A 121896-nucleotide genomic window follows, 5' to 3' on the forward strand; every position below is an offset into this window, starting at 1 on the left:
TACATTACAAAGTTGTATAACTTTGTAATGTGTGTCATTTAGTGAATAATTGTTTAGCGCCGCACTACCCCTTTAATTGCAAAAGCATGGATTCCTTTTAATTAAGTTATTGAACAACAAAAATAACTTTTTTAGAACGATTTTTTTATTATTAATTAATTAAATATTAACTATTACAGGAATCGGCATTATTGATGGGGATACCGATTCCTGTAATACTGATTCCCTGCTTTCCCAGATGCATTCCAGAGGTGTGTGCATCACTTTTTAAAGATGTCTTGGACTTGGTGACCTCCAATTTGTCGAATCTTGATTTCCAGGTCCCAAGGATTTTTCTCTCATAGACTATAATGGGATTTAATATTCGATCAAATAGTCGAATATTGGGAGCTATTCAAATCGAATCCAATCGAATATTTCACTATTCGCTCATCTCTATTTTTTTTTTTATATCAGCTTCTTTTATGCAGTCAGAGATTAATTCTATGTGGTTTTGGCCACATTCAAACCCAACAGCTAAGGATTAAGGCCCTATCACAGCAAGTGATTGCTGGCACTCTTTTGATCTTCCTGGCAGCTGATCCCCGCAGCCCCCCAATTCTACCCGCTCGCTGTTGGCGCATGTAATAGCGTCTTTAAGGGCCTTTCATACAGGATGATTCTCGTGCAAAAAATTGTTAAATCATTTAAATTTAAGCCATAACGATCAAACTATGAATGAAAATTTTTGTCGTTCATCTTTTGCGCTGACCTCAAAATCATTGTCGTTCTCAAGTCTTTCAGTTTAAACACTCATCATTCGCACGCAATTATGATCACATTAACAACTTTTCATAAATTATTTCATTTATCTTCTTGTCTAAATACCCATTGTTTATAAGAAAAAATCCTTACTTGTCGTTTACTAAATAAGGGATTAAGCAATTTATCTGTGCGTGTAAAAGGACGCTTAATCAATGCATTGCCTCACTTTCCCCTTCTCAGCTCTATACAGTACCCACGTGACCTCATGATGGGCTAATTCATCAAGTAAATGTGTCACTGCATTTGTACAGCACCAGATCTGTTAGTTTGGCTCATTACATGGAAAAGCTCTGGTAAGCTGTGCTATAACTGTAAATGAGCCATATGCCTGTGTGACCAGCACATGATCCGGAGACATTTTCATTCTCTGAATGTAAATAATAATTGACAGACAACAAGCAGAAATGTATATTCTCACTACAACCTTTCTCTATGTGATTCCCATCAGTACAGTAACCATGTGATGGTTCATGATATATTCTGCAGACTTGGGCAGCCTCAGGGACATCAGCTTTGTTGTTTATTGTTAATCTGTTTAGTACGTGGAGATATGTGCACACTCCCAAATTAACTATTCACAGGGAAATGGACCCTGCATTTAACTCATCCCTACTTTTTAAGAGCCATACCTTTTAATGTTTTTTGTTTTTTTTGTATTCTTTCTGCTGGATGCATTCTAGCCTTTTTATTGCGTTATTAATTCTTGTCCACCATACTTAGGGGCAGATTAAGGGTACCATAGGCTAAGGCTTTTCTTGATGCTTGGGCCACTCTAATGGGCCACTCTAACTTTAAGGGTACAAACCCACACACCGTATATGCAGCGTACTTACTACTGCGATACGCAGCAAATACGCAGCAAATACGCAGCAGATTAGATCTAAATAACTGAACACAGCATCAAATCTTCACCATCACATCTGCTGCGTATTTGCTGCGTATACGGTGTGTGGGTTTATACCCTAAAAAACATTTGGTCACTCTGACTGCAAAGCCCTCCCCCCCCCCCCCCTTACTCAACCCAGACGGGTCAACCTGCCAACACCACCACTACCACCCTAGTACCCCCCATCACCGCTGTCACACACACGGTTAGTACTGTTTGCTAGAGTAGTTTATTGTGTGCTAGTGACAGTGCTGTATAGTAACACTGCAATGTATTTGCTGTTTATTGCAGTACATGGCTGTAAAGATTGCAGTGGGCTTGCCAAGTGCTGTGGCCCATTGTGCATAAAAGTCACCAGCTCTTTACTGACTTTTAATGTTTGCACGAACAATAAATGAGCATAATATTTTATTACAAACACTATGGTCTGTGCTGCTTGATCTCTTTGCTGTTCCAATTACAGTGCATCTATTGATCACAGATGTGAGGAGGATCTCGAGTTAAAAAGCCAAAAGACATAGTGACAATGCTAAAAGTGAACAGTGACACAGTGAAGAGGCGTGGAGACATACAAAAAAAATCTGACACTGAACTTTATTTTAAATTTAAGTGAATGCCTGGTTAAAGACATGCTATGTCAGTACAGTAGCACAAAGATGTAAATCGTTTTGGAGCTCCTAGGATCATAATGAATGACGCCTAGAAACCTCAAAAACATTTCCATAGTATGCTGTCCGTATTTACAGAATGCATGAATGCCCCCTGATTGTAATTATTTGAAGAAAAAACAAAACAAAACACCAAACAGCTCAAGAGTGAAATTCAGAAGACATTACTGACACACAACACTCACAGCTCAGTCTTCTCCCTCTTCCTTTCTGTTGGACTGATCTCCACATTGTAAGGTTAAGGACCTGCAGGTCAAGTGATCAGTTCCTTCAAACCACCACCACCCACCCGTGTAAGACACCGGCAGGACATGATCTTTCTCGGTCTTCTGATGTTTACCCCCTCACCCTGCACTACAGTGAGCACTCTTAACATTGGCATATTGGACCCTTCTCCCTCTCTGGGCCCTAAAGGCGCTGTTAGCCCTGGCACTTGCCCGGGTAAGCCTGGTGCTGATGTCGGCCTTGCTTGCATAACCAGTACACCAGTAATGCCTTCTCCTCCCAAGTACCATCAATAGAATTGTACTGTATTTCATCCCCAGCACTGTCAGCCTTTTCATTGCAGTGCACCCGAACTGTCACGACACAACAATGAGGTGTAGCCACTTTTAACTGACCAGACAACTACTGAAGGAAGAACAAACCTGTGTTTGCCCATCTTTGTTCCCATGTCCTGAAATAAAGAGCATGAAAAATAGCTGTGCACCATGGAACGCATTCTCAGGAACTCAATAATAGCAGTGAGAGCACTACAATCATCACACTGAAAGGGTAAGTTAACAAAACCATACAGATTTCTAAAAATATTTTGAAGCAACATGTATGATGTGTATCCGGAACGCACACATTTTTAACACGTTGCTGCCATATATAAAAAAAAAAAAACATATTATGCTTACCCCTCTGTGCTCCCCGGCGTTGGTCGCTGTTGTTACTTCTAAGAAGAGCTTGTCTCGCGAGTGACAGCCAACTCAGCCAATGACTGGCCACGGCACTGACCTCAGCCAGTAATTGGCTGAATGGGCTCTCTCTCCCAAGACAAGCTAGTCTTAGAAGTAACGGCAGCAACAGACACTGGAGGAGCACAGAGGTAAGCATATCATGATTATCATCTTTTCTTACATGGCAGTAACATGTTAAAAATCTGCGAGCACCACATAACCCCTTAAAATGATTGACAGATGTTAGAAAGAACATACTATTATTTGATTAAATTAAAGGGGTTATCCAGCGCTACAAAAACATGGCCACTTTCCCCCTACTGTTGTCTCCAGTTTGGGTGGGGATTGAAACTCAGTTCCATTGAAGTAAATGGAGCTTAATTGCAAACCACACCTGAACTAGAGACAACAGTAGGGGGAAAAGTGGCCATGTTTTTGTAGCGCTGGATAACCCCTTTAAGGCAATTTGTTTTAAACAGCAGCACACATTTAAGTTGTCTTAACTTTTAGGAATAAATGTACCTTTTGACCACTTGACATTCTATAGGATTTGTATTTAAACCAAGCTGTGCCTCTCAACGTCATATTCATATAACAGAACTAAAAAAGGGGACAGGCATATGAATTTCTCATTAAGATGAGTAAATGTACATTGCTGCTGGGTAACTTATGACCACAGGAAAACCAGTTAACACATGTTCCGGAAAATAAGCAGTACATCCTCACACAAAGTAAGGGCTCTTTAAAGAAAATATTCTGTAGTTTTTAAAGTCTTTAAAGGATATATAATACATGTATTTTAGGGCTATGTTTTTTCAACCAAGATCTGCAGTAAAACTGACAGGGCAAAATTATAGTGGAAGATTTACACAGTTTCTGTATTTTCAACCCACTCCTGGTTTTGGTTGAAAAAAGACTTACGGAAATACTGTGTGTGAACATAGCCAAAAGCAGTGGCGTAGCTATCAGGGTCGCAGCAGTCGCCGTTGCGACCCGGCCGGCCACGAAGGGACGGGGCCTGAGGGCCCCGCCTTGCCACTGGACTGTTCCCCCATAAATTACTTTTGTGACCGCAAGCAATGTTTTGCGAACTCACTGTGCGCCTGTGGCCCGGGACTTCTGTTACAGAGAGTTACGTAAGAGACGCTCTCTGTACCCCAAGTCCCAGCCCTGGCTCACAGGGAGCCCCCTGTGCGCGTGCTGCCGGGGATAGGACGGGACACCCCCGGCAGCCGCACCTCAGCCGGGTGGCCAGACCATGAAGAGAGAGGATCGACAGGGGAGCGGGTGGCAGGTGATTTGTGTGTTTTTTGGGGGTTATTTTTAATCTGCTTTTCATGGAGAGAAGAGGGGCCATCTATAAGGGCAGAGGGTATCTATAAGGGGGTGAGAAGGGGACATCTATAAGGGGAGAGGGCATCTATAATGGGGGATAAGCAGCCATCCATAAGGGAGAGAGTGAGAGGGGGCCATTTATAAGGGAGGGGGCCATCTATAAGGGAGGGAGGGGGCCATCTATAAGGGAGGGGGAGAGGGGGCCATTTATAAAGGAGGGGGGAGAGGGGGCCATCTATAAGGGAGGGAGGGAGGGAGGGAGAGGGGGCCATCTATAAGGGAAGGGGGAGAGGGGGCCATCTATAAGGGAAAGGGGAGAGGGGGCCATCTATAAGGGAGGTGGGAGAAGGGGCATCCATAAGAGAGGAGAGAGGGGGCCATTTATAAGGGGGGGGGGCATCTATAAGGGGTGGGGGAGAGGGGGCCATCTATAAGGGGTGGGGGGAGAGGGGGCCATCTATAAGGGAGGGGAGAGGGGGCCATCTATAAGGGGGGGAGAGGGGGCCATCTATAAGGTGGGGAGAGGGGGCCATCTATAAGGGGGGGAGAAGGGGCCATCTATAAGGGGGAGAAGGGCCCATCTATAAGGGGGGAGAGGGGGCTATCTATAGGGGGGGAGAGGGGGGCCATCTATAAGGGAGGGGGACAGAGGGAGGCCATCTATAAGGGGGGGAGAAGGGGCCATCTTTAATGGGAGTGGCATCTGTAAGCGGTCATTACAGATGTGCAGTGTGTATAGTGGTGTCAGTGTGAGGAGCCTAATATCTCTGTCTAGCAGATTCTGTGGATTCGTGGTTCGGAGAACTTCTCATAATGGCCCGGGACAGAAGAAGAAAATGAAAAGGGAAGAACTCCGATCAGAGAAGACGTCCCCTGTGAGTCACCTGATATAACAGCACTGTAATGTATATGGTGTACAGAACCTGTGTAGATCTGCAAATAGTAAGAGAAAAAACGCACAGGAAAATAGTACTCTTAGTCCCAGCACTGACCGTAAAGGAACGTTAAAAAGCAGCTCCAAACTAGAAGAGCAAACACAAATTTAATAAATAAAAATATGATGAAAAAAAAATTATATTACAGATGTGTATTGAGTAAATGGCACTGTATAACGCGTTTCAGGAGCATCAAACCTCCTTTCTTCAGATACAGAGTAGTGTAGATCTGCGTCCACCTCTATATGACTGGATGAGGTGATGGTGATCTGTGTACAGTGAATGTTATTCAGTAGCAGCGGTGGTGTTAGTCAGTATGCGGTGGTATTTGTCAGTAGCAGCGGTGGTGTTAGTCAGTGTGTGGTGATATTTGTTACTTGTTATCTGGTACTGTTTTATTGGTCTCAGTATACAGGATTTGGTCAGTAACAATATGATGGTGATGGTAGTGGTGTGGCGGTAATATTTCCTTCTTATATACTGGTAATATTGGCAATATTGGTCTCAGTATACAGGATTTTGTTAGTAACAGTATGGCAGTAATATGTATGGTGATAATATTTTCTCTTCCTTTATGCTGGTGTTATTGGTAATATCTGTCTTGGGGGGGGGGTGTATATATATATATATATATATATATATATATATATACACACACCAGTAGCATCACTGGGTCGTGAAAGGGGGGGGGGGGGGGTCCCAAGTTGACCTCTCGCATCAGGGCCCAGGAGACATTAGCTACGCCCCTGGACAAAAGGTTTTATAAGATATAGAATACATGTCTGTGACTATATAGGGGGAATTTATCAAGAGCGTTGTACATGTACGCTGGTCTTAGGAAACCTGGGGTGTGTGGGGGAAGGGGCGAGACTTTAAGCGGTCCATGCTGCTCCGGCTTCTGCACGTCAGGCGCAAAAATCTGCACTAGGTGTAAGGATGGGTTCATACTGAGGAATTCTCACGGATAATGTCACTTGTCACTTCTTTCGGCGGATAGCGGAATACGCCGGCCCATAGAATGGAGTCTATGGAGCCGACTAAAAGGCGCGTGGTCGTGCGCGCAGACAGATAGCGGAATTCTGCGGACATTATCCGCGAGAATTCCTCAGTATGAACCCACCCTTAAATCATGATAAATCAGGAGTGGGAGGAGGCCACACACCCCTCCACCAGGCAACCAGGGCGTACATCTGGTAAAAGACACAGATTTGTACACAGAGTGGGCATAAGTCAGGCGCAATTTTGATAAATTCTCCCCATAGTGTATAAAGACATTTACACCATAATCTCATGTACATATATATTTATTAAAGTGATCTGTCTAGCTATCTATTTATATCAACGTCTGTAATTATGGCTAGAGGAAAGAAGGTTTCTATATCAAGGACCAGTTTGTAGCAATTGATTCCCTATCGTTCCATTGGCATCACAACATTGGGGTATTACCGCCCCTGCGAGCCCCTGGGACGAAGGAATATTTAATAAATACTTAAAGTAAACTTTTTTAATCTTTATTACTCCTCCCCCAGGAAGTATAAATAGACTCCACCTCCCCACACACCTCATCTTTCACACAACACGGTCTCAGGAATCTGGAGCCCGCAGGAATCTGCTCTTCCCTCCAACATTCGGGAACTCAGGGCAATTTATCTTGCTCTTCTTCATTTCGCTCCTGCCATTCTACACCGAGCTGTAAGAATCAGGACGGACAACATAGCCTGTATAGCCTACCTGAACAAACAGGGAGGTACCAGATCCCCTTCACTTCTCAGAGAGGTGAAGAAGATCTTCAAATGGGCAGAAACCAGAGTGTCCAGGTTATTTGCAATGCATATCAGAGGAATACACAATACTCTAGCAGATCGCTTGAGTCGAGGTCTTACAGTCCCAGGGGAATGGTCACTTTCAAGGAGAGTGTTCATTCAGTTAACACATCGTTGGGGACTTCCTCAAATAGATCTCATGGCGTCAGCAAACAATGCCAAACTGACGCAATTTTGTTCCCTGTACACGTCGGACAACCCGACGGTGGTAGATGCTATGACGATCCCGTGCGATTTTCAACTAGCCTACATCTTCCCACCGATCTCCATGATTCCCAGAGTACTGATGAAGATCAGGATGGACCAAGCTTCAGTAATCATGGTAGCCCCCTTCTGGCCGAAGAGGTCATGGTTTTCCCTGCTCATGAACATGAGCAGAGGGAACTGGTGGAAACTTCCTCGTTATCCAGACCTAATAGTCCAGGGACAACATCTCTGCAGGGACCTGGACAGCCTCAACCTGACGGCTTGGAGGCTAGAGGGTCTATTCTAGGGCCTGGATTATCTGAAAGAGTCTTGCAGACTCTCTCCCATGCACGTAGTGCTGCCACAAATAGGTCTTATCTAAGAATATGGAGGATTTTCCAGGCTTGGTGCTCTACTAAGGGTTTTAATCCATCTGAAATTTCCACCCCTCAGATATTAGAATTTCTCCAAGAGGAGTTTGATAGGGGACTCAAGCCTGGATCCATCAAGGTCCAAATAGCGGCCCTTTCAGCACATCTAAGTCTACGGTTGTTCCAGTTCATGGAAATCAAGAACTTCATCTAAGCAGTGACCAGATTAAGACCTAACATTGTTAGGCAGGCGGACCCTTGGGATTTGTCCTTAGTGCTAAGACGCCTATGCCTTCCACCATTTGAGCCCCTGGAAGAAACAAACTATAAATTTCTATCCTTTAAGGTTGCGTTTTTGCTGGCAATTACATCTGCCAAAAGAGTGGGAGAGCTGCAAGCTCTCGGTTCAACTCCTCCAAGACAAAGTCATTTTACGGTTTCTTCCAGGTTTTCTTCCAAAAGTAGCCACTTTTTCTAATATCAATCAACCTGTACTGCCTGTTTTTTCTCCGGCCGGATCGGCTCAGGAGGAACTGGATCTTTCTCTTCTTGACGTATCAAGATCGATAAGAATATACTTGGACAGAGTGACTTCTTTCCGTAAGGAAGAGAATTTTTTTGTACTTTGTTCAGGTCAGAATAAAGGGAAGAAGGCGTCCAAACCTACAATATCTCGTTGGATCTGCGATTCAATAGCACTTTGTTATACGATGGCCGACCTGACTCCTCCAGAATTTACTAAAGCTCATTCGACCAGGGCAGTAGCCTCTAGCTGGACTGAGCGTGCCGCTGTGCCCTTAGAGGAGATATGTCAGGCGGCAACCTGGTCTTCCCTTTCGACTTTTGTGAAACATTACCGGTTGGACGCGTCTTGTGCTGCAAGAACAACTTTTGAAAGATCGGTACTGTCTGCAGCTATAATTGAGAACCCACCCATTGAGGAGCATTCTTGCTAATTCCCCAATGTTGTGATGCCAATGGGACGATGGGGAAGCGAAAATTATTGTTAATTTGTTTTCCCTGAGACCCATTGGCATCACAAGACACCCTCCCTGTGTTATGTTGAGGTGTGTGAGGAGGTGGAGTCTATTTATACTTCCTGGGGGAGGAGTAATAAAGTTAAAAAAAGTTTACTTTAAGTATTAACTAAATTTTCCTTCTTTCCCAGGGGCTTGCAGGGGTGATAATACCCCAATGTTGTGATGCCAATGGGTCTCAGGGAAAACAAATCAACATAATAATTTTCACTTCTTTTGTATAACTTTTAAATGAGGTCTAGATACATTTCCTGTAAAGCTGGGTTCATTCACAGTATTTTCATCAGTATATGCAGTAAATGTTGGGGGATTTAAAAGTTGTATGCCATTTCTGGTGTACAAAAGTCAAATGTTTGTGCACGACCCATGCTTTTTCAGCCACGCTAGTGGACTGATACCAACAATCTATAGTACAATTGGAGAAATAGTTAAATGTTAAATTCAATACACAGGCCATACACATGAGCTGCCAACTTCACTAGTATGAAGTACTACTGTGGGTTTCACCCCTTAAGGACAGAGCCTGAAATGGCCTTAAGGACAGAGACAAATTTTATGAATATGACCAGTGTCACTTTATTCATTAATAACTTCGGGATGCTTTTACCTATCCGGACGATTCTGAGATTGTTTTCTCGTGACATATTGTACTTTACATTTCTGGTAAAATGGAGTCGATACTCATAACGAATCTTTATGAAAAACACCAAAATAACGTGAAAAATTGTGAAAAAAATGTATTTTTCAAAATTTGAAACCTTTCTGCTTATATAGAAAATGGTTATGCCACATAAATTATATATTAAATAGCATTAGCAAAATGTCTACTTTATGTTGGCGGCATTTATTAAACTATACTTAAACTATATAGACAATAGGAAGCTTAAAACATTAGCAGCAATTTTCCAAATTTTCTGTAAAATTTCAAAATCAGATATTTTTAGGGACCTGTTCAGGTTCAAAGTGTATTTGAGGGGCCTGTATGTTAGAAAGCCCCACAAAGCACCCCATTTCAGAAACTGCACCCCCCAAACTCTGCAAAAGCACATCCGGAAAGTTTTTTAACCCTTTAGGGGAGTCACAGAAATAAAAGCGAAGTGTGTAAGAAATTTGAAAATTTTTATTTTCTGTGCAGAGATTTTATTGTAATCCAATATCTTTCATAATGATAAACTTAATAGCAGAGAAATGCACCCCAATATTGATTGCCCCGTTTCTGCAGTTTATAGAAATACCCCATATGTGGCCCTATTGCGCTATTTGACGCAACCACAAGCCTCAGATATAAGGAAGCGCCTAGTGAATTTCAACTCCTCAGTTATATTTGGTCATTTTTGACCGTACCACTTCAGGTTGGCAGAGGCTCTGGGGTGCCAAAACCTAAAAAACACCGCTAAAGGGACACCATTTAGAAAACTGCACCCCTCAAGGAATCTAACAAGGGGTGCGGTGAGCATTTGGACCCCACAGGTGTTTCGCAGATTTTCAGAACAATGTGGTGTAAAAAAGGAAAAATTCTATTTTTTACACTAAAATGTTGTTCTAGCATTCATTTTTCATTTTTACAAGGGGATAAAAGAAAAAAAAAAACCAAACATGTAGCGCAGTTTCTCCCGAGTACAGAAATACCCCACATGTGGACATAAAGTGCCAAGCGGGCGCAGGACGAGCCTCCAAAGGGAAGGAGCGCCAATTGGCCTTTGCAAGCTGGATTTCACTGGAATGGATTTCAAGGGCCATGTCGCATTTACAGAGCCCTCGTGCTGCCAAAACACTGGAAACCCCCCCACAAGTGACCCCATTCTGGAAACTACACCCCTTAAAGGAATCTAACAAGGGGTTCAGTAAAAATTTAATTTTTTCACTTTCACGGCACAAATGTGGCCGTCATCAAGGGGTCCATATCCTCACTGCACCCCTTGTTAGATTCCTTGAGGGGTGTAGTTTCCAGAATGGGGTCACTTTTGGGGGGGTTTCCAGTGTTTTGGCAGCACGAGGGCTCTGTAAATGCGACATGGCGTTCATCATCCGTTCTGGCCACATCCAGCCTGCAAAATCCAAATGGCGCTCTTTCCCTTCGGAGGCTTGCCCTGCGCCCACATGGCGCTTTATGTCCACATGTGGGGTATTTTCGGACTCAGGGGGAATTGCTCTACACATTTTGTGTGTTTTTTTTCTCTTTTAACCCCTTGTGAAAATGAAAAATTTAAGGCTAAACCAACATTATAGTGTAAAAAATGTAATATTTCATTTTCACGCCATATTGTTCCACATTTGTGCCCGTCACCAGTGGGGTCCATATGCTCACTACACCCCTTGTTACATTCTTTGAGGGGTGTAGTTTCCATAATGTGGTCAATTGTGGGGGGGTTCAACTGTCTTGGCAACATGGCCCCTCGAAATCCATTCCAGCCAAATCCAGCCTCAAAAAGCCAAATGGCGCTCCTTCCCTTTGGAGGCTTACCCTGCACCCGCATAGCGCTTTATGTCCACATGTTGGGTATTTCCATACTCAGGGGAAATTGCTCTACACATTTAGTGTTTTTTTTTATCTTTTAACCCCTTGTGAAAATGAAAAAATCAAGACAAGATCAATGATTTAATGTAAAAAGTAAACATTTTTTACACTAAATGTTGGTCTAGCCTTGATTTTTTCCTTTCCCACAAGGGGTTAAAAAAGAAAGTGAACACAAAACGTGTAGGGTAATTTCCCCTGAGTACAAAAATACCCCACATGTGGACATAATGTGCCATATTGGCACAGGGCAAGCCACCAAATGGACAGAGCGCCATTTAGAGGCTGGAATGGAGGATGGAGGCCATGTCGCAATTACAAAGCTCCTGTGCTGCCAGGACAGTAGAAACCCCCCACAAGTGACCCCATTCTGGAAACTACACCCCATAAGGAATCCAACAAGGGGTACAGTGAGCATATGGACCCCACTGGTGATGGGCACATAAGTGGAACATGTGCCATGAAAATAAAAAATACAATTTTTTCTTTTTCACGGCCCAAATGTGGCCGTCACCAGGGGGCCATATCCCCACTGCCCCCCTCGTTAGATTCCTTATGGGGTGTAGTTTCCAGAATGCGGTCACTTGTGGGGTGTTTCTACTGTCCTGGCCGCACAGAGGCTTTGTAATTGCATCATGTCATCCTCTAATGGGAATGGCGGCCATACCTATTTAGCTGGGGAAAAGGGACAATTCTAATTTATTTGGGGTATTAGGCCAATTATTAGTTTATAAGGTTGAAAATGACAGGTGTCCATCAAATTCAACCTGTGTTGATCCAGAGGAAGGCAAAAAACTCTCATGAGGCAGACGACAGTAGCCTCCTCACAGGGGAAAAATTCCTTCCAGACTCCATAATAGCGACCAGAATAATCCCTGGATCAATCAATCCCGTGACCCCTGAAATAGGAATAAGGGACAGAATTTAGATAATGTAGAACCCCAATGACGTGTGGTACACCTTGAAGCGATCCAGTATGCAGAGGCCGGGGCAATCAGGACAGGCGTCACACTGGAAAATGGTGTCCTTCCTGATCCCCCTGTTACGCCACACTCTGCACTTCTTCTGGGGTCTCTCTTTCTCCAGTGTTGAGGACGTCACCTGGAAAATGTCGTCCTGGTGCGATACGGGGTCCTTCATATCCAGAAGCGCTGGGTCCGCTCCATGGCTGCTAAATATTAGGGCTTTATTACTACTTCTGATATTTACGGATCGTGCCGCAAGCTACAGTAGCTCAGGCAGCTTGGGACTGGAAGAGGGGGTGCTGGTATAAAAGTTATCACCGTACGGGTGGTAACCTTTATCCAGCAGTGGGAAGATCAGTTCTCGAACGATCTCCCCCTACTAACTCGGAGGATGGGGGGGGGGCATCTGGGGGCAGGATTTGGGTGTCCCTTCCTTCATACACTCTAAGGGTACGTGCACACTGCGGAATAGCGAAGGATAACCCTTTGTGCATTCCGTAGCTGACACCCGCCGGCGGACTGATGGAGGCGCGCGTCTTCGCTCGTGTCACACTCCATTATATGCACGGGCAGATTCTGCCCTCTGTCCGATGTGTTAATTCTTTGGACGGCCGACGGAATCCGCCCGTGCATAGAATGGAGTCTATGACACGGGTGGAAACGCTCGCCTCCATCAGTCCGCCGGTGGGCGCCAGCTGCGGAATGCACAAAGGGTTATCCTTCGCCATTCCGCAGTGTGCACGTACCCTGGATCTGTAAGTGCACCCTGAGGTACGCTCACAGAGTTTGGAGAATTTCACGCCATACAGTCATCTCTTATTGGGACGGTACTGGCGGAAAAGACGTGTCTGGGGGGCAGCGTACGCTACGCTAGCCCCAGACACGTCACTGGATGATGAGGATGAATGGGAGAAAGAAGGATCCCCCCCATTCATCCTCACTGGCTGTTTCAGTGTCGGAGGCAATAATAACGTATGCGTCCGACACCGAAAACACCTTGGGGGCCACTTTTATATAGGGATTGGTATATAGGGTATGTAAATGTGTAGTGGTGTAGTGTAAAACTTTATTTCATGTAGTGTAGTGTAGTGTTTTTTACGTGTTTTTTTGACAGTAAGAAAAAATATCCCTACGCCAAGAAAAGAGCTGCTGATAAATGCTGCACTTATGTGCGGCACTTATCAGCAGCCAGTGGCGGTAGGATATAGGGGGGAAAAACGCCCCTATGCCAAAAAGGAGGAGTTGCTGATCAGCGGCGCACTTACGTGCAATGCTGGTCAGTACTCAGCGGCGTTAGGGCGCAAAAAAAGAAAAAAAGAAAAATTGGAAAAAAAAAAAAAAAAAAATCTTGTTAACCCAAAGCAACTGATCAGTGAATGATATTCACTGATCAGCCGCTAGGGGGCAGTAGAGCGACGCTGCCGGAGATTGCCGAAACCTGCCGAACCCGAGGACCCGATCGTTTCCGAAGATTTCCGACGCTGGACGACCGAACCCGGCGAAGTGAAGCGAAGAAGACGTGAGGACAGCGCGGACCGCAGATCTTCGCTCCGGACGGCCAGATCAGGTGAGTATGGTACACCTGCACCACACACACCTGTTCTGCACCCCTCAGCTACCTAGCTGAGGGGTGCAGAACGCGACAAAACTGTTTTTTTACAGTTTGATCGCCATGATGGGCCAGCCGGTACTGGCCGGCCTATCACGGCGATCGTGGGGGTGGCATCGGCGCCATCTTTGGTGGGGACACTAATGGCGAATGGTGCTGTCTCGGACAGCACCAATCGCCATTGCTTTCCGGGTCACCGATGACCCGGAAAGCTGTTTTTCAGCTGCTATATGCTGATCTGTATAGATCATCGGCACGGGAGGGGTTAATCACCCCCGTGCCGACGAGCAGAGATGGCCTGCTATACATTATAGCAGGCCATCTTCCCCGACCGCTGTGTGTGAACACACAGCGATCGGGGAAACATCGGGCGTAAGTATACGCCCGTTTGCGTTAAAGCCCACCCTGCGGGGGCGTACACTTACGCCCGATGTCGTTAAGGGGTTAAATCACTAATCCAGAAAAACAAATGTTGAGAGAAAGAACAGAATAAGGATAGCTAGCAATTAGTCCATGAATGCTCCACCTCTGATGTCCTCTTTGAACTGGTGGTGTGCTTTAAAAAAAAAAAAAAAAGGACACTAAAAATAAGGGAAAAATATCCAAAAGCACAGTACTATTCTGTATGCGTAAAAGTGCCTCTACCTGACCTCTCTATTCAGGACTCTGAGCTAATGTCTGATAGACATGGCAACATTTATCGCCAGCAATTAAATAAGGATAAAATGTCAGGGCTGAATTTAGGTGTTGAGATTTTATAACACTTTATGAAAAGTGACCTTCTGATTGGAGGGTAGCTTTGATGAAAACAGGCAAAAGGGACATAGGAAAAAGTTTCCTTTCAAAATCCTTTACCTTCAAACAAACTAAGTTTTAGATTTTCTGACTTAACTTTTTGTTAAGTTTTCTTTGCAGGGTGATGAGAAATGTGCCAAAAATTCCCCAGAGGTAGTCCGTCAGCTTCTCTACAGTGACATGGGAAACCTGATTATTTACAGTATGCACTGATATGTGTGGAGAGGATATTTTTCAGATTTTTATGCATAAAGTGGAACTAATACTGCATTAGATTTTTACAAAGTTTCCACCAATGTATTGTGGAAAATCATCATATATCTCATATCTGTGAGTAAAGAAAGAATAGACTTGGATTAGAGAGTAAAAAGAATGGAGGGGCGCTTCCTTGTAAAATATAGTGAGGTTCTAGAGGATGTTTTATCGGGGTGCTAATAGAGCGCACTCACCTGAACGAGTTGTGCAAATTATAGGCACAACTCTATAGCAGTATTGATGTCCGTCGTAGCTGTTCCTAGGGGTCACACAACAGGAGGTGGGAAGAGCGCATGCAGCAGTGTGATCTGGAATGATCACCTGACCGAGAGAAGCCCCATGAAAGTGGATCAGCGCAGATGTACTATAGTTCCAGGATATACTCGTGGTCAAGGATCATGAAAGAATGGAAATGGAATTGTTCTATTTATTGGCAACGCATTTTGGCCTGATACACATAATACAGGCCGTTCTCAAGCATGGGGAAAGGCCTGTATAATATATATCAGGCTGAAACATGTTGCCAATAAAAAGAACAATCCCATTTTTTGATGATCCTTGACCACGAGTATATCCTGGAACTATATTACATCTGCGCTAATCCACTGTCATGGGGCTTCTCTCGGTCCGGTGATCATTCCAGATCACACTGCTGCATGTCCTTTGGATTAGCAGGTAATTTGATGGTAAGTGAGTCAATGGGATGACAATCATGGGGCAGGTGAATATTCACCCCAGTTCATCAAATTGCTTAATGTACATGTTATTAAAACTGAAAATGTAATGCTGCTGAGGAAAGGGGTAAAAAAAAAAAAAAAAACTGAACGAAACAAACTACCTTACATCTCAGCATCCCTGCTACTATGGGAACATAACAGGTTACAGTAACAACTGTTATTTTCCATTTTTAGGGTGCGTTCACACCTACAGGATCTGCATCAGAGCTGCAGCAGATTTGATGCCGTGTTCAGTTATTTAAATGAAATCTGCTGCAGAAAATCAGCTGCAGATCCTGTAGGTGTGAACGCACCATTAAGAAGAATAAAGTTTAAGTTTTGGAAAGGCTGAATCAAAAGTTCTGACATTAATCCAATAGAACGTTGGTAGAAAGACCTAAAGTAAAGTTCAGAGGAGGAAACCCACCAACATTGACGGGTTGAAACTGTTTTGTAAGGATGAACAGGATTAAATGTATTAAAACCAATGTGCAGGCGTAATCATCGATTACCAGAAACGTTTTGATTCTGCTATTGCAGAATATTGGGGGGCTCTTGCCAGATACTGAAATGAAGGTTCACATACTTTTGCAACTTAGATATGTGATAGTGGATCATTCTCCATAAATAAATTGATTTAATTTACTTTACTGTAATGTCACTTTAGGTCAAATTTATGTAGTTATAGAAAACACTTAAAAAGGGGTTGCCTAGTGGTTATTTTTATATATTGCTGCCCTGTTGGTAAGCATAATCAACATGTTATGCTTACCTCTTCATGATCCACTGGTGTCCCCTGCTGACTACTTCCGTGATGAACTTGTTTAAGGAGTGACAGCCCGCTGACCAATCACTGGCTGAGACAGGACAGTGCCATGGCAATATAATTTTTTTTTTAAATGATGGACAACCCCTTTAAGGATTCACAAACTTTAAACACTCTTTGTATACTGTTATATCCAGATCATTAATAAAGACAAGGCAGAACAAATAACCTGCAACACTAGATTTTAGAAAGCAGCAATGTCAAACCAGTCTCCATGGTCTCTAAGTTTATTTAAAAGATGGTTACTTAGTACATGACAAATCACATCATTTTTTTTATATTTCATTAGAAACTGTGAGATTTAAACACACATTTGTTCCCACTGTTTAACATTTCATTATGGTAATCTAATCTTTTTTTTTTTATACTTAAAACAGTTTATTAACACAGTTATGGTCGATTGTTACTTAACATTACTAGATTTCAGTTTTGTATTGTAGATCTCTATTTACTTGTCACGTTATTGCACCTCTTAATAAGCTTATATTCAGAAATTTGTGACTTTCCAAATATTTCAGATAATGAAAATATATAGTTTAAAAAGTCTTCCTTACTATTATAATTAAAAAAAAAACAAGTCCTGAGAAGGTTATAAAAGTTACAAGTAATCATTCACACCTAGACCATCATTGGCATGTTACATTTGATACATTGTTTAAGTTATTGCCACAGTCACAGAACTGGCTAATGTACTTAGATATTACTAGAATGATAGTCTAAGGGATATAAAACAATTCAGGAGACTTTTGCTGACATGTAAAGATCTTGAATTTGTTAAATTGCAATCTATAATGAAGCAGCTGCTAGCGTCATTGCTTCAGACTTAACTGCTAGGCATTGTCACCAACTACAACCCATGAAAACTACAGTATATTTTGACAAAACATATTCATTTCTGTCTGTCTTTTTGTTTTTTGAGAAAAGCAAAAATTGCTCAGAATGTACCTACTAGATACTTCATTTACTTTAGCCAGTGACTGTTTTTAATCTTTGCTTTTTAGACAGAAAAGATTTAAGCGAGTGACAAACTTAAAGAACATTGGCTTGGCAATAACTAGATATAAAGTATCACGGTCAAAAGAAACTGGTAAAAGGATACATGCTGCGATCAAGTGATTCAGCCAGATAAAGAGCATGGCAGTGTGCTTCCCCCTGGCAGTCAATCAGATCCATTATAGTCTATGAAGGAACCCAGTTAGATCTCGCAGCAGGCCAGGGAATGAGGCATGCTGCTGTGCTATTCATACAGCTATATCCTGTGACAGCAAAGTCTTAGGGCTGAGACCAGTAGCAATCTTTAACTTTTGACACATCAAAAGGTAATTTCTTTGACAGTGAGGGTTTAACCTATGCAGCTGTGACAGAGAAAGTGTTGCTGTCATTTAAGAAAAACATTTCATATGTCAAAGAGACATGTCAAAAAGATCTGATTGGTTGGGCTCTGGATGCTGAGACCCCACTGGTCACTAAAGAGGACAGAAAGAAGAGCACAGACTAAGCACTTATCTCCCTGACTCTCCTCACTGTAGAAGACTGCCTCCATGGATGTGTCAGTCCTCTCACTGCAAGAGACAAAAGGGAGACAACTACTTATGTCAGCACTTCTTTCTGTTCATTCTAGCATTGGTTTGGGGTCTTAGCATCTTAACAAATCTTTGTCCTAGAGACATGTAAAAAAAAATTGAAATGTCTCTAGGACATCAACACTTAAAACTGAAGGGAAACAAAGAATAATAAAAAGTTTAGTTTTTATTTTGTGCTCTTGTAGTCTTTTGGTCAAATGTCCACTCAAAATATGAATACACATTCACATAGGTGTAATAGCAATGAACGCCTACATCCCACTCCATCACCCCACATAGTCACTGAGCTGGGATATTAAGATATGGGCTAGCTGCCAGGAACAAGGGAACATGCTTTTTTCCAAGATTAGGGGTCTTTTTACACTAAAATTCATTAAAAGGCTCATTTAGATGTTCCAGTTACATTTGCACAATGATTGGATTGCGTGTGTGGCCATTTACTTTGATTACAGTCAGCAGCACATCTGCTGTTTACAATCGGAGATATGCAACCAAAAGATGACGACTACTAGGCCTGCACGAAAGATGCAATCAGCTCATTATTGAATGTTTACTTGTCCTGTGTAAAAAAAAAAAAAAAAACACACACACACAAACAACCCCCCTCCCTTAAATTATTGTTATTATGCAGGTTATCCATAACTACAGACCCTGCAGATCCAATATATTGTTTAGGAAAGTGCTGTAAACCTTGTTTCCTCCATGTAAGAGCCTGACACAGGGGCAGCTAAAGCTGATGTAAAGTAGAATGTAATTACTTACATTACTAAACTCCTTGTTCAGCTAAAACTATATAACAATCAAATACCATCACACTGCACATCATTTCAGTCTCATTCAACTCTCCATACCCTGGTGCGATGGGATATTGGAATTACTGGAGGTTTGTGCAAACATTTTTAAACTTTGAATGGAGTGACATTATAGGTCTAGGTTTTTTTATTTTTCTTTTGGGGGGGGGGGGGAAGATGTATGTACACCTTTCTATAAATGTTACAAAAAAATTCTTATAAAGCTGTTGTACTGTTATATAGTTATGCAAGTGCTTTTTACAGATTATAATAAAAATAAGCCAACAACAAAATGGCGGAATTTTTTTTTCCGTGGCCCAGGAAAGTTTTTTTTTTTTTCTTTTTTTACACATTGGTTGTATTGTTAGGTATACAATTACCTATTTCATTTTTAAATGATCTTTGATTGCCCTAAAATATAATTTATCTTTATTTCTCTATATATAACTATGATCACTAAGTCATAAGCTTCAAATATTACACAGCTAATAAAATAGGCTCCGAGTGTGCAGATTTTAAACACATGTAAAAACTTTTTTTTGAATAAAAAAAAAAACAAAAAAACAAAAAAAACAGCAGCAGCACAAGTATGTAGGAATATATAACTATATATATCTTATTTTACATATTTATCCATTTTTCTATTTTAGGCAACATAGCATTCAATCGATGAATGATTGTGTTAATCATTTAAGGCATCAGTGCGTCAAGGGCATAAACGGAAAAAAAAATGATTCACAAAAATAAATATATACTTCGCAAAGCATCATAGTGGCACTTCTTTAGAGCATTGCACATTTCATCTGCCGGCCACTTTTATTACCTAATACATTACATATTAATCCACTTTCAGTGCTAGTGCAGTACAATGCATTGGAAAGAGTCCACAGGGTTAAACTACACAAAGTAAAAGTTCAGAGAACAAATTTAACTTCATTTTTCAGGAGATCGGTAATTGTACTAAATCGGTCTGGCAATATTCTCATTTTGACAGTTCCATCAGCACCACACGAAAAAATGTGATTGGCCGGCCCAGTTTCGATCTGCATCACACCCGTTCCGATATTTCTAAAGATAGACTGTCGTGCATGCTCATTGAGGAAAGTGTGCATTAGCGTTAGTGCTGTCAGGCTCCAGACCTGCAAGAAAAGAAACATATACTTTGTATTTGTTGTTTATGATGCATGTATTATGCCTAGCTGGGGTTCTACAGCAGTAACACTCTACTCCTTTCTATATTATAGTAGGCTACTGCTGAAACATGATTTTTTTCCTGCAGACTTGGTCTCTTATTCTTCAATAAGGTAAACATTCTTGGTGCAGATTTAAAATTTGTGTTGAAAAAATCTACAGCAATAAACAATGAATAAAAATTGACGAGGACCATTAAACTTGAAAGCATATTACATGCAGATACCAATTTGGAATCCGCACTGGGACACACATTAACAAACTATGCGCACAAGGCCAAACTATGCTTTAAAACCATGTATCTTCAGCATATATCCACCACACAGATATAATTTACATAATACAAAGCATTTTTTTTATCCATAACAGGTCTTTAGTTTGTGTGGCCCTTTTCATCTGTAGTCGTGTCAAGTCTTTATAAACGAGCACTGGTGTATGGGATTGGCACTGTCTACTACAGAGAGTCAGGCAACACAATAGGACCCTTAGTCAACACTAAATAAGAATGGAAATCACTAGAGACAGGTTTGAGCCAGAAAAGATATGCTAGGAGATTTGCTGGGCAAGTTTAGATCTGAAGCCTAAGCAATCATAAATGCAGTAATGAATGATAATTGCCTTTAGTAAAAATATAACCCAAGATGAGTACAAAATAAGGAAATTTTATGTAGACAATATCTACAAGTACAGGATGTATGTACAGTAATGAGCATCATACTGTACCTTGATGTTACCCTCTGCAGAACCTGTGATAAAGTATTCTTCTGTTGTGTCAATAGCAATGGCCTTGACTGCAGAATCATGACTCTGGAAAGCATGCCGCTGCTGTCTCTGACGCAAGTCAAATAAACAAATGAGACCTTTCCTTCCTCCTGATATTAAAAGCTGATTTTTTGGTGCATAAGCCATAACAGTTGCTCCACTATCATGGCAGGTGAAAGCTGAAATAAAAGTAAAACTACAAGTTATTATTGTTACTAAGCCAGATTAAAAATACAGCAAATGTATAATCAGAAAATTATCTGTTGTTTAAGGGTCCATTTACACAGAAAGATTATTTGCCAAAGATTTGACACCAAAGCCAGGAATCGATTTGAAAAGAGGAGAAATCTCAGGCTTTTATTTATGACCTGATCTCTGTTTATAGTCTGTTCCTGGCTTTGGCTTCAAATCTTTGGCAGATAATCTGTCAGATAATCCTTCTGTGTAAATGGACCCTAAAGGCCCTATTCCACCACCAGATCTGACGACAGATTATCTGCCAAAGATTTGAAGCCAAACCCAGGAGTGGATTTGAAAAGGGGAGAAATCCAGTCTTTCCTTTATGACCTGTTCTCTGATTATAGTCTGTTCCTGGGTTTGGCTTCAAATCTTTGGCAGATAATCTTTCGTCAGATCTGTTGGTGGAATAGGGCCTTAAATCAAGTTTCTTACGTTCCCAAAAAAACACAAACGTGTCATTCTGATGAGCACAATGCACCATGATAATGCAATCAGTAACAGAGACGGCAAAAAGCCTGACAGGATGTTACATTACAATAACACAAAAGGGGCAGGTGATACTCTAGATTAACTCGTAGGCACTTACAACTGTAAACACAAAACTAATTGGTGGCCAATGGTTGTTTTTTTTTTTATAACATTCTTGATGTGTTGGTAGGGCTGGGCGATATTGGCCTAAATCAATATCACGGTTTATCGCACATGTAGCCGCGGTAACGATAATTGAACGATAATTATGACACACCCCTTTTTGCAAACCACACCCACTTGCCGTGCCAAACTGGCGATATTTTGATTCAAAAAAAGTTAAAAAGAACTCACTGAGCAGCAACCCATGGTTAGTCTATTATCATTATTATTATTTGTCATTATTAGGGGGTCTCAGCAGAGACCTGGACATGTGTATATACAGGTATACACCCTCTACAGGGTATACACAGGTCACAGAGGGATAGGTGTGTATGACTATATGGGGGGGATGGATTGGGGTGTATTACTATACAGTAGGTTGGGATCAGGTTACAGGACTATACAGGCAGCACATAGGGATAGGGGGCGGATAGGGGTGTATGACTATACAGGGAGGGCAGATAGGGGTGTATGACTATACAAGGGGGGGGACGGATAGGGGTGTATGACTATATACCGGGGGCGGATAGGGGTGTATGACTATACAGGGATGGCAGACAGGGGTGTATGACTATACTGGGGGATAGGGGTGTATGACTATACAGGGATGGCGGACGGGGGTGTATGACTATACAGGGATGACGGACGGGGGTGTATGACTATACAGGGATGGCGGACGGGGGTGTATGACTATACAGGGATGGCGGACGGGGGTGTATGACTATACAGGGATGGCGGACGGGGGTGTATGACTATACAGGGATGGCGGACGGGGGTGTATGACTATACAGGGATGGCGGACGGGGGTGTATGACTATACAGGGATGGCGGACGGGGGTGTATGACTATACAGGGATGGCAGACGGGGGTGTATGACTACAGGGAGGGTGGATAGGGGTGTATGACTATACAGGGAGGGCGCACAGGGGTGTATGACTATACGGGGGGGGGGGCAAGGGTGTATGACTATACGGGGGGGGCAAGGGTGTATGACTATACGGGGGGGAGATAGGGGTGTATGACTATACAGGGGGGCAGATAGGGGTGTATGACTATACGGGGGGGCAGATAGGGGTGTATGACTATACATAGGGGGGCGGACAGGGGTGTATGATTATACGGGGGGCGGACAGGGGTGTATGACTATCTGGGGGTGGCGGACAGGGGTGTATGACTATACATAGGGGGGCGGATAGGGGCATATGACTAAACAGGGGGGCGGACAGGGGTGTATGACTATACATAGGGGGGCGGATAGGGGCGTATGACTAAACAGGGGGGCGGACAGGGGTGTATGACTATACATAGGACGGCGGATAGGGGCGTATGACTAAACGGGGGCGGACAGGGGTGTATGACTATACGGAGGGGTGAAAAGGGGCGTGTAACTTTACAGGGGGCACATAAGGATGGCAGGCGGGTAGGAGAATATTATACAGGGAGGTGCATGCTGGTACCTGTAGTCCCCTCAGTAACAATACAGGGCTGTAACATAGGAGGAATGGATGTGCTGCAGCAGGCAGGATACCACACACAGCTATAAGTTATCCTGCCTGCTGCAGCCCATTATTCCTCCTATGTTACAGCCCTGTATTGTTACTGAGGGGACTACAGGTACAGCTGCTCCTCCAGCTATGACATGCCGGCGTCACTGCACACACAGCACAATAACATGTGCAGGGACGCCGGTATCAGAGCGGGAGGTGGATTAGCAGCAGGGCCCAGGTGACAATGCCGCCCGACCCGCCCCCCGCCCGTCTGAGCGCCCTCACCCCCACCCGTCCGGTCCCAGGCCCCGTCCCGCCGCACCTGTCCATCCATGCGCCCACCCGTCAAGTCCGGCATCCCTGCACACACAGCACATTGACATGTGCAGCGCTCGCCGGCCGGAGGGGGGGGGGGGGGTTAGTGGTTGGCTGGGACGGGACTGGTGCCGGGGAGGGCAATGTCAATGTGCTGTGTGTGCAGGGACGCCGGACGGGACTGGACTTGACGGGAGGGCGCATGGATGGACAGGTGCGGCGGGGCGGGACCTGGGACTGGACGGGTGAGGGTGCTCGGACGGGCGGGGGTCGGGTCGGGCGGCATTGTCACCTGGGCCCTGCTGCTGCTCCTCCACCTCCCGCTCTGATGCCGGTGTCCCTGTGTGCAGAGACGCCGGCATGTCAGTGGTGGAGGAGCAGCAGAAAAAAATACAAAAATACCGCAGATACCGTCCTGGCTAAGTTGAGGTCGGTTAACCGACGCCAGTGACGGTATCTATATTTTTGCGGTATACCGCCCAGCCCTATGTGTTGGCGTACAATGAATTTGTGTTATGGAGTGAAATAGACCCTTTTTTTTTTTTTTGCAAATGTGCAATATGCATGAATAATGCAATAAGGCCATGTAACATTTTTTGACACACAAAAAAGGTTTTAATTTGTTTATGAAAAACCCTGTTCACACACAGTATAATAATGCAAAAGAAATTCAAATAAAACACTTAAATTACTTAAAAATCCAGGCTTTAATAGGCCCGGTCAAAAATGACAGGAACATTATATGTGTATAGTAGAACCGAACAGAACAGCAGGGTTAAAGCGTACCCTGTCATTATATAAAACAACAAAAAAAAAACTTGACAAGTCACCAAGACATGTGAAAAGTTTTGATTGGTTGACGTCTGAGTTTTCAGACCACTGATCAGGAGAAAAAGCCAGGAGAAGTCTGTTGTCCGTCATCTGGCATGAACAGGATATGTAACTTAGCAATTTAAACTAAATTATTTTTTTTTTAGTTATCATGCTTTAAAACAAAGCTATACTTACCAGAAATACAGGTCTAGTCTCCTGAAGGCAGCTTTTAAGTCTTGTGCTGTTTGAAAAAAGAGAGTAAACAGGGCGCCCCAATCATCTGGGCACCCACAGACAAGGCAATGATTTGACTTTGTTTCAAACCAGACCAAAAAGCTGCCTTCAGGAGACTGGACCTGGATACAAGTACGTATAGCTTTGTTTTAAAGTATGATAACTAGAAAAATTAATGTAAATTTCAAACATGGCTTTATTTGCATCCCCTGTTGATTTAGATTTTTTTTTAAGTTATACTGACAGGTACACTTTAAGATTGCCCTTTTAGGATTTAATACGCCAGATGGCTGGTACAACCCCAAGTTTCTTTTTTTTTTTGAGGAATCCCCATCACTTAGCAGTAATATTTTTTGTCTTTGCTTTAAATTTGACCCCTCATTTTGACTATGTATATTTTTACCTTTCTTATAAAGAGTATTATATAACATAATTTGTCTGTGCCTGTCCTCATTCTGTTAATAAAATGGCAGTAGATTCCAAAGAGTTCTACCTAATATATATAAAACCATCAGGCATACAGTATATATGTAAACAGAGTGAAAAATTAACACTTACCATGAACTAAACTATTTGCTGGGGTGACCAATGTATCCCACAAACAGATATTTCTGGAAAGAGAAGACAAAAATATGTAGATGACGAAAAACAAGATAGATAAAAATTCCTTCCCTTCCGAAATTAGGAGGCATTGTTGGGCTGGGTTTATGTGTAACTACAGCAGATTTTCTGTGTGAAATCCAGCAATGAATATTTACAACTAAATACAGCTGAAAGCCAGGTAATAGCAACCTCATTTTCTAACTGTGGCAACAATAGATTTTAGACCATGCTGCAAATTTTCTGCATGGCTTGTTCTGGAAGTGAATAATCCAACACAATCCAGAAATGAAAGCAAATGCATGCTTAAGGGCCAGGGGTGTGTGGAAAGAATAACTTTCATATGAATGAGTTTTTAACAGACAGCTAAAGGTGGCCATACACTATCAATGACTGTCGGCCTTTTGTCGAGAGAGAGTTAGGAGCCTGCTTTGCACCTTAGACAGCCAGCAAACCACTGGGACTTCCGACTTTAATCTATGATGTATGGCCCCTTAAAGGGGTAGTTCAACAAAATAAAAAAAAGCTTTCAAATCAACTGGTGCCAAAAAGTGCCAAAGATTTGTAATTTACTTCTATTAAAAAAAATCTCAAGTCTTCCAGTCTTCAGCTGTTGTATATCCTGCAGACATGAAGTGGTGTTTTCTTTCGAGTCGGGAGAAGAGGAGAGGTTTTCTCTGGTGATTTGCTACTGCTCTGGACAGTCCCTGACATGGCCATAACAGTTTTAATCAAGGCTGTATCTTTCATTACAATTGAAGGAAACGTCCACTGCACAGTTTACTTCTCATTCCCAAAATGTGGAGGTCCATCCCTCTGTTCATCTTAGAATGCAAAGTGTCCCTGTAGGAGCACCTTAAAGGGGTAGTTCTGCCAAAAAATTCTTTCAAATCAACTGGCAATCAGAATGTGCCAGGGATTTGTAATTTACTTCTAATAAAAAATCTCCAGGAAGTGTTGTATTCTTTCCAGTGTGAGAGTACAAACAAACAGGGCGGATCAGCAGCTGATTTCTCGCTGCGTATTTTCTGCAAAATCCGCAGCTGATCCATTGCCTGTAGTTTCTAAGACATAGTCGCAGTGGGATTGGTGTAAGTAAGTGACAGCCCTGTTAACCCCCGTCGGCGGGAGCATACTGTACCTGCTCCACGCTCAGGCTTGCTTTGGGGGTACCCAGCTGGACATCCCGCTCAGCCAATCAGTGTGCAGCCCCGCCACAGACACCGGGAGACCAGGAAGCAAGCCAGAACGTGGTGCAGGTACAATATGCTCTAGCCGGTGTTTTTTTTTTTTCTGAACTACCCCTTCACAATTTTTACTGAATACCCTGCGTGTTGCCCTATAAAAAGATAAACCATGACATATGTAAATATCCTTTATTTACCTGCTATCACTTGATTGCCCGGCTGTTGCTATCAGAGAAGATGAACTTATGAAAACAAAGTCATTGGCGGTTTTATTATGGCACTGCCATGTCTATACAATGGAAAAGAAAGAAAAATGATATTAACAAAAGCTTTGTGACCATATGTTGATACAGATAAACAAAAAACACTAAAAACTACACACAGTCTGTGGTCAAAGGTTTACATCCATCTAATGACAACATCTGAATGAAGTCTGTAGGTTTTCTGACACAGAGAGGCTACTCAGTGAATGATAAGGCAGATGTGGACAGTTATTATGTATATATGTCTTGTACTATAGGTCTTCAGTATAGGGCACTAGGGCACTATGTCAACAATAAAAAACAAACAAATAAACACATAAACAACAGACAATTACCAAGTATGGCTTAGGAGGACTTCCACTAGCAGCACTATATTTCCAGTTGGTCTGATACAGACTGATAAAGCCATCAGCATCAACTATTCCAAACTGTAAGAAACAAAATAAAAATAAATACATAAATGTGTGTATACAGAGTGCAAATCATCGTCATGCATCGTTAAGGGGGATCAGAGCCCACGGTCCCCGATTGCTATGTGCAGCCAGGGACTACAGGTCTTAGCTGCCGCGGCCGGCTAATTAACTATTCAGATGCAGCTGTCAAAGCTGACAGCTGCATTTGAATAGCATCTGTGCCCCCTGTCCCTGGTGTCTAGTGGGGGACCTAACCCCCCCCCCCCCCCCCCCCCCCCCCCCCGCGTGATGCAATCGGGGAGGGGAGATCCATTGTAATGAGCTGGTCGGGGCTCAGCGTCGGAATGACGCTGATCCCGGCTCGGCAATCTATGTAGATGGTCTGCAGCAGACCATTATAATAGACCACTGATCTGATGTATTATATACACAGCATTGATCTCAATGGGAGATCAGTGATGTGTATATAGGAGTCCCCCAGGGGGCTTATAATTACTGTATGTGAAAACAAAATAGTGTTTTTATTAATAAATAATCCCCTCCCCTAATAAAAGTCCAAATCACCCCCTTTTCCCATTTTATAAATAAAAATAAAGAAATAAAACAAACAAACATGTTTGGTATCGCTGCGTACGTAATCGCCTGAAATATTTATTTAATTCATGATACCTGACGATAAACAGCGTAAGCGCCAAAAAAATCCCAAAGTGCAAAATTGCGCATTTTTGGTTGCATCAAATCCAGAAAAATTGTAATAAAAAGCGATCAAAAAGTCGCATATGTGCAATCAAGGTACCGATAGAAAGTACAGATTATGGCGCAAAAAATGACACCTCACACAGCTCCATAGACCAAAGGATAAAAGTGCTATAAGCATGGGAATAGAGCGATTTTTAAGGAACGTTTATTGGTTCTGCAGCACATTTTTTGCAAAAATTCAGCCTGTCATTGCAAAGTACAATTAATGACGCAAAAAATAAGGGCTCATGTGGGTCCGTAGGTGTAAAAATGCAACTGCTATGGTCTTATATACACAAGGAGGAAAAAACGAAAATTAGCCCGGTCCTTAAGGGGTTAAAGGGAATCTGACAGCTACAATTCACATTCCAAGTTGCTGACACTGTTACATAGCCGTTAGGTTGAGACGACAAATTGCACCTTTCATATATCTGTCTGTGCTTCCATGACGTGGAAAAATGCTTTTATTATATAGTTATAATAGTCAGAGGCTTTCCAGGGCTCCTGTAGTGCAGCAAGCTGTATTCTCTCCTCACTCCCATACCTTACCCTGTTTGGGACTTTTATGGTCCTATTACACGGCCCGATCAAAAAGTGTAAATGACCGCTGATCTGCTAGATCAGTGCTCATTTACTGAGCAATTACACAGGCCAACTATCGTGCAGCAAGGACATTGTTAGCGATGTCCATGCAGTCTTTGCCTTTAGTGTAAACAATACACTAAAACATACACAAAAAGTATTTACTTACCATACCACGTTCCCCAGTGTCCTCTGGCCTTCCCTGGTCTCTGCCGCCTGTTTCCTTCTGTTCTGGTCTCTTCATTGTCAAGCCGCTCAGCCAATTACTGTCCGAGACAGGACCGCGGCCAGTGATTGGCTGAGCAGTTTGTCAGTGCAGAGACTGGAACAGAAGGCAGAGCTGCAACTCCAGAGACCAGGGAAGGCCTGAGGACACCGGGGAACGTTGTAAGGTAGGTTAATATTTTATTTTATACTACAATCATCAGCAGCCGGCTACTCATCATTATTACATGTAGCGATGCGCGCCCAACGATTTTAGGTCCTCACCGAAAGAAATGAGCAGCCATTGATTGCTTCATCGGCTGATTGTTCTCTCTATTACATAGAGCGATAATGGGCCGAATTGCCCTGATTAGACCGATGATTGTTCCGTGTAATAGGACCCTTACTAAACAGAGACAGGTACCGAAAAATTTACACTCAGACCCTTACCGATGAAAACCTTTGACATCTCTGTAAGACATAATCTGAACTAAATAATAGTTGATGGTAGATAAAATTACATTTTTATGTTTAATAGAAGAAATACCTTGTTTCCTTGGTGGTTAAACTTTAACCGTGTTATTCTGGAATTCCCACTTGTCCTGAAGCATGTTATCTGCTGAGCGTGACCCCATTCAAACATTCTTACACTGCCATCCTGAGCACCAGTGAGATCTACATCAACATACAAAGGATTAGAAACGGTTACATAAAAAAGACGGTGTGGCAAAGTTGAAAGGAATCTAAAGACTAAGCACAATTTAGACGTTTATTCAATAGGTCCCATATCCCCAATAAATCTAAGGCGTCACAGATTTCGCTGCAGTAACATTGCATATCCAGTGCAAAATCACAACTGCGGATTCAAATTTATATGATATTATTTACATTATATTTAATTATAAATGTATTATTTTTTCTGAAAGTATTGTAAAACCACTAAGCCATTCTCCATTATAACTGTTACTAATACAAGTCTAACTTTTCTGTGGTCTACTATATTATTGTTCTCCCTGTTGACATTAAAAAAATATCTAATTAATCTGCTCATGTCTATATGACATATTCAATAATGACAAGCTTATGTGTACAGGTATTAACTCACAATAAGGCAGGGTTGGATGTGATGCCATTCTTCGGACATCTTTGATTTGCTTTTTTATCATCTAAAGGAAACAAAACCAAGTAAAATTTTATCTAGTACAAAATTAAAAATAAAAATCTTCTGACTGTAAATACACTGAATATCTAATTTTTACTCCAGTTTTCGAGCTTGCACTCTGGCTCTTAAAAACAGTATTCCCATCTTAACTACTACAAGTAAACTTGCAAAGCTCGTTGAGTAAAATTTTTTGTTGCACATACATTCAATTAGTTAAAGTTGCCTTCATACGCCCGCTCTTTTCCTCCCCTTATTCACAGCTTAACATCTAGGTTCCTGGGCTGATATATAGCTAAAGCTATCTGCAAGACCAATGCTTTTAGAGCAGAGAGGTGGTTGGTAATCTAAACAAAGAGCATGAGGTTTGATGAATTTTGTGGCGTTATCAAAAAATTCAGCGACTTTGTAAAGTCAAATATAATAAATCTGCTTAAGAGGCAACAACACTTAACCCAAGGTGTTCTTTAATCCAAAAACTAAAAATATAATGTGCATGCCAAAAAGAGGCACAAAAATGAATAAAATAAATGTACAAAGAAGGACAAATGGAAAAAAGTATGATGCTGCATGGAAACTCGGAAAATCCTGCATTGTCACACTTTCTCCCATTTGTTTTCTACTTTGTGCTACCATACATTTGGTAGGATAGCCAGATGTAGAGAATAATAGGATTACATTACATAGGGTTTGGTTTTTGTCTGTTATTATGGAGACATGTAATCTACATATATGCTTTTGCCAATTTATATGCAGACTATACTTTCCCATGGTGGCATACAACAAACAAATCCTATTTAAGAATGAATATGACTGCATGATTACATTACACAGGGTTTGCTTGCAGTTTCATACCTTCTTTTAAGTTTAGTAAGTTAGCTAGAAGTACAGGACAGAAAAGATTATGTCTGCAGGCTTATAGAATTTGAGTGTGTTTGTAGTCTGTTATCATGGAGACACTTGTCTGTATAGGAGCTGTACAAATAAAACACAATAAGCACAGGTATAGCCAGACAGCTATAACCATAATAGCTGGGTGGAAATCATCATCACAAAGTGGTTTCTCACATAAAATATTACTTAATAAATATACATTTAAACATGGATGCTAACCACACCAATCATGTGCACCTCCAACGACACAGGCAATCACACAGCCAATGTGAACATGACCATAGTTGTGATCTAACCACCTTCAGTCGTATGTGGTGAAGTGATGTCCGTTCGAAATTCATATATGGCAAAGGCAGGCAAACACCATCAGTGTAGTAGGAGCATTGGTCTCTGTTGGTCCCTAAAGCAGGTGCACCAATCTACCCCTACTCACTCAGGCAGTCGGCGGGGTATAGATGCTGGGAAGGACGGTCCCTGCCCTGTGCTACCAGTCTCCAGGCCCTACATGTTTCAACCACTCGGACTCACCAGGGGTGGTAGGAATATACGGGAGTGTTAGAAAGATAGTATTTTGTCCAAATGGCCTATAGACGGCCAGCAGTGGCTAAAGGCCCTATTACATTGGCACCGATCTGGAGGAGGACCTGTCTTCAGCGCTCGCTTGCTCCTCGTTCCCTGCTCGCTGCAGCCATTATTACACATGCAGACACAGACCGAGTAACAGCAGGGGGGAGGGCACCCAGACGATTGTCCCTAACGGCCAATTGTCCATATACAGATAACTGCTTGCTGTAATGAGGCCTTAAGACGACTTGTGGGTACGATCGAAAGGTAGCTATGGCTATTACTTTTACATGGTCTGCAGAGGAAATTTTATTTCATTATATTTATTTTATTTCTCTTTTTTTATGCACTCAAGTCATTTTTGTTTGCAAAGGCCAATTGGCATGTTAGGTGTTTCTGCACCTACAATATTTCAGAAAATTAAATACTACTTACCACAGATGCACCTCTTCCTGTCTGAATTCCCCCTAGCCAAGGCATATTTATAGGTGTTCCTGGATTACTATGGGTGTAAGGAGTTGAGCCTTGAACCACCGAAAGATCGTCCCGGGTGTGTACAACTAAAAAGTCATCAGGTCTGGAAAACAAAACAAGAGACAAAGCCATAAAATCAAGAGCTGGTAAAAAAATAAATAAATGCATAAGTAGAACAGTTCTTTAACAGATAGGAATATAATTTTAGCTACAAACAACAGTAAAGTGACATGATCTGTACTCATACATTTGGAAACAATATAAAATCATAAAGAAGAGGAAAAAAAACAATATATACCCCTTATTCTCCATTTCAAAGTCATCATCAATCCATGAAAAAATCTGGGTGGCCAAGATAGCAGACACATCAAGCTCCTGGATGTCATGACTTGAAGCAATTGCAATACAGTTCCTGTTGGCCTGAAGAACATAATTATAGATTATCACCATAGAAATCTACACAAAATATGAAAGAAATTGTCCAAATATATATAAGCATAAACCAAGGGAGATGGAGATTTATTTTTTTGCATTTTGTGCATATACAAAGTAGCTCTATTCCAGAAAAAAAAAAACTTGCTCTCTGGTGCCACCTTTTGGTGATATTGTTGCAAGCCAAAGCATGGCTCCTTTAGGGTACGTTCACACGTACCGGATCCGCAGCGGATTTCATCTAAATAACTTAACACAGCATCAAATCTGCATCAAATCTTAGGGTAAATTCACATCCGCCAGGAGTCTCACGCACGAAATCCGCAGCTAATCCACAATACACGTATTTTTCTTATTATTATTAATACATGTATTGCGGATTAGCTGCGGATTTCGTGCGTGAGACTCCCGGCGGATCCGCCAGTGTGAATTTACCCTTATAAAGCTTTAGAACTTTTAGAAATTTACTGTACCGCTGTTTTGGTGTTTTTGCCCCTCATCAGAAGAGAGTGTGCTGCTGGCTAAAACTTTATTTTTGCCTCAACATTAAAAAACAAGCTATTTAGCCATTTGTTCCTATGTAGGCTCAGAGGAAAAGTGTAAAATGTAAACAATTTATGCCCATTTGTGCTGATTAGGCTCCCAGAATGGCTGCGCAGACCTCACAGACAGGTCTCCTATCATGCCGAGGGTTCTGGCTGGCTCCCTTTCTGCTGCGAACACACCCTCCTCCCCCTATACAGATGACAGCTTGGCTCCTTCCATCCTGCAATGCTCCTTCCCCACCAGAAAGTCAGCAGTCATTACCGGAGCCCAGCTCCCTGTCCTTGCTGCAGCTCTGCACAAAGCGGAACACATACCGGGGTGATGCCATGCACATCAGTTAAATAAATAGTCCTGTGTTTACTCTACAATAGAAGTGGGTGGGAAAGCAAGCTAAAGGGGTGGGTACACTAATGGACAAATTAGGGAGAAGCACTAACTCAGGAATGACAGCAGCTAGAAAGATGGGAGGTGACTCAAAATACTCAGGGGGAACTTGGTGAATAGGTTTGGAAGCATCATTATAACAAGTATGTTTTACCTGATTAAATCAATATTTATCTGGGGGAAAATAAACATAACATTTTGTAGCTTCTGGTGTCGTGATTCTAAATGCCCTTTTACATGGGCTGACCGGGCAAACGAGGGTTCCAGAGAATGCTCACTGCTTACAATCTGCCCACATAAAAAGACCAGCTGATGAACAAAGTGCTTGTGCAAATGTCCCATTTATGTTAATGGAATTTGCAGCAACCTCAGGCCAAGTTTCAGTAACAACTTCTATTGAATTAATGTAAAAATACAAGAAAATACATACTTTATTTACTGCAAAAGCAGTTATTATATCGGACTCTTTATGGATTATGCGTGCCCTTCCTCCCGAGGACGCCAAATCAGCTTCAGTCTGTAACAAGGAAAAACATAAATTTGGGGTATTATCTTGACATAATCTTAATTAAAACATTGTTCTGACTACTGAGTAGAGATAGCTGAAGCATAAAATGAACATTCATGATGCAATAAACAAGAAAATTATTCATGCCATAATTTTTATAACCTAAATGTTTTTCCAACAGTAGCTACTGTAGGTTGTCCTACAATAGGCATGAAAAGAGGGCCAGAGGTTTATTAATGGCAAGCCCTCAGGCATACAGGGGGACAAAGAGCAGCCAGGAAGCAAAGGACACAGGAGGCAAAGGAGGAGAGAGGCATCAGAAAAGTATATTGGAAAGTTGGTTAATGCAAATCTATGGGGCACCTCTTTTCACACAGACATAAAGTAGGGAGAGAATCGCACTACTGCGCGGATGTCTTCGCGCTTATTTCACACTCAGACCCAAAATGATAAAAACGTTTGACATGTCAAAAATTCTATTTTCGTGGCAGGTATGCTTTAAATCAACTAGAGTATATTTAAGTTTCTCATACAGTTATACATTTTGTTTTAGTTTCACAATGTTTTGGCTAGCATGCAGACTTTGTGAGACCAATGAAGCTCCAGAGATGAAGCTGGAAATACAGAATAGGTAAGGGTCAGCAGAATCTACCAACTTCAGCTAAGCTGGCCACCTAACTAATAGATATGGTGGCCTTCAAAATTTTCCCTGAAGGCAGCTGTCAGAGGAAAAAGGTTGGGCAGGTTAAATTTCAATTGCCCAATCCTTTTAACCTAAGGGAGATAAGTCACTGGCAGGGGAGTTTGGCAGCGTTTTTTCTCCCTCTTCCTATTCAGAATAAACGCGTTTGCCCATGCATGCATGTAAATGAAGGGGACATCCGAAGTAACAGCTTTTGGCTGAACAAGAATTTGGCCAGCTTTAAGTGTTATGTCATTTAAAAAAAAACGAAATAAAAGCCTGTGGACCTGTCAAACATGATAAATTTGGGTGCTAAGAACCCCACCAACTGCTTTAAGCTGTACACAGGAGTCTGATTCTAATGGAAGTCTACTGAGCACGTCTTAGGCAGCAATTAGATATACCTGGAGAAAAGAAGTAAGGCGAGTGCTTCTTCTCATTCTATTGTCAAAGGTTGTTCTTTTAAATAACACTTTAAGCTGCAGCTGCAGTGTCTTTAGCTTCCATTGTGTTAGCATTTTATTTTAGTAAATGCCCCATATTAAACTAAAATGCATTACTAAAAGCAAAAAGAATTTTCAGTTGTGGTATTACTGCATAGTTATTCACACTTCTGTCTGAGCATATGATATGTTCTAACAACAATGTTATAACCTCTAAACATCAAGGTTAAATACGGATGGTAACATGCTTTTCAAAGCGAGATATACATGCACATATGTGTTCTTAAAGAATTCATACCTCATTAAGCGATCTTTTCTTAGTAAAAATGTTTCGGATGAAAGTATCTTGGATGGACTCCTGTTTTACTAGATACTGCCAAAGTCTCTTCACTGGTAAGGTGCTTGAATGCTTCGACCTACATTGCAAAATTAACAAAAAGCAATGTAAATAGTAACTAGTGAAAAGGTAGCTATGGGAAGGATCGTGTACAATAGAGAGATGCTCCAGGAATTCATTAACAGACTATTTTTAGGATGCAAAATGCTCACCTTTCCAAGAAATAATAAAATACTATTACGATTCTGGTCTCCTGAGCTCTTCACTAATTGATAACCCTCTTGACAGTACAAGGCAAATTTAAACATAGCCCACCATATAGCTGGGTAATATATTCAATATCGCCAGTATTCTCTCCTCTCGGAGAGAACAGTGGAATACAGTGCAGAAAAGGAAGAAAATATCTTTAGAAACATACTAAACTACCGTAATTTAAAGGAGAAGTCCGGCGAAAATTATTTTTTTATATGTTATTACTTATGGAAAGTTATACAATTTTCTAATGTACATTAATTATGGGAAATGCTCATACACTGCTATTTCCCTTAATTTAGTGTATCAGGAAGTGTTAGAATTATCTCTGAAGCAGTGACGTCACGACCAACAGTGTAATTCCTATGGAGTGTCCAGCAGGGGGCGCTCTATATATAGAAGTCAATGAGTACCATTGACTTCTATATATAGTGCGCCCCTGCTGGACACTCCATAGGAATTACAGTGTATGTAATGTAATGTAATGTAATGTAATGCACTGTACTGTTGTGACTTTATGAATACATTTATGGAATACTTTGGGGAGCAAGTGTCCTTGCTCCCCAAAGTATCCCATAAATGTATTCAATGAATACATTTGCAGGGCACCGAGCAGGGAGGGAGAGAGGTGCCATCTACCTCCCCTTTCCCTGCTCGGTGCTTGGAACATATACAAAGTACTACTCCCCCATTATCTGCAGATAATGGGGGAGTAGTACCTGTGCTATTCCTATCACCGCCCGCGCCGCCGCTCACACAGGGGCTGCTATTCATCGCGCCGCTAATTCCCCGCCGCCCGCGCCGCTTCTAACTACCCGCCCGCTCGCTCGCCCGCCCGCCCCGTTCCTGGCCGCCGCTCTCTGTTCATGCCAGCCGCGTCAGCCCACCCCCACCCCGGCCGGGAGCACGGCGCTTCCTGGTGTCCCCGGCCGGGGTGGGGGGCGGGCTGACGCGGCCGGCATGAGCAGAGAGCGGCGGCCAGGAACGGGGCGGGCGAGCGAGCGGGCGGGTAGTTAGGAGCGGCGCGGGTGGCGGGGAATCAGCGGCGCGATCGTAAGTTTGATGCCGGGAGGAGGGGGAGCGGCGGGGGGCATGAATAGCAGCCCCTGTGTGAGCGGCGGCGGCGCGGGCGGTGATAGGGATAGCACAGGTACTACTCCCCCATTATCTGCAGATAATGGGGGAGTAGTACTTTGTATATGTTCCCAGCACCGAGCAGGGAAAGGGGAGGTAGATGGCACCTCTCTCCCTCCCTGCTCGGTGCCCTGCAAATGTATTCATTGAATACATTTATGGGATACTTTGGGGAGCAAGGACACTTGCTCCCCAAAGTATTCCATAAATGTATTCATAAAGTCACAACAGTACAGTGCATTACATTACATTACATACACTGTAATTCCTATGGAGTGTCCAGCAGGGGCGCACTATATATAGAAGTCAATGGTACTCATTGACTTCTATATATAGAGCGCCCCCTGCTGGACACTCCATAGGAATTACACCGTTGGTCGTGACGTCACTGCTTCAGAGATAATTCTAACACTTCCTGATACACTAAATTAAGGGAAATAGCAGTATATGAGCATTTCCCATAATTAATGTACATTAGAAAATTGTATAACTTTCCATAAGTAATAACATATAAAAAAAATAATTTTCGCCGGACTTCTCCTTTAATTGATAAATGACCAGTGAAATCAATGGGGAAAAGACAACAGAAAAAAAAACAAATAGCCTGGTACTAAAAAGAGGTTCACATTAGTGTCAAGCCTGTATATGAAGGAGCTATGACAGCTATGCTGTGAATTAATTTCAGACACCAACACATTATAAAAAAAACAAAAACAAAAAAAACAGCAAGCCCCAACAAACTTGTAATGATGCCGATATAAACAGCCTGAAGTTTAAAAATGAAAACAAATTAATACTAACTTGAAGGGTGTATTTGTTGGCTCCAGCAAAGCCTTATGTCTCAGGAGAGCAGGACCAGCAGATAAAGCTTCCTCAGAGGTTGGTATAGTAATAAAATCTTGTGGGGGTCCCTCATACAACTCAAGTCGTCTTAAAAGTACCTGCTCCCATCTCTGTAAAGTCTTCAGTATGGCATGGCAGAGTGGAGAAGCCACTGGAAGTTCTGGTTAGATAAATACAAATTACTTAAAAACTACTGAACCAACAATCTACTAACAAAGGAAAGCATTATTGTATAAAATATTGGATGTATCTAAAAATATAAATAAATAAATATGGAGCTTAAGGGAATCAATGCTTGTAAACATGCAAGTTTTGATTGGGTTTACCATATCTAGGGTCCTTTGTATATATTTTTAAAAACTGGATAACCCCTTTAACTCAGCCTAAACTATGTAATGACCGTTATCTCAGCGTAATGACAGCAGCTGACAAACATGCCCCCTCTACATAAATCAATTAAGTAAAATGGCAGTAACAACTCAAAATAGTATAGGTTAACCTTAATTTTTTAGGGGGGGGGGGGGGGGGGGGGGTTTCAATTAAATTTGAGGTCCTTGCTGTTAATGGCCCTATCTGATCAGATCTGTGATGTAAGCGTCCTTTTACACGGTCCTACAGGGGGCCATGCAAGGACGGAGTGGGTGCCGATCAGCAAGATCGGTGCTCATTTGCAGTGCCTTTAGAAGGATAGGGGTCAAGTAACAGATAGCTATGGGAGTCTGACCTTCGTACCACCAGCTTCTTTGTAATGAGTACAGATGTAGGTACGGCACATGACCTGCATCTCTATTCATTCCTATGGAGTCGCTGGAAAGCGGTTACTCAGCTCTTTCCGGCGGCTCAATAATAATAATAAATTTATTTGTATAGCGCCAACAGATTCCGCAGCGAATGAAAAGAGCCATGGGTCACATTCCATACCTGCGGCTGTATTCATAACAAAGAAGCTGGGAGCCTGATACTGAAATTGGCGACAGATACAGAAGTCGGACCCCTGCAATCTCTTACTTGTCCCCTATCCTGTGGATAGGGAACAAGTTATTTTTGTCTGGTCAATGTTTTCTTCGCCATCTAACAGGTTACAGGGAACCTGTCATTGTGAATGCGGGCACAGAGCCCGCCCGACCCGCCGGTGCAGCCCCCGGATACTTACCCTTTCCGGCGAGTCCCGCTCCTGGAGCCGGTCCCAGGACAAAGATGTCAGCGCCCAAAGCCTTGTGTGCGCGCTGCAGAGATGAGTCTGATGCCCATAGAGAATGACTGCACGGCTACGGGCGCTGATATCTTCATCCCGGGACCGGTTCCAGGAGCGGGACTCATCGGAAAGGGTAAGTATCCAGAGGCTGCACCGGGGGGTCGGGCAGGCTCTGTGCCCGCATCCCCGGTGACAGGTTCCCTTTAATATTTACTGCATGTGCTTTGTAGATGGCAGATCAACAAATTCTATAACTTTTATGACAGATACCCACATTATGGTGTTAAGACTTGTATCCAAAATATTTACCTGAAAGTTCATGTCCTGCTAATGGGTAAAAGCTCTTCAGATTCTGAAGCACAAACTGGACCATTGCAAGACGCATTAGAGCCCAACTGTAAAAGAAACACAACATAAGCAGATGCAACGTGGCTAGACAGGGTTATCCACTACTAAAACTATTCTTAGCCTTGTTGCCGTCTTGTGATACAAGTTATACAATAAATATAACAAAACTAAAAACAAAAATATTATTTTCACAGACACCTTTGCAGATACATATACCTAGAGAATACAAAGGCAATAACAAGTATGAACAGGGTAATGCTCATAAATTTACATGGGTAATCTCACATTAAAAATCCCTTAACCATAGGATAGTGGGGTCCAACATCTGGTCCAATCATAGGTGTTGTTCAGCAGCCCCATGGAAAATAAATAGTGCACAGTGAGGTCTGTTCCATTCCGGGGACATTATACCCCCTTCCTAAAGATCAGTGGGGGTCCCAGCAATCTCCCACAATCAGCTAGGTAAATGAGAAGTTCGGCCAAAAGTATTTTTTTAATATGTTATTACTTATGGAAAGTTAGACAAATTCCTAATGTACATTAATTATGAGAAATGCACATATATAGGGCTATTTTCCTGAATTTAGTACATCATGGAGTCTTCAAATTCTCTCAAAAACAGTGACGTCACAAATCAGTTGTAATTCCTACCATTGACTCATATATAGTGGAAAGTTGTTATAAAAGAACCCACAAACTTTGCCCCTGGTGTGCTATGCTTCACCTGTATGAGTTAGGATTTGAGTGTTCTTGAATCTGGACATCTGATAATGACATGTCATCTTCTTCTTCATCATCATCACTTCCTTGGCTATCCTCTGAATCATATTCCAGTCTATTTTGTGACATTGGCAAATAAGGCTGAAGATGAAAATAAAAAAAAGCTTGTAATTTAGATTACAATAAATCAATGGGGACATTGCACTTCTCTGATCTTTGTGTTTGAGCTACAGGTATCTTTTTATCTTCTTTGTTTTATTTTATGCCCATGCATGCTATAAAAGTAAACTAGATGTAAGGGTCTAGAGCAGGGGTGTCAAACTCATATACACAGTGGGCCAAAATTAAAAAACTGGACAAAGTCGTCAACCAATCTTGATATTTATTGAAGCTGGCATGTAGCATCCTTGACGCTGTCAAAGAAGTGTTCATGTCACTGCCACATGTACCTCCACGATGCACAGAACGGGCTGTTGACAGAACTTTCCTTCATGTCATATCTATAGCGCACTTTTATAAGACCTCCTAATCACCTATATACAAGCTCCTCATCTACAGTTCCCAAAATTTCAATAATGTGCCTATGCAGTACTTACTCTCTTTATGGTACTCCCTAATACTGCTCTATAAATTAGTTGCCTTCACATGTAGTTACCCAATTATTTTTCTCACGCAGTAGGTAATCCTATAAGTGTCCCATATTGTCAGCCCCCCTCAATAGTGCCTCATATAGTACTCATCCCCAGTAAATAGTGCCCCATATAGTAATCCCACCCCCTCAAAAAGTGCCCCATATAGAAGTCAGCCCCCCTCAATAGTGCCCAATATATTAATTAGTCCCTCCCCCATATAGTTAATTACACCAGCAGCTCCTCCACCCACATGATTCACACAGCACAGGCAGCATTAGGCCTGCAGCGTAGATGTGAGTAATAGAAGGAGGCAGCACATCCCGTCCTGACACAGGCAGCGTGGTGACATTATGACAAATGCTGCCTGCGCTGGGTGCGACCTGCAAAAGATCATAATATGGGCAATCCAGGCAGTCATCCAGACAGCCCATATTATATTTAAGTGCGTTGTCAGTGGGCTAGCTGTAGGAAATAAACTGATTTTCTATGCAAGCAAAAAATAATGGCACTGTGGGACATATTAGGCCCGCAGACCAGAGTTTGACATGCCTGGTCTACAGTATTCTGTGTAATAGTCACTGCCATTCCACCAATACCACCATGTTAAGGAAGGGACATCATAGTGTATATGTTACTATACATTTAAACAGTGATAAGGCTGGGAGAAGAATGCTTTTATAGTCTGACATTCAGCATAAAATAGTTGTTTGGTTAAAAGTTATAAATAAAAATATTCCTGGGACTGTGGAGAACATTTACATATCTGTCCGCTACTGGCTTGGATCTATGCAGTCTATGCCCAGTGGTCATTTTCTAAACCATACACATTTAATCTGGCTGAGGTATCAGCCAAATAAAAAGTGTGCAGAAACAATCGTCACTGATACTGCATGCACGTGTTTTTGGCCTCCCTCACCCAGTACCATGTTTATTACACTTTGCTGAACCTTCTTTCTTTATTGAAAGTTTAGCTTAGAGTGGTAAGTTGTCGCAGTCTTCTATATTCTACTTTGGCTACAATAATTACTTATTTTTCACCGCAAAACCAATTTAATTGTAAATTTCTCCAGACATATATACTGCACATATGTTTGTACAAACTCTTATTGTGCTCAACAATTTGCATATTTTGGCACTCTGCATTGTGACCGTCAAGGGAGTGGTAAGGAGGGCAAAACTTCATGTGTGCTGCATTTGTTACAATTTACACCTGACCATAGGTGTAAATTATAGATGAAATCTATACCAGCTTTGAGCGTGTGCTGGCAGGGATTTACAATATCCCTATGTGTAAGAAGTCTGTTTTAGTAATTTAATCTTATATACAAAAAACACTTTGATTTATAAACCAAGTACCTTTGCTATGAAATAATCCCAGACGCTAAGTTCAGGAGGGATAAACTTTTCACGGAAAATAGATGAACCCTGGTCTAACACTGGCGAAGCAAAAACAGATGGACTATCTGCAAGCTGGGATTTTGTAGAAAGTCTAAATCGTTTTGAAGCCTTGTCGTTTTCTTCAACTGGAGAAGATACAACAACTACAAAATAAAAAGAAAGCAAGGACTGATTAGTTACCTCATACAGTTTTATCCACTAAATGGCCCACTGAAAAGTTGAAACAAGAGCGTGTTGAAAAAGAGGATTTTTTACTCACCGTAAAATCTCTTTCTCGTAGTCTTCATTGGGGGACACAGATACCATGGGTATAGGCTGCTGCCACTAGGAGGCGCTGACACTAAGAGAGACAAAGGAAGTGACTCCTCCTGAGCAGGATATACCCGCCCACAGGCACTGAGCTAAACCAGTTTGTACAAGAGCAGTAGGAGAAGTCAAGAACAGGTAAAGTAGGAATAACCCCAAAAACGGAGAAAACTACCATACCGAGGAAAAACCCCAAAAGAAAATGGGTGGGTGCTGTGTCCCCCAATGAAGACTACGAGAAAGAGATTTTACGGTGAGTAAAAAATCCTCTTTTCTCGTGCGTCTTATTGGGGGACACAGATACCATGGGACGTCCAAAAGCAGTCCATGGGGTGGGAAAGATAACCGCTAGACAAGAGCGCTTGGTGAGAAGGCACAGAATAGCACCAACACAACCATCAACTAGGAATAGAGCAAGGGATGATGCTGAATGCATCAGAGAAAACCCCTACAGGTCCGCAGCAAAGGAAAAAATGTCTAGTCCCTGGAGCAACGTGCTGCACGGCAGACAGAGTGGGTTGTGTCCGTCCTGGAAGCCAGCAACATGATGTAACATCGAGTCCAACAGAACTAGTAGGCTAGATGTGGGGAAAAAAAGCAGACGCCCAGCCAAGTGGGTGACCACAGGCGGCAGGGACTTACTCTGAGGTAGAATAGAATAAAAGGCAAATACAACCATGACGGGAGAGACTGGAAAATGTTTCATGGCACATAGAGGTCTAAGGCGTCAAATAAAGGAGAGAGAGGACTGAGCGTCTCTCATAGAAGGTGCCACATGAGATGCAGGAGAAGCTGCGTCCTTGACTATGGAGCTGGGAAGAATGGCCAGGCTGGAAGCTCCATGGGCCTAGGAGTAGTCTTCACTGAGAAGACAAAACTTGAGCACAAGAGAAGCCATGGCCTATGACATGAGTTATCCCATCTGAGAAACACATGTTAATAAGAAGAATCAAGCTGTCCAAGCATAATGCAGTCCAGGGAAGGAAGGAAAAACAAGATCAGAATCTTGAGTAAGTTGTCCTGGAAGGAGTACAGTAGTACCTGGTACCCCGCAGTGCCCGGCAGAAAAGAGGAGCAGAGGAAAGCCGGTAAGCCGGGGAAAAAACAACTCCATGGGCTGTTAGAGCCTTAGAAAGGAGGTTGATCATATAAAACACTCCGCTCCAAGGAAGCCTAGAGGTACTCGAGAGCCTGGAGTCCCAGAAGAAAACTGTCAAGGGAGGTCAAGGTAAGGCTGATGGGCATGGGAGTTGTCACAGGACAATGGGCACAACAGGTAATACATAGACTAGAGTCCATATGTAAACTAGATCCAGAAACCAACGCCTCAAAGGGTGAGCAGAGACGTTGCTTGGTAAGAGCAGAACAGCAAATGTAAGTCCTGCCAGAATGGGCCAGTGAACAACCCTGTTTCCAAGGAGAGGAAACCCTTAAGGGATTAAGTTCTCAAGGAATCCACATGGGAGACAACATAAGGGAGGGGGATGGCCAGTCAACAACAAGACCAAGGACAAGGAATTCAAGCAGGAGTGCTCATAGAGGCCAGTGAGGGTCAGAAACCCACACCTGCCTGTCGGAAGAAGCTATTACGGAATAGCAGTCCTCAGGAGGATACTTATACTAAATATTCCATCCTCCTGGAGGAGGGAAGGGCTGCTTGAAGATTTTCTGACTGAGTGGTAAAAAACCAAACCCAGGATGGGGGGGTCATGCACAACAGTGCATTAAGCCAGGGAGAAGGAGTAATGGTGTAAGCGGGAGCACTGCAAAACCCTGAACTGAGAGCAATGCTTCATAGTCCATATGGCCAAGCAAGGACACCTGGAGAAGCTAGACCACGAAGAGACCATACACCTATGCTTAGGACGGTAGAGAAACAGTGCAGGCAGTAAACAGGAAATCCTCACCCTGTGACACTGCAGCTGCCTAAGAGAGAAGACTAAATACTTGCCATGTTGGCCATAGGCAGATGCAGAAGGAGAAGTCCTAAAGTAGCACTGTGATAGACATGTAGGCAATTGATGTCCTACATACACCAGGGGTAGAAGAAACCCTTTACTGTTTTACCTGAGGAGCAGAGAGGCCTCACTTCATCCAGATCAAAGAGGGGACGGCCTAAGCAATTCAAGCCATACTACTGGGGAACAGCCAGCGAGACAAATGCCAGAACATGGTAGTTATGCCCAGACAAAGGACAGAAGAACTACCCTGACAGTACCAGGATGAAATAGTGACCGGATCTGTATGCTGCCGGCCACTCAGAGGACCAGAGTATGAGAGTCCAACAGTCCAGGGGCAGGTAAAGCGAGGGGTTCTGTACCTCGTGTAGTGGGACACGTAGCAGGATGCTTGGGCTTTAGAAAGGATACAGCCCAAGAGGAATACAACAAGGTTACGCTGCCTGAGAGCAGGTAATGAGACTTGTTAGTGGAAACATATAGAAGACAACATGGTGTAGTAACAAGTTACCCCATGATGATCCCCTGAAGTGACAGGCACAGATCATGGAAGTCCTACGAGGATGAAAGGTAATATACAGGGTAACACGAGCAGAGTAGCTGCAAGCAGTAAGTAACAGAAGACCAGCATTCAAGAGATACAAATACCTGGACTGGAAACAGGTAACGTGCCTGGTCAGACCTGTAAACAGAAGCCTACAGTGTGTGCCCTGGGAGCAGGGAAGAGATCAGGACTGTGTCCCTATGTAAATGAGGACTGGATACGAGAACTGCCCAGCATCACCAGGATAGTGAGCAAACCTGAAGGTTGTGTATTACATCGTGTAACAGAATACCACAATCTGTGCACACCGAACTACAGGTAATGTAGTTGGAGCCATATCATGCAGCAGAGGGGAGAGGTCTGAATAACCTTGTACCACCACCTGGGAGGGGGTAACATGTCCAGTTCTATGTCTGTGACATCATGTAGTAAAGGAATCTATGTCATGAAGATGAGAGGCAGGTCTGAAGCACCGCCCGCTAATGGGTGATGTGAGAGACAGGACTGGAAGCTCTGAGTAACACCGGAACAACGACTGGCAATGGGTGATGAGTCTGGTCCCATAACCTGTCTAACAAACCATGTAGCAGACGGTTCTGTTGTGAGAGCACAGGAACACAGCATAGTAATAGGTAATGTGTCTGGTTCCATGTCCTGCTTGCGACATCATTTAGCAAAGGATTCTGCCTCAAGAACACAGTAGTCCCCTTAGGAACGGTAATGTGTCTGGTCTCATGTCCTGCTTGTGAAACCATGTAGCAGAGGGTTCTGCTCAGAGATAGTTTGTCAACGAGTAACGTGTCTGGTTCCATGTACATACCGTGACACTGTGTAGCAGAGGGTTCTGCTCAGGGCACAGATACACTGTCTGGAAACAGGTAACATGTCTGGTTCCGTGTACTTACCATGATACTGTGTAGCAGAGGGTTCTGCTCAGAGCACAGATACACTGTCTGGAAACAGGTAACGTGTCTGGTTCTGTGTACTTACCATGACACTGTGTAGCAGAGGGTTCTGCTCAGAGCACAGATACACTGTCTGGAAACAGGTAACGTGTCTGGTTCTGTGTACTTACCATGACACTGTGTAGCAGAGGGTTCTGCTCAGAGCACAGATACACTGTCTGGAAACAGGTAACGTGTCTGGTTCTGTGTACTTACCATGACACTGTGTAGCAGAGGGTTCTGCTCAGAGCACAGATACACTGTCTGGAAACAGGTAACGTGTCTGGTTCCGTGTACTTACCGTGACACTGTGTAGCAGAGGGTTCTGCTCAGAACACAGATACACTGTTTGGAAACAGGTAACATGTCTGGTTCCGTGTCCTGCTCGTGACACCGTGTAGCAGAGGGTTCTGCTCAGAGCACAGATACACCACCTGGATAGCGGGTAACGTGTCTGATTCCATGTACTTCTCGTGACACCATGTAGCAGAGGGTTCTCAGAGCACAGATACGCCACCTGATAGCGGGTAATGTGTCTGGTTCCATGAACATCTCGTGACACCATGTAGCAGAGAGTTCTCAGAGTACAGATACACCGCCTGGATAGCGGGTAACGTGTCTGGTTCCATGTACTTCTCGTGACACCATGTAGCAGAGGGTTCTGCTCAGAGCACAGATACACCGCCTGGATAGCGGGTAACGTGTCTGGTTCCATGAACTTCTCGTGACACCATGTAGCAGAGGATCTCACTGAGGGCACAGAAACACTGTATGGTGATGGGGAATATGTCTGTGCGTATGTGGTTGGAGGGGAACCAGAGTGTCTGTATATAAGTATTAATGTAATCTTATATATATAAAATCTGACACAGAGGTGTCAACCAGCACCAAAAATGCTGGATCTGCAGACCAAGGGTTGCTGGAACATTATATGGAACATTGGCCATAATAAAACATGATGCAAGCCATTCTCATATATGTAATGGTGTAATAACCACTTCCACCAGTAGGTGGCAGGAGAGATGCATCAAGTGTCCCAAGCTGCTGGAATAGAAGGGTAGTGTGTGTGGTAGCTCCATCAGGAGACCGCACACACACACACACATGGCAGGGGGAGGGGGAAGCAGCATCCCTCAGTGCAGGCTCTGGAGAGAGCCAAAAGGGGGGATGCCACGGTCCGCGCTGCACCCGAAAAGGGGCGGGGCCTACCGGGAGGGGGCGGAGCATCTTACTGTGAAGGCTCCACGGAGAGCCACAGGTAAGATTAAGGTGGGATGCTGAGGCCCACCCGACTCCCGAAGGGGGCGGGGCCTGCCGGGAGGGGGCGGAGCATTCCAGTGCAGGCTCCACAGTTAAGAAGAAAGGCGCAATTCTCCGGGCCGCGCGGCACCCGGAAGGGGCGGGGCTTACCTGAGAAGGCGGGGCATCCCCAGAGCAGGCTCCAGTGAGAGCCAAACATAATGAGAAGTAATGAAGAGGGCCGCGCAGCGCCCGAAAAGGGGCGGGGCATATCAGGAGGGGGCGGAGGTAGCCCTGTGTGTACTCTGGAGAGCCACAATATAGGGAAAAAAAGGGCAGGATGCCGCGGCACCCGGTAAGGGGCGGGGCTTAGGGAAAAGGGGCGGAGCATCCTTTAGTATGGTCTCTAGAGCCACATGAAAAGGAAAAGTGCGGGAAGCTGCGGCCTGCGCAGCACCCAGTCAGGGGAGGAACATCCCTCACAGTGGCACCCAGAGAGAGAGACACTAATAAAAATAAAATGGTGGAGAGGGCTGGCCTGCTACCGACTGAGGGGAGAGGAGTATCTGCCTGGGGAGGGCTGCAAGTGACTGGAGAGGGAGAGCTGCCTATGTGGAGTAAAATGGCGGCCTGGGAGGGAGGGCAGGGGGAATATACTCACCTATATAGGAGCACATACTCACCATTGTCGTCTTCAGCCGGTGGGTGCCTCACCTTAACGAGCCAAGCTTTGGGGGGCGAGGCGGGAAGGGGCTGTGCGGATACAGAGTCCGCAGAAAGGCGACCAGATAGTCAGACTGATCTGGGGCCCTGGTGTCACGTTGCCGGCCGGTGGCGACCGAGGGGTCACAGCCCATTTACATTTATGGTCTGTTCCCTGGTCGCATAGTGGGGGGATCAGGGTGAGTTTTAGATAACCCACCGTGCCCAAGAATCCATAGGACCTATAAGGAAAAAGAAAAACCAACTAACTAAACATAAAGGAAGAAACTGGTCTGGAGAACCCAGACCTGTGTCTGCCTCCTACTGACACTAAGCTAAACTGGTTTAGCTCAGTGCCTGTGGGCGGGTATATCCTGCTCAGGAGGAGTCACTTCCTTTGTCTCTCTTAGTGTCAGCGCCTCCTAGTGGCAGCAGCCTATACCCATGGTATCTGTGTCCCCCAATAAGACGCACGAGAAAGACAGTGTTTCCTGGTTAAGGGTTGCCTTTAGCCAGTCAGCTGCTCTGGACAGAACTGGCAACTGCCACATGTACAGAGACGTCGTTCAGAGCTGCTGGCTGAAAAATCATCATATGATACATGATGTCAGCACAAGAAGTGAGGGCACTGCTTAATACCAGTACTGCTCTATTAGAGCAGCGTACTGATGTTCACATCTAAAAAGATATTCCTTGGCCACAATTTCCCTAATGCCGCAACAGTGCTCCAATCCACAATGTATGGTGCTTATAGGTGCCAAGATGTGACATATCAGGCCCACTCATCCATTTAGTGGCTACAGCGCTTTCCTACACAGACACAGATTTATTTTTTATTTCCCCATCCCGAGTATATAACAAAAAATGTGGCCCTGCCCAGACAACCCGTATAATGTAGATCATGGGAGTGAACTGCAACAAAACAATAGCATATAATGCATGTAGGTGAGTGCATTATTTGCCGCTTTTATTTCAGGTGTACAACGTGGCTATTCATGAATCTTTGTTGTAGTTCTTTATGATTTATAGTTAATTCCCTGCAGCATAAAGGCTACAGGGTGAGTTACTTCTAAAGACTACATATACATAGTCCTTTGCTACTGCGCATATATAATTATTAATATATAAAACGATATATAAAAAAATTGGGTTTTAGCAGGCTTCCTTTAAAAAAACATGTTAATGGGAATTAACTTACCTTAGACAAACCTGGGATTAATTAAGCTGAAATACAACACAAAATATTCTACATATAACAAATTGAAGAGCCAAAACATGCAAAAACTGCATGCACATGCCCAATGTAAACTGGCCAGGAATAAAAATATGGTCATAAAAGCCAAAAACATGTAAACATGAAAAAGCACTGTCCAATTTAGCCATGACTCTGAAATTTAATGACTTACTTTAAGAATCAGACCTTTAGTGCACCACACGTCAAGTTATTTTGTTAGATTATGGGGGACAGGTTGTCTATCATTATAATATAGTATATATTGTTAATTGAAGCAAACTTAAAATGTAGAACATCAAAAATGTTATTAAATGGAAATAATGAAATGGAGCGCGACAGCAACACATAACACCACATAACAAAACAGCAAAGAGCATGCAAATATCAAGAATTGCTAAAAAAAAAATCCTCTATTTGGAATTGTCTGCAATGAACTTTAGTTCACTCTTTAAATGAATGTTGTGAAATACTCAGATACATACTAGCATCTGAGTCATTGCTAATTTGTTTTCCACCGTCCTTTTTGATAGTCATACAGTGTACATCTATCCATCCCCCTACCCACTTCCCCAATGCCCTTTGCCTTATCTATCACTCTAGAAATCTTGCATTGAATACACTCTGACCTTCCCTGGAAGGGCTATAGGCAAATCTATTTACTAAAGGCCCTATTACACAAAGCGATTATCATCCGTATTTGGCCGATTATCAGCCAATACTGAAATAATCACTTTGTGCAATCAGCCGACATGCACGATGCGAGGAACAAGGACCAAGTGAGCGCCGACCTGACAGGTCGGTGCTCGCTTGCATCGCTGATTGGCCCCATTAATAGCGCCTTAAGCCTTTCAGGATCCAAACTTTAGGTTCCAGAATGTCAACGTTTTTTTTTTCTGTTTGCATGTTTCTTTTGTAATTTTAGGATTTCAGGAGTATTTTATATTTGGGAAAAAAAATGAAAAAATATGTTTAGTATAAACAATTTTATTAACCAGCGATGATCGGTGTCCAGCGCAGCGGCTTCATGCTGGTCCTGTGGCGTGTTCACATGACCACTCTTCTAACTCCTCTTCTATCTCCATGTGGATTGAAGACCAGAAGTTGCGGTTTCCAATGCATTCTCTATGGGACTTCCGGCCTTCAATTGACATGGAGACAGAAGAGCGGTGATGTTAATGCGCATGGGATTTAAACAGCACTGCAGGATCGGAATGAAGCCGCGCCATTGGCTAGTATATACTCCAGCACCCAGTGGGGGGACAAATAAAAAATAAAAAAAAATTCCGGAGTGCTTCTTTAAATTTAAAGTAGTTTGGGCTTAGGAGTTCAGACATCAATGACTGAAGCTTTACTTGTGTGCGCCCTCATGAAGTTTAGATTTAGCCTGTAACAATATACAGTAAACTCCCTCCACATAACCAGGAATGTCCGACTTGCACTATGTGTCTTAGTAAGCTCAGCAATCAACCAATGAGCCCTACTTTTTGCTTCGTCCTAGACCTGCTTACTGATGGATTTACTATTGTTGTTGCTGTCTGTTACACAACGTAAGTACAGTATTAATCACGGCCGCTGTTGCCGAATTCCAACACGGACGTGATTAATACTTTACTTTCATTGTGCTGCAGCTAAGGGAATCCCGGCCTGAGTGTATACACTCCGGCCGTGATCGCTAGCGGCGCCGTGACATATTCACTGAATAGCGGCCGCAGAGAACCTGTCAGTTCACACAATGGAGCGTGCGGTTCCGCATCCCAATTCTTCAGAAGTGAAGATCATCCGGCCGGTACTGCAGTACCGGCCAGGAAGATCTTCTCTGACACCGCGCCTTTCTGTGACCCGGCCGTGTCACAGAACGGCCGGTGTCTTACGCCATGTGAACGCGGCCTGAATAGGCATCTTAACAGAAACAAGCAATTACTCACAAAAAAAGTTCACAAAAAAAAAAATTGTTCAATTACTTGCGTTCAATAAGTCAAATGAACAGGGGACTAGCCCAATCTCAACAAACTGCAAAACACTTCACTTAAAAGGATTACAAAACTATAAAACACACAAACCACACCATATATCTGAAAGAAAAATGCTAGCCACAAAGCAAGTTAGTAAACCAATATGTAGAGTTAAAATAAAAATCAAGGGTCATGTGGATTTCTAATAGTTTTCTATCAGAACTTTTTCTTACACACAATATCAATAACTTTGGTAGGCTTACAAAGGATGTCTACCAGCTTAGATAGCAGAAGGAACACCAAACGCTATATTTTTTTTAATAGATCTGCAGTATATTACACGTTAATAATATATTAACAATTAGAAATCCAGTGAGAAATAAAAATGTGTGTAAAGACCCAGTGCTGACTTATTGTCTTAGAATGGCAGGAATAAAAATGCTTGCTGCCCTCAACTACAATTTAGTTTCTTGCCTGAAGGGCTGGTAGGGCTATGGGCACTGATGGCAGTAAGGGCTTTGGAAAAGCCAACACATTCCATGGAGAACACAACTACCTGATGAGGGCTAGGGATAGAAAAGTATTTTCCTGTCAAAACAAAAAGAGAGAAAACATTCAGTGCATAAGAGGATCTATAAAAGGGATTTCACACAGCACTAGAGAACACTTACTGAAGATCTGGTGCATTCAAAATCAACAAAATGTAGACAGTATGGCTTCTCATTACTGATAACACAAGCAGGATACCGGGCTCTTACTATAACTGTGCTCACAAGACACAGCACTGTGGCTATAACAATGGATGTGTGTCGCTGAATTTCTTATAAGACACAGCAGCGCATGTATATAAGTTTATCGCTCACATGGGATATGCTGTTTAGAATTACCTAAAAATTCTTAAAGAGGTGCTTCGGAGACTAAAACATTTTTTTAATACATTGCTTTATTAAAGAAAAACCACAAGTTTTTTATATACATATTTACTTCCAGTGACTGGCAGCAGTAAGGAGTGACACAGTCCCCTCTGCTGCTACTGACATTTGTGTACGGAACTGCAGCCCCCGCTCTGCTCTAGTACCACTACACATCATTATACAAAGCAGGGTCCCCACCCCCACCACCACCTATGTTGTACCATATATTCTTATATACAGTACCTGGTCAGGAGGCTGCCGAGACAATCACTGTGTCCGGCAGCCTCTGCACAGTGAGCAATCACCATTGCTCTGCTTCTAGTACAGTGAGCATTGAAAGCTCTCATAACTCACTATGCAGAGGCTGCCAGACACAGCTATTGTGTCGGACAGCCTCCCCAACAGGTACTGTATATAAAGATATACAGTACACAGAGGGGAACGTTACGCTGCTCTGTACAGCACTTTGCAGCAGGACTAGATCAGAGCAGGAGATGAGGAGCTGAAGGGCTTAGACAGGCCACGTCCCCCCTTCCTGCTGCCAGTCAATGGAGGTGAATGTGTACGTTAAAAAAAATTATTAATTCTTTTTTAAAATTAAGTTATATTGCATAAAAACTAATGTTTAGTTTTGGAGTACTCCTTTAATAAAAGCCTGATCCAGATTACTCTGGACCTCAGACTGGGCCGAAGGTTACCCTTCAAGTGAGGCAATGACTCTAAGCACACAGCCAAGACAATACAGGGGTGGCTTAGGGACTATTCTATGAATATCCTTGAGTGGCCCAACCAAAGCCCTGACTTGAATCCAAATGAACATCTCTGGAGAGACCCGATAATGACTGTCCACCGCTGGTACCCATTCAAGCTGACAGAGCTTGAGGGGGATCTTCAGAAAATAATGGCAGAAAAAACCCAAATCCAGGTGCAAACCTTGTGGCATCATACCCAAGAAGACTGGAGGCTCTAATCCCTGCCAAAGGTGTTTTAACTAAGTACTGTATAAAAGGTCTGATTATTTGTGTCAACGCAATATTTAAAGTGTCACTGTCGTGAATTTTTTTTTTGCAGAAATCAATAGTCCAGGCGATTTTAAGAAACTTTGTAATTGGGTTTATTATCCGAAAAATGCATTTTTATCATGAAAAAGCAGTTTGAAGCTCTCCCCCCCCTGTCTTCATTGTTCTCCTATGGAGAGAGCTAAAGAAAAGACCAAAACAGGACAACAAAGAGTTAATCTACAAATCCCTCAAGGGATATCTCCTGTGACAGTCACCAGTGACCTGTCTGAGCTCGGATTACAGCTGTCACCCAGCTCTGTGCCTGTAATCCTCTGTTATCTGCTTTCTGCTGCCGGCTAACTCCCTCCTTCCTCCTCCCCCCTCCCCTCTCCCTAGAGCAGACAGGGACGACTCCTGCAACAAGTCACAATTTTCAGATTTTTTGGAGTGGATGAAAAAGAGGAAGGAGGGGGGGACCTGGGAAAAGGCTTTTTACATGCAGATAATGGCAGATTTGGCTAATAAACCCAATTACAAAGTTTCTTAAAATCGCCTGGACTATTGATTTCTGCAAAAAAAAAAAAAAAAATACGACAGTGACTCTTTAAGATTTTTCTTCTCAATAAAATGGATTTTTAACATTCTGTTTTCACTTTGTCATTATGGGGTATTGCATGCAGAGTGCTGGAGGAAATTAGATTTATTTATTTCACAAAGCCATGGCAGAACAAAATGTGAAAAAGTGAAAATGTCTGAAAACTTTCTGGATGCACTGTACAGTATAACTGTGCTAAGTTAATTATTATTTTTTTTAATTCTAGAACTAGAGATCAAAGGAGACTCAAAGTGCTTATACACCTTTAATAACAAGCTTCAGTCACTCACCCCTGGCAATGGCTTATCTCTCAGAATAACAAAAGGAACTGTTACAAGTCCTAAATATCTCACCCCCACCCCCATATCTGTTAGGGAGATGTCAAGAAGTCCCAATACAAATAATATAACTTGTCCTGCCAAAGTAGTCCGGTGTTCACCACCCTACAAAGCCTGGGATATCTATGTATCAATCTATCTATCACACAATTGGACAACCTCTTTAAACACTTGCTTGCACACCAACTATCCTGCCTTATTAAGGGCTACAGATTTATAACAATAGCCTACACGCCTATATAGAGAAGGAGCAAGTGGGCACCTATCCAGCAAGGAAGGTAGTATGGTCGGAAAGTCCACTGATAGAATGTCATCATTAGCCTTCCATCCTAAGTTACGACATGCTGCAAATCCACAGCATCGTGAAATCCAGTAAAACCTATATAACATGCTTGTAGTCATGGAACTATAACCAAGAACCAATCGGCTAGAAAGGCATTGGATGGTATGTTTTGCTGGATACTCTGATCTGGATTTGCCACATCTTATAACTTTTAAAGATAGGAGAATAAAAACTGAATTTCAATAGTGAATGTACTGACCTGTCTATGGGATGAAGAGCCATGCAGGCCAATAGGTGAGCTGGCCTGTATCACATATTTATACTAAATAGGGGCCTATGCTAGGTATATAATGAAAAGGAGTAAGACAAGAGGACTTAAATCTATATCTATCTCTCTCTATATCAGCCTCAATTTATAAACAATGTTTTTTTTAGGACTTACAGTACATTACATTAGGACATACATTGAAACAAAAGACAACACAATACATTACTAACATACAAGCAGGTTGCAGTGCTATACATTACTGGCGTACACAAATGTGCAACACATAAAACATAATGGAGCTTAGTACCATAACATAATAATATCTTGTCAGGACTTCTATGTCACCCCCAATAACATGTAAACAATGACCAACCTGTGGCTGGTTTTACAGGCATTTGTCCCCTGCATGGAATCCGAGCTCCTCCGCCAAAGACTGCAGACCACATTTTGTCACTCAGAGGATGAGCAACAATGCAGAACAACTCTTGGCTCGAATGAGTGGCTAATCCATGGATGAAGAGACTCAGGTAGACGGCAGTAAGAATTTCACAAAGCAGGATTGTAAGGCCTGGTTGGGCTTCTTCTCCAGCAGTATTAAGCATGCGGATTAAACTACTGATCCCTACATTAGAAAAGACATAGCATTACTATAAGGCGGCTCAACATGTTTAGGTGGTGTCTCACACCTGCATTACTAGCCAGTAGCTGACAGCAAAGTATCAGGTTCTGAACTCTAGACCCACAATCTAAACCTATCAATGGGGATATTGCACTTGAATGATACAACATAGTAGACTACAATACTCTGAAAAGAGGTTTACAGTAGGAGAAAAAGTAGTATAGTAAAGTAGTATAATTAAAGGTCCTATGGGTCATGTATGTCTCAAACAGAGTAAACACCAAGAAATTTCCCCAATGTACAACTCTGACTAATGTTTCTAAATATGATGTGAACAGAACCTAAGATCAAACACACTTAAACTTCTCAAGCTAATACTTCACCAACACTTATATTGCATTTACTAGTGAAGCAGATGTCTCCCAGGATATGAGTCTAGGTTTTGACCAATAACATATGTACGGACAAAGGGCAAGTCATTTGTATTTCTTGTCTAGCAGGTATAGCTGAGCGCATATACAGTAGCTTTGTAAGCTCAGCAGTCGGCTTATCTGCCGGCTGCCATTTAACTCTGCTTTGCTCCAGGTGCCTAGGAAAGCTGATTCTAATTATGAGAAGCTTCTTCCAGTTTCCCAGGACTGGATGCAGCTTTTCCCAGCACCCGAGCAGAGCCGCACTCATCTTTACTAGCAGGTAGATTATATTTAAAAATACTCACAGCATCCTGCCATAGAGAATACTTAAAATGTATGCCTTGGTTGTCTAGCAAGTGGGTAAGCAGAGTAAGCTACTTCTATCAATTGCTTAGTGAGTGGATTACTGTAGGTGTAAATGACATGCATCCCTTGTACAGGAATTAAGTGGGGTGTAATAGAGAAACATTACCTGGCCAATGGGTGGGCGAAGTGTTTGGTATGACTGCTTCATCCACACTTGTGCGCAGAGGTTGTCTCTGGATAAGAAGAACGCTCTGGTACACCATGCCTGTAAATGGGTTGGTCTGAAGGGAAGAGCTGGGGGGAAATGTTCTACAGTCATATCAAATTATATTATAAACAATTACAGCAACTAAAAAAAAAATCCTTCTCTCCTTCAGATGGGTTTTGTCCTATTAAGTCATATACATATAATAGAAGGGGAATTGCAACTTATATGACTCATCCCTCAACTACAGGCGATCCGCAACTTGCTGCTTCACTCTAAGGCGAGACTTGAGCCCCTGTTCTTTAAGGGGTACTTCAGGCAAGGGCCTTTTTTTGATATATGCCCCGGGATGGGTTGTTTAAAAATAATAAAGCACTTAACTCACTGGCTCGGTGGCTGGGCGAGTCTGTAACGTCACAACAAGTCGTCCCAGAAGCGGCCAAACAGTGGTTAAATACCAGCAGCGCCACAGGAGCCGTGGAGTCAAGTGTGCTTTATTATTTTTAAATAACCCATCCCCAGGTATATATATACATGTCTAAAAGCCCCTTGCCCCGGTAGATAGGACACTGTATAGTGTTGTAAGTTAGAATACTCCTGTAACCAGATAGGAAAGCAACTACAAAGTGGCTCGACCATTTATAACATGATCGGGTTGAACCATCACTAAATACAAGATTTTTATATAACATTATGGGATCTATACCTGCTGGCTGGTGCTCCGCAAAGGCACTGATAGATACAAGCAGACAGAGATGCAGCCAGAGTGTGCATTACATAGATCTGAAAAATAGAGAAATGTGAAACATAAGCACATTATTACCAACCACATTTATAAATACACACACTTATGTGACATACACCATACCTTATTACTACGGACATCAGGGTGAGGTGGTGAATCAAGATTTATTATGGCATGTAGAATATCATGAGTTAAGTTACTGAGGTGTAATAAGGGATTGGCCACAACAGTTTTGGCACTTGCTGTGCAAGCAAATAAAAGTGGGATAGAGGTCTGTTCTGTCTGAGGGTTGGAAAGGAGAGATGTATCCTATAAAGAAAAAAAATAAATTACTTCTCAAACAGAAACATGTAAAGAAACATCATACACCAAACACACAACATATACAGCAGATGAATTTTCTGAATTCAGAAGACCAATAACGTTCAATAAATATCCATGGCCTATCTGGGGCCTTTAGGACACACTGGGGCCTTTAGGACACACCATTTTGGGTAAGATTTTTGTCATTTGCTGTATATTTAATATTGCCTAGTCCTTATAATTGCAATTATACAAAACATATAATATTGCCGCTCTATGGTACTTTTGGTGCTCTTTGCCGCCGGATTGCCAGATGAACTAAGCTCCCCAAAGGAAAGTGCACTCACAACTGTCCTTGAACTGAGCATGCCTGGCCAACCTTGGTAGGTCATAATGCAGCAGTCCAGCATTCATAATTCTTAAGTTATATAAACAGTGTATTTGTAGTGCGTAGTGTTACACAGCTTATGTAAGTCCACCAAGTGGTTATGGGGTTATCCAGCATTAGAAAAAACAAAGCTACTTTCTTGCAAAAACGTCACCACCCCTGCCCGCAGGTTGTGTGTTATTACAATTCAGCTTCATTCACTTCAACAGAACTGTGCTGCAAAACCCAAACAGACGTTTAAATAAGTGGGACTTATACAAAATGCATAAAACAACCTATTGTTTCTAATTTCTCGATCACCTCTGGCGACTGCAAAGAAATGGAGGGGAACCTGCATCTATCAGACATTTATGACTGTACTCTGTCAATATGCTATACCTGTCAAGATGAGAATGCCTCTTCTATAAACGTGGTCAAGATGTATTAAAACTTTTGACAACAAGGTATTGTGTCACTCGGTTTTTGCTGCCTAAATGAAGACAGCATAAACTAGTGACAAGACTGCTAAACAGAACAGTGTATTACTAACATCATTCTGTTTACTTGAGAATGGGTTTGTCCCACACCACTCATTCTACCCGCTGGCTGCTGATTGACAGCTGTCTGACTATACACAGAGTGTGTGTGTGTGTGTGTATGTGTAATATTGTGTATATATCCATCCATACACACAGCAACATGGACACTTCTTGGTCTGGTCCATCTAGTCTGCCCTTTTTGTATTCCCTTTCTTATTATCTTAGGATAAATATATGTTTATCCCAGGCAGGTTTATATTCAGTTATTGCAGATTTACCAACCACATCTGCTGGTAGCATACTACCCTTTCAGTAAAGTAATATTTTCTTGTGTTGGTTCTGACCTTCCCCCCAAATAATCTCAGACTGTGTTCCTGTCCCTCTTGTCCCTGTGTTCATTTTTTTATTAGAGGAAGCTGGTGCTCATGAATACCTAGGACTACTGAGCACATAATACATAATACATGCACATAATAGAGAGAACTAGTATATAGAGTCGTGATTATTCAGTAGGGTATCTCCAAATCAGCTGCACAGAACAATATAGGTGATACATTATTCTGTTCTGTCACTATTTTATACTACCCTTTGATAGGGCAGAAAAACCTACTGACAGAGTGAGCGTCTTTAGAAGTGGGCCAACACCTCACAGCAGATCTTCACATGGCTAAGGCCGCTTTAAACGGAACAATTATCATTGTTAGCTAGCACCGATCTGATAGGTTCCATAAGTGAGTGATGAACTATTACACAGCTTGCTAACTGTGCAGCAAGGTCTTCACAGGCATTGTTAGTGATATCCGTGCAGCCCTTCTGGTATAGAGAATAATAAAAGTATACACTTAATTGTCTGCCCCCTCCGGTGTCCTGGTGTCTTTTTCCAGCTAACTGCAGCTGCTGCTGAAGCTTCTGATCCAGTCTCTGCAGTGACAGGACTCTCAGATAATCACTGATTGAGGCAGGACAGCACGGCCGCCAGTCATTGGCTGAGCGGCCTGTCACTTCAGAGGTGTATCAGTGTGCCAGAGTCGGTTGCAGTTGGGGAAAAGGCAGTAGGACACCGGAGGAGCCTGGAGAGGTAAGTATATAGTTACATAGTTAATACGGTTGAAAAAAGACACATGTCCATCAAGTTCAACCAAGGAGGGGATGGATACAGGGAAGGGGGAGGGGTGATAGGTTCTATACATATGCATCTATATTATTTTGCTCTAAGAACTTGTCTAGCCCTGTTTTGAAGCCCTCTACTGTTTTTGCTGTGACCAGAACCTGTGGTAGACTGTTCCACAGATTCACAGTTCTCATGGTAAAGAAGGCTTGTCGCCTCCAGAGATTGAACCTTTTTTTCTCCAGGCGGAGGCAGTGCCCTCTTGTCCTTTGAGGGGGTTTTACCTGGAACATCTTTTCCCCATATCTCTTGTAGGGGCCATTTATATATTTAAATAAGTTAATCATATCTCCCCTTAAACGTCTCTTCTCCAGACTAAACAAATGTAATTCTTTTAATCTCTCCTCATAACTAAGATGCTCCATTCCCCTTATTAGTTTAGTTGCCCGTCTTTGTACCCTCTCCAGCTCTAGGACATCCTTTTTATGAATCGGGTTCCAAAACTGGACAGCATACTCCAGATGGGGCCGCACCAAAGCTTTATAAAGCGGTAATATTATATCCCTGTCCCGTGAGTCCATGCCTGTTTTAATGCATGACAATATCCTGCTGGCCTTAGAAGCCACTGACTGACATTGTGTGCTGTTCTGTAGTCTATTATCTACAAGTATACCCAGATCCTTCTCCATCAGCGACTCTCCCAGAGTAACTCCCCCCAGGACATATGATGCATGTGGGTTATTAGTACCCAGGTGCATAACTTTACATTTATCCACATTGAACCTCATTTGCCATATACTTTATTATTTTATATAGACTGACATTAGCCACTGGCTATGTACCTATTACATGTAGCAATGTGCGTCCGATGGCCATTGATTTTATAACGTGCTAAGAGACAACAATCAGACAATGACTGGCTCCTCGGCTGATCATTCTTTATATTACACAGAGCGAAATCGGCCAGATTCAGCAGATAATTGCTCTGTGTAATAGGGCCCTTAAGCACGCATGGGGAAGGCCATATTAACAATCTCTTTATTGTTTGGGTGACCCTGTGCTGTAGTCGGTGGTCAGCTACACATTCCCTTTTGAACGTTCATCTTGTTTGGCTAATAAATGCCCAGTGTAATAGGGCAGTAAAACCTTAATGGGGGCAACAGTGTATGAGTTCGACCACCACTCATTTAAAAAGGGGGGACATAAGGCCCCTTGTTCGTGTGATTGGTGGTTGTCCTAACCGTTAACTTCCCAATCTGACAGTTATAACCTATGCTGTGCATAGGTAATTAGGTAATTGACTATGAGACAAACATGCTTTTCCATCTCCCACTGACTTAATATTAACACCTTTGTAATTAAAAAACACTCCGTACCTGCTGAGACTCTTGAAGAAGTAATATCAATTCCATTCGGACAGAGGCTAGCCCACCACCATGAGATCCATGCAGGACGCAAAAACTCAGAAACATTCTCAGAAGGGACTGAAATTTTAGCAACCACTGACGTCTTTGGGAAAGTTCATTCCTCTGCTTTGTTGTCACTTGATCAGATGAATTATCCAAACTGTCCTCATAAGAATAGTCAATAGCTCCTGCTAAGTTTAGCTCATTCATGTTGGTACTGTAGTCACATATCTTCTGAAGGGCTACCACTGCTCTCTCTAGCCAACTATATAGCTGATACCGCAGTTTTCCACCATCAACTTCATAACCAGTGGATAATGTCCGCAGCTCACCAGTAAGAATCTTTAGACATGCTCTAAATTTTAGCTGTGCAGCTATGACATCTTCACACTCACTTAGGATATCATTTCCATCAACGCTAGATTCTGAGTAACTAGTAGTAGTGACCTCTGGCTTTTCACTTACTGTACTTTGTGAAGGCTTCACATCTTTCATTGACAACCCAGACCCTTCAGATTCCTCATCTGTATCACTGTCCCACTTTAATTCCAAAGGTTCATCTTCAAGTGCCATTGATGGCTGGCTCCAGTCAAATAGATTGGCAGACTGTTTCTGCTTCTCTAAAGACACATCAGATACTCCATTGACCAAGGAACTTGACCAATCAAAGTCACAAGCAGAGTCTTTCTTCTCTCCTAATGCAGGAGACAGTGGTGTGGAGACCTTGCTTGTTTCTGCTAAACTTGACGTTCTAAAAAATAGTTTTGACTTCTTAACTACTTTGGGCATTTTGGATAATACTTCGAGAGCTAACATTGGGCAGCCAGCTCTTAGATGGGCATGTGCCGTAGTAAAAAATAACCTTCTTTCCCCCAAGTTGATTTTGTCAGCCACACCATTTTCTACAGACAGACGCATTTTAGTGGATGATGACTCTGAAGATCCAAAGTGTCGCCTTAACAACATGGGATGAGTTCTTAAGAAATTGTAGAAATTAAAGACTGATGGATCACAACTTGATGATAGGCTCCAGGAGTCCTCTGTAAAACAATAACCAATATTAGTTAGGAACAAAGGCTTATGGGTAAGAAAATATTGGGGAAGTAATGTATTACCTAGGATCATTTTTGAGTAACATTTTCCACACAGTTATTAGGGGGAAAAAAAGGAAATTGCACAACAAACAGTTTCCAAACAATGTAACACAAAGAAAACAAGAAAAGTGTAATGCTTTGTTCTGTGTCAACAAAACATAGGCTGTCAGTGACAAAACAGCAGGATGGGAAAACACTGCAGGCACAAGATGACATAAGATGATGGCTGCATGGGTCTGCATTGTATGGACCATAAATCCATTCTGCCATAGCTAAACAGAACATATCCAAAAAGGGCTTTATAAAACTAGTCTGTAATATTACCCTTTTTTCACACACTCATGTAACATTTTACAGTCAAATAATAGGACTCTGGCCAAATGAATACACCGTGACCTGCACAAGCTTTACAAAGGAGAATCTGCTGCCAGTCATTCTTTACAATTCTCCTTTTGTCTAATCCTACTTGAGCTAGTTTGCTTCTAGATTTACAGATTACCCTGTTAACCTATTACTATCAATGAAGTATGTATACAGATATGCCATCTTTTCTTTGCTAGGACACAAATCTGAGAGCCTTCAGGACAAGTATGATCCTCAAAATGAAAAAGATAGATAAAAAAAACACAGATAAATTAACCTCTTACAAGAATATAGTCTGATCAGTTGCTGTGTCATAATGAAGGTTTAATTGCCAGACTTTTTAGTGTCTGTCAAAAGAAGACACTTTTTGCACATGGAAATTACAATGAAACCACCTTTATCCTAAGCACTGTAAGAAAAAAAAGAAAAAGAAAAAAAAAGAAAAAGCTGAGCTCCCAACGTTCTGGGCAACAACATTGTTTTCCTGTTAGAGAAGTTGTCCCAACTTGCAAAGCGCAAGACTGCTGGGAACTGCTGTGATTACTTCCAAAGAGAAGAAATAGAATGGGACAGTGGGATGCACATTGCCACTCTAACAGGAGACTTGGGTCCCTGTTCTCAAGATCACAAAGGCTCCTAGCAATAGGAACACCAGCAATCAGATAGTAATTTCCTATCTTCAGGATAATCTATGGTACAAGTAGTGAGAAATTATAGAGCAAGTCTAAATGATAACAAAAAAATTATAAACCACATGCTTAAAGGGAACCAATCAGCCTAATTGGGCTGATATGGTTCTCAGGAATGCTGTATAAAACTCCTGCAGCAGCACCGCCGCACCGGCCGCAGCAGGAGCTTTATACCACAAAAAAAAAAAAAGTGTTTTATTCTCCGGGCGCGTGACAGATACGGGCAGGGAAGTAGTCATCTTGGCGGCTCCTGTCTAGTCACCGTGCTCTGCCCGCCAGCGCGCTCCACAGGATAATTGACAGGCAAAGGCTAGTAATGGACCTCTCTGCCTGTCAATCATGCCCTCCGAGCGCACTGACAGAGTGGGGAGCCGCCCAAATGACTACCTCCCCGCCCGTGCACAAAAACACAGAAAAATGCAATAGCTCACCCCAACAGCAAGATACAGACCCACCATAGACATGAAAATAGTTAAAAGCAGCCCCCCCAACTGCTAAAAAAAACTCCCACAAAAATAGTGAGTCTCTTGGTTACTATTTGCAAACAGTGTAAACTGCCTCACCACGATAAGGTGGACTCATATCGAGGCAGACCCTACACTGTAATGGCCTCTCCATGGCGTGTAATACGCCTAAGCTCTGGGCATGCAAGATCCATCTAATACCTGCAAAAATAATTGCACCACCTGGGTGGGAAAGGTGGAGTGCACGACCAGGTAGAGGCAGCCACTCCCCCCAACTGGAACACAGAAAAAAAAAAAAAAGACAAAATTGGTCAGCTCTCCTAGAAAACCCTTCACACCTCACCGCCCACGTCTGTCACGAGCCAGGAGAATAAAACCCTTTTTTTTCTCCAGTATAAAGTTCCTGCTGCGGCCGCGGCCAGTACATGCCGCAGCTGCTGCAGGCGCTTTATACAGCACTCCTGGGAACCATATCAGCCCAATTGGGCTGATTGGTTCCCTTTAAACACTGCATCTTCCAATGAAATTCCTGCTCAGCCAATTACTGGCCTTCCTTATTCACTTATTCACTAATGGTTTGTTTACACAGTGAGTTCGCAGCAGATTTCACACTGTGTTATGCAGCAAATTTGCTGCGATACTAGGTAACATTTCAGTCTATGGCCCTGAAATTTGTAACACTTTTTTGTTATGCCACTGCGAAAATGTAGTAAAAGCCATATTTAATTAATGAACCGCCAGTAAAAGTAATAAACAGTAAATGCTTACCCACCAACGCACCCTTGTTATGCTCCTGCTTAAGTCTTCGTGTCCCTGGTTCCTGCTCACTGATGACAAACTCAGCCAATCACTGAGCTGTCCAGCCACAGCCAGTGATGGGATAAGCAGGCTGTCAGTGAGCAGGAACCCGAAAAGTGCGACGAGGGAGGACAGGCAAGCATTGGACTTTTTTTTTTTTTTTTTGGTTTATTATTTTACTGGCAGCTAATTTGTCAAACATGACTTTTACTACATTCTTGCAGCAGAATGAAATGCAGGGCCATAAAACGCAATGTTACAGAGTAATGCAGCGGATTTGCTGTAAAACTGACAGCGTTTAATTGGCTGTGAACACACCCTAAAAAACATTTTGCCACTAAAATACCCTTTAACACCTTTCACTGAAGTTAAAGTGCTCACCTTCTTCATCTCTGAACAGCTGCTTCAGCAGGGTTTCTAATGACCTTTTGTAATCCTCCAAAATCCAGTAGGCCATGCTGCGCACAAAGGGGTCAGGATGCATAGAAGACAGAGTGGGATCTCGGCCAGGTGACTCGATACCCAGCACTTTCTTAAGCAAGATTGATTTATAAGTTGAAGATTTTTCAAATTCAGATTCGTAAAGCCTCGATATGACAAGAGCAAGCTGGATGTCATGTAATTTTTCAAGACAGACCTGAAAAAGGAAAAAAAAATAAATGATATGCTTTATAGTGCAGCTTTGCAGACCAGGCAATATAAGAAACATTTATAATGAGCAAGAATAAACCTATTCATTTTATTTTAATCAAATTATGTGGTTTTATAAAATGACTCAGGAAATTCAAGTGCATAATTATGTTCTTTATAGTACATAAAACGAAATGTATTCCAACCTCCACTGCATCCTTCAGAGACCCAGCTAGAAGAAAGAAAGCTGCAGAGTGCTCAAAGCGTTGTTTGCCGAGTAGAGAGAAAGCATTCTTCAGAGCTGCTTTCCGCCATCTCTCTTCACTGAAGTTGTTCCCAAAAAATTTTGTCAACTTTGAATCTTTCTGAGACCTAACATATTAAAATAGAAGGGGGGTTGAGATAACAGAAGATATTACATGCAAAAAATACACCAAAAATGTTCCTAGTACAAAAGCTGAAACTCATATTTATTACATTAAGAGGACTAGATTACTTTTTTACTTGAGCAGCGTTCTACAGATTATGTATATATTTTACAAATCTTATCATCCAAAATGTTCCCCATCCCTATATGCTGCCAGAAAACTCATCTATCCATAAATAACTGGAGCATATAACAATAGGCATCACTGTGCCTCCTCTATAGCAGTACACTGCACGCATGCTCCCCATAGGTAGCCATTTCCGGCTGCAGGCAGAGGTGGGGGGAGGGCAAGGGGACACAGAGCTGCATGAGTAGAGAGAAGAGGGCCGCAGGGAATGCACATTGTATTAAGGCCCTATTCCACGGAACGGTTATTGTCTATTCGGCCGATAATCATCCCGTGGAATAGAGGGCAACGATCAACAGACATCGTTCATGTCGGCTGATCGTTGCGTCGCTTGTTTTTCCAACATGTTGAAAAACATGCAACTGGGATAGCAGCGGCGGCAGTGAGAGGGGAACGAGGAGCAAATGAGCGCTGACAGCGCTCGTTTGCTCCTCTGCATCGCCCCATGGAATAGGGGCTTTAGTAAGTCATCAAGTAAAATAAATGTAGTGCTTTGTAAATGAAAAAACAAACGAACAAAACAACATGGTAAAAGATGGCCAAAGCCCTTTAAATGTCCTTACTAGAGATGAGCGAGCATGCTCGAGTCCATCCAAACCAGATCGTTCGGCATTTGATTAGCGGGGGCTGCTGAAGTTGGATACAGCTCCAAGGTTGTCTGGAAAAGCAGCAGCCCCCACTAATCAAATGCTGAACGATCTGGTTCGGATGGAATAGAGCATGCTCAAGGTTTGCTCATTGTTAAATACGATGTGTTTTACAATGAACAATATCTTGTTATAATATAATGTAAGTCATATATACTGCTGACCTCACCATAATAGCACAACACTATTCACTGTATAAAGTAACTGTAATACTGACATAATATCATATTCTATACTAAGGGGACGTGTATACGTTGGAAACAGATACATAAGCACTATTCACGATTCCATGACGTATGTAGGGTGGTGATGCCAGTACACAGCACGATAACTATACATCCATAGCTGGAAGCAGGTTATGCTGATGCATAGAGAAAGAGTTCTATATTTGTTATGGTCATATATGTGCAGACACACACACACTCAATTATAATAAACACGCCCACACATGACATTGACAGTGAGTCATGAACCCTATATAAGATGGTAGTCACCAAGATGGAGGGGGGTTGGATCAGGGCTGTGAGCCCTATGTCACAAAAAGGATCCAGAGCCTTCAAGGAGAAGGTTGTGTCGCATGAGGAACACATGACGGAAGCATGAAGGAAGGAATGTCATCCAGGATGCTTGAGTGAAGCAACAGCTGCCTGAAGCTCGTGACGATTTGTGAGACAAACCCTTCACTTCAAAAGATTCTCATATGAACTATGGACACTAGACACTAAGGGCTGTAAGACATTTCTCTGATATTCATTTCTATTCAATTCTGTAACTTTCACTACTTTTAAAGAAGAAGCAATAAATCACCATTTTATAAAGAAACCTCTCTGATGTCATCCTACTGCGGCGAGCCATAAACCACAGGTGCTAACGCCATTTTCTACACTCATCTCTAGTCCTAACTGAATGTTTCAAATAGATTAAAAAAAAAAAAAAAAAAAACTCACCTATATAATCCCCAAATCACAGCTTTCTTTTTCATGGCAAGGTAGAATATGGCAGCATCTAAGGGGTCGTTTTTTCTCTGGAAAGCTGCCTTTGCAATCTGTAATAAATACGCGGAATTATAACAAACATCGTAAAAGGTACAGAAGTATAGAACAAAGTATGTTTGTAAACATCATACTAATCCTATACTGATAATTTTACATGTAGTCTCTAGTGACGAGTGAACTTGCTGAACGCTCGGGTTAACCGAACACTCAGCATTTTACTGCCACTTTTTGGAGAAGTTAAATGCAGGCCTGGAAAAGATGTAACCATGATTTCCTAGCAGCCCTAGAGCTGCATCCAACTTCTCCAGCCACGGGGAGTGAAATGCAGAGCGTTTGGGTGAACCTGAACAGTCGAAAAATTTACTCATTACTAGTTGCCTCCTTTCTTTTATATTAGAAGTACAACACAAAACCAAGATCACTGTCCTCTAGCAGTGTTAAAAATATCAGAAGAGAAAACTGCCTTATTCCAACCTAACACATCTCGGACAGAATTTGTCAAGGAACAGTTCTCTGCTTTTACAGAATGCATTTTTACCTCAAGCATTACCTTCTACTTCCTAATTTAGCCAATTTTTTAAAGAGTCAGTTTTCCAGTGAAGTTTACGATCAGAATCAGTCTAATAAATAGAATAAATTATGCTTTATTCAGGATGGTGGAAAGTGCCAGAGACACTGAAGTTAAGTGTGACCTTTATCTTAGTTCACGTACCTTTAAGCAAACCATAGTGGGGTTTCAGAATTATGATTTGGGAAAAGGTAATTGCTGAAAATCTGACATTTATAGTGAAGTAACAGGCAGAATGCTGATTTCAACTAAATAACTTATATTCATGGATAAGGAAATACTCTATTAAGAGAACTAGAGCATCCAAGGAATTCTTGCATAATCACTAGTTATCTGATGGTTGACATGGATGTCCTTGTGGAGAACGGGTTGTCCCTCACATTGAGCATATGGATTGATATGTAGTACATGGACTGGTGATATATATTTTTACCACTAACCAATTTTAGGTCTTAGATGCCAGGGAGAAGATGAAAAAACCAGCACTAAACCACAGATTTGCTCATCAGCGACTATTTGTTTACTTGTGCAGAATCAAAAAGTGTTAACGAGGAGAGGGATGGAAGCAGAACTTTGTTTCCTAACGTGTTTGTTAGAGATGAGCGAACCTGGAGCATGCTCGAGTCGATCCAAACCCGAACTTTCGGCATTTGATTAGCGGTGGCTGCTGAAGTTGGATAAAGCCCTAAGGCTATGTGGAAAACATGGATATAGTCATTGGCTGTATCCATGTTTTCCAGACAACCTTAGAGCTTTATCCAACTTCGGCAGCGCCTGCTAATCAAATGCCGATCGTTCGGGTTCGGATCGACTCGAACCCGGTTCGCTCATCTCTAGTGTTTGTACCACAAAACTGTAAAAAGAATTTTAAAAAAAATATCCTAAGGCTATGTTCACACTATGTAAGTACCGAAGCAATCACGACCGTTGTTGCTGATTTGCAACAACGGCCATGATTACTACGGTACTTACATAGTGCTGTATCTGAGGGAATCCCGGCCACTCTGTTATACACATAGTATATACTCTGGCCAGGATCCCTAGATTCTTTGAATAGCGGCCAAAGAAAACCTGTCAGTGCACATAATGGAGTGTGCGGCTCCGGCCGCACGCTACATTGTGAGCAGTGGGAAATTCGGAATCAGGCTCACACTGATGCGCCCGCATCCAGATTCAGCAGAAGTGAAGATCAGGATGATCTTTTCTGACATCGGACATTCCGTGACCCGGCCGGTGTCTTACTACGTGTGAACATAGCCTAATAGTACAATATCCAGTCCCTTTTAATTATAAAAATCTAAGCATTTTCAGCATACCTTTTCAATGCACATCCTTAAATTGTTTGTGTTTCTCACCCACCAGCCTATCCCCATTGCCCTGAGCTCTGCCCAGGTGGGATCACTTTTTTGCATTGCTGGGAGTGAAGTAAGGAGCTGTTCTTCTGCCACAGAATGAAAAGCCCATGCGAAATGACTTGTAGACAAGCCTGGGGAGGATGAAAAAAAAGGCAATAAATTTAAACTAGAACCCATGAAGCCTATAAAGCATTGTATAAGGAAAGCCTGATCAGTTAATGGCTTTCTTTTATATATAAAAGGGCAACCTTCTGTTTATTATTATAGTTATATCAATCAATGACCATTTACTGAGGAATATATTAACTGTTCAGTGTTGGGTAGGTTTGATTATTAGAAGTATATAACATACATAAGTACAGTGACCAGCTCACTTTGATTCTACTTCACATTTGCTGACTAGCTGCTTTACACAGCACCATTACCTTGATGAGAAAGCTGAGCTCTGTATGCTGGAGGAAGGGAAGTAGTGAGAAAGGTATGAAGCCGAACGGCCAGAAAAAATTTCAGACCACATTCATCAAGGGTCTCTCCACCTGTCAGAAAGAATTCATAGGATTTATTTAGAATTCAAGGATACATGTGCAGATGATACATCAGCAGGTCACCTCAAATCAGAGACCATGCATTTGGAAAAACTAAACAAGAAATTAAATAAATGGATAATCCATATAGTTTAAAAGTATGTTACCTTGACTACGGTCTCTGCTTTCTCCAATATCAGTACTTGTTGTGGCAATAGTATCTGCTAGGGCCATTAGAGACATTTGCTCAATGCGTGTCAAACCAGGTAGGCTAGAATGGAGCAAATGTTTAGATAAAACTTTTGAATGTTCTGGCCCAAAATAGGTAGGACTGTACTGAGACAGGTCGATGACTTGTGGCTTAGTGTTTTCTTCTTCGGAGTCCAACATTGTAAGCTCATCAGTGCTCAGAGGAGGAACCTGAAAGAGTTCATCATAGTTTTCTCCATTTGCATTGGTATCATTTTGCTTGTTGGAATTGTTGTGATTGCTGGATTTCTCTACTGTAGAAGTGAAAGCATTATCGTCATCCGCAGCAAGAAGAGCATACAATGGTAAGGGAGGTACAGAGTCAATTTCAGTGTAATCTGCAGTCTCTGGCTTGCTGAATGTTTTGGGATCTCGGGAAGTGCTGCCACTGGCACTAATGGAGAGTGAGCGGAGCCTGCGCTCCTGGTTGGATTCATTGTCGTTAATGGAGACGACTTCCCCTGCAATGCATTTTACTAGGTGTGAAAGGATAGCTTTTGCTCTGCGCATTTTTCCTAGATCCATCAACTCTAACAATTGCAATGGATGATACTGAGGTAAAATGGGAAATAAAGCATGAGCAGCTTCAAAAAGTCCAAAGTCTTCCATCTTTATGGGGAGATCATATGCAGTTTTCTTTCCCATAAGTTTTTGTGCTAAGCTAGTCATTGACCTTGTCATTGCTTTCTTTGTTGGATGGAGACCAGATGCAACAGACTGGCTTTGCCTTACCAGATTTGTGATTGATGGGGTGCTTCCATTAAAAGAATCTGTGCTGGAGGAATCCTGCTTGGAAAAAGGTTGCCACTGGGAGTAGACATGCATTTCACAATCCATCCCGACAACAAGTATACCATCCCGAACCCAAGACAAGGACACGGGTAAAGGAAGGGACCCTTCCACAGAAGAAACTAAATCTACACATCTCAACAATACAAACCTTGGCTGAGATAAGTTTTTGGCAGTATCCCAAAGATGCAATGCAAAGTCTTCCTTACAAGTGTGTTCTGGAATTTTTCTTGCAACCTGCCCATACATAAGTAGTTTGCAACCAATGCCTATGGTTAATATATGTGAGCCATCCTCCCTGGACATCCAGTCCAAATGAACCAAGTGTTTTGAGCTCAGCTGAAGCTGCTTGTTTGAAGATAAAAACACATCTTGCTTATTGTAAGCTACAAGATTATGGTCAATGCTAATTCCAGTCTCAATCATTGAACTTAGGTCATCCAAATGTATAGTCTGTTCCAGAATCCAACAAGAGCCACCAGTGGATTCACATTCAAAGATGCTAACATGCATCATAAATTCTTGAGAAGCATTGCTATTTTTATATGGCGTCTGCTTGAATGCTACAGCCAGGCAGTTTGTATGTGCACAGCTTACTTCTATTGGCCTGCCCGGTACACTCACAGCGCTGGTTTGTAAACCATCCTCATTCAACAAAGGCCATTCTTCCCAGGTGTACACCATGTCATTCTCCAGATCAGACGGAGAAAGCGAAAGGTCTGAATCCACTGAACACTTCCAGAATCTCACTTTGCCATCAGAGCAAGAAGTTGCCAACAGGTAAGGAGCATTACAAACTGGATATATTGAAGAAGAACTAAGGTGCCCTAAAAGAATAAAATAAAGAAAACACTGATAAACAAATGGAAATATTCTACAAGTCTATACGTTTCACATAGTGGTGTTTGTTTGGCGCAATCCCATTGGTTAAAATCCACATTGATTTGGTCATGGAATCTGCAAGGATTTCTGCATCCAGATCATTGCAAAAAACTGGTTAGGACCATCATCTCTCGGCCACAGTGGAAGGTGGTTACAAAGAGCATCGGCCTGTCCGGAAGACCCGTCCCATCTTGCATTACACAAACAACCCATTGATACACACTGTTTAATGCTTGATTTCCCCCGCGGTGGCACTGCAGGGAAACTGAACACTTACTACTAAGTCTCCCCACAGATTACACCTGATCCCTGAAGGTCCCAGCATGTGGACGACTCTAAAACTCTGCTTATTGTCAAGGGACCCTTTTATCAAGTAGGTATTTGTTTACTGAATAATGTCAGTTTAGATGCCTGCTGCTGTGCAACTTCTATAGATCACTTTATTTTCTGCACAACCCAAATTCAGATTATTACAAGGGAATGGAATAAATGTAATACACGTCCTCTTACAGGACTTTAAGGGGGACATTTATCAAGACTGGCATATGAGTATGCCAATCTTAAATAAAGTCCCAACCCCTTTTCCTTGGACTGATTTACACCTTTATACCTGGCGCAGGAATTGCAGTACAAATCTACATATGCTGGGGAGAAGGTGTAGATTTGTATCATGATTTACACCTGTGAGTAGGCATAAATCATAATAAATCTGCCAAAGGAGGACATCATTCCTCCACCGCACCTTGCCTCCTTCCCCCCCTCCCCCTGATGTCACTCAGGTGAGCGGGGAATAGGGCTGACATATGCCATGGAGAAGGCGCAGGTTCTTACACTAGGGCGCATCCTTGATAAGTCTCCCACTAAAGGTTTCCATGCACCACAGTGGACTGTTTCACTTGATATCACCAGGTTATTACCTGCAGATGGTTTAACACTAATTACTTCCACGCCATCAGGCAAACTTAGTTCTTTGCTATACACAAGCTCTGACGTGAGGGATAACATGCTGGTACTCTGTAAATTTGCTTTACAGGCCTGGTATCTTTGAGTTAGTGGAGACTGAACCTTTTCGCCTGAAGCAGAATTGAAAGAGTCCTCTTTCGGTGGATTATTTTCTGATACATCTAAACTAGATTTTTCCTCTGTAGAATAGAAGGAGAAATAATAAATTATTTAAAGAGTATTTATATTAGCAATGTTATAATAATGCATGTACTTAGCACTATACAAAAGTATTTTGATATTGCAGCAACAATGTAAGAGCCAGAAAACAAATACACAGTAGATTTGACACTTTTAAAGGGTTTTTTCCATTTAAAGTGTCACTAACTTTATAACTTTCAAAATCTAAAATCAACAGGGATGTGATATAAAGTAAAGTTTACAATTTACATTTGTTATTTATGTATTTTTTTTAATTATCATGCAAAACACAGGACTTACTGTATTTAGACTTTTAAAAACAGAGAATAAACAAAGGAAGTGCAGGTCATCAGCTCACAGAGAAGGCATCAGTCATGTGACTGATGGGCACATTAAGCTGCAACACTCTGTACTTGCTGGGATTTCCTGCGTTTAGTCTCTTTTTTAAACCAGCAGAAGACTAAAAAAATCTGCTTTCAGAAGGCTCGACCTGGATACAAGTAAAAACAGCTTTGTTTTACAGCATGATAGCTAAAAATAGAATAAAATAATAAATGTAAATTGCAAACTTGCTTTAAATTTATTATTGCTTTAGATTTTGAAAATGCAAGATACTAGTGGGTCTGACCACTGTGTCCTGACTCCTTTCTTTTCAATGGAGCTGCGGGTCACACACAGTTCCCAAATGTAGCCAAGAATTGTACTCTGCCATCGCTGGCAGTTCCATTGACAATAAATGGAGCTATGGTTCATGCAACCTACTGTTACACTGAAAACAAAAGGAGTTAAGCCTGTTGAGGAGACTGCACAGATAAACTAGATTTGCATTTCCAGGAAAATACATAGTGCTTGAAAAGAGCGCCCCTTTACCAGTGACTTCCCTTTAAGAGAAACTTGGATCCCGTCCCTATAAGAGCGACATGGCTCCCGTCCCTATAAGAGCGACATGGCTCCCGTCCCTATAAGAGCGACATGGCTCCCGTCCCTATAAGAGCGACATGGCTCCCGTCCCTATAAGAGCAACATGGCTCCCGTCCCTATAAGAGCGACATGGCTCCCGTCCCTATAAGAGCGACATGGCTCCCGTCCCTATAAGAGCGACATGGCTCCCGTCCCTATAAGAGCGACATGGCTCCCGTCCCTATAAGAGCGACTTGGATCCCATACCTTTAAGAGCAACTTGGGTCCCTTTAAGAGTGACTTGGGTCCCGTCCCTTTAAGAGCTACATGGATCCCTTTAAGAGCGACTTGGGTCCCTTAAAGTGACCCAGGTCGCTCATAAAGGAAATCATTTCGCTCATAAAGGGACCCAAGTCGCTCTTAAAGGGACATATTTTGCTCTTAAAAGGGACCCAGGTTGCTCTTAAAGAGACATATTTCGCTCTTAAAGGTACCCAGGTCGCTCTTAAAGGGACATAGGTCGCTCTTAAAGGGACATAGGTCGCTCTTAAAGGGACATAGGTCGCTCTTAAAGGGACATAGGTCGCTCTTAAAGGGACATAGGTCGCTCTTAAAGGGACATAGGTCGCTCTTAAAGGGACATAGGTCGCTCTTAAAGGGACATAGGTCGCTCTTAAAGGGACATAGGTCGCTCTTAAAGGGACATAGGTCGCTCTTAAAGGGACATAGGTCGCTCTTAAAGGGACATAGGTCGCTCTTAAAGGGACATAGGTCGCTCTTAAAGGGACATAGGTCGCTCTTAAAGGGACATAGGTCGCTCTTAAAGGGACCCAGGTCGCTCTTAAAGGGACCCAGGTCGCTCTTAAAGGGACCCAGGTCGCTCTTAAAGGGACCCAGGTCGCTCTTAAAGGGACCCAGGTCGCTCTTAAAGGGACCCAGGTCGCTCTTAAAGGGACCCAGGTCGCTCTTAAAGGGACATAGGTCGCTCTTAAAGGGACATAGGTCGCTCTTAAAGGGACATAGGTCGCTCTTAAAGGGACATAGGTCGCTCTTAAAGGGACCCAGGTCGCTCTTAAAGGGACCCAGGTCGCTCTTAAAGGGACCCAGGTCGCTCTTAAAGGGACCCAGGTCGCTCTTAAAGGGACCCAGGTCGCTCTTAAAGGGACCCAGGTCGCTCTTAAAGGGACCCAGGTCGCTCTTAAAGGGACCCAGGTCGCTCTTAAAGGGACCCAGGTCGCTCTTAAAGGGACCCAGGTCGCTCTTAAAGGGACCCAGGTCGCTCTTAAAGGGACCCAGGTCGCTCTTAAAGGGACCCAGGTCGCTCTTAAAGGGACCCAGGTCGCTCTTAAAGGGACCCAGGTCGCTCTTAAAGGGACCCAGGTCGCTCTTAAAGGGACCCAGGTCGCTCTTAAAGGGACCCAGGTTGCTCTTAAAGGGACCCATTTTGCCCTTAAAGGGACATATTTCGCTCTTAAAGGGACCCATTTCGCTCTTAAAGGGACATATTTCGCTCTTAAAGGGACATATTTCGCTCTTAAAGGGACATATTTCGCTCTTAAAAGGGACCCATTTTGCTCTTAAAGGGACATATTTTGCTCTTAAAGGGACCCAGGTTGCTCTTAAAAGGGACCCATTTTTCTCTTAAAGGGACATATTTCGCTCTTAAAGGGACCCAGGTCGCTCTTAAAGGGACCGATTTTTGCTCTTAAAGGGACATATTTCTCTCTTAAAGGGACCCAGGTTGCTCTTAAAGGGACATATTTCACTCTTAAAGGGACCCAGGTCGCTCGTTAAGATCGAAATGGGTCTCTTTAAGAGTGAAATATTTCCTTTAAAGGGACCCAGATCACTCTTAAAGGGACCCATTTCGCTCTTAAAGGGACCCAGGTCGCTCTTAAAGGGACATATTTCGCTCTTAAAGGGACCCATTTCCCTCCTCAAGGGACCCAGGTCGCTCTTAAAGGGACCAATTTATCTCTTAAAGGGACATATTTTGCTCTTAAAGGGACATATTTCGCTCTTAAATGGACCCAGGTCGGTCTTAACCCTTTAAGGACATGGCCCATTTTCGTTTTTACGTTTTCGGTTTTTCCTCCTTGTGTTTAAAAGGTCATAGCACTTGCATTTTTCCACCTAGAAACCCACATGACCCCTTATTTTTTGCGTCACTAATTGTACTTTGCAATTACAGGCTGAATTTTTGCATAAAGTACACTGCGAAACCAGAAAAAAATTCGAAGTGTGGTGAAATTGAAAAAAAAAAACGCATTTCTTTTATTTGGGGGAAATGTGTTTTTACGCCATTCACCCTGGGGTAAAACTGACTTGTTATGCATGTTCCTCAAGTCGTTACGATTAAAACGATATATAACATGTATAACTTATATTGTATCTGATGGCCTGTAAAAAATTCAAACCGTTGTTAACCAATATACGTTCCTTAAAATCGCTCCATTCCCAGGCTTATAGCGCTTTTATCCTTTAGTCTATGGGGCTGTGCGAGGTGTCATTTTTTGCGCCATGATGTGATCTTTCTATCGGTACCTTGATTGCCCATATACGTCTTTTTGATCGCTTTTTATTACATTTTTTCTGGATTTGATGCGACCAAAAATGCGCAATTTTGCACTTTGGGATTTTTTTGCGCTGACGCCGTTTACCGTACGAGATCAGGAATGTGATTAATTAATAGTTCGGGCGATTACGCACGCGGCGATAGCAAACATGTTTATTTATTTATTTATTTGTTTACTTTTATTTAAAACCTGGGAAAAGGGGGGTGATTCAGACTTTTATTAGGGGAGGGGGCTTTTTACTATTAACAACACTTTTTTTTTTTTTTTTTACACATATACTAGAAGCCCCCATGGGGGACTTCTAGTATATACACTTGGATCTCTCATTGAGATCTCTGCAGCATAGATATGCTGCAGAGATCCATGAGATCGGCACTCGTTTGCTTTCGGCTGCTGCAGCCGGAAGTAAACGAGTGCCGAGCCGAGGACGGCGCCATCTTGGACGCGTCCCCGGCCGGCATCAGTAACGGAGATCGCTCCTCCGGGACAAGGTCCCGGAGGAGCGATCTCCCCCACTAGACACCAGGGAAACGTTGCCTCCGGTAATCGGAGGCAGCTGTCAACTTTGACAGCTGCCTCCGATTAGCTAATTAGCGGGCACGGCGATCAGACCGTGCCCGCTAATAGCGGCGGTCCCGGGCTACACGCGGCACCCGGGATCGCGGCACTTCAAAGCGGGGCCGCCGCGCGGCCCCGCTTTGAAGTGCAAGTGAGGACATAGGACGTACCGGTACGTCCTATGTCCTTAAGAGGTTAAAGGGACATATTTCTCTCTTAAAGGAACCCAGTTCGAGCGAAACGGGTCTCTTTAAGAGCGAAATACTTCCTTTAAAGGGACCCATTTCGCTCTTAAAGGGACCCAGGTCGCTCTTAAAGGGACATATTTCGCTCTTAAAGGGACCCATTTACCCCCTCAAGGGACCCAGGTCGCTCTTAAAGGGACCCGGGTCGCTTTTACAGGTACTTAGTTCGCTCTTAAAGGGACCCATTTAGAGCGGCTTGGGTCCCTTTAAGAGCGACTTGGGTACCGTTCCTTTAAGAGCGGCTTGGGTACTGTCCCTTTAAGAGCAGCTTGGATCCCGTACCTGCTACATGGCTGCCTCAGCTCTGCTATTTTACTGACTGACCTCTGCTACTAATAATGGTAAAGATCATTGCTCGGTTACCATGACAATCTTACTCATGTCAGGGAGACAAAACGGTTAAGGACCTTTCATATATTACATCTTCTATTGGCCAATAGTGGACATGTGACTGTGGATGGTGTGATACAATGCATGACGAGACCTTAGAGTTCCTATTGGCTGCTATATTTCAGCTATTTGCATATGTGCTGTGATAGGCTGTCAGCAGTTAGAGTGTGGCCATTATTTGCAATGGGCCATTATTTTCTATGGGAAATTTGGGGTCTTTAAACGTAAATTTCTTAAAAACGACAAATCCGATCTAAACGAAAAATAGATAGCACACCACACACCGCCGAGGGCTTCGAAACGCAGTTTGAACGGAGTCTGTGCGCAAAGCGGTTCGGGCTGTATTACGCGCAGAAAAATGGCTGGAAGAAGAAACGGAAGAAGAAGAAGAAGAAGAAGAAGAAGAAGAAGAAGAAGAAGAAGAAGAATACGGATTACAATATAGTGCTTTTAAAGCACTATAATTAACCCATTCCATATCAACAGGGGATATTAAGTCGGAATAAACCATTCGAAGCAGACTTGTCAGCGGCAAGACAGATGTAAATAAAGCACTGTCTACATAGAGCTAAGCATCATAATTTGGGACATACCTCTTTTCCAACAGTCCTCTCTACTGGCAAGATAAGCCTTTGTTAACACACAAATAAAGCTCAAGTGCCCAAGGAGTGTTTACCAGCACAGCATGGACCCAGTCCATCCTCTTATCTAGTGGCTGTCAGTCAGGCACTGGGAATGCCCCCTGGCCACTTGACCCTCAGTTGCATGTTAAAAGATTCATAAGTCGCCGATGGAGAAAACTATGGAAGTAGAAAGAAGGTATGTCTTGAATCAAGAAGACTAGCCCTATCTAGCCATTGGCTTATTGTTTTCCTGCTGACAGGTGTACTTTAAAGGGGAACAAATCAGCAGGTTAGGACATCTATCGGATAGTGGCTTTAATATGACAGTCCTGTGTGCTAAATTTTAGCAATATACAAATGTGGCTGTTCAGTGCCACGGGGGTGGTAATTCACTCCTTAAAGGGGTTGTCCGGCGATAAAAAATTATTCACAGAATAACACACATTACAAAGTTATACAACTTTGTAATGTATGTTATGTCTGTGAATGGCCCCCTTCCCCGTGTTTCCCCCCACCCACGCTAGACCCGGAAGTGTGGTGCATTATACTCCACGCGGCCACGTCATCAGCAGCTCAGCCGCGATTGGCTGAGCACAGTTATGCTCAGCCAATCGCGGCTGAGCTTCGGATGACGCTGCAGAGGGCGGGCGGCACTCGGGAAGATCCGCCGGGCTCCCGAAGAAGACGTCACTGCTGAGGATCGGAGACCGTGGTCGGCACGTGACAGGTAATGTATAGCGCACCACACTTCCGGGTACACGGGTGGGGGTGGTGGGACACGGGGAAGGGGGCCATTCACAGACATAACATACATTACAAAGTTGTATAACTTTGTAATGTGTGTTATTCTGTGAATAATTTTTTATCGCCGGACAACCCCTTTAATGCAGTGTTAGGGCTGCCCACCAGCACCTCTTACCACACACTCTACAGGGATGGCTGCTGCATTCACTGGTTTAGTTCTTTAACTAGAAAAGTGCTATACTATTCAAAAATGTACATACCCAAAGAGACAGGGATAGATTTCAGGTGTAATCTCCACATGTGCAACACAGAGTACTTGTTTTTAGTGCATTCAATCACCACCAAGTAGAATTTTTCAGAAAATCCACTTTGGGAGTTTTCTGTGGAAGAAAAGAAATTGTGACTTATCAACAAGTCATTACAACTGATTTGGAAATCATTCCGCAAACAGAGACACCTTATTGTTAATATTCACCAGGCTTACCACAGTGTAAAAACACAGGATTAAAATAGCTGTCCTGAAAGACAGTCACATGCTAATGCTTCCCTCGAGCATGTGAAGTCACATTTCCTCCACTGCCGTTTATCAGTTTTCACACATTATCTTTCATAATAAAAGCTTTGCTTGGATTCTTTGTGTGCTAAATGTATCCAACATGTCCATAGCAAGATTTTTTTTTCTTGTGATCTGTGTTCAATACTGTTAAATTACATCACATAGTTGTGTTTCCCAGGGTGCTCTAGTGTCTTTTTACACACACAGATATCTGACAGATAATTGAAAACAAAGCCAGGAATGGATTTGAAAAGAGGAGAAATCTCAATCTTTCCTTTATGACCTGTTCCCTGTTTATAGTCTGTTCTTGGCTTTTGTTTGCAAAAATCTGCCAGATATCTGTGTGTATAAAAGGACCCTTAGAAACAAAACTGCAATTTCAACGGGAGCTGCAGTTCACATTAGAAACTGGTGACTCTTTTAGATAGTTGTTGTGTCAATGAGACATGTGGTCTCTTTCATATAGCAGTCCATTGTTATAGAACACAGAAAAATGCTTTTATTTTCTTGTTCAAACTGCCAATCAGGGGTTCTCAAGCCCCTGATGTGCCAAGGAATGCAACCCCCCGGGATCCCTATCCCTGCTTGCTTCACCGACAGCTTCCAATACAATGCCCACTTTTTCCTGCTCTGTGCAGGTGTTAGACTTGGAAGTAGGTTCCAGCTGTCAAACAAGCAGGGGATGTTGAGGGGGAGCGAGGAGACATGCCAGCCTCCAGCAATTCACGATAGAGATCAGATGTGAATATGCCCTGGAATGCTGCCACTATCCCCCCCTTAAATCACGTCTATGCAAGTTACAAAACTTGTGTTGTCACATATAAGCCATATTTTTAGTTCCTATGCTCTCCAGCTAATGCTGGGTGCACAGCTGTGTTGAAGGTGACACCGGGTGGCCAGTTTTATCAGAAATACTGGGCCCCATGCAGGAAACCCATTAAAGTCAATGTAAGTCCATGTACAGCATGAAAGGGATCTGTCAATGTTTTCTGTTCTGCTCCAATGATGGCACAGATCAGAGCATACACAGGTAAAAACCTAGCTTTAACTTTAACAAAAACAAGACAAAAAGTAAATGCATAATACCAGAATCGGACAGAATACCAGTAATTCCAGATGAGCCTGTTTTCTTTAGATTTCCCAGTATGAAGTCTTCTTGAAAGACATGTAATAGTTGGGTTTTTCTTCTATGCTAAACATAAGATGTATGAGAACCGTAAGCAGAAAATAAACTGTGTGGCATCTAAAGTCTTACAAGTATCAAAACTTACTAAGCTGGTAATGGCATCTAGTTCGATAATGCATCCTGGTCTAGCCGTAGATTGCTGACTAATGATGTTGAAAACCTCCCCGACATATTTCTGAAAAGGAACATTATATCTCACATTAATAACAATGACTTTTCATGATATATTTGGAGGCAAACACATCAAACTTGCATGTCCTTTATTTCAGGATCAGGCTATTTACCAAGAAGGGTTAAGTACTTACTGAGATATCTGGGTTGGACAGCTCACACAGTAGCTTTTTAGCATCAATGACTGCTTGATATAATCTTAAATTCTGGCCATCACTAGCAACAAAACATGCACTCGGGGAATTGCAGTAGGTTCCTGAAAGGAAGACAATTCATGGCATTTTACAGACAAGCAACCTCCCTTTTATTCTCTAAAAGGAACCTGTCATTACATTTATCCTGACTAAACCATGAGCCATCAGGACAGTACCCAGTGCCTTCTACGTGCCCCAGAGCTCTCCATACACCAGGGTGTCCATACACCCTAACAGGGAGACATATGTCTGTCAAGTTTGTGGGGCAGGGAGAAGCTGCCAGGGACTTCCGTGATGACCTATTGAAACATCAGAAGCAACAAGAGAAAATATTTTCCAGCAGATGTGGTTAGTAAATCTATAGTAAGGCCTCTTTCTCACATCAAAATAAAACTTCGCAAATACAGATCTGTAATTCTGGACAGTAAGGTCCCCGATGATTTCTATGGCCCCATGCACCAGGGCTGTGGAGTCGGTAAGCCGCAGCTCCGACTCCTGAATTTTATCAGGACTGACTCCTGCTCCTTTATAAATGGCCAGTCGGATACCAGGGGAGTTATTTATCACACTGGTTCAGCAGCTTCTCCCTAAATGTCCTACATGATCCTGGGGCGACTTCTGAGTGAATAAAGGAATACTGTATATAAAGCAGCTTCTCCTGTGTGTGCAGAGGATTCAGCCAGTCTCCAGCCCCACGTCCTGAACAACTCCGAACTAGACTAGATGGAGCAGGTGGTTTTTCCTGCTGACAGTCTTCTATGTTTCTAACTAATATTCACCATACATAAAATAAACACTGCTAACACTGCCAAATCCCTGTGATACAGAGGGGTCAGCCATACTGATAGAGTCACACATAGTGATGTTGAGGGTCACTGTGGGTGCAAGCAATTGCGCACACACACACACACAGCATGCTGCAGCCATAGCGCACACCTACACACATACATACATATACACACACACACACAGCCTGCTGCAGCCATAGCGCACACAGACACAGCTGCTGCCATAGAACACTGAAGAAAACCACACAATCTTCTACCAGAGAGAAAACACCACACTGAGGACTGAGGTTACTGCTACACTACTTATGTCTTCTCCTCCTCCTCTATACTACACAGGATATCTTCATATTACACTACTGCTGAAATACAATCATCCAGTATCCAGAAAGAGAAAAGCACAGATCTCCCCCCACACAATGGATTCTTCCAGCTCAGAAAAACTGCCAAACAGTCGCTGACAACTTTTCCCTGACCACCCTTATGTAATAGAGCCAGTGATCTATTAAAAGGTTGCTCATAAAATATATTGATGAGCAAAACTTATAAAATTCATATCAAAACTCAATTCTAAATTGTTTAAAGATTTTTTTAAAGCTGGACTCGGAATTTTTTTTTCCCCGACTCAAACTCCGACTCCAGCCAAAACTACCTCCGACTCTGACTCCACGATTTCGACTCCACAGCCCTGTCATGCACACTTCAGCATTTGTAAGTGAACCATGTTGAAAATAGAATATAACAAAAAATATAATATAAGATGTTGAGCCATGAACTTGCCCATAGAAATCAATGAGTCAGCCTGGCATCCAGAAGCATCCACAATTTGTGGATCTGTTGCCTGCCTTTTCTTTTTTCTTAAAGTCACTCTGTACCCACAATCTGACCCCCCAAACCACTTTTATCTTCGGATAGCTGCTTTTAATCCAAGATCCGTCCTGCGGTCCTTTTAGCAGGTGATGCAGTTATTGTCCTAAAAAAATACTTTTAAACTTAAAGCCCCGTGCCAAACGGGAGTATCTTGTGCTCTAACTTTGCACAACCTCTCTGTCCCTCCTCCCCACCCTCTTCATCATTAGGAACGCTCCAGGCAGATTGCCTCCTATTCCCCACCTGTGGCAGCCCGGCACATGGGCTGGATCATTAAGGACCTGTGCAATGTTCAGCATGGAGAAAATGTTTCAGTGGCATTCCTAATGCTGAAGAGGGTGGGGAGGAGGGACGGAGGGGTGGTGCAAAGTTAGGGCACAGATACTCTCGTTTGGCACGGGCTTCAAATTTAAAAGTATTTTTTTAGGACAATAACTGCATCACCTGCCAAACGGACCACAGGACAGATCTTGGATTTAAAGCAGCTATCCGAAGGTACAAGTGGTTTGGGGGGGGGGGGGGGGTCAGATTGTGGGTACAGAGTCGCTTTAAGCACCTTACCTCCTTACTGGAAGACCATGCCGATGCACTGTGGATGACTTTTTGCCCAACCTGGACAAAACTGCAGACAACATACCCAAACAGAATAAAACAATACTGACGTGGGAAAGAGGCCTAAGTGAATGTAAACAAGCCCAGGATAAACATATATTTATCCTTCAAAACAAATTAAGGAAATAATATAAGGGCAGACTGGAGAGACCATGTGGTCTCTTTCTACCAACAATATTTTAGGTTTCTATGGATAAAAAAGGACTCACCTAAGCAATGACTAGGTATAAGTGTTGGCAACCAAGCAACATTTGAGAAAGCAGAAACATGAAGAGAATTGATACGAGCCAGCTCCGAAACTCCACCAGAAAAAGACAGAGGTCCAATAGGGTCCACCCTCCAAAGAATAAGTTCACTATACACTGCATTAGGATCTTGCCAGGCCTTGTCCACTTCCACTTCATTTTGATTATCATTAAAATCTCCCTGGGAAAAGTCGTGCGACTTTCTGAGGCCATCATCTTCTACTGGATTCAGAGAGTTGTGGTGAGAGGTTGTCAGCAGGAGTGGCAGCACAGAATGACAAGCTAGGTCATTAAGATGAAAGCGATGGCCACAGTATCTAGACTTGTGAGAAATGCTTAGCACGGTTGAAAAGGCAGACTCCTCAGCAAAGCTGACCTGCCACTGGTTTAGTGACCCATCAGCGTGCTTGGAGATCATCAAGACATTAGGAGTGAAAATGCTGAGTTTCAGACTGCTGGATGATTTCTGGCCAGCAGATATTAGCATTGAAGATGAGCGTGCCACACATGGAGGTTTTTGTTTACCCTGCTGAATAGCCAAGTCCACATTTTTCGTGCTGGCATACATGACAATACTCCGGCAAAGAGAGTTTGCATCTCCAGTTGGGAATGCTACTGGAATTCGACATGAAAAAGACACCTAACCAAAGAAAAAAAGGACCTGTTAAAAACAAGAAAAAACATTCTTTAGAATGTTCTTTAGAAACAAGAACATGGTAAGAACCTACCTGTACTTGACGAAACATGCCAGGCTGGTATTCATCCAGCCAATCAACATGCCACACAAGCAAAGAGCCATCCACAGGATGAATACTAAACAACATGTCCGGATTTTTGTTCCATTCCGACAACAGAACCTCAATCTCATGATCAATAACAGATGATGGGAAGGAAATCGAGGAAGAATTTGTCATAGCCTTTTCACCATTCACTTCTTTCTTCTCTATGGCTACTTTTATTTCGGTTTCCCCAAAAGTATCATTTTCTAAAACAAGAAAAAAAAATCCGAAATACAATTCGAAATAGAGTATTTGCAACCTTTTTAACATATTCCTGTAGGAAACTATAAAAGCAGCAATCTCATATTAAAGTGCTTGTCTGAGATGAGACGGCCGTCTACCTTTAAGGGGTAGAACAAGAAAACCTCTAGAGGATACTTCAAGCTGAAAACGCCTTGGGTGTAACTTAACAATGTAGGGCACTTTCTTGGCATAAACTGTGCCAACAAACTAAGGAATTGCATTTTAGGCATGCATGCGAGAGCTGTGACTGGTAACAGCTGGATCCCCACCCTAATGTCTTTTTAAAAGTAGTTTCCCTGCTTCCAGATTAAAAGTATTATTTCTGTCATTTAGAAAGCTGAATTTCCAATTAAAAAGTAGAAAACCTTATTAAAGACATCTATTAGACACTGACAACTATTAGACCTTTAAAGGGAACCTGTCACCCCCCGTGCCGGGGTGACAGGCTCCCGACCCCCCGTTAGAGCCCCCTATACTCACCTGATCCCGCCGGGTCCCGCTTCTGGATCAGGTCGGGTGACGGAGATCTCAGTCGCTGCAGCCTGGCACACGCGCTGAGAGATGAGTCCAACGCTCATAGAGAATGACGGAGCGCTGGACTCTCCTGTCATTCTCTATGAGCGTTGGACTCATCTCTCAGAGCGCGCGCCGGGCTGCAGCGGCTGAGATCTCAGTCACCCGACCGGATCCAGAAGCGGGACCCGGCGGGATCAGGTGAGTATAGGGGGCTCTAACGGGGGGTCGGGAGCCTGTCACCCCGGCACGGGGGGTGACAGGTTCCCTTTAATATAGTTTTCTGGTTTACCGCTACAGACCAACATTGCTTAATGGTTTACATTCTGATGCACTCACGTCTAAACACTAGACTAGCAGGGATTAATGAAAGCAGATTAATATTTTATCTAATGGTGGGTTTACACAGACAGATTATCTGACAGATTTTTTAATGTAAAGGCAGGAACAGCCTATAAATAGAGATCAGGTCATAGAGGAAAGATTTATCCTCTTTTCAAATCCATTCCTGGCTTTGACTTCAAAAATAGGTCAGATATCTGTCTGTGTAAATACACCATAAAGGTTGGATCAAATACTACATATTTTTGTCATGACTTTGGATCAGTGGGGTTCTCAAAGGTGAAGCCACCCTCAATCCATTAAAAAAAAAAAACAAAAAAAAAAAACGTTTACAGTTTGCACTTACCCAGGGAATTGCAGCATGGCCGAATTCTAATGAATAGGGTAAAGCTGCCGGTCCCTGCACAGTGTGGTGCATTACTGGGCATGGGAAAATTAGAAGGGGAGCAGTACTAAACCAATACTGTATCCCCTTCATTCTTGAAATTGGAGAGGCTCTTTGTAATCTTATCCCTATAGCTAATAAAAGTGATGGTATTTTGTAGCAATGCCATCACTAGATGTGATAATGAAAAAATTAAAACAATGTAGCTTTCATTCACCATTCCACTCTTGATATGGCTATAGATGGCCAGGAACTCATACCAACGTGCACACTAGCACGGCACAAACTGCCTTTCATTAAACAAGCAATTCTTAAAATGTATTTTCTTGTATAACAATTAAATTTCTATTATTTATCAGAATACCAAAGTAAACATTAACCACAAAACATACAGCTAAAAGTAGCAAGCCTGTCCTTATAGTCTCAGATCATATGTCATGGTGTATGTCCTCATGTATGGATAATTATATGTAGATCTCTGTAATGTCTGATTTATGTCTATGTATGTACCCCCAGAATTGTAAAGTGCTGCGGAATCAGTTGGAATAATAATAATAATAATAATAATAATAACAATAACAATATAATATTATTATTATTTAGATTCTTTGTCTGTACTAGTCAGAAATACGAACCTTCATCTGAATTCCCATCAACTTGGTTTGTTTCCTCCGTACTGACTTCTGAAGACTGCTGCTCAAAGCTTTTCTTCAATTGCTGAAGGAAGACTTCCATGGACAAGGAAAAATGCAACTCCTTGTTATTCAGCCAATGTACAACAAAAGGACCATTTTTTTCTTCAGTCTCTCCAAGACTCATTGATGATATGGAAGGAAGAAGAGGAATGTCTGTGAAGATAAAGATTTTATCATCTGTACAATTTTTTTTGAGCAGGTGTCAATTATTACACACTGTGCATGATCCTGCTTTAATTGTGCAAATGTTACTATTAGTCATACATGCATTAATAATTCTTGCACAATTTTTTCTAATACAGCTAGGCTAAAAAGCTATGATAGAAGTAAAAGGGGGGAATACTGCAGAACAATGTTTTGGGCAAAAACAAACAAAAAAACACATATGACAAATCAGCTAAAAACGCTGAAACCATCCCCTTTCCTGACCCAAAATTGAAAAATGGCGAACGTGGTGTAAACTGAAGATATCTAGCTAATTTGCCTAGGTAACTTTTTATGTAAAACATAAAACAAACAAACTGTATTTGGTAACAACTTCAACAATACTACAGACATAATATTTCCTGGATCTCACCTGTGGCTGGATTGATGCTGGCAGCAATGTGAAAGTGACAAAGTGCATTGCCATGGAAGGGTGTGTTCCGATGGACTTCATGAGCATCCTGCTGGTGAGGAGGGTATCCAGTATGTGCGACCAGTGCTAAAGACCTTCTCCTTCCTCTACCAAAATGCCTTAAATTCAGCTGTGCACCAAAAGGTAAAAAACAGTTATTTAAACATCCAAATACATAAAAAACATGAAGCTTTGTACCATATAAGAATATATCCTAAAATATGTAGGTTAGACAACATTTCTGGTTGTACTTCACTTCATATAAATCTATAGCTGTCAGAGTAGTGACTGATTTAGTGTCACAGAGATAATAGCATGTGTGAACTGTGCCCCAGGTAATAAAGCTTATTGCTCTATATACTAGCCATTAGTGTTGAGTTTTACATTAGCGCTAATATTCTGTTAAACTGCACTTTGTATCATGGCCATCGCAAATTATGGCAAAGGACAAGGCATAAAACAGAGGCCTATGTCCTTGGCTGGTTACTTAGCAACCACTTTCTGACAATATTGCCCATATAGATACAAAACTACTGTCAAATCTAATAAAAAAAAAGATGTGAATAAATATGTGAGAGCCTAGGAGTCAAAAAATGCTTCAAGAGCCCTGGGGAGGCAACAAAGCTATATGTGAAACATGTGTGCAGCAGTGGCTATATGTAAAAAATATATACTGCTCTTGCGTTCTGCAACATTGTGGCATACTTAGGGTACAATGGTTTTGTGTAGTCTATGGATGGATCATGTTGTTTGTAGCTGTATTATTAATACATTATACTACTTTGGTGGATGCAGAGTAGAACCTTGCCAATATGCTGTTGCGACAAGGAGACCGCATATGGGTGAACCGGCCCTTTGAAACCATAATGAACACTTTGCTAGATTTGTAATGAAGGAAAAAAAAAACATGCAACATCCTTGAATCTGCATTTCTCACCTCCAATGCACTTTGCACACGCTCTTTACTTGATGCATTTCTTTTGAAGTTGTTATTTAAGCCATCTGGTTCAATTTTTTGGCTGAATCCATCGCCACATAAAAGGCTGTCGTTGGGCAGCAGTGTCTCTGCCCAGAGTCGGCAGACGTTGTCCTTGCAGCATGTAAGAAGAACATTACACACAGAGCCTCTGTGAGAGTGGGGAAAAAAGGTTGACTTTTAAAATTTGGGAGTTTAATCGTAGAAACATAGAAGATTGTCGGCAGAAAAAGACCATCTGGTCCATCTAGACGGACCTATTAGTATTTTCATCCTTATTATCTTAGAATAGATATTTGTGCATCCCAGAAAGGTTTACATTCAGTTATTGTAGATTTACCAACCATATCTGCTGGAAGTTTGTTCCAAATTATTCTTCCATAAAGCAAGCTAAAAAAATGCTTTAATTGGTTCTTAAGTTTTAAGTGGTGGTAAACAGAGGGCTAAAAGGTCACAATGTGATGCATCTGGCAGCGATGCATAAATAGTATCAGTGTATGTGCCCAGTTTAGCAGAAAATGTAAGAAATTCAGCTTCACTACTAGAAACAACAGTGTTACCTTTGTTCCTTTCACCTGCACATTACAGAACCTGACGGATTTCCCAATGCACCATACATAATGCAAAATGACATGTTAAATGTTTCTTTTAAAGTGACAGTGCCCCTTTAAGGCAGTCTGCCATTCTTTCTCCTAAACCAGTGCTGGACACCCAAGGAGCATTTCAATACCAAAAACAATCTTTCTATTGAACGTCCAATTGTCCAAGAGACATGGCCCAGTTGCTTAAGTCCTGCCATTTCCTAGCTTCAATGATTCCCAACTTTCTCCCTTTTATCAATCATGACCAACTAAACTGGTACTGGCTACCTACATATCACACATCTAACCAATGTCAGATGTGTAATAAAGAAAGGGGAGGAGTTTGAAAGTGATGATGCCAGGGAGGCGCTGGCACTTCAGCAACTGATCCATGCCTCCAGGACCCCTGGATGTCAAACTAAAATGCAGCAGATTTCAAAAGTAATACTGAAATTCTTCAAGTTTTTTGTTCTGTAAGAGATCAGGTTAAAGTGCTCATTATCATCACAGACAGGTTTACAATAAAAGAGGACACTAGTATATATGCAGCCCACTGTATTTACTATAATTTACATCAGTAGCTGTAGTAAATTTTTTTGGAAAGACTTCTAAGGCATAAATCCAGCACAGCAGTCACAGGTAGGGCTCCAACAGTGCTTCAATATCTGGAAATGGTAGTGAATTGCCAGACATAATACTCCCAACATGTTATTGCACCTTGCTGTGGATACAGTATAGAAAAAAAATATATAGTATAGTTTTTCTAAAGAAGACATATAATGCTAGATATTCAAAGTCACAGTATGCCTATTGGGCTCTATGTATGCTTCACATTGGCAAGCTTTTAGGCCACACAGAAGGCAAGTAAGATTGCAAAATGGACAAAGCTCTACGTTTGCATCCCACTTTGCCAGCTTGTTGATATGAAGCAAATACAGAGCTCAATGGAAGGGCTCAAGAGTGCTGTGTAAGGAGCCTAATGTTGGCAAAAAGAAGGGGAAACCCACAATGGATTTACTACAATTGCTGTTTAGTAACTGTAAATTATCAATTATAGCTAAATACACTAGATACAACAACTGGATATTAATTTATTTTAAAAGATGAAGGTGAAATATTACTGACTGTATCACTGCAGGTCCTGTGTAACTAAAGACTAGCCAGAGCTGTGTGCCCTATAAAATGCACTGACCGTGGCATAAATTTACTTGTCTTTCTCCAAGAAAACCCAGTGACTGCTCGAGGATGAGCAAGATAGATAAAAGAAAAATCCACTTCTCCTTGACCTTCTTTCTCTGGACTGGTAACTGGAGATGAGACAGCTGAGTGCCAGCTTTCAGTATTGTACCAGACCTTTACTAAGCAGTCATCCTGTGGAAAAACAGATACAGGATGAAAACAATGCCTACAGACAATAGAACATTGTCCAGTGTTCTGAAAAACACTAATCTTGTAAGCAATGAGTTTTCTAAAACCCCCAATAGTGACAGAAAGATAAAGAAATTAGAAAAACAAAATCAATTTCTAAGAATATGGCAGCAAAGTTAATAAACCTTCCCTGAAGCATATCTATAACACATCCGGGTAGCAAAAACAAATTTTCAGCTTTAAAAGGGCACCAATCATGCCAATTGTGCAGATATGGTTCCAAGCTGCCCAGTATAGATCTACTGTGCAGGCTGCCAGCCGCAACTGCAGGAGTAGCTTTATAAAAGATGAAAACTAGTTTTATTATACCGTGCAAAGCAGGGAGAGGGGCGGCAACTAGTCATCTGAGTGGGGAGTCAAACATACACAGAGACATGTCAAAATGTTTGAATTGTTCTGGGTCTGAGTGTTCAGACCTGTACCGGCTGTGTCACACGATCAGTCGGCCTCATAACATAAGTCTATGCAGCGTGACTCATTATGCTGACAGAGCGGGGAGAAGACAGGTCTGAACGCTCAGACCTGGACAGATCAAAACCTCTACCATGTTAAAAGTTTTCTATGATGACAGTGACACTTTAAGATGGCACTGGGTATGTGGCATATGCTGCACTGAAATGTGCAGTGTCTGACCAAACTACATTTTGACTAGGAGTTAATATTTGGTAAAATAAACTATGTGACCATGAACACACATTTCTGTATATTTTATAAAAAATGTAAATATAAAAAATGTGAATCTCTCACCTTTCCAACTGTTGCAAAAAACTCTCCATCTGGGGAAAACTTCATTAGATGGACTGAAAATGCTGTTCTGTAAAATACAGTATTTATTAAAGAGAAGGTATAGCTTTAATTTCCTGCCAAGTGTATACAGTTGTGAAAACATATATCAGTCATTCACACATGTTTTATAAAAGATGAAAAAAAGTCCTCAGCCCTTACTGTGCCTAAGCAAACGGACGGAGGATTTTTTTTTTTTTTTTGGTGAATGCTATACAGGAAGAGAAAAAGAACTAAAAGCCCTGATGGCCCCATTTTTTTGCATTCGTAATAGGCCCATTATACATTTAAAAAATTGCTTACTTTTACAATCTCTATCACCTTATAAAATTTGAGGTGATGAGAATGCCCCTTTGAGGTTGAGAAATTAATGACCACTTGCCTAAGCCTTGGAGAATGTGTAAGACGCTAAATTCCTGTGTAAAACTGTTTTAGTAGATCTAATTAGATCTAGTCAGGCTTCTGTTCATCAGAAATACCATAAAGAGATGAACAGACAGTGTCATATGCACGATTCTCTTTTCTCACACATACTTTATTATAAATGAGCCAACTTCAAAAGGATCAAAAGGATTTGAACATAAAGTATTCCCAGGTCTGCCAAGTTCTAAGGGGGTTGTCACTTTACCAAAATTCTTTTTATTTTAATAAATTTAACCGTGTTTCTCCAGATACATCTACTAATAGCAGTCTGTAAGCTAATAAGTAAAATCAATTCAAGTTCATTGGAGATCACAGCATGAAACAGACCTGAAAACCGGTAAGTAGTATAATAGCAATACTGTACATATAGACATCTTACTTGCACTGCCAGATGCATGTCCACTTGGCAAAATCTGTATCTGGTTTCACCTGAGAATCCTCATTGGATAACTTGCCTGGAGTTACATTGGACCAGAGCTGAAGGCTGCCTGAGCCAGTTAGCAAACGTGTACCTAAAAGAAATCAATCTCTTCAGCAAGTCAATACATTGAGGCCACTTTCACGTGGCCACATTTTGGCCTATATGCAATCAAATTTTTGGCTACCAGGAGTCGGTTCAAAGCTGCCAATCTTTATATAAAAGTTTTTGTTTTTATTACGCTTGTGCAAAATACTAACCATAGTACCAAGAAATTTAATGTAGATGCAAAAAAGCATACATGGACTAAAAGGTGAGCTATCACATATACAGTCAAAACTGCTGCTTACCTGTTGGATCCCAAGTTAAATTATGTGCAATGGAGTCCAAAACTATGTGGCCACTTTTCTGCCATTGAGGCTGAACTCCCTAAAAAAATTAAATTTTATTGTATTTTCAAATTCAATAGTAATCCAGCATTTTACAGAGTACCTGTCACTATGGTTCTCTCTCCAGATCAGCATGTCACAGCCAACGCTGTAAATCATTTTGCTGTGGATACATGTCATGTCCAGTGAGTTCCACGCATAAACTGTATTAGGGTAGCTTCACACGTACCGTATCGCTGCTGATTTTACGCAAGAAAATCGCAGATCCGCCCCTGTGATTTTAGATGCAGAAAAATCGCATGAATTGACCTGCGTATTATGTGTGTAAATTATGCAGTGTTTTTTTATATATATACATAATACGCAGGTCAATTCATGCGATTTTTCTGCATCTAAAATCGCAGGGGCGGATCTGCGATTTTTTTGCATCTTTCTTGAGTAAAATCAGCAGCGATACGGTACGTGTGAAGCTACCCTTAGGGTCCTATTCCACGGGTCGAGGAGGGCCTGATCACTGATGCCTATTCCACGGCCCGATGATCGTTGAGCGAGGGCTGCAAGGACATTGTTACCGATGTCCTAGCAGCCCTTGCAGCATCATACATTACCTGTCAGGTCTTCTCGGCGCGGTCTTCATCCCCGGGTCCCGCGCGCTCTATCTTCAGAATGGCCGGTCAGCTGACCGGCCAAACTCAGCCAATCACAGGCCGCGGCGGTCCCAGCCTGTGATTGGCTGAGCGCTCCGTCAGCTGACCGGCCATTCTGAAGATAGAGCGCGCAGGACCCGGGGAGGAAGACAGCGCAGAGAAGAAGCCTGGACAGGTAATGTATGATGCTGCAGCCTGTCAAATCGTCGGTCGCCCGCCGCGCACCGCTATTCAGCCGTAGCGATGCACGGTGGGGGAACGATGATTTTAGGTCTGGCCCTAAATGAACGATCAGCCGATGACACGATCATCGGCTGATCGTTCTCTCTATTTCACCAAACGATAATCGTTACTGTGGAATAGGGCCCTTAATCAGATTAGGGCTCATTCATGGAACTCACCAGGTGTGAGACGTATCCAGATAAACACAATCTTCTGGAGTCGTCTGCATCAGCAAGGCGACCCAGGGAGAGAACCATACTAACAGGTAACCTTAATTAATTAAAAATATGAACTTCACCACCTTCAACGATCACAGTAAAACAAAACAAAGCTATACCTTTATGAAGAGCAATTGCTTGAACAAGTAGTGGTGTCTATACATAACTGCAGCTCAGCTCCATTAAAGGACAAGTGCCATGAAAAACTTTTTCCCAGTAATTGAAGCACATTACAAAGTTATATAACTCTGTAATATGCTTCAATCACCTATCTGCCTCCCTTCCCTGTCTTTCCCCCCCTCCACCCCCCACCAGGAAGTGTCCTGACTCACACAGACCTGATTACCGTCATCAGCAGAAGGGCTGCTCTAGGTCCTGTTGCACCAGCCTCCCCCTCCCCAGTCCAAGTGATGGCTTGCAGTTGTTCAGTCAATGGGAGCTGAGCAAGCCTGTCACCTGACAAGGCAAGGGGAGGGGGGAGGCTAGTGTAACAGGAGAAGGAGCTAAGAGAAGAGCTTGGTGACGGTGACGACAGTAATCAGGTCTGTGTGAGTCAGGACACTTCCTGGTGGGGGGTGGAGGAGGGAAAAGACAGGGAAGGGGGGGGGGGGGCAGATAGGTGATTGAAGCATATTACACAGTTATATAACTTTGTAATGTGCTTCAATTACTGGGAAAAAATTTTCATGGCACTTGTCCTTTAAAGTGAATAATAATAATAAAGTGAAAAAATAATTGCATAGCGAAAGCCAGCTTTTTCTTGTCAGGGAAGAGAGTCAGGGCATCCTCATACACATTAGGTCTCATTCGTATGACAATCTGGGGATAAGACAATTATACATTGGCATTCAAAAAGGGAAGCCAACATAAACCAAGGCTTCCCAGCAGCAACCCTGAGTGTAATAAGCTAGTTACTATGTTTAGACTATGTCAGGAACTACAGGTTTATTAGGCAGGAATAAAAGCGCGCAGCAGACAATTCTATAGAATCCCACAAAGTATATATGTGGGAAGTGAGTCACTAGTTGACCATGTTCAGGACATGAAAGTGAACAGAGCTGCTGTCAGTATATGTTGCCATCCCGTCTTGACAGGATACAAATGTATATGTGCACATATAGGCAAATCGTGAAGTGAACAAGGCCTCAGATGGTTGGTTAGACCTGTCAAAAATCACCAGGTTCGGCTTTTGTTCTTTGAAAGTACATAGCCATCTAAACAGAAGTCTACTGCATTCGGAGATTACAAGTTGTTATTCACGGCATATACTTACTTGTAATAGAGAATTTTTTTGTTTCAGCAGATTTATTGGTTCAAAAATGCAGATCAACTTGTTGTATGATGCCGCAATCTACAAAAAAAAAAAAAAATCAGTTATCAATTGAATACTTAAAGGTGTCCTCCTTGTAGTCTATGATGCTCATTATACATTATATTGGTATGCATGTGATAGGAAAGGTATGACAATGCATAAGACAAAAATATCCATAGGCCCCCATTCACCTGAAAGCACTAGCATAACTTTTCATTTCCCTACACTATTTTGGAGGGAATAGGGGACTGTGCTGTACCATACAGTGGGCTATAATAATGTATCCTGCACAGGAGACGTATTTTTAACACTGTGGTTAATGGGCGACATACTGTATGTCACTGTGTCATACCCAGGAGCATACACACCACCCATAGGCCTAAAAGAAAGCTAAGATATGTATAAAACTATACTGTAAACTGACAACCTCTACATCTTAGTCATTCAGCTACTGTCACAATAATACAATTTTTTTTAGATCTATATCTTTAAGATATAGAAGAATCAGCTAATATATAAAACTTATTTTGCAAATTATTGGCTTGAGACCAGCATGCAAAAAAACACCAAGTACGAGGTAAAAATGGTTATAATAGCTTATGTATAATCAATGGCTGTTGCTGTTTTGAAATTCTATGATTTGTATATTAGAAAGACACAAACGTGGAGAAAAAAATCTGATTACAATGAAATACAATAAATGTGCGATTTTACAGGAGCTAGCAATACCAAGTGTGGGACACAAAAAGGATCAGAAGGTGGCAGTCCACTAAATGGAGTAACCTTTAACTGGACAGAATCTCCCTGACATCTACCACCCTGAATGTTCACCGCCTTGGACTCTATCTTTGTATTTCTCTCACACAACATTTCTTAATGATTCCACCTACATATATGTCCGTCCCTCACTCGAAGGCCAACCAAACTACTAATACACATAACAATTTCTAGGCTCCACCCATCTGGACTGATATTAAAGCTCTCGTCACCTCAATCATGAACAATGCAGCTGATCCTTTAGCTGATTCTATCTGCTGAACTTTCCAGTTGCATGTAAATAAGGCTAGGTTCACACTGGGTTTTATGTTTACATTTACCGTACATGTTTTACGCTAATCGAAAAAGCGGGGAAAAAGGAATGCAAACATTAACTTCATGTAAACATTAACTTCTATGTTGGAGCACAGACAAATGGATTGTTTCCGATTGTTCACCTTTCACTGGTTTCATTCTCTTCCATTTTTCTTGGTTTGTAATATAGCCTAGAAGTCTGCATTGTGCAGCAAAAAATAACAGATATGTTGCTTTGTGTTCAATTTGCAATGTATTTCAAAGGGCGACTTGATTCTACTGCATGGTATCCTGCAGTCAGTTTTTTGCTATCTGTCTACGCATTCATTTTATAATGCCGTCTGTAAATAATGATCATGATGATTCTGATGTCAGTGAATGCCATGAAAGTCTCAGAGACCCGTAGACACCATGAAATGTCTGTACTCCATGAGATTGGCTTTACAAGAAATACAAATGTGATTGCTTTTGTCAATCCGGGGGCTTAGAAGCTTGTTCCCCAGCAATCACAACTTCTGACATGTCAAAAGTTGTCTAAAGATTAATTACGCTTTAACCCTTAGGGGACACAGCCAGTTTTCATTTTTGCGTTTTCGTTTTTCCCTCCTCGTGTATATAAGGCCATAGCGCCTGCATTTTTCCACCTAGAGACCCAAGTGAGCCCTTATTTTTTGCGCAACTAATTGTACTTTGCTATGGCAGATGTAATTTTTGCCTAAAATGTGCCGGGAAACCAGAAAAAAATTCAAAGTGTGGTGAAATTCAAAAAAAAAACGCATTTCTTTTATTTGGGGGAAATGTGTTTTTACGCCATTCACCCTGGGGTAAAACGGACTTGTTATGCATGTTCCTCAAGTTGTTACGATTAAAACGATATGTAACATGTATAACTTATATTGTATCTGATGGCCTGTAAAAAATTCAAACCGTTGTTAACAAATATACGTCACTTAAAATGGCTCCATTCCCAGGCTTATAGCGCTTTTATCCTTTGGTCTATGGGTCTGTGTGAGGTGTCATTTTTTGCGCCATGATGTGATCTTTCGATCGGTACCTTGATTGCGCATATATGACTTTTTGATCGCTTTTTATTACAATTATTCTGGATTTGATGCGACAGAAATTGCGCAATTTTGCACTTTGGGATTTTTTTGCGCTGACGCCGTTTACCGTGCGAGATCAGGAATGTGATTAATTAATAGTTTGGGCGATTACGTACGCGGCGATAGCAAACATGTTTGTTTATTAATTAATTAATTTATTTTTATTTATAAAATGGGGAAAGGGGGGTGATTCAGACTTTTATTAGGGGAGGGGGTTTTGTGTTATTAAAAATACATTTTTCTTTTACTTTACACATATACTAGAAGCCCCCCTGGGGGACTTCTAGTATATGTACTCTGATCTCTCATAGAGATCCATGCAGTATAGTTATACTGCATGAATCCATGAGATCGGTGTTCTATTACTTTTGGCTGCTGCAGCCAAAATCAATAGAATGCCGAGCCGGGATCAGCGCCATTACGGAGCAGACCCCGGCCCGGGATGGATGCAGGGATCGCCCCCCCGCAATCGCGCCGCAGGGGGGCGATCCCCCCACTAGACCACCAGGTATGAATAAAAGCAAGTATTTAGAAGCAGCTGTCAACTTTGACAGCTGCTTCTAAGTACTTAATTAGCGGGCACGGTCCGATCGCGAGCCCGGGCTACACGCGGCACCCGGGATCGCGGCAGTTCAGAGGGTGGTCGCCGCGCGACCCCCCTCTGAACTCCCATAGCGGCACGAGGACGTTCAATAACGTCCTGGTGCAGCTATGGGTTAAACATAAGCACAAAGCGCAGTGTGGATCCAACCTAAGGTGTACTGCTGATTCTCCATTTCTCTTTTACCATCACCTCTTCCCACTCAGATCTGCAGCATGTCTTTCTGGAATGCCCTCCCCAAGTATAGGCCGCCTCTACTGCTATGTAACTTAGGGTAATATTACACGGAGCGATTTTTAACGATTAACGACTAACTATAAACGATCGCAAACAAGATTGTTTATCGTTAACCTGAAATTGTTCACCATATTACACAGAACGATGGTCGTTAGATACGATCGTAATTGCGATTGTTATTGCGTCCATTTATTCCTTCTGATCTGAGGAAAACAATGAACAATGTGCAATTAAACTGAACGATTAGTGAAAAAAATGCGGAACTTGAGCGAACGAACGTGGAATTACAGCGAACGATTAGCGAACGATTAACAATAATTTTAGGCTCAGATCTAAATCAACGATCAACCACATACGAACGATTTTTCGATCGCTGCCTGCAATTACACAGAGCTATTATCGTTTAAATTTGAATGATATAACGATTTTACGCACGATAATCGTCCCTTGTAATAGGGCCCTTACTGTCCTGTAAAACAGAACTGGACAAATAAGTGAGCATTACTTTCTCTCATTTGGATGTGCGGATTGTATTGTATTGTCTTTACAGTAAATGTAACTTATACCCTTTCCATACCATGCATTCAGACTGAGCTCTAAACCTATGAGAATAATGGACTCTAACTCACAGAAAATTCTTCTGTATATACACAGAAGGATCCTAATTGTAGAAGGCTTTTGTACTACAAGAGATACTGTAGATGAAATCATTGCTTTAATTTTCTTCAATGATTAAAGGTTTTCTTTGTGACTATGCTTTTCAAGTAGGCTTTTAGACATAGAACTCTTCGAACATCACAGCACAATTTCTGCTTTCATACAAGTGATTTTTAAAAAAACACAGATATTAGATAAATGTCGGCTGAACCAGCTCATTTTGGCCGGATGTGCTGACATCTAAAGCACAAGCAGCTCACAAATGACCTGATAACACAACAGGATAGCAAAAAAAAAAAAAGAAGAATCAGGCAGGTCAGATTTCAACAACTGATCCTTTATTTACAGGGAGATAACCTGCTGCTAGGGCAGTCTGCCTATTACTGGAGTTGCACTGAGAATGCATAAGGAATATAGGCATCTTAGGCATCTCTACACACCATTTTACAGGCTGCCTATAGACTGTCTACTTAGAAAGTCCATCATTGCTTTGGTTATTTGTACTTCAGCTGTATCACCTTTTATTATTCTTTTTCATCACTAGTTTGCAGACTTGCCTGCTGAAATGTTCCAAGCAACCCCTGCTGGTTCAAATGTCTGTACAGATCAATGTTCATCATTTATTACTTATCTTCCTGTTGACTTGCACTACTCGGAAACAAGAACAATGTGGTGATAATCTGCCAGTGTATCAAAACCAGTAGGGAATGCTAGGAACATCTGAGCCCACAAACCCGCAGAACAGAAAACAGACCTTCATGAAATATGATAAAACTCAAAAGGATAGTACAAACCACTAATACATCTTTTCATGTAAATTAATTGTATATACAACCTGTAAAATGATGTCCAATAAATGACATGCAAGCTCACTGATGGTGCTCACCTAGTAGACGTCAATCCAAATCCATACCGAGTACACCTGCTATCTAGACCCCACAGACCTGCCATGAGAGATGCCATGGAGGTAGGCAAGGCCTCTTTTAATACATTGATGGCTACCATCCGCAGAGCAGAGGACTGTAACACCAGGTCCTCATGTGATCCAGTGTCAGTGGTGTGTGCTGCAGTGAAGAGTGGTACATACACACACACACACACACACACACACTCCAAACAAGTTTTTATTTGTGGTCTTAATGGACTTAGGGGTCTGAAAGAGTTAGGAAGTCTTGTCTGAGATCTGACTAAGTTCAGGGGTCTGATTCTAAATTCGTTTTTTACACTAAAAACGGGTAATAAATGGGAAGTGTCCTATTTTACAATATTTTTGAAGCATTAACAAGCCAACATCTTTACTGCTGGTGTTCTTCCCTGACAGATGATGTTGGGGGATCGAAGGACCAGGCATGTTGGATTTTAACTGCCCAATCTTTTTATTCTCAGAAGACATGAGCATTTGAAGCAGCTAGGCATGCATGTGTATTTGGGGGGGATGCTCAGATAATAGAACTAAAAGATCATAGTCCCGCCTTACTCAGTGAACAGTCATTCTCTTCTTTGACATTTTGAGTGACATGCCACATAGACAGAAAATGCCTGCTCAGTACCGCATCTCTATAATGTCTATGCTGTCTGCAGAGAATGTCACCAGAAGAAGGGGATTGTGGCAGAGAAAAAGTGCTCATGAAAACAGGAGTGGTGGAGGAGCAAGCTAAGTAAGGGCCCTTTTACACAGAGCGATAATCGCTCAGTGTAATAGAGACAACGATCATCGGCTGAACTTTGGTTTAGGTTTGGACCCTTAGTCGTGTAATAGCCGACAGCAAACGACTGAAGATTGCCCAAACATCTGATACATTACCTCTCCCCGCTCCCAGTCTTCTGTCCTGTGATCTACAGATTCCTGGTCCCAACAGAGTCTCAGAAAGGGTTTGCTGCACCATTTCCTAATGGCTGCAAGTGCCGTTATTCTAGACACTGGAAGCCGTGACCCCTCCTTCAATTTCCAAGTGGGTTGCCGAAATGGACTTCCTTTATCGGATGGAATCACTGACTGCAGAGGAACACAAATGGGCACACAAAGTTGAGAAAATCTGGATCTTACAAAAGCGGGCCCCTTCTTTCCAGCTGGGTGACCTGATTTACAGTTACTGTAGCCAGCCTATAAAAGACCTAATTGTTCTAAGGACATGTAGCGCCTTCCTTTGCGAGGTGATTAGTCTCCTTTTTTTAGGCCAATTTTGCATTTCCTTCATTTTTCCTTTGTTTTCTTCTTTCCTCCTACCTATTTCTTGGTGGCCCTTTTCTACGAGGCTCAACAACTAGTTAAGCCCTATTTTGTGGATATATGCATCAACAATACCCCTGATCCTGCTGATGCTGATAAGGGAGTTACCAGGAAAATATGGACATTTCTGTTGGTCACGTATAATCATCACGCATTCACTTGATGGTGGCGTGGACTGGCTGGCTATAGGCCACTCTTGACGTTCTTATGTTTACATGCCTACTGTTTCCTTGTATTATGTGTGATGAATTTGCTATTTTTGTACACGCATTGTTTTTTTTTTTTTATTTCCCGGGGTTGTTTCCGGTGTGTAACCTATACACAAAGTTTAGAAAAATTTACAAAAAAAAAAAAGTTTTCCAAAAAAGTTGTGTTTAAAGGACAACTCCGGCGAAAAATTTTTGGGGCTTATTTAACACACATTACAAAGTTATATAACTTTGTAATGTGGTTAAATACCCGGTCTGGCCCCCTTCCCCCACTTTCCGACCCCCGACCCCCCACCCCGGAAGTTAAAGAATGTATACATTACCTATTACGGTCGTCACAGTCCTCTTCTCCCGGGCGGCATCTGGTGACGGGTGACGTCAGAGCTGGGGGGCGGTCCGGGTCTTCTTCCTCTTCGGCGTCTTCATTGAGAGTGAATGGGAGAGAAAAGGCTGGTGGTGCACATGCGCACCAGCAGCCTTTTCATTGGCTGGAGCGCATCACATGGCTTCCAGCTTGCTCAGCCCTGATTGGCTGAGCTTGCTGGAAGCCATGTGATGCGCTCCAGCCAATGAAAAGGCTGCCGGTGCGCAAGCGCACTGGCAGCCTTTTCTCTCTCATGGACCCGGAAGCAAGAGACATCGCTGAACGGCGGACGCAGGTGACGGTGAGGCGGACGGCGGGCGAATGGAGTGACGATCGTCACCGGAGGGATGGTGAGTATGGTGTCTATGTGTGTCTGTGTTTTTTGTTTTTTTTTTTTGGGGGGGGGGGGTCCCGCCGGAGTTTTCTTTTAAAGATAGCCTAAAATCCACACAAACTGACATTATTCCACATATAAAGTGAGAAGAAACAATGACACAAGAACAATGATATGAATAACAGACAGCATGACCTAGAAGTGCCAGATACATTTTTACCAACTCCATTTAAAATGCCCATTTTGTTTGGCTGCCACTTACCAGTTTATCAAAAGGTGAGGCTTTTAGCAAGTAAGCTGGATAGCAAACCAAGGGGATTGAAGCACACCACCACATGCTTCTATCTAATGATCGTGGACGTCTGAATGCCAAGCCCCCAACTAATCAAAACTTATAAAATGCCAGGACAAAAAAATGTGACAATAAGGCTCTAAAGCAGTGCTTTTCAAACTTTTTCCACTGGAGCCTCACCCAACAGACCAAGGCAATGCCTGGGCCTCACTATCTGTGGTGAAAGTCCATGTAAAAGCTGAAAATAATGCTTGAGCTAGCTTTCACCCATCTCCCAAGCTCTATAATGCTAATAAAGCAAGTACAAAATGTATTAGTAATGTTGCTAAAATGAAGATTTTTGCAAACAGCAAAAGGACTGTGCAGATCATAGTTACTTTTATGAAAACTGCCTCCCCAGCTGGGCCTCACTAACAACTAAGGGGCGCCTCACAGTTTGAGAAGCACTGCTCTAAAGCGTACTTGTCAAGGTTCAGTCCTCTAAATTTCCCTGCACAGATGCAGCTGCACAATGGCCATATGTATTAACTTCAAACAGCTTTTCACCAGTAATCAGTACACGAGAAAACGTAAAGACATCTCATTTTAATACCATGCTTTCCCTCTCAGGAAAACCATATCTCAGTAGAGGTATCACACAATCTAGATGCAAAAACAAGTGGCTACATACTATATAATTATTGGATTTCCATCCAGTCTTATGGTAAACAGTTGTTACTAATCCTAAACAGTCTGTGTTGCGGTTATTACTTTCCAGTACATATGGCACATTATGAAGCATAAGTAGTAGTACTTACTCTGCCCTGCTGCATTGAGCAGTCCACACATCCCACCAGCACATTTCCATGCTGGACTCCAGGAATTACTTGTAGTCTTTCAAAATCACTTCCCAAGATTACCACATCACACCCAGATGCATAAGCCTGCGGATTGAAGAACAGCAAAAGATTTATGTTTTATTATTATTATGACACTGACATTGCTGAAGTACAACAGACAATATAACACACTAGATATTTATCCGTAAGAGAGAATATGGGAGGATGTAACTTGTACATTCAGATATTGCTAAACACTGTATAATTATCCTGAGAGACTTGTAAGGGCAGCCTGGCATGGGATACAGAGGAGTGAATATTAAAAGGGAAACTATCAGCAGGTTTATCCAACCTGCTGACATCCCCCTGCAGCTGTGTACCTGATGTATGCGTGGCTGTGCTTTGTCTCTCTGTAGGTCTAGCTGCACTACTATTGTGCAGACTATCATCCCTACAGAGCATTGCATATAACTTCTACTTACTGAATATATATTTTCCCTTTAAAAGAATTACCCTTAACTCTACAAAGTAAATATGCAAATCTGCTTGTTATGAGCACTAGAGGCGTTTCTCAGCCCCATGGAGCACAAGTCCCCCCCATCATCACCTCCTTCAGAGCTCAGTGGGGCTGAGAAACCTCCCAAGTGTAGCACATTTCAAACAGAAAAAAAAACGGTGGGACCGACACAAACAAGAAGCACAGCCACGCAAAGATCAGCTCCAGAGCTGCAGAGGGATATCAGCTGATTAGTTTGCTTGAACCTACTGATAGTTAAAAACAAACTATCAGCAGCTTAGAAGTAACTAACCTGCTGATATGTCCCTATAGGGCACATGGCCCTGAGGATGAAGGCATGATTCTTCTAACCGGCTGATACATCACTATATGGCGGCACCGTATCTGCCGCCATCCTCTTCTTCAAAGCTTCCACTGATATGCCATGAGGACAGTAAATATCCACTCAGATGCTTTCTCTGCAGAGTAGGCATTTCCTGTCTGCAGCAGAAGACGAGCCAACTAACAGCTGGTCTAAACTATATACCTGGTACCACATATAGCAAACAGCCTAATGGCCCTATTCCACGGGTCGTTTTAGAGGAGCAAACGAGTGCTATTAGCGCTCGTTTGCTCCTCGTTCGCCGCTCGCTGCCGCCGCTATTCAACGCGGCTGCAGCGAGCGGGTGAGTGCGGGAGGGACGGCGGGGAGCTGCGGGGGGGCTGCTCGGAGGATCGCTGATCGTCCGGGCAGCCCATAGGATATAGCAGCGTCTGCTGCCGATGCTCCTATTCAACGGAGCGACGGCAGCAGATCGCTGCTATATCAGTCGCTTGTTTTTCAACATGTTGAAAAACAAGCGACTGCAACGATCAGCCGACATGAACGATTTCGGCTGATCGTTGCACTCTATTCCACGGAACGATTATCGTCCGTAGTGGTCGATATCGTCCGAAAACGAACGATAATCGTTCCGTGGAATAGGGCCATAAACCACTGGGATACATTTAACATATTTAGAGATTGTGCCAGAATTAGGGCCCTATTCCACCAGACGATTATCGTTCAGATTATCGTTAAATCGTTCAACTCTAAACGATAATCGTTCGGTTGAAATGCAGTTAACGATTAACGACCGAACGAGAAATCGCTGATCGCTTTATAAGACCTGGACCTATTTTTATCGTTGCTCGTTCACAAAACCTTCGTAAATCGTTCGCATTGAATAAGATGTTGTTCGGTCGTTCGCAATAGATACGAACGCAATAGCGAATAAATAGCGAAGAAGAAACGATCGCAATTACGATCATAAGTAACGATTATCGTTCCATGGAAATGAGTGAACGTTTTCAGGTCTTTCGCATTAGCGGTCGTTTGAGATCGTTAATCGTTAACGATTATGCAAACGATAATCGTCCGGTGGAATAGGGCCCTTAGACAGTACTGGGAAACTTTTCTTTTTTTTTTCTTTTAACCATTGAGCTACACAGGCCACACAGTCCAATCTGCTAGATGTAAAAAGGTTGTCTATCTACTAAGCTTTTGTAATTCAATTTAGTTCGGGCAAACAGGGGTCATAGAATTTACAGTATTTATCAGCCAGCTGTCTTTGAACTCCATGTTGTTCCATGCTGCTCTGCTCTGGGTGCCTGGAAAAGCTGCATCCAGTCCCTGGAAACTGGGAGAAGTTTGCCAAGACTGGATCAAGCTTTTCCAGGCACCTGGAGTGGTCCATAGACCAAACAGAAGATAAATCCTGACCTGTGAAATGAAGACTGTGCATTTGGGAAATGCTCCTTATCTCTACATATCTTCAATAACCAGAAAGAAACAGACTGGAGTAAATCTCCCTGTAACCGCTATAAATACAGTGCACAGCAATAAGGAAGTCTCTTGAGGATTCAGACGCTCACTGTATTACTAGGTATAAATCACTATTGCTCCCACTGATAGATAAGGAGAGGATAACAGTATTTTATGTGCCTCACTCCTTCTACCAGTTACTATACATGTACAGGGGAGATGTATGCAAACAGAGTACAGCAGAATCATGAAGAACAAGTAAAATAGTCAGTGCAGAGTATACAGCTACAGAAAGGTTGGCATCGCCTACGTGTGCAAATAAACAAAACATCTCCTACCATTCTGTGTCATGAAATGTTGACTAAACAGAAGCTGTGTATACGTGCAGCCACAGTAAAGGAGCCAGAACCAGTCCAGAGCGCTCCTGCGGGGATAAAACTGGGGACTGGCCTGTGGAGATGGGAACATTTTCTTACTATGAAAAGAGCCCTGTTATCCCCCAGGTTATCATTGTTACATATGCCGATCAGGTGTAACATTAAAACCACTGATGTTCATTCTCTTGTGACAATGCCACCTGTCACAGGCTGCCACATGTTAAACAGCAGCAAGTCACCTGTCAGTACTTGACTTTGCTGCTCTGGAAGCAGAGAAAATGGTTAACTATAGGGATCAGGGCAACAAGCGGTGATCACATAGGTCATGTAATGTGCTCCCAGAATGCAGTGAATAGTACCTACCAAAAGTGATTCAAGGACTTAAGGACAGGGTTGTGAGTGCTCTAGGTTTCAAGGGGTAGTTCAGCAAAAACAAACCAAAAAAAAACACCTTTAAATCAAATAGTGCCAGAGCTTTGTAATTTACTTCTATAAAAAAAATTATACAAGTCTTCCAGGACTCATCAGCTGCTGTATGTTCTGCGGGAAGTGGTATTTTTCCCAGTCTGAAGAGCAGGAGAGGTTTTCTATGGAGATTTGCTATTGGATAGAGATGTCAGCAGAGAGCACTGTGTCATACTGGAAAGGATACACCACTACCTACAGGACATACAGCAGCTGATAAGTATTGGAAGAATGGAGATCTTTAATAGAAGTAAATACAAACCCCTGGCACCAGTTGATTTGAAAGACTTTTTTTGTTGTTGAACTACCCTTTTAACAATGGCAAGAGGGTAGTCCATCTGGTCTAATCCCAGAGAAGGGCAAATGTGGCAACATCTGCAGAAAAAGCTAATGCTGGCTCTGATAGAAATGCCCAAATAGGTTGGGGTACCTATGCCAAGCCCTGTTCACCAGCAAAAGCACATACAATGTGAGTATCAGAACTACAGACGAGGTGGCCAGGACGGATTTTCTTTTGCATTACATTAATAGCTGTGTGCATGCATTACTTATCTGGAGAAAGTGATGGCACAAGGATTCCATATGGGAAGTAGGCAAGCTGGTGTAGGCAAAGGGCAATGTATTCTGCTACGAATGTTTAGGTCCCAACATTCATGTGGACGTTACTTTGACATTTATGAATTACCTAAACTCTGCAGCTTACAAAGTCCACCTCTTCATGGCAGTGGTCTCTTTCAGCAGGACAATGCCTTACTGCATGGGTGAACAGTCATGACGCTCCTATTGACAGGCCTGTCCTGGGAACTGGCGAGGAACATGACAGGGTGTTTAGGGTCCATTTACACAGAAAGATCATCTGACAGATTATCTGCCAAAGATTTGAAGCCAACGCCAGAAACAGACTATAAACAGAGATCAGGTCATAAAGGAAAGCCTGAGATTTCTCCTCTTTTCAAATCCATTCCTGGCTTTGGCTTTAAATCTTTGGCAGATAACGTGTCAGATAATCTTTCTGCGTAAGTGGACCCTAAAGGCCCTATTCCATGGAACTATAACTGGCCGTATTCGGCCGATAATCGTCCCGTGGAATAGAGGGCAACGATCAGCCGACATTGTTCATGTCAACTGATCGTTGTGTTGCTTGTTTTTCAAACATGTTGAAAGACAATGACTGATATAGCAGCGATTTGATGCCGCTGTCCCGTGGAATCGGAGCAGCAGCAGACTGCCACTATCCTCTATGGGCTGCCCGGACGATCTAGGGATCACCCGGGCAGTCCTCCTCACGCCTCCCCACCGCCCCACCAGTCACCCGCTCGCTGCAGACACGTGTAATAGTGGCGGCAGCGAGCAGGGAACGAGGAGCAGATGAGCGCTGACAGTGCACGTTTGCTCCTCTGCATCGCCCTGTGGAATAGGGGCCTAAGGCTGTGTCCCCAGTCCCCACGACGTACTGATAAGCACTAACAATTTGATGTTAATTTAATGTTAATGTCATTAATTCCAGCCGTTGTTTCACAGCAATGGTCGTTGTTAGCGCTTGTCTGTACATCGTGGGAACATAGCCTAAAGGGGGACTATCAGCAGGTTAGACAAATCTAACTATCTGATATGTCCCTATTTCACAGGAGATGCAAAGGATGAAGGTATGTCTCTTACCTTCATCCTCGGCACCATTCCTGAGCAGTTTTAATGTAATACCGTGTCCGTTCACCCCCAGTCGGCCTGCCCCTTCTAATGATTATCAGTGGAGAAACTGTGAGCTGTGCTGTAAAAATATGTCCGGAATTGGATGCTAATATTTTTGTGCCAGAAACCATTCAAAGGGTTTGGGGGAGTGCATTCTTTGAGGGGTGAGGGCAGATGCTGTAAATGTCTTGGATGACTGCTGTACAACACACATGTACGGTAGTTGGTTTCTCTCCCTAGCTGTAATTCTGCTGGGCCACAGAAGAAAATTACATAGCTCAGTATAAAGCACACACACTTCTATTATAATGATAATGTTATGAAAACCACCTGTGCTCCTGGTTCCAATTATTGCCGCAACAATCCCTCCATTGTGCCACCACAATCTCACAAATAAAAAAAAGAGGGGCTTTATAAAAGGAAAGGTTTCAGGAGAAATTGACCAAAATTTATGACTGCTTAAATGACTTTATAGCAATGCCTTTTAAAAAAATAAAATAAAATTTTATATATTATATATATGTGAGCATTAACAAAAAGGGCGCTTATGGCAGCTCATGCGTCCATCCAGTTCAGCTTACTACCGTGCAGTGTTGATTCAACGATAGCCAAACAGGGTACTACCAAAGCCTATATTAACTTGTGTACTGACCACAATTTTGGGGGGGGCAGCTTGTGCTGTACGTTAGGGGTTAACAAACAAGCCTGAAAGAAGGAGGTGGTAGAAAGTCCTTCATATTTGTGCAACAAGGCAGCGAGATGTACAGATGGTCACAGCTATTTTCTGACAATAGGCTTCTGTCAGTACACACTGTATACTGTACACAAAACTGAAGTCTCAAGCAGGACCTGGACTTCCTGTTCTAGTGAGTCAGGGTAGACGCTGCAGGATCCCTCAGCATGGAAGAATCTGCTCTTGTTCAGTCCTTCATTCTGTTATTTTCAGCTCTCATCTATTTTAAGCTTGTTATGGGTTTAAACAAATTGATTCCTTTAGGTTTTTTTTCCTGTTATAATGTGGTGAAATGTTAAAGGGGATCTGTTCTGTTAGGGCAGTTTTACCCATACTGCACTGCAGCGGATTTCACGCTATGAGTTCCGCAACGATTTCCTATGAATCTCCATTCTCTACATTCGGGAGCTGGAAAATGTAGCCCCTGCCCACTTAACCCACGGCTGCCGGGCTAATACATTGCCTGCCCGTGCTCCAGCTTGCTTGCTTCTCCTGCTCCCGGCTACCTGGTATCCCTCTCAGCCAATCAGCGCGCTGTCCAACCGCAGCCACTGATCAACTGAGCGGGAAGGCAGTGACCTGGGAGCCAGAGAGGCCGGCAAGAGCACGGGCCAGGTAATCAATTTGCTTATTAGCCCGGCAGATGCTGAGTTAAGTAGGCCGTGGCTAACAGTACAGAGTATCGCAGTGGATTTCGTTAGGGCACGCGCAGCATTAAATCAGCTGTGATATGGTACGTGTAAAACTGACCTAAGGGGAATTCCAGCTAAAGAATTAAAAGGTGTACATAAGAGCAATAACAGTTTTAAACTCAACTAAAAGTAAGTAAAAAATACTCCCCTAGCCAATTCCCACCGCTCTCAGTATGATGGCTCCTGGTCCAGGCTGCTTCCTTCTACCTGCAGCATATCCCCGCTAAGATAATGAATGGGGCTGGAGATCGCTTTGGCTGCGGTGCTGACTAAGCTAGGGAGAGGGGTCTCAACTAGAGATGAGCGAACTGGGTTCGGGTTCGAGTCCATCAGAACCCGAACAATCAGCATTTGATTAGCTGGGGCTGCTGAAGTTGGATAAAGCTCTAAGGTTGTCTGGAAAACATGGATACAGCCAATGACTATATCCATGATTTCCACATAGCCTTAGGGCTTTATCCAACTTCAGCAGCCACCGCTAATCAAATGCCGAAAGTTCGGGTTCGGATCGACTCGAGCATGCTCCAGGTTCGCTCATCTCTAGTCTCAACATTTGTGAAGCCTCACCATGGTGGTGCTGACCTTCAATAAAATACGTTTTTTACAGAAAGAAGCCACATGCATCTTTTATAAAAGATATATAAAAGGTATATTTCTAATGTGCAGCATCTAACCTTCTTGATCATGCCAAGGACAGCAAGTATAGAAAGGGGAGTGACAGCATCACTTTAATGGAGGGAAGGGGAAGAATTACCTTCCTACTGGTCAATAAGGGGAAAATTACCTACCTACTGGGAGAACCTACCTAATTGGCAGGGGAATTACCTAATGGAGGGGCTGCCTACACACCCACATTACCCTGCAATGAAAAGAACACTCACTACGCACATGTGGCCACCACAGCCAGAGCTCAATTACTTCCCCATGGGCCCGCAAACACAGCAATTTCCACTGCAAATCGACTCTGTTCTCTTCCCTGAATCGCTTGGGGTCTCAGCAGTCAGACTCCCAACTTACAGCTGTCTACAGAATAACAAAATAAGATGGCAAGTCCCAATTTGAAAAGGTATTTCCACAGGATAGGGAATAACAAGCTGATCGGTTGGGGTCTGTCCACTGGAATCCCTACCAACCACAAGACACAGTCTGAGTGCTCCATTGATTCTATATAAATCCTCCAAACAATGCTTAGGACGATGCCTTTAAAGGGCAGGTGTCACCTAAATTTTCTTTTACTAATTAGAGTCAGATATTAAAACATATTCTTTTATTCTAATCTGTTTTTATTTTCAGACCTTTTTGGTAGACATGTCACATGTCGCTGCAATGCTGTACCGATCACTTTACAGCAGCCTCCTCTTATCACTACAGACACAACAGGAAGTCTCAGCTTCGTTTTAGCCCCAGAGGTGAGAATGAAACTGCAAGATTTTAGGATTATTTTAGAAGATAGAAAAATAGAAAATGTAAAAAAAAAGTAATGAAAATTTTTTAAATAATTCATTTTATGATTAAACAATCCCTTTAAAACAGCTGATCGGCGGGGGTGTGGGACCCCGGCCTGACCCAGAATGATGGCCTATTCGGAAAGATGGATTACCCTTGTTAAAGCTAATTTGTATAAATATTCAGCTCGAAGCCTGCACAGTCCAACATTCTTCTTTGATACTAATTTATTATTATTTTTTTTACCGTTTTTAACTTCTTCCAGGAGCACCATTATTCCTTTTCTGGCAGAAAGTGAAGAATAATGTGCTGTAATAAGAATATTAGATTCCACTTTCAATAAGCAGCATTAAATCAATCTGAACAACATTTGTTCTAGCCCCACACCTCAGGATACTTCCAAGTAATTGCATTATAACAATTGTGGAAAGCAAATGTCAAACAAAATCCAGGAATCTATTCAGCGTCTGGGAGGTAAAGCCATTGCCTCTAGACAAATAGAAATTACCAAAAGGTGCAGTAAAGTGATATCTGGCAGCGGATGTTTCCTTCCAGGGTTTATAATGACTTTAGGCCCTTGGTTATGGAGTAATCTTACCATTGTAAATACATTACAAAATCTAACAGGAAGATTCAGATAAGATACCCATTATTCACAACCATTTTATTTTTTGGAGCGCTCGATTAAAACAGATTAGCATTTTATTTTATCATACAGCCCATTCCCTGACTGATTGTAGGTAACTTTCCATCACAACATCTTTCCACCCTGGCACAGAAGTCACATTGCAACTTCATGTCCCTATGTCAGCACTAGAGATGAGCAAATGTTACCCAAACCCAAACACTCAGCATCTAATTAGCAGTGGCTGAAGAAGTTGGATGCAGCCCCAGGGAGTCCTGGAAAACATGAACACAGCCATAGGCTGAAGGGTGTAGGGGGCCATATATAATGGCAAGCTTAAGTGCTAGATGGTTTTCATAGTGAAAGCACCCAACTTTTCAAAGTTCCTAATTTACATGCATTTAAAAATGCTAGTGGTCCCAAGATGGCGGCCAAAGTCGACAGTGATAACCTAAGCATACTGCATTACACGGCCGGGTCCCCGGCCAAGGGGGGACATGTGGAAGGGGGCCAGTTACCTAAATAACACACATTACAATGTTGTATAACTTTGTAACGTGTGTTACTTAGGGAAAAAGTGTCTTAGACCGCACTACCCCTTTAAGATGGGTACATTCTCCCTAAAAATCCAGGACGTTTGTTCACTATATCAATACATATATAGACAAGCAACTGGGACCAGCACTAAACATATTACCCAGGTTTCCCAAGGTCTTGATTTATATACACTTTATAATGGAGCCAAATTTAACAAAAGATTTTTTTTTTTTAAATCCCCATAAAAATATCATCCCTACAGTATATGTCATAAAAATTACAATATGAGTGATCCCACACATTGGACAGGGTAAGGCTGTCATCTATTCTGAACCACCGACAGAAGATGTCCCTTTTATTCAGAGAGAAAAGGTGCAGCAAGAGCAATCACACTGCGGCTTATCCCATTCCTCCTGAACTTGCCGAACGTTCCTGTGAGTGGGGAGGAAGGGTGACGAGCGGGAGATATAACTGACAGCTTCAGTGCACCATGCCACTCACCGCAGCTCATAGCTGGCACAGAGTGGTCCTCCACACCGGCTGCATTGATCCCTATGAACAACCATGATACTGCATAGAAGTTCTCTAGGAAGGTTATGAAATATGAATTAAAAATAAAATAAAAAAAAAGATAAAAAAAATATAAATAATCGTATCACAAAAGTTAAAATCATGCCCCCTCCTAATTTAAGCAAAAAAAAAAAAAAAATTTTTTTTTTTTTTTTTAAATGTAGTTAGTTAGTTAATACGGTTGAAAAAAGACACGTCCATCAAGTTCAACCAAGGGAATAAAAGTTATATTGATTTAATATTGTAATCATACTGACTTGAGGAACAGGTTAAAGACAATCCCCAACAACCCCCTGCCCCACCAACAGAATAAAAAATGCATTTTTTTGAAGTTTCACTGCGCAAATAATTTTGTATGCAGTTGGGCTGCAAATTTAATGGAAAAATTAAGTCTTATTAGAGTCGGGGGAAAAAAATGCAGTCACGTAGCCGTATAAACACTAGGAGAAAAAAGAAACAAAAAATGCAAAGACAAAAATTCACCTGCTACTTTAAGGGGTTAAGGCTGGGAACAGATAATTTTTTACCACAGATTCTTCTCAGGCAGACATGCTAATCCACTGCATCAACGCATGTTATACACAGATTTTGCTACAAATGTCACCCTATAGCTTGCAAAGCATGAAATGTTGCTATAAAAATCTGTTATTTCTGCAGTATAATCTGATTTCTATGCAAAATTTGGCTGGTACTGGAATTTAGTTCTAGTGATACGACCAGGGACTAGAAATTATCCAGCGGTGTTTAGTTATTTAGCCTGCTGATAGGGGGCATTCACACCTTCCATGCATGGTCCATAGATACAGATGTAGTTCAAACTGTTAAAATGTTTGTGCTACTGGACTGACACCACATGTCAGATTTAAAAAGTTACATACTCGGACTCCATTCTGAAGCGCACCGTCCGTATTCGGGCTGTGCACGGAAACACGAGGATGCCCCCTTACACTAATAAGAGCCTGTCACACAGGATTATGCACCTGCATACAGGAGTAATTTATGTAAAAGATGTTTAACAGTAAAAAAAAAAAAAAAAAGTAATAAAGTCCATAAAACCTATGCTATTTAGTATAAAAAAATGTTATTTTTGTGTGTGTGCAGGTTTTATGTATGTGCAAGAAAATGTGTGCTTATATATATTTAATGTAAATTACAAAAATAATTTCCAAAACAAACAAAAAAGTAGTCATTAAAATGTTTGAAATCTTTATTCAGTTACTCCAATATTATACTTAATAGACCCACAAAACCTGAATAACAAGAAGGTGTGTTTACTCTGCCTAAGGCAACAGGTGCCCTTGTCCAGAGTCACCTGCCCTTCCAGTCATCGATGATGAGCAGGGAACATGTTAAACCCCTATACATATGTAGCTAAAGGCAGACCACCAACATATAACAGCAGTGAAAATGGGCTTCCCTCAGATCCAACAAGACAATTACAGTCCCAATGACAACAGAGGTAATTATTAGAGATGAGCGAACCTCGAGCATGCAAGAGTCGATCCGAACCTGAACTTTCGGCATTTGATTAGCGGTGGCTGCTGAACTTGGATAAAGCCCTAAGGCTAGGTTCACACTGCGTTTTCAGCATCCGTTTAAGCATCCGTTTTTTGCAAAAAACGCATGAAAAACGGATTGCAAAAAACGGATTCATTTGTGTGCATCCGTTTTTCCATTGACTTCCATTATAAAAAAAAACGGATCCGGTTTTTTTGGCGGACCAAAACGGACCAAAAAACGTTGCTGACCCTATTTTTGTGGACGTTAAAAAAAACGGATCCGTTAAACGGATGCTGAAAACGCAGTGTGAACCTAGCCTAAGGCTATGTGGAAATCGTGGATATAGTCATTGGCTGCATCCATGTTTTCCAGACAACCTTAGAGCTTTATCCAAGTTCAGCAGCCCCAGCTAATCAAATGCCGAAAGTTCAGGTTCGGATCAACTAGAACCCGAACCCGGTTCGCTCATCTCTAGTAATCATCTTTAGTTAGGGTCCATTTACAGAGAAAGATTATCTGACAGATTATCTGCCAAAGATTTGAAGCCAAAGCCAGAAAGAGACTATAAACGGAGATCTGGTCATACCGGAAAGCCTGAGATTTCTCCTCTTTTCAAATCCATTCCTGGCTTTGGCTTCAAATCTTTGGCAGATAATCTTTCTGTGTAAATGTACCCTTAGACATGGCAATTTCAAACAAGTTCTCTGTATTTCATAGCCTGTCATTCCAATTATACAGTATTTGTAACTAACTTTATTTATTCCTTACCTCAGAAAAAAGTCCTAAAGTCTTGGTCACTAGGGGGTTTCCTCCTATCTGCTGCTCACAGCCTGTTAGGAAACCCTAGCACAAAAAAAGACCAAGACTAAAAACAGGAAGTGGGGGAGGGACTTAGCTAGTCTTATGTGAAGGACAGCCTGGACTGTGTGCATGTCTGCCTGCTCTAGAGGATCCACACTGTTCCTTAAAGGTAAACTAAAGCTTCTATCTTCTATTCTTCTAAAAAAAAAAAATCTAGACAGACTCTGTCCCTTGTGAAAATACTTGTGTTGTTGTATACAGCATAGTCTCCTGGATGTAATCATCTTTCCATCCCCCTTCTAGTCATCATCATTATCAGTTCACTGCTTAAATCAGGGGTGTTTTTGTAATGTAACCCCTTCTTTGCTGTGATCGTTTCAAATCACATAGCACTTTGCAAGGACATGGCATCTTCTCCTGCTGGTGTATTATACAGTCCACACACACTCTAAGGGCTTATTCCCATGTTCCATAAACAAGGACAGCAGGGGCAGGGAAGCCCTGTAGCAGAATCTTTACCTGTACGGCATGGGGTATCCCTGCTGCTGGCACGCTGATGCCGGGAGATACTCCACTACAGGGCTTCCCCGCCAGTGCTGTCGTTGCTTACGGAACGTGAGAAAAAGCCCTTTAAAAAAAAAGCAGTACTGTGTTGGTGATTCTCTAAAGATGTGCCTGTGTGTAGTCGGGCCTTATAGACTACCTGTCAGGGTAACATTGACAAATGTAATACAGTCTACGATTCCAGCAAGTACAGGATGAGATGAGTGAGGCCACCGATTGGATGCAGCGTGCCAATATGATTTGTTGTCGGTGCCTGGCCAGGGGACAGCCAAAGCATCTGTGTTGGATCAGATACATTTTAGTTTTTTTTAAAACATCTCCAAAAATTAGACAATCCCTGGAAGGTTGCGTTTCCCCATTTGAGTATTTGTTGCGTTTTTGTGGAGTTTTTGTTTACCCAATCCTGAGATAAACCGCCTGTTTGTGCCGCAGTGTGATCAGTATTTGGCTAAGTTCACACTTTATATTTAAAAAGCGTCAATTAGTGCTATTTTTTCATAAATTGCGCAATTTGCGGAAAAATAGTGCTGATTAAACATTAAAACTATGAGGGAGATTTATCAAAAGGTGCAAAATATATTCTTGTGTAAACTGCCCATAGCTGCCAATCACAGATCAGCTTTCAGCTCTGGTAAAAATAGAGAGGCACTGTGATTGGTTGCTGTGAGCAGTTTACACCAGTGGATATTTTACACCCTTACATAAATCTGGGCCTATGTGTAAACAAATCCTCACCAGGCGCATCAGATCCACTTATCAAGCTCAACTTAAAGGAAACCGATCAGCACTGTATAAAGCTCCTGCAGCAGCCTCAGCACGTACTGACCGCGGCTGCTGCAGAAGCTTTATACCGGGGAAAAACGAGTTTAATAACCCCGGCACGTGACAGACAGAGGCGGGGAGGTAGTCATCTGGGCAGCTCTCCGCCCACTAGTCACCATTCTCTGCCTGTCAGCGCGCGGTGGGATGATTGACAGGCAGTAACAGACCTCTTTGCCTTTTAATCATCCCCTCTGAGTGCGCTGACAGGCAGAGAGCGGTGACTAGTGACAGACGGGGAGCCGCCCAGATGACTACCTCCCCGCCTCTGCCTGTCACGTGCCGGGTTATTAAACTCAATTTTCTCCTGTATAAAGCTGTTGCAGCAGCCGGGCCAATACGTGCTAGGCTGATTGGTTCCCTTTAAAAGCCACATGAGTTTTTTTTATAAACCACACATTTTTTCGCCTTTTCCCTGCAGTCCTTAAATGCAAATGAGGAAACACAGCCTCAAGATATGCTGAAGGTATACATTCCAAACACAAACGTGGTAATGCAGTCTTAGGCTGGGTTCACACTATGTATATTTCAGTCAGTATTGTGGTCCTCATATTGCAACCATAACCAGGAGTGGATTAAAAACACAGAAAGGATCTGTTCACACAATGTTGAAATTGAATGGATGGCCGCCATATAACAGTAAATAACTGCCATTATTTCAATACAACAGCCGTTGTTTTAAAATAACAGCAAATATTTGCCATTAAATGGCGGCCATCCACTCAATTTCAACATTATGTGAACAGAGCCTTTCTGTGTTTTTAATCCACTCCTGGTTTTGGTTGCAATATGAGGACCACAATACTGACTGAAATATACGTAGTGTGAACCCAGCCTTAGGCCGCATTCACACGTTCCGTATTCTGCACAGAATGCGGACGTGGAATGCTTGTAACGGAACGATTGTACATTTTAGATAGGTTTTAGTTAAAATAATGCACGAGTATAGTCTGACACTGAAAACCAACACTGATTTAAACTTCTTACAGCTAAAAGCTGGCTACAATACTAGGTGTGGAGTCCATTCATGCGTGTAAAAACTAGTAGAGCGGAGAAAACACTTTATCCTACAGATGTATTTAGCTCACATATAGTCATCTAGAATGGACACAAGCGTAGTAAAACTTTCAGCTCTAAAAACCAGACTGTCTGTACAAGATTGTTCATATTAACCAACAGCAAGCAGGGAAATAATAAGGGAGTGTAACAAAATGTATAACAGAGACCTGCCCAACACTGCAATCTAAAAGAATGATAATAATAATAATAATAGCAATTGGCACTGCTAGAAGGGCAGCAGCAGTGAAAGCATTTCTTTTACTTTTTGAACCAACGTAAGTTCATTAGAAAGACTATGCCCAGTTGTGATTTTTTATTTTATCCCTGCTTTGTATTTATTGTGGTGCAACCCCCCCCCCCCAAAAAAAAAAACCCTTAGTTTCTATGTCTTTATTAAGCCCTTTATAACCTAATATGCACACTTACACCCTCTGAGCCTGGGCTTTAACACAATGGGGCGTAAATGTGAGGGGGGGCTGCTATCAGCAACTGGGTCCTCACCAACGCCACAATTGCAAGCCTGCCCACCATTAACCCTAACCGCGGCGTTTAAGTGTAAGTGACAGGATCTGTTCCTGTCACTTACAGATTGGGATGCCCGAAGAGAGGCTAAAATTTGTGAAATTGCATTTTTTCCCCCAATTTCACTTCATAATTAATATTTTGGGGGTTTCACCATTTATTTTATGGTAGACTAAAAGGCACCATTACAAAGTAGACTTGTTCCTAAAAAACAACAACAAGCCCTTACATGGCCCTTTAGATGGAAAATTTAGAGAGTTATGGCTCTTAGAAAGTGAGGAGGAAAAAAACAAAATGCGAAAATGAAAACCCCATTAACCCCTTGCCGCTGCACCCTGTTTTGGCCTTAATGCCCAGGGCCTATTTTTCAATTCTGACCTGTCTCTCTTTATGTAGTGATAACTCTGCGATGCTTTTAACTATCACGGGTATTCTGAGATGTGTGAGATGTGTATGTGTGTGACAGCTGACAGCTCATTCATATAATCAGGTCCCTGCCTCAGTGCAGGGGCCTAATCATCTTATACTATAGCAGCCCAGACGCATAAAGCAGCGTCTGGGTTGCTATGGTAACACTCGCGTGGCTCCTGGGGGATCGGAGAGAGCGGCTCTGCTCCGGGCAGGGGCAGGAGGAGAAGGCTGTGTGACACAGCCTCCTTCCTCTGCCTGATCGTTGGGACAGCAGGGGGAGGCAGGGAGAGAATGACGTTCCGGGCACGTCATTTTCCAGGAACTACCTGCATTACATGACGTTCCCGGAGCGTCATATTGCAGCAAGGGGTTAAGGGACCCTGCCACCTCCAACCCATCCTCCTCAAAACCCTAAAGTCATCTTTAAGGAGGATAAAGGATGCCGATTCCAAATCTGTCATTTGTAGCTTTCTACAAAGGTGGAAAGATAAAAATTGTAGACATAGAATCAGCGTTGTATACTCTATGATAGTAGAATCTACTGATAACAAGTTTAGTGGGTGTTTTGGAGGTGACAGAGTCCCTTTTTAAGGCTGTAACTGCTGTCTACTGTCCACTATCTGAGCTGGTGTGTAATCCTTCCACCTCCCATACCTATGGCTACACACACAATAGTGTACTATCACACATACTCCAGGTGCTGGCTCCATTTTGCGGTATAAACACATCGCTGTGGATGCAGTGAGCTCCCGAACAACCAGAGCACTACCGTACCGAACTAACAAAGCGTCCTGTATGTATTAGTAACAAGAAAGAAAGAAACTAAACTAAAAACGTATTCCCACTTAAAGGGGTTTAGCACTCTGCCAAGAATTCCCCGATCACTTCCTGGTTTGGAGCTTGGGGGCCATGGGGGGGGGGGGATAGGGAGCAGTGCTGGGACGCTCGGCTTTGTGTCTCTCTTACTGGGTTACACGTGTCTCTAGGGACAATGTAAGCCCCAGAGAGGTGTGTAAGTATAAAAGTATATACTTCCAGCTCCCAGGGATCCCAGCCACTGAGCCACAGTCATTTCTGCTACTATATGTGCAGGGATTGCTGAGCGTGTGGGTGAGTTTTGGTGAACCTCCCCCACTCCCCTACTGCATTATGAATTCCCCATACACAAATCTACACAAGAAAATCTGCAGCATTTCCACTACATGTGAATGGAACCAAAGGCGGTCTGCAGCATCTAACTTATGTGTGGACACAAAACTGTATACAACACCCAGCAGCTGCTGCAGAACCTCTTTTTCATAAACTGAAAGTTATAAATGAGTCTGCCAGTGGTTGGCCCAGGATGGCTGTGACACAGAGAGCAGCATTACCGCTCTATCTACTCATCAGTGTCCTACAGATACTGTATCATCCATTAGTGGAAGGTTTCTGTCGATGTGTTATAGGTATACATACTGTGATATGACAACAAGCACATAGAAGGAACACACAGGGACATGTGACAAGGCAGGAACAGCGCACAGCCCTGTGACATGTCATTAATGGCAGATCAACAGCTCTACACAACTACAGGGCTTAAAGGGGTTATCCAGCACTAGAACAACATGGCCACTCATGGCCACTCTTGCCTACAGTTCAGGTGTTGTTTGCAATTAAGCTCCATTCACTTTAAAGTCAAAAGTTTTGTTCAGACCTGTAACTATCCGGAGATAGAGCCGGGAGAAGACTGCACGAAGTGCGGTTCTCTCCTGGCTCCGTGTCACGTGATCAGTCAGGCTTATAATGGAGCTCTATGGAGCCCAACTGATTATGCTGACACAGAGCTAGGAGAGGAAGCGCTGCAGTACGGTCCTCTCCCCGCTCGCTCTCCTGATCGGTATGGATCTGTACATCAGTACACTGCGACCCAGTCCAATCAAAACTTTTAACACGTCTCTATGGATGTCTCCCACGCGTCTCTATGGATGTCTCCCACGCGTCTCTATGGATGTCTCCCACGCGTCTCTATGGATGTCTCCCACGCGTCTCTATGGATGTCTCCCACGCGTCTCTATGGATGTCTCCCACGCGTCTCTATGGATGTCTCCCACGCGTCTCTATGGATGTCTCCCACGCGTCTCTATGGATGTCTCTGACATGTCCGAAGTTCAGCTCCACCCCTTTAGACTTCAATGTCCCAGAGAATCCCCAACCGCTGTGCAATCTAGATGACAGGACAACAATCCCATTGATTTCTATGTGGGAGAGGTAAAGGAATTCATCAGTACACCAGGGACCAAGGAGTCATGTATGCTTCACTAGCTCACCAGGGCACAGACTTTCACGTCTATCTCTCCAGCTCACCAGGGCACAGACTTTAATGTCTATCCCTCCAGCTCTCCCGGGCAGGGGCTGTCCCGTCCCTCCCTCCAGCTCTCCCGGGCAGGGGCTGTCCCGTCCCTCCCTCCAGCTCTCCCGGGCAGGGGCTGTCCCGTCCCTCCCTCCAGCTCTCCCGGGCAGGGGCTGTCCCGTCCCTCCCTCCAGCTCTCCCGGGCAGGGGCTGTCCCGTCTCTCCCTCCAGCTCTCCCGGGCAGGGGCTGTCCCGTCTCTCCCTCCAGCTCTCCCGGGCAGGGGCTGTCCCGTCTCTCCCTCCAGCTCTCCCGGGCAGGGGCTGTCCCGTCTCTCCCTCCAGCTCTCCCGGGCAGGGGCTGTCCCGTCTCTCCCTCCAGCTCTCCCGGGCAGGGGCTGTCCCGTCTCTCCCTCCAGCTCTCCCGGGCAGGGGCTGTCCCGTCTCTCCCTCCAGCTCTCCCGGGCAGGGGCTGTCCCGTCTCTCCCTCCAGCTCTCCCGGGCAGGGGCTGTCCCGTCTCTCCCTCCAGCACTCCCGGGCAGGGGCTGTCCCGTCTCTCCCTCCAGCTCTCCCGGGCAGGGGCTGTCCCGTCTCTCCCTCCAGCTCTCCCGGGCAGGGGCTGTCCCGTCTCTCCCTCCAGCACTCCAGGGCAGGGGCTGTCCCGTCTCTCCCTCCAGCTCTCCCGGGCAGGGGCTGTCCCGTCCCTCCCTCCAGCTCTACCGGGCAGGGGCTGTCCCGTCCCTCCCTCCAGCTCTCCCGGGCAGGGGCTGCCCCGTCTCTCCCTGCAGCTCTCCCGGGCAGGGGCTGCCCCGTCTCTCCCTGCAGCTCTCCCGGGCAGGGGCTGCCCCGTCTCTCCCTGCAGCTCTCCCGGGCAGGGGCTGCCCCGTCTCTCCCTCCAGCTCTCCCGGGCAGGGGCTGTCCCGTCTCTCCCTCCAGCTCTCCCGGGCAGGGGCTGTCCCGTCTCTCCCTCCAGCTCTCCCGGGCAGGGGCTGTCCCGTCTCTCCCTCCAGCTCTCCCGGGCAGGGGCTGTCCCGTCTCTCCCTCCAGCTCTCCCGGGCAGGGGCTGTCCCGTCTCTCCCTCCAGCTCTCCCGGGCAGGGGCTGTCCCGTCTCTCCCTCCAGCTCTCCCGGGCAGGGGCTGTCCCGTCTCTCCCTCCAGCTCTCCCGGGCAGGGGCTGTCCCGTCCCTCCCTCCAGCTCTACCGGGCAGGGGCTGTCCCGTCCCTCCCTCCAGCTCTCCCGGGCAGGGGCTGCCCCGTCTCTCCCTCCAGCTCTCCCGGGCAGGGGCTGCCCCGTCTCTCCCTCCAGCTCTCCCGGGCAGGGGCTGTCCCGTCTCTCCCTGCAGCTCTCCCGGGCAGGGGCTGCCCCGTCTCTCCCTCCAGCTCTCCCGGGCAGGGGCTGTCCCGTCTCTCCCTCCAGCTCTCCCGGGCAGGGGCTGTCCCGTCTCTCCCTCCAGCTCTCCCGGGCAGGGGCTGTCCCGTCTCTCCCTCCAGCTCTCCCGGGCAGGGGCTGTCCCGTCTCTCCCTCCAGCTCTCCCGGGCAGGGGCTATCCCGTCTCTCCCTCCAGCTCTCCCGGGCAGGGGCTGTCCCGTCTGTCCCTCCAGCTCTCCCGGGCAGGGGCTGTCCCGTCTCTCCCTCCAGCTCTCCCGGGCAGGGGCTGCCCAGTCTCTCCCTGCAGCTCTCCCGGGCAGGGGCTGCCCCGTCTCTCCCTCCAGCTCTCCCGGGCAGGGGCTGCCCCGTCTCTCCCTCCAGCTCTCCCGGGCAGGGGCTGTCCCGTCCCTCCCTCCAGCTCTCCCGGGCAGGGGCTGTCCCGTCCCTCCCTCCAGCTCTCCCGGGCAGGGGCTGTCCCGTCCCTCCCTCCAGCTCTCCCGGGCAGGGGCTGTCCCGTCCCTCCCTCCAGCTCTCCCGGGCAGGGGCTGTCCCGTCTCTCCCTCCAGCTCTCCCGGGCAGGGGCTGCCCCGTCTCTCCCTCCAGCTCTCCCGGGCAGGGGCTGTCCCGTCTCTCCCTCCAGCTCTCCCGGGCAGGGGCTGCCCCGTCTCTCCCTCCAGCTCTCCCGGGCAGGGGCTGTCCCGTCTCTCCCGTCTCTCCCTCGAGCTCTCCCGGGCAGGGGCTGTCCCGTCTCTCCCTCCAGCTCTCCCGGGCAGGGGCTGCCCCGTCTCTCCCTCCAGCTCTCCCGGGCAGGGGCTGTCCCGTCTCTCCCTCCAGCTCTCCCGGGCAGGGGCTGTCCCGTCTCTCCCTCCAGCTCTCCCGGGCAGGGGCTGTCCCGTCTCTCCCTCCAGCTCTCCCGGGCAGGGGCTGTCCCGTCTCTCCCTCCATGGCAGGTACAGGCTCTCACCGTGATGGGCTGCTCCTGCAGGCTCCCCACAGAGAAGCAGTTATCCCCCGGGTTGACGGCTCCGGTCAGCACCTGGTGCAGATTCATGGTCCAGCGGCCGCATAGAGCCCGGCACACGGCGGGGATCAGCAGCAGCACACCATGAGACTTGCCGGAGTCACGCCGTCCGCTGAATGTCACGGCCGCTCACACGCAGCAGCAGCAGGGCCGGGCTCCGTGTATTCCAGGTATCGCACAGGTGCTACTGGGAAGCAGGAAGACTAGTGAGGAAAGCGCAGCGGGTAGCAGATCCAGACACTAGGGCAGCCTCTCTCCCGGAACTGCGCATGCGCCGCTGTCTCACCGCACCTCCGCAACCGTCATCAGTGCGCCAGCTTCATCCTCTGCAATTCTGCTCACCCCGCCCTCTAGCGTTCACTTTGTCACACTGCAAGCGAAGTTACGGTCGTGTCCCGGAAGACAACGTCTCATTGGACTGTAGATGCGCATGCGCAGTGGCTGCACGATCACATGGTCAGTCTGTTCGTTGATGTCCTGCCATAGCATCGTGGTAGCTGCTGCTCTTATTTACACTGAGTTTATGTCGGTGTCTGTATTATAGACACAAGTGCGACAGCACCCTGCAAATGCTAAGAGGTGACCATCAGTGTAACCCAGACTGCATAGGGCCCTCTACCAAGTGTTCTACAAAATACAAAATTTACGGCACTGAGTGACCTATAGGTGACGTCTTCTTCTAGCTGAGGCGTCACTTTCCCTTTTCATTTCCATCCGGCCCAGGCCCCCATGATGATTTATTCCAGCTACACTTCATCTCTTCCGAACCTGCCAAACGCCTTAGGCTCCGCACTTCTTCTCAACTTCCTTCCCTTTTCCTACCTATAGTGTCGCATAATTCCACTTT

At 43.2% G+C, this 121896-nt stretch overlaps 1 protein-coding gene across 3 annotated transcripts; it reads right to left on the reverse strand.

The window, feature by feature from the left end:
* Positions 1-16881: 16881 nt before the first annotated feature.
* Positions 16882-121366, reverse strand: DMXL1 (Dmx like 1). 3 transcript variants are annotated; one of them, XM_069962676.1, is made up of 43 exons: positions 120993-121362; positions 101202-101327; positions 93268-93345; positions 90869-90947; positions 90480-90612; positions 89642-89708; positions 88659-88837; positions 86847-87036; positions 85871-86039; positions 85234-85446; positions 83065-83321; positions 82301-82976; positions 79765-79886; positions 79545-79634; positions 79378-79465; positions 77978-78097; positions 71456-71680; positions 68786-70483; positions 68520-68630; positions 68056-68225; positions 66124-66221; positions 64182-64347; positions 63727-63982; positions 59908-60977; positions 56338-56523; positions 56176-56252; positions 55431-55558; positions 54300-54548; positions 41607-41791; positions 39623-39759; positions 38860-38945; positions 37314-37515; positions 35088-35205; positions 33587-33673; positions 32093-32214; positions 31756-31897; positions 29809-29869; positions 29251-29378; positions 27102-27194; positions 26701-26792; positions 25275-25327; positions 20959-21176; positions 16882-20183 (listed from the first exon to the last, which is right to left on the reverse strand). In XM_069962676.1, exons 1-43 carry the CDS (start codon positions 121077-121079, stop codon positions 19959-19961), a joined length of 9057 nt encoding a protein of 3018 aa, XP_069818777.1. In that variant the 5' UTR covers positions 121080-121362; the 3' UTR covers positions 16882-19958. The 3 variants fall into 3 exon arrangements, with proteins under 3 accessions (XP_069818777.1, XP_069818776.1, XP_069818778.1); XM_069962675.1 differs by having other exon boundaries at positions 79360-79465; XM_069962677.1 differs by lacking the exons at positions 16882-20183; positions 20959-21176; positions 25275-25327; ... (10 more) ...; positions 39623-39759; positions 41607-41791 and adding an exon at positions 50939-51115 and having other exon boundaries at positions 79360-79465; positions 120993-121366.
* Positions 121367-121896: the final 530 nt, after the last annotated feature.

This window comes from Dendropsophus ebraccatus, chromosome 3, assembly GCF_027789765.1.
Source record: "Dendropsophus ebraccatus isolate aDenEbr1 chromosome 3, aDenEbr1.pat, whole genome shotgun sequence".
NCBI lineage: Eukaryota > Metazoa > Chordata > Amphibia > Anura > Hylidae > Dendropsophus > Dendropsophus ebraccatus.

Bases quoted from the DNA above. Each gene is read 5' to 3' on its own strand.
- DMXL1 (XM_069962675.1), bottom strand. From the start codon at position 121,079: ATGAATCTGCACCAGGTGCTGACCGGAGCCGTCAACCCGGGGGATAAC. The intron at 90,613-90,868 runs GTAAGCAGCAGT...GATTTCTTTTAG, and splicing joins TTTAACTTGGGATCCAACAG to GTACACGTTTGCTAACTGGC. The intron at 54,549-55,430 runs GTAATGTTTCTC...TTTCTAATGTAG, and splicing joins TTCGCCCACCCATTGGCCAG to GGATCAGTAGTTTAATCCGC.